At 47.6% G+C, this 124,202-nt stretch overlaps 1 long non-coding RNA gene across 1 annotated transcript; it reads right to left on the bottom strand.

The window, feature by feature from the left end:
* Nucleotides 1-11,087: 11,087 nt before the first annotated feature.
* Nucleotides 11,088-89,635, bottom strand: LOC123630824. The gene is made up of 3 exons (XR_006732767.1): nt 89,547-89,635; nt 82,979-83,067; nt 11,088-11,116 (listed from the first exon to the last, which is right to left on the bottom strand). It is a non-coding gene; the product is annotated as an uncharacterized LOC123630824 (long non-coding RNA).
* Nucleotides 89,636-124,202: the final 34,567 nt, after the last annotated feature.

Below are 124,202 nucleotides of genomic sequence, written 5' to 3'. Positions count from 1 at the left end.
CTCCACACCAGGGCCTGGTGATCGTGCTCACTCCTTTGCTGTCTCTGCTACCTGGGGCTGCGCCACTGCTTGGATTTCATGACGGTGGGATCTGAAGCAGTTTACAACATTTTGCAATTGTGGTGCTTCCGGAAAGTCTTAGATGTGGGGTAGCCAGGTTCAATGGCAGTGTCTGCGTAGTTCTGCTGGCTACTTCCCAATCCCTGTCCCGGGAGCTGCCCTGGCCCACACCCACCTGAGGGATGTTGGGGTGTCCCTCTCCCCACAGCTGCCCCCCAGGGTCTGTTCTTCAGCATTTTGCCAAAGTCATGGCTGAGCACTGTAGCTCAGCACATTTTTAATTTGCATTTCTCTTCCTATGAAAAGGAACTACTAGAGAAAAACTTTGAAAGTTGAAGGGTCCTGGAGAGAGAGCACGGATGCTGAGGAGTCAGGAGGGTGGATCTGGGGCTGGGAGAGGCTGCTGCCGAGTGCTGTGGACGTGCGCGCAGCACCGCTGTCTGCTCACAAGACTCGTCCCCCAGCTGCATCCCCAACGATGCTTTGTGTGGCATTTTGTTCCTCCAACACCAGGTCCAGTCCAGGGCCAGGAGTTGTGCTCAGCTATCATGTGTCTGTGGTCTCCCTCAGTCTGGAATGTTCCCACAGCCTTTCTGTCACTTCTAGGACACTGGCATTTTGAAGAATACAGTCTCTCTTAAAAAACAGAAGTGTCCCCCTTTGGGTTGTCTGGTGGCTCCTGATGAGGTTCCAGCTGTGCACTCTGGGCGCCTGCCGCACAGGGTGGCGCCCGGTCAGGGCTTCCCGCTGCTCTGGGCCTGGCGCTGTTTGCTCAGTGGGCCGGCTGCCTCCTCCTGGCTCTGGCTCCACTTTTGCCCTTGCAGCTAACAAGCTGTCCGTGGGGAGAGCCCCAAGATGGCGCCAGCACCCTGCTCCTCAAGAGATTTCCCCTGGGTTTCGTGCCCACCGATGATTTTTGCCTAGGCCCGTCCAGAATCCGTGCTCTCTCTCCAGGTCTCTTCAATTTTCAAAGTTTTTGTCTATTAACTCCTTTTCAGGTTTTAAACATATTCAAGTAGCTCCTATTAAAAAATCCAACAACAAAAAAGCCCCTCTCTTCTAGATCCAGTTTTCAGAGTCAAACATTGTAAACAGCCACCTCCACTCCCTCACCTCCCCGGCCCCCAGCTCAATTCCCGTGGCTCCATCTGGACCTTCTCTAAGTCACTAACGACCTCCCACCCCTCCCTGTGCCAAAGCCAGCGGACATCTCTTGGTCCTCCTCGTATACTGTCCTATTCTCTACTTCAAAACGGTGCACTAGCCCCGCGCCCTTGTGACCTGCTGGGACAGTGCAACATGGCTCATCTTTATGGAAGGTGACTTGGCCATGAGCACCTAGAACCTGAACTTCTTACAATTTAACAGGAATGAAGTGAGGGGGTTGAGAGAAAGTTCTGGAACAGGGGAGCTATGGGCTTGAATCTCTGCTCCAGTGTTGACTTGTCTTTGGTTTAGTTTCTTCATTGATAAAAGTGGATAATCAAAGACCCTGGAGAAGTGTGGGGACTGAGTGAGGCACTTTTGCCTGGAACACAGAAACCAGCCCTCCTGTGGCCACACGCCCATTTCTGGGAAGACACTGGGGGCCCTGCCCCCCTGCAGACACCTGGACAGCCTGCACCTCTCACCCTCACCCCTCCCCTGGGCCCAGGCAGGAGCAGGCAGGAGATCCAGCCTCTCTGGTGGAGAAGCAGCACCGGGGAGGGGATGACTTTGGCCGGTGGTGACCCGGGGGAGGAGCCGGGAACAGAATGCAGTCTCCAGACCGGGTTTCCCAGGCTAGTGCCTGACTCTACCAGCCCAGCCAGGCTCCTACCAGAAAGTTCTCTTCCCGTGACTTCCATTCATATGCTGCCAAGGCAACCCAAGGGGATGAGGAGGACAGCACACTGCTCTGCTCCCGTAACAGGCACCCTCCAGCCACAGGCCCAGGCTCTGCAGAGAAGGTTCTGGGCAGCAGTGCTCCCAGGGTCTCATCGCCGGCTCATTGTGAAACAGGAAGATGGGAGGCTAGGGGGTGGGATGAAACGCATTCGCTCAGTGACAGGCTGAACAGGCTGTAAGGTCACAGTCCCACGTACCCGCAGGCGTGAAACAAGCCAGAGCACTTGGGACAAAGCACCAACTCGCATCCACGCTGAAAGCCTCGGTCTGGCTCAGGTCTCTGGGGTGTGTCACATCCGAGGACAGGGCAGCCTCCATGGCACAATTTGCACACAAGCTACAGAGGCAAAGAGCTGAGCGCTAAACAGAATGAGGTAAACCGTTAAGAGTCACTGGGGCTTTGGAGGGAGAAACGGGAGGCCTGAGACGAGCAGAAGATGGGACTGCAGTGACGCTTGCCAGGTCAGAGACAGCTGGGGGCACAGCCCACCGCCTGCAGTCACACCCTGCCCGGGGTGCAGGCAGCAACAGCACGCCGGCTGCATCCGTGATGAATGGACGACGCACTTGTGAATAAAGCATGTGCGCACAGAGGAGACTGTTCTCCACCCTGCCGCCATCCGCGGCCAGCGCGGGCCAGCACCGATGACTGTCCAGATCCATCACCGTCTCCGCACGCAGGCCGCCAGACAGCCTGGCAACACAGCGGCAGAGGAGGGATGAGTCATCGTGAAAAATGATCATCCCCTCACGCCAGGCTGCAATCTGATCTACACCTCCGGGAGGACAGCTCTCTCCAAAATCTCTGGCACAGGAGAAAAAAGGCCCAGAAAGGGCACTGCCCGCCAAGACAGAGAAAACCAAGAGGAGGAAGGGGGTAAAGATCTGGCACCTGAGGCCTTCCTTGGGCCCCACGGGCAGTTGCTGGTCCTCCCTTGAGAAGTGTGCTGTGCCCGTTTTGAAACGAGATCCTGAGATCTGGGGAGGCTGCAGAGCTGGGCCGGCGCCAGGCAGATGGCAGCCTCAGTGGCCACCCGTGCTTTGCCACTGCTCTTTGAGAGCGTGTGAAGATGCCCTTCCCCCAGCAAGCTGAGCCCTCCACCCACATGGGCCCTCCTGCCTCTGGGGCCGCACTCCCATGGGAAGGAAGCCCACCCGTCCCTGCAGGCCCTCGCTCTTCGCTAGGAAGGGGCAGCGCCTACCTGTGTCACCACAGCAGCACCCACAGACACTGGCCGGATGCTGCAGAGATTCCAGGAGGCTCGGCTGACCCAGGACTTGATCCCGCGGCCCGAAGCTGCCTCCTAGATCAAATGCCTGCTGGGTTTCAATGTCCTGACACAACACCATGCTGGCAGCACATCTGTCTTTCAAACAATGCCAGTGCCAATGCTCCTGTGAGTTCCTCTCACTCTGACGTGTGGGAGACCCTAGGTTCCCCCTCAGTTCTCTCCTAATCACTCTTCAGTGCCTCCTAGGCCCTCACCCTTGCCTACGGCAGACAGACAGCTCTTCCCAGAACCCCTTCTCCCTCCTCCACGACCACAGGGCTCTGGCTAAGCAGGGGCTGCCCTGCCAAGGATGCATTGCCCAGCCTCCTCTGCACAGAGTCACCATGGCCCTCAGTTGTGGACAGCCAGTCCTGCAGCCCATGATACAAGCTGACAAAACTGGGGCTTCAAATTCTTAAACCGAAGCTGCCCTCTGTTGCACTCTCCTCCTCTTCCCAGAGGCTGGAGAACACACGAGAGATACCTGTGTTCCTTACAGCAATCAAGAGACAGAAGCCACATGCTGAGAGTGGCAGGCCACCCAAAGCTCAGCCCTCCCACCCCAGCACTGTGACACCAAGAGAAACAAACTTGACTTTATCAGAGCCGGTGGGTCAGGAGCTCTGTTTCAGCAGCTTAACCGGCCCCTGGGCTCGATTGTTGCTCTCTGCAAACCACCCTCAGTGCCAAGCTGAGATTCCAAAAGCCCCAGGGGTGCTTCTCCCTTGGGTCTAACACAGAAGTTCATCTGCTCCCCGAAAACTCCAGACTCTCTTCCTCACCTGTGATCGCTCCACCTCCCTGGGGTCATGCAGCACACAGACTCCCTCTGGCCACCTTCCCTCTGGTCAGCCCATATCCTGTGGTCCCATGATGGTCTGGGACTCACTCCTCTCCAGTGCCCAAGCCCCCACGGCCACCTGCCCGGCCACATTCTTGCCACAGTTCCCTCTAAGACAACCGCAATCCCAAAGGGCTCCGAGCCTCTCTCTGATCTGTGCAGGCCAAACCTGATGCTTTAAAGGTAGAAATGTAACAACAAAAGACAGCCCTCCCAGATGCGGAAAAAAAACACCTAGAAATGTTTAATCTTTTGAATTAAGGAATAAAGACCTGAATGACAAGAGGTCAGTACATATCAAAGCCAGGGGAAGCCAACTCTAACACTAACCCCAACCTTCACAGGAACTCGGACACTTACAGTAACTCCAACCCTAACGTGAACCTCAACTCCAGCCCTATCTGTATTGTTAACCCTTATTCTAATGCCAGTAAAGTATGGGGAGCATATTACAACTGCAAGAGCATTAAAAAGTATCAGTAAGACCTGACAGGATTTATTCTAAGAATCAACATTTGGAATTTCATCATAGAATTCACACATTAAGAGATGAAAGGAGAAAATCATGTGACCATCTTAATAGCAGCCATGAACACATTTAACAAAAGGCAACTTTCACTTTCAATTTTAAAAAACAAACAACTTAATTAACAGCAGCATAAGAAAGCTTCCGTAGATTAATGAAGAATATTTACCTGACAGCTACAGCAAGCATACTTCACAGTGAATGCTTTTGGGTCAAAGAAGGAACATGCCAAATTTCAACTGAAACCCCTCTTGGAAATAAAAGCATTTTAACATATGCCCCTCTCCAAATATTAGAAATTGACAGTTTTTCTATATTCTGTTAAGTATTTGATAAATGCAATAGAAAAAAATCCAATTACAATAATCAAATAACACTAATTAGTTAGAAAAGAGTTCAAAAGAGAAACCCTACAGCAAGAAAGCTATAAATGTAACTGAAGGCTAATAAGAGAATACATGGAAAGACATTATCTTTCTATATAAGAAACTAAATGCTGTTAAAATACTAGTTGTTTTCAACTTAAATTATGGATTTGATCCATTTGGAACAAAATCTCAATATGATTAACTTTTTAACTTAAAAATCGTTCTAAAGTTCATCTAGAAAGTGAGTAGCCAAGAATAGCCAGAATATTTTTTTAAATAATGGAGTTCTTTATCAGATATGTAAATATAGCATGAAACTAAAATAATTAAAACAGTTGTATCAGCACAAGAACAGATTAGAAAATTCAGAAGCAGACAGTAAAATATACAATGTTTTCACATCTGACACATATAAGCAAATGTCACAGCACAAATCACTGGGAAAATGAAGTTTGTAATAAATAGTTATTTTTAATACTTATAAGAAAAAATAACTTATATCTTTACCCCTAATGACATACATCTCATTAAATCCCAAGTGAATTATACAAGTAAATGCAAAAAAATGAAACACAAAGGACAATAAAAGTGACTACCCACATTTCAGGATGGGAAAGGCTTTCCTAAACACAGACACAATAGGAGATGACATCACAAAGGAAAATACTGACGTAACTGCCCCAAATGCTACAGATCAGATGAAAAGGCTGCGACTCCACTGGGGAAAATACCTGCCCCGGACATAAAAGCATGGTATCTTCAACAAAGCAAGAGTGTTTACAGGGAAGGAAGGGGTCACACTATCGTTGAGAAGCTACATCTGGGTGCACGTTAAGTTCTTTCCACGTTTCAGCCTGTGTTCAGGCTGCCACAGCACAGGCTCTCGGGCATGAACTACCAATCCTGAGACCCGTCTGGCGATGACGTCTTGTGCCTCTTTTACGTCCACCTCCTCTGACCCAGAGGTTCCGTGTGGTGAAAACCGCCCGGCGCAGGCGGCGGCTGCAGGGGCTTATGCACCAGGGTGCTCATCTCACTGCTACAGATACTAGTGCCAAATCCAGGGGCAAGTAAGCAAACAGGGCATACTCCAATAAACGATATTTACACCCATAAAATGGAAACTATGCAACCTTCTAAAAACAGTGTTTTCAAACTAGGCAAGGCAGAACATTTTGCAGAATACCATGCAAGGCAGGAAAGTATGTCCACTTCGGTCCCTGAGACAGACAGTCTGGGATGAAGTCCCCACAGCCCCTGGCACTGGGCAAGAAGGGGGCACCCAGGGGTCTAGCCCCTGAGGGAGGAAGACGATCCAAGCAGTTGGCAGTCAGCAGCCAGGCGCCCTGGTGCGGTGGAGAGCACAGAGCCCGCTGGGGAGGACCAGGCAGCAACTGTGATGGAGGGAGGGAGCCTGAGGGCCCGAGCTTCAGGATTTTTTAATAAAACAATATTTTCTATATAACCTGTCAATTTTTACTTTTAATGCAATTATAAATGTACAGTTTTAGAAATCAAATAATTCTACAAAGCCTATAATGAAAAACAGCAGCCCCCTGCCCCTTGTCCCCTCCCCTTGCCTCCATGCCAGACAAATCTCTCCCTCAGCACTTTTATCCACTTTTGCTATTTATCTCCAATTTCTAATTGCCAAGTTTGTATTGCTACTTTTGTTTTTACAATTTTGTGTATTACCTGTTAACTTCCTACTATAAAAGGTGAGAATTAGCTCTCCTAAGCCCCCCGCCCACTTAGGGTGGCCACATGACTGTCATTCCCACCTGATGCTGCAATGTTTGTATTTTCTGCAGGGACTAGGCCCCACTCTGTGCTCTATATACTTATGTTTAATTTCTCTCCAAACTCTCACCTGCTGACTCACTCACACCAGAAACACCCCGACCTCCTCTCGGAGCCGCTCCCCGGGGCCACCATCCTCCGGCTGCCTCACCACACCTGCCCATGGCCACTCCCAGGTTTCCAGTGTTCTGGGGGCCAAATGGGGAGGGGCTGGGCCAAGCCATCCTGTACCTGACTTTCAGTTCAGGACAGCCCCCTTCTGGGGGGTGGGCTGCCAGGTCACCCTCCAGGGGAGGCACTTGCAGTCTTCAGCCAAGGTGGGAAGGGGCTGGGAGGCTGACTGCTGCTCACACAGGCTTTGTACCCCTCTTCTGTCCCCGTCCTGTCCTCAGAGGTACATGGTAAGGCCAATCCCAAGACTTCAGGGGATACTCACTTCCCAGAGCCCTCAACACACACATACAACAGGGATACACACACCACACACTCAAATGTACATCTGCACATACACACCTGCACACACACACCACACACATGTATTACACACATATACAAGCACACACACATCATACACCAGCATACACATGCACACAATATGCATGCACACATGTGTATATGCAAACATATGTACACATACAGAACACATGTGCACACACATCCACCCTACACACACCCACATGCATGCACCACACACGTGCACCTCTCTGCTTTTCATTTTTCTGTTTGTCTGTCGGCTTTCTGACTTCTAAAGCTCTGTGGTGTACTCTTTCCATTTCTTGGTGGCATCTACCTTTTAACTAAATCTCATTTGTTGTTTTAGTGGTGTTTAAGAGAAAGTAGAGGTCACTATGAATTCAATTTGCCATTCTGGCTGGAAATCAAGCGTCAAGGGAAGAATTTTGTTTGTTTGTTTACCTTAAGATAGGAGCTCCGATGCTGACAGAAGGATATTCCAGTGAGGAGGGCACAGGGCAGAGGTGGCCCAGAGGGCTGCGGGAGCAAGTCCCTGGGGAAATGAGAGTGCGAGCTCGCCCTGAGATGAGCACAGGTAAGAGCAGGTGGCTCTGTGCACTCCGGGAGCAGGCACGGCCAGGGAGGAGCAACCTGGCCCCTTGGGACTGAAAAGGGATGGAGAAGCATCTCTTTTCTCCTCGAACTACGAGGTGCAGCTGTCAGCTGAGACTGACGTCTGATTAGACCAGAAGCCTGAGGAAGAAGCAGGAGCCTCACAGAATGGCCTCCAAGGAAAGTAAACCTACAAGGGGCCATTGGTGGGCCCAGAGTGTGGCAAGGGCAGACTCGAGCCCTTTGGTAGTGACACTAGGGGAGACTGGTCTGTGTGCTGCGTGGCCTCCAGCAACACTGCACTGTTGTTCCACCCTGTGGATTCGGGGACAGACAGAGGCAAAGCCACAAGTGTGGGGGAAGGTGTCCCCAGAGTGGCACTGTAAGCTGGGGGCTCAAGTGTATGCGAAGGTGTCCCCAGAATGGCACCATAAGCTGGGGGCTGGTGAGGGTGGGAGACCACTGAGCAGGAGCTGGGACCACCACTGGCGGCCCTTCCTCACTCCCCCCTCCTGTCTAAGTATAGGTGAGTTTTTAAATTCTTTTTCATATTTTCCAAATTTTTCAATTCTATAGTGAAAGTTATCTTAAGAAAATATGAAAAAAAAAACTGTAAAAAGCAAATAACCAATTCAGTAGTACAAAGAATAAAAGCCCTCAAAGTAAATAAAAATCTTCAACAAAGTGTTTGTCATTATTTCTTAATTTCCTGATCTTGGTGTAGTTGAAGAACGGCTCTGAGATGGGCTGGCAGTGGGCTCAGCCAGTAGCTAGCTGTGGGGGATGAGCCTTTGCCTGCAGACTTGGTGGGATTTCAGGAGTCTGCACGCAAACCAGGAAAGGCCGCTGTGCCTCTCCACAGAAGAGGCGTCCCTCTCACTCTGAGGAAGGGGGCAAAGTTCTCGGCGACATGGGAATGGAAAACCATGCGCTCACCACACCACGGCCTCCCCTGTTAGCAGGAGCTGCCGAGGGTTCTGGCTCGTTCTGGTGACACACCACCGGCATTCTGTCCCTGCCAGCCCAGTAAGCCTCACGGGCCCTCCCCACCCGCAGAGAAGGCCACGGGTGCCCTATGAAAGTCTCCCTGCCTTTGCTAAACCACGGCCTCGCGGATTCCAGAATCTGTGTGCTGCAGCCGTGCTGGCGTGGACCGCCTCTCATCCTGGCTGCCCGGGGCCTGTGCTAGCTTGGAGACAGGCGGGGTAACTCTGGCCAGCTCACCCCACCCCAGAACCATAGGCTGGGTCTGAACTCAAGTTTCCCGTCTGCCAGGGGGAGGAATATGGACAACACCAAAGTCGAAGGGAAAAGAGGCACAGTGCAGAAAGGGTGCTGTGTTTGTATGCCTGAGTCCAGAGGCTCTTCCCTCGAGATTTCTGTGAAAATTAGATCCGGATTTGTACAATTACAGGGTTGGCCCCAAGGCAACAGGGATTTGGATTCCTCTAAGAAGCAGGTATTATAACAGCTTTAGTTTTAAAAACAACAATAATCGAGCAGAGAGAGAGGAACACTAGCTGGCTCCCTGCTCCCACACTCAGCCGCTGCGGTCTATTCTCAGCCCCCATTCCACGTGGACCGAGAGCCAGCCTCAGAATTCGTGGCCCCTGCTGCACTCTGACCTCATGTCCTGCCCCTGCTGCCTGCGCACCCTGCTCCAGCTACTCCCACCATCCTCGATGCTCCATGGACATCCAGGTACACCCAACCTGAGCCTCTCCTCAATGTCCCCTTGGCCCTGAAGCCCGCGCCCCCAGCACCTTATGGCTCACCCCTGTACCGCCGGCACCATGGGCTCAATCCTGCACCCCCACCATGGGGCTCTCTCTTGCACCCCTGGCAAGGCTGGCTCACCGGGGCGGGGGGTGGCTGACGGCCTGTTCGCACGCAGCTGCACTCCCACACCCTTCCCTTCCCTGCTGTCTCCTCCACAGCCATTGTCACCCCGACAGGCGGGATGTATTCACTCATCACACTCATGTTTCGTGTCCCCCCACAAGGATGTCAGGATTCTGGAGGAGTGCCTGGCACATCACGAGCACACCATAAACATCTGCTGAATGAATGAAAGAACAAAGTCTTTGTTCAAGCAATTTGTTAATAAGAATGCTGCTCTTCAGATGTCAGCCAGGCTCCAGGCACCCACAGCCCAAGTGCCCAGGCGCACAGGCCTCCTGCTCCGCGCCACCATCTCTCCAAGGGGCTGCGATTAAGTGGCTGCCCTGCTGTGGGGGCAGCTATGGAAGGCTGGTGGGCCGTGCAGGAGCTCTCTCGTCAGGATCTGCTGAGCTCAGGACCCCACAGAGGCCACAGGGCTGCCGTCAAGCCCACCAGGAAGGCAAGACTCAACACCACATCGCCAAGGCAGCCCCCTCAGTCTGCTACTGTGAAATCAGAGGCTCGGCTCGAATCCCAGCCTCACCACTTGCACCCAGAGCGATGTGCGCAAGTTCCTTCACCTCGCCAAGCCTCAGGAAGTGGGCAGAGCAACAACAGCCACTCGGGGGGATGTGAGGACCACATGAGCAGCTCTACGCGACACGTGCAGATCACGACGGCAGGCACTACACCATCACAGGCACCAGCAACTATTACAATTGCTTTAGTTTTCCACACAAGACTGTAAAAACAAGTTTCCTGCTAAAAATTTTTGAAAGTAACAGCTATAAGCTTTAGAAAAAGACCGCTTAAGGACAATTTTAAAAGGAATCATCTCAAGGTAGTTTTACAAAACTAGAGTCAGGGCCACAGTGCAGTGTCGCAGACAGGAATGTGCCACTGTGTGCTGGACAGCCCAGGCCTTTCCACAGACGCCACCCCCCCACCGTGCAGCCGCAGGCACCACCGCGCCACCACGGCCACGCACACACGCGCCACTGCCAGGCTGGCAGCACGGCCGGAGCACAGGCCCAAAGGCACGTCAGCTCCAAGTGCGCTAACAGCGGGCCTTTGGGCCTGTGCTGGACTACTGGGTCAACTTAACTTTGGAGAAGAAAGGTTAGTAGGAAAGGAGGAAACTGCCTCTCTTTAAATGTTGGTTCTACAGAAGCCAAGAGGGAATGCACGTCACTTACAATACTGCTGCACGCTGAGCCGTGACAGGTCCCTCTCAGGACGTAAAACCACAGGGCACAAGGGGGTCAGCAAGACATGCGGCTTCAGTTGTGAGCAGGACTGTACAAATCAGCAGGCACAGAAGGAGTCACTCAATTGGAAGACATAACCTTTGTGACAGCATCCTAAGAAGTGCTACTTACATGGACCCACGTGAGGAGCTTCTCTCTCATAGACAGTCCTGTAAATAGTTTAAAGAAAAATAATTAAAATTGGAAACCATATGTAGAAAAGAATCCAAAGAGAGACAGAAGTCAAAATCATCTATCACCTTAGATACCAAATTTTTCAAACCAAAGTAATCTATTAAAAGAACATATCCATAAATCAGTTGTTGGCAAAGTCAAAGGCAGTTTCCCAGAGAAAGAATTCCTTAAAGAGTGATTACATTTTAAACTGGAAATGAAAAGATAATAATAAAGGCTTCAAGCCCCAGATCCCCCTAGATGCGTCGTAAGTGCAACTGGAGCTGGGGCAGAGCTGATCCTCAAACCCCTCTGAACCTGCGGAGAGTAGTAAGGAGAAGAACGCAGCGAGGTGTCGCTGGGCCGGTCCAGGATGCCCGCAGACCTCAGCTCCACTCGGAGGAGCCCTCCCTGAGCAGACCGAATGAGCAGGTAAACAACGCTACAGAGACTCCTGCAGACAGCTGGAAAGGCCTCTGTCCAGAGCTGACTGAAGACTGAAGGAATGGAAGAGACTCTGAAAGAGCATGCCCGTCCAGCAGTGACAGAGGAAGAGTGGCTGGATTGACTCTCCCACCTTAAACCACTAAAAATCAGAAAAAAAGACATCAAACAGGGTTTTCAGACATGGGACAGCACGCAGCACAGGACAATCCCGAGAGAAGGGAAACAAATGCAACGCGTCCCATGACTAGCCCAGCCTACAGCTTGGGCAGGGTTCCAGGCCGCAGCGCAGGAAGGGGATCCAGGCACAGCCAGAGGAGTCCTGAGCTGAAGAGAGAGCTGAGAACTCAGAGAGGCGAGGGCAGCTGGAATTAAAGGGCAGAGGGCCAGAAAGAAAGGAGCTGCCCAGAGAAATGCTCCAGAGATCAGTGGTGGATTCCCTGGAGTCTTGATGTGGACACTGACAGCACACTGAGCAAGTAACAGTCAGAGGCCGGGGAGGAGCCAGAGAAAGGAAAAAGACAAACAATGGCTCCTACAGACCTGGGAATGTTCACAGAAACCTCGTTAACACAGGGGACACTGGGCTGATGGCTCAGAAAGGCACTGCCTCAGCAGTAGAGCCATGCTAGCACCAGATTCAACTGGTTACTAAACTAGGCACTGCTTAACAAAGTTTAACAAGCCACCAAAGGATTTAAGCTTTCCAAGTAATTTAATTACACTCCAAAACAAAGTTCCAAGTATTTTTTAAAAATATAGAACCCAATAATAAAATTCACAATATCTTTCAACTATCCAAAAATTACCAGCATGTAAATATATTTCATAATGAGAATTGTTGGTCAATAAAAAGCAGACCCAAATATTGCAAAAAAAGATAATTAGTATGCAAAGACACTAAAATGACTATTAGAAATATATTGCATATGTTCAAAAAGATAGAGGAAAGCATAAAATGCTAAGGAGAGACAAGAAAAGCACTTTAAGAAAAACCCAAATCAAACATCTAAAGATGAAAAATACATCTGAGATCAAAAAATACACTGACTGGGATTAACACCACTTTAGACACTATGAAAGAAAAGATTAGTCAATGTGCAGACAGAACAATCTATGCAGACAAAAACTACCTAAAATGAAACAGAAAGAGAAAGATTCCCTCCTCCCAAAAGATAGAAATATATGTGCAACTGGAAACCCAGAAGAGGGGTACAGGATAATGATGACAAAAAAATTTCAAAAATGGATGGATGAAAATTATGTACCCATACATAGGTCCAAGAAGGTCAACAATCCCCAACCTGAATAAAACATGAAGGAAATTAAACCAAGGCACATCATAACCAAATCACCTGAAAAGAAAATCTTAAAAGGAGCCAGAAAAAAATAAATAAATATTATGGCAAGAGCAGCTAAAAATCTACTCATTAGCTGCTCTTGGCACAAAAACAAACAAAACAAAAATGGGCACCTATGTGAGATGATGGATATGTTATTCGCTGCAGGAACCTTTTTACTATTTGTATGGATTCAGTAACATCATTTTGTATTCCTTAAATACACACAATAAAATTCATTTTCTAAATAAAGAAACATTATGTACAAAGCGACAAACACAGACATGGTGGACAGAGAACCTCTCAGAAACAGTGCAAGCCCGAAGCCAATGGAAGGACATCCATAAAGTTAAGGAAGAAGAAGCTGTCAACATGGAATATTATAGTGAAAATAACTTTCAAGTACAAAAGTAAAATGAAGACTTTTACCAGCAAAAGCTAAAATAATGCATAACCCAACATATCTGAACTACAAATAATATTAAAGGAAGTCTAAAATACAAAAGGAAAATAATATCAGAAGGAAATCTGGATCTACAAAAAGAAATGAAAAACATGAAAACAGTAAATACATAAATAAATTTAAAAGCCTTTTTTCCTTAATTTTTAAGATTGTTTTCAAAGAAAATAGACTATTTAAAGCAAAAATAATAGCAATGTATTATGGGGCTTATAACAATATATTAGAAAATGACATGACAACATTGATACAAAAGCCAGGAGATGGGAGATGTACACTATTATAAGGTTCTTATGCTATATGTGGATTGGTATAATATTACTTGAAGATAGACTATGATACATTAAGGATATATACAATAAACCCCAAAGCAATCTCTAAAAACAAAGAGCTAAAGCTAATAAGCTAGTAAAGGTGATAAAATTGAAAATAAAAAGTACTCAATTCAAAATAAGGCAGAAAAAAGAGGACTCTAATACAAATGTGAAAAATAGAAAACCAAAAGCAAAATGACAGATTTAGCCCAAACATATCAATAATCACATTAAATATAAGTGGTCTAAACATCCCAATTAAAATGCAGAGACTTTAAGATTGGATACAAAAGCAGACCACACTATATTTTATTTACAGGAAACCTACTTTAACTATACACATATACATACGTTAAAAGAAAAAGGATGCGGAAAATGTACCATGCTAACTCTAAATCAAAAGAAAGCTGGAGTGACTATATTATCATCATAAAAAATAGGTTTCAGAGAAAATATTGCTAGAAGTAAAAAAGGGCATTATATAATAATAAAGGGGTCAATTCATCAAGAGAAAATAATCCTAACGGTTTATGCATCTAATAAGGAGCTTAAAAATACACAAAGCAAAGATGTAAAGAACTAAAAGAAACAGACAAATCCAAACAGCAGTAAAGGATATAGGAGATGCAAACAACATTATCATCCAACAGGATTTAGTTGACATTTGCAGAACACTCCACACAATTATAATAGAATACACATTTTTTCAAGTAATCATGGAATATTTTCAAAGATCATACTCTGAGTAATTTAAAAAAACTTTCAATAAATCTTTAAAGGAATTAAATAAGAAAAATGTTTCCTGACCACAATGGAATTAAATCAGAAATTAATGACAAAAAAAAGGATCTGGGAAACCCTCCAAAAACTTGGAAAATAAATAGCACATGTCTAAATAACATGGGACAAAGAAGAAAATCACAATGGACATTAGGAAGCATTTTGACCTGAATAAAAATGAAAACACAACATATCAAAATGTATAGGCAGCAAAAGCAGTACCAAGAGGAAAAATTATAGCACTAAAATAACTGTATTAGGGAAAAAAAGAAAGGTCTCAAATAAATTACTTAAGCTTACTACAACAAAAAGAGCAAAGTATGCAGAAGAAAGAAAATAAAGAGATGAATAGAAATCTATGAGTTAGAAAGCAATTTTAAAAATACAGAAAATTAAAGAAACCAAAAGTTGGTTCTTTGGTAAAATAAATATTATTTTGATATAGATCTAGCCACACAGACCAGGAAAAAAAAGAAGACTCAAATTACTAACATCAAGAATGGTTAACAGAACATAACTACAGATACAAAAGATATTAAAATGATAATTAAGTGAAAACCACAATGTGAATGTGATATCACTTCACAGCTACTAGGATGCCTATAATCAAAAAAGCATAAAGTAAGTATTGGTAAGGACCTGGAGGAACAGGCATCCCTGTAACTGCTGGTGAAAATGTAAAATGGTGCAGTTGCTGTGGAAAACAATTTGGCAGTTCTCCAAAAAGTTGAACCTAGAATCACCATGACTCAACAATTCCACTCCTGGGTATATACCCTAAAAAATTGAAAATAGGGACTTAGAAACTTGTTCATAACAGCACTATTCACAATAGTCAAAGTATGGAAACAACCTAAATGTCCATCAACAGATGGATGGATAAGCAAATTATGGTGCCATACAATGGAATATTCTGCAGCCATAAAAAGGAACGGAGTACTGATACACACTATAATTAATGGATGAACCTTGAAAATATCATGCTAAGTCAAAGAAGCAAGGCACAAAGGTCATATACTGTATGATTTCATTTACATGAAATATCCACAACAGGCAAATCCATGGTGACAAAAAGCAGATTAGTGGTTTCTAGCAGATAGGGAAAGGGGGAAATGAGGAATGATTACTTAAGAGGTCTGTGGTGTTCCTCTGGGGTGATGGAAGAGCTTTGAAAAAGTTTGAAACTGGGTGGTGGCTGCACAACATTGTGAATGCACCAAATATCACTGAATTATATACTTTAAAGTGATTCATTGCATGTTAAGTGAATTTCATCTCAATAAAATAATTAATAAAGAATAATAAGGGAATGTTATAAACTACTATGTCAGTAAATTTGCCAACTTAAATGAAAAAAATTTTTAGAAGAAGCAAACCATAAAAACTCACTCAAGAAGAATTAAATAACCTACATACATAGAAGAAATTTAGTTCAAGTTAAAATCTTCCCACAAGGAAAAGAGGAAGAAATAATAACAATTCCTTACTAACTCACCCAGAAAATTGAAGATGAGGGAATACTTTCAAGTTCACTCTATAAGACAAACATTAACCTAATACCAAAACCAGAAAAAGATACTATAAGAAAATACATCAATATTCCTCAAAAATATAGATAACAAAATTCTTAAATTTTAGCACATAAAAATCCACATCTCTAATTATCAGGGAAATGCAAATCAAAACCACAATGAGATACCACTTATCCCCAGTGAGAATGGCCTTTATCAAAAAGTCCCAAAACAACAAATGTTGGTGTGGTTGCAGAGAGAGAGGAACACTCATACACTGCTGGTGGGACTGCAAACTAGTACAACCTCTGTGGAAAGCAACATGGAGATACCTCAAAGAGATACAAGTAGAACTACCATCTGATCCAGCAATCCCATTACTGGGCATCTACCCAAAAGAACAAAAGACATTCTATAAAAAAGACATCTGCACTCGAATGTTCATAGAAGCACAATTCACAATTGCAAAGATGTGGAAACAACCCAAGTGCCCATCAATACATGAGTGGATTAATAAAATGTGGTATACGTATACCATGGAGTACTATTCAGCCACAAGAAACAACGGTGATATAGCACTTCTTGTATTATCCTGGATAGACCTGGAACCCATTCTACTAAGTGAAGTATCCCAAGAATGGAAAAATAAACACCATATGTACTCACCATCAAATTGGTTTTAACTGATTAACACCTAAGTGCACCTAAGTCCTCATCGAGGGTCGGGCAGACGGGAGGGTGGAGGAGGGAATGGGTATATACATACATAATGAGTGCAAGGCGCACCGTCTGGGGGATGGACACACTTGAAGCTGTGACTTGGGGTGGGGAGGCAAGGTCAATATATGCAACCTAAACATTTGTACCCCCAAAATATGCTGAAAGAAAAAAGAAAAAAAAATCCAACAATATAAAAAATACATTATGACAAAGTGGGTTTCAACCCAGAAGTGCAACTGGCTTAAGTTTTTTATAAAAAAAAATCAATCAATGTAATTTACCATATAAACAGATCAAAATAGAAAAAACATATGAACAAATGTTACTCATGATAAAAATTCTCAACAAACTGGGAATACAAAGGTACGTTCTGAACCTGATAAAGTACCTCTAGTTAAAACCCATCATACATAAAAGTGAAAGACTCAATGTTTACTCCTAAATTCAGGAACAAAGTAAGGATGTCCCTCTTAGCACTTCTATTTAACAAGATGCCAACCTCTACAAACTGATCTATCAACTACATGGAATCTCAATCAAAATCAGGGAAGGCTTTTTTTGTTGTGTCCTTTCCTGGCTTTGGTATCAAGGTGATATTGGCTTCACAGAATGAGATGGGGAGGATACCATTCTTCCCAGTGTTGTGGAGGAACAATATCCCTCATGCATATAGATGCAAAAATCCTCAACAAAATCTTAGCAAACTGAATCCAACAGCACATCAAAAAAATAATTCATCATGACCAGGTGGGCTTTATCCCAGAGATGCAAGGCTGGTTCAACATATGCAAATCTATAAATGCAATTTACCACATAAATAAAAGCAAGAACAAAGACCATACGATCCTCTCAATAGACGCAGAAAAAGCATTTTACAAAATCCAACACACTTTTATGATAAAAACTCCTAACAAAATAGACATAGATGGGACATTCCTTAAAATTCTTAAGGCCATATATGATAAATCCACAGCCAAAATCACACTGAATGGCGAAAAATTGAAAGCATTCCCACTTAGAACTGGAACCAGACAAGGTTGCCCACTATCTCCACTTCTGTTCAACATACTGCTGGAAGTCCTTGACAGAGCAATCAGACAAGAGAGAGGAATTTAGCATGTCCAAATGGGGGCAGAAGAGGTCAAACTCTCACTCTTTGCTGATGATACACTATTGTATCTAGAAAATCCCAAGGATTCAACTAAGAGACTCCTGGAATTGATAAATGAATTCAGTAGAGTCTCAGGATACAAAATCAATGCACACAAATCAGTGGCATTCATATATGCCAATAACAGTCAAGCCAAAAATCAAATCAAAGATGCAACACCTTTCATAAGAGCATCAAAGAAAATTAAACATTTAGGAATATATTTAATGAAGGAGGTGAGAGACACATATAGGGAGAACTACAAAACACTGAGCAAAGAAAGTGTAGAAGATGTAAACAGATGGAAATCCCTACCACGCTCGTACATTGGTAGAATCAATATTGTTAAAATGTCCATACTACCTAAAGTGATCTACAGAATTAATGCAATCCCTATCAAAATACCACCATCATTTTCTACAGATTTAGAAAAAATAATTCTATGCTTTGTCTGGAACCAGAGAAGACCTTGTATAGCCAAAGCAATCTTAAGCAAAAAGAACAAATTGGGAGGCATCAGTCTGCCAGACTTCAAACTTTACTACAAGGTTATAGTAACCAAAATAGCATGGTACTGGCACAAGAACAGAGATAGACCTTTGGAATAGGACAGAGATCCCAGATATAAAACCATCCTCATATTGTCGTTTAATCTTCAACAAAGTAGATAAAAATATGCACTGGGGGAAAGAATCTCTATTCAACAAGTGGTGCTGGGAAAACTGGATATCCACAGGCAGAAGATTGAAACTGGATCCCCACCTCTCACTTCTCACAAAAATCAATGCACTATGAATAACAGACTTAAACCTAGGCATGAAATCTTAAGAATTCTGTAAGAAAATGTTGGGAAGACTCTTTTAGACATCGGCCTAGGCAAATAATTTATGAAGAAGACCCCCAAAGCAATCACACCAGCAACAAAAATAAACAGGACCCGATCAAATTAAAAAGCTTCTGCACAGCCAAGACAATTATAATTACAGCGAGTAGACAACCTACAGAATGGGAGAAAATATTTGCTTTCTACATGTCCAATAAAGGGCTGATAACAAGAATCTATATAGAACTTAAGAAAATCAACAAGAAAAAATCAAACAACCCCATCAATAAATGGGCAAAGGACATGAACAGAAACTTTTCAAAAGAAGACAGAATAACGGCCAGCAAACATATAAGAAAGTGCTCAACATCTCTAATCATTAGGGAAATGGAAATCAAAACCAAAATGAGATATCACCTAACCCCAATGAGAATGGCTTTTATCAAAAACTTCCCAAACAACAAATGCTGGCGTGGATGTGAAGAGATTGGAACACTCTTACACTGCTGGTGGGACTGCAAATTAGTACAACCCCTGTAGAAAGTAATTTGGAGATACCTCAAAGAGCTAAAAATAGAACTACCATTTGATGCAGCAATCCCACTACTAGGCATCTATTCAAAGGGAAAAAAAGACATTCTATAATAAAGACATCTGCACGCGAATGTTTATAGCAGCAGAATTCGCAACTGCAAAGATATGGAAACACCTCAAGTGCCCATCAATACATGAGTGGATTAATCAAATGTGGTATATGTATACTATGGAGTTCTACTCAGCCACAAAAAACAATGATGATCTAGCACCTCTTGTATTATCCTGGATAGAGATTGAGCCCATCCTTTGAAGTGAGGTATCACAAGGATGGAAAAACATGCACCACATGTACTCACCATCAAACTGGTACTACTGACCAACACTAAGGTGTTCACATGGTAGTAATATTCACTGCATGCCAGTCAGGTGGGGCGGGAGGGTAAACCCACAGCTAATGGAAGCGGAGCACACTGTATCGGGGAAGGACACGCTTGTAGCCCTGGCTTGGGCGAGGCAAATGCATTACATGTAACCAAAATGTTTTTACCCCCATAATATTCTGAATTAAAAAAAAAATCAGAGAAGGTTAAGATGATTCTAAAATTTGTATGGAAATATACATGGGGGAAATAAACTAGCCAAAAGAACTTTGAAAGAGAGGTGCTGAGACAAATGCATCATATACAAAAAATAAAATAAAAGAACCTTACATTTTCTTCACATGTATAGAATTAATTAAAAATAGATCATAGACTTAAATGCAATAGTTGAAACTATAAAACTACTGTAAGAACAAACAAGAGAATATCTTACAGACCTTTAATTTCATAAAGAATTCCTAAGTATGCTACAAAAGGCATTAATTATAAAAGAAAAAATTGATAAGTTGGATATTATCAAAATTTAAAACTTTTGATCTTCAAAAGTCACTCTTATGAAAAGTCAAGCTACAGATTGGGAGAAAGTATTTGCCAAACATGTACCCCATAAAGGACAGTATCCGGTACATATATATAAAGAATTCTCAAAGTCCAATAAGAAAACCATGAATTAAAAGTAAAATCCTAAGCCTCCCACTGACTGAATGGACCCCTCTTGGCCAAGAGGACCCCAGAGAAACCTTAAAACTGAGTTTCCAGCCACGGCAGGATGGGAGGTGTAAAGCACAGCTGCACATGTGCATGTTTCCTCTTCTCACATTCATGGACATCCCGCTCAGCACGAACTCCTGTTCCCATTGTCCCTGCCTCAAAGCACATGTTCCTGGCTTCCTAAATTAACCTCCTTGCCCAGTCTCCCCCCTGAGCTCCTGTATCAACTGCCAACCTGAGCAAACCAGTTGGGTGTCTGTTACCTAAGGTCCAAGACCAAGTCCTTAGCGCCACCCACCGCAGCCCTGACCCTCTCCAGATCCTCCCTCGGAGCAGCTCAGGCCCCTCAGAGTCCTCCTCAGTTGTCCTCACCCCGCCCCCCTGACAAGCACTTCACCTGGGCCCCTGCAGACTGACACAGCAGGGGAGCCTCTGCATGTGGACGGTGGCTGTCCATGCACTGAGGGTGACCCTGCCCTCCTCAGCCCACCCAGGAGCCCTGTTCTCTTGACCCCCTACAGCTGGTCCTCTCGCCCTCCTCTCACCAGACTCATCCTACCTCGGGCCTCCACTCCGGCCACTCCTCCTGCCTGGGCACACGCCTGCTCCCTCCTGCAACTCAACCACCTTCTCCTCAGAGACGCCTCCCTGACCGCCTGTCAGGAAGCCTCTTGGCCACTCTTGGTCATTCCGCTTTTCTCATCCATCTAGCAGGTGCCTGCTATGTTTTTAAATCCTTTTCTTTGGTTTTGGTCCCTCACTCCCAAGGTGGCAAGGACCCCATCTGTGTGTCCCGTGCTACCTCCCGTACCACCCCCCGTGCCACCCCCGGGGCCTGGAAGGCACCTGTGGGACAGGCCCTCAGCATAGGCTTGACAGGCAGGCACACACTCGGACAGAGGGAAGACAGACAGGCAGCTGCCCGCGGGGCCACACGTGGTCAGGGTACTCTCCTGAGGAGCAGGACCCAAAGGGAAAGGACAGTGCTGAGGACAAGCTTGCTGGGAGGCCCAGGACATGCGTGCCTCCACATCTGTGGGCAAAATCACAGAATGAAATAAGACTTATTGGGCAGAGGGGAAAAAAGAAGACACTGTACCTAACACAGGACACTTGTAATTCCACTAATAAGAAAAAAACACCATCGGGCCTCTCTGATGGGACGTCATCTGCTCAGTGTTCAGGGTACTTCCCATGCTTGGGCACCTGGGTGGATGCTGACACTGACCACACCTGGCCACAAATCCACAAATCCAGGACTTGCTCTGTAAAATTTGGACTCAGTCAAAAGGCTGCAGTTAAGGACCAAGAAGGCCACATGTGGCCTTAAGGCCGCGGTTTCCCCACCCCTGGCCCAGCTCTTGTGCTGCCACCGGTTTGCACAAACACCCCAGAACTGCACGTAAAACCACACACCCACCCAGAATGTTTTTATTAGAAAGATATATTTTAGAACACAGACCTGTAATAAGGCAAAAGAAACAAGTGAAATGTTATACCTTCTGCAGATTTAGCCACAACATAAATAACAGCCATGCTATCTTATTTGAGCTATTATCTGCAATTTTTCTACTTTTAGTTACAGAGGAGTTTCATGGAATACTGCAAGATTCTAACAAGAACATCTCCCAAGAGGCAACGCTCTCCCTTCCAGAGGTGCTGCCACCCGCGCACTCAGACCAAAGCAGCCTGACAATAAATAGTAGACAGAGCGCCGTTCCAACCAAGGGAGGGAGGGTCTTCTACATCCCAGCACTGGGTGCCTGCCCTTGCCTTCCACCCAACGCCACCCACACGGCCACATCTGACACACAGCGACACTGCTAACATCTCACGTCAGAGCATTAACCTTCTGTCACAGAATAGCCTGGACTGTCACTGTGAAGGCAAGGAGGTCCCCAGCTGTCCCCACCTTGCTCAGCTGGGACTCCTTCCTACACGCAGGGCTGGCTGTGGAGCTTCGCCACTGAGAAGGGAGCAAGCAGCAAGCTAAAACCAGCAGAGAGTGGGGCAGCACTTTAGCCACCACTCCACAGAACACGTTATGATGACTTGGGGTAATGCTGGGGTTCACAGCTGGACACACTTGCAAATGCAGCTCCTAGGAATCTGTTCACTGGTCTCATTTGGGTTAAATGTATCCACAGGAGCTCAGACTTTGGTAGATCTCAACAAAGAAAGAAGGGCAAATGCTACAGGTTTCTAACCAACACCTAAATAGGCCATAGCAAGGATCTGACTTCAGGAGGAAGACAGCCCTGACTCTGAACTCCTCCAAATCAAGGTGACAGTGTCTCCTTAACTCACCCCTGCAGCAGAATGAATTGAGACTTCTGCAGCCAACAAGAAGTCAGGAGCTGGGGTAACTAGGGTTTAAAAGTGCTTGTATGGGAGGAGCACAGGCAAGGATGATTCAACTTAATTCCTATCACAGTATCCACAGTGCAATCATCATTTCTAAATAATTACCACTCTTGGTGATGGTCTCAGCAGAAAGGAGAAGGCAGCAGTGAAGGGTGAACTTCTTTATTCCTTCACCACAAAAATAGCATCTTAAGGCCAACACAAGGCCATGACGTGATTGAGGCGCCCAGAGAATGTAGATCCCGCAGGCCCCAGGCTGACCCCTTCCCAGCATGCACAGTGCATGGCGTGCCGGCCGCGCCATGGCCTGGCTGCAAGTTGCCTCCACTTAGAAGTTCGGTAGCCTGCCTGCAGTACCTCCTGCTTCCAGGAAGGGTGTCCTTTTTACTTCATTTTTCTATTTAAGATAGATCACACTGCAGCTGTATGTGAACATAAACATACCCATGTTTCAATCTTTTTAAATCGTATTATTGATGGACTTTAGTCACTATCAACGTGCAATAATTCATAAAAGGATTTTTGTTTCAATGTCAGTTAGTTCATGGACTTATTAAATTAAAACTGTAAACGTCACTATTTTTATTTCCTATTTTTCTGAGCGGGTCGTTCTCATTGCGAGAACTGTACACAGGAACTCCGTCTAGCCTTTCACTAGGATATTCCTAAAATATGTCAACTAGACTTTCTAGACAACTCTCCAAATGATCATCGCCAACGATGGGAAATCAGTTCTGCACAGCCCTGCCCAGAACCCCCACGGTGGCAGGCCACGTGCTCAGATCCTGATCCCCAGACACGACCATGTGTCCTATGGTTGGAGAACACGTCTGCTCTTTGTGTGAAGAGCTTGGAAGGTACAGAAAATTGCAAAAAATATATACTTAAAAAGACCTCCAATTCCCAGGTAGCACTGATAGCAGTGAAGTATATGTTCTTCTAGTACTTTCTTGTTATAACATCTACCTATATAGGTTTTAAAACAAAATGAGATCAGTTATATGTTCTCTAAGAATAATGTGGTGTATCTGTATCTGTAATATTTGTAGAAAATGTTTAAAAGGCTTGTTTTTATCTTTTTAATGTTTATTTATATTCAAAGAAATTTATCTATGAAATCAACATTATCTGAGATTATTTAGATTACTTTTATGCTAAGAAAAATGCTTGTGTATCTCAAAATCAGATTAACATTCACATAATTCTTCTCTACTAATAAAAACATATATTGTTTCTCCTGTAAGTATAAAAGTGATATACATTGTTCATTTTGGAAAATTTTGAAACTTCAGAAATGTGTGAAAACAGATATGAGCAATAATCCCAGCTCTCAGAGACAGACACTGGAAGCCTCTGGTTGTACTTCTTTGCGGCCTTTGAAATATACACATACGTGCATACCCCCCATTCTATGTCACACAGACTATTTTACATGTATTGCTGACTTACGTGCCAGTGTACTGGGCACATTTTTTCATGTCATGAATCATTCCTATAAACACTAATTGCTGCCTAATAGTCTATTGTGCTGTGAAGTACAATAACCGATCTACTAAATCCTCTATTATGGGTATTTGGGCTGCTTTCAATCATTAATTATTTAAATTAACGCTGTAATGAACATTCTCTAAACTTAGTGCTTATCTGATTATCTCCTGAAGATAAAGTCATAAGAGTAGAATTTTCAGCCAAAGTGCATTAAATATTTTTAAAGCTTCTCATACACATGGACAAAGAGCCTTCCAAAAACTTGTTTCCCTAAAGTCACCCTCTGAGACACATGAAATGACAACCTCAGTCTCTGTGATTCCTTGCCAAAACTCTGTATTATAAACCTTCTCAAAACACATGCCCGTAAGATGGTCAGAGAATGATGCACATGCATTGACCTCAGTGAGAGCGAGGTGCGGCATCTTCCCGCGCGTGTTGGTGTTTGTGCTCCTTTTCGGAAACACCCGCTCAACATTCGACAGCAAAGTCAAGGTTCAAGAGACTTAAGTAAGTACACTGTATGGCAGAAGAAATTCTCCTGTTTTTTTGTTTTTTGTTTTTGCTTGTTTGTTTTTGAGACAGGGTCTTGCTGTTACCCAGGCTGAAGTGCAGTGGTGTCATCATAGCTTGCTTCAGCTTCAAACTCCTGGGCTCAAGTGATCCTCCTGCCTCAGCCTCCTGAGTAGCTGGGACTACAGGTGCATGCCACCACATCCAGCTGTTCTCTACTTTTTTGTAGAGATGGGGGTCTCGCTCTTGCTCAGGCTGGCCTTGAACTTCTGACTTCAAGTGATCCTCGGGCCTCAGGCTCCCAAAGTGTTAGAATTACAGGCGTGAGCCACTGTACCTGGCCATGTTCTGGTGTTTTTAATATTAGCATAATTTTTTAAGTGAACTTAATTAATAATAGAATTAACCTGGGGGCGGGAACAGTGGAAATCACCATAAACACAGAGCCATACTAGGTTTGTCTCCAGTTCTTCTCTCACTAAAAGTAGTCTACAAATACTCATGGACAGCCCTGGAGCCAATTTAGACTCTAATACTACTTCCCACCAAATAAAATTTTTTACCAAGTTGCTGCTTCCATGACTGGAGGCAGGGAGAAATCAGAGGGCCTGCAACCCAGCGTTCTGACAAGAAAGCAAGGCGCCTTCACACATCTGGGGGTAGCACAGTGCAGCAGTTCAAAGTGCCCCGGCCAAGCTGTGGCAATTGGCATCTGAGAGAGTAATTATTCATTCAGTTTAAGTTTGGAACAGGAGCTGAGGCTGAACTCCAGGTCCAAATCATTGTAGATCATGCAACCAAGTTGCCCAGTCTACCAACTAACTAGTCTAAGACGCGAACCCCACACCCTGCTGGGCTGAGGTATGATTTAAGAGCTGCTGGAGGTTATCCGCACAAGAGAGGTATAACAAGCATTCGTAAAAAACACTGCAACCCTACACGGGTAAACCTACAGAGGTGACAGAGAATTAAAACTACAGTGCAGATGTTTCTCCAATGTCGAAATGATATAATAAGTTTCATAATCATTGTATTTCTGCACACTTTTACTGCTAATGCATTTAAAAGGATAATTTACTAACACTGCTCACATTGTTTTTAAAAATTGATGAGTCTACATATTTAACATATTGAGCCCTAAATAAAGTAAAAATAGCAGTAAGTGTTCTTCTCGAGGTACAAAAACCCAGAGGATGCTGAAGACCTTCACCATTTCCCAGCGGCTTATAAGTGTCAATCTGGAGATGCCATCCCTACTACCACTTGGCTACTACACATTCCTACCTCCTCTCACTGGCCTTTGAATTGGGAGATGGTGACCTGGCCCTCTAGTGGTTCTGAAATCTGGCAATCTTTTAGTTTCCAGATGTGGTGTCATGATTAGAGAAGTCACACTGAAAAACACCTGCCCATGTTTCCTGCTACCCGTGGACGGCTTGTTCTCACCCCTCAGCCAGTTCCTCCGTCTCTCTCCTCAGCTCTCCCATCAGGGCCCTCTGAGAACATCTGCTGCTCCTCCCCTTTGCTGCAGACACCCCAGAGCTGTCACCAAGTCATCCGGGTGCACCACGGAGCCTCCCTGCAACAGCCCCTTCCCAGGGCGCAGCCATGCAGCCCCACCTCTGAGGAGAAACCGGCCTTGCTGCAGGGTGAGGAGTGCAAACAGCTGGCCAGATGCCCAGAGCCAAGCACGCCATGCAGCGTGTTCCCCGAGTTCAGCCTGGCCGGTTTGACTCAAAGTGGAACTTCCTCACACACTGACCTTCCCCTTTGCAAGCAGGGCTCTAGATGCCCTGCTCGGCCCTGCTGAGCGAAGGCCCATGCTCTTCTCACCGCTCCATGTCACAGGGTGTCTCGATATCAGAGGGGACAGGCAGCCCGGCACTGCTGTTCTTTTCCAAACTTGGCGGACTACTGCTATACTTTTATTTCCTTCTGACATCTAGAAATGGTTAATCAATTTCCATAAAATATCCTGTGGCAATCACATGTATTTTGTGAAAAATGTTCACTATAAAACATAGTAGCCAGATGACATCAGTGGGAACAGCAGAGGAATGACCACTGACAGCTTACCTCTCCATAAAAGCAATGAGAACACAGGCAAAATTGTCCTAATTAACTTTTTAAGAAATCTGGAAATTAATGAAAGGCTTACAGCAATACAAGGATCATTTATTCAAGAAAAACAGTTGGCTTTTGGTAAGAACAGCGAGCTCTGACATAGCCCACTCCCTTCCCCTCCCCCTGCTCCACAGCTGCCCTGAGAGCCAGCAGCCTGGCAGGCACGGGCAGAACAGGGGAGTCCTTCAAAGCTATGAGCACCAATGTTTAAAAAAGAAGAAAGAGGTCACCTCAATAACCTAAGGACTTCCACCTGAAGATACTAATAAAACAAGAGAAAACTAAACACAAAGTAAGCAGAAGGAAGAAAACAAATATTAGGGCAAAAAAATTAAATACAGAAGAGAAAAACAAAACCAAAAGTTGGCTCCTTGAAAATATCAATAAAATTGACAAATCTTCACTTAGAATGACAAAGAAAAAAGAGAAGACTCAAATTAAAATAAGGAATGAAAGAGGGGACGTTACTACCAACCTTATGGAAATAAAACAGCAGTATAAGAAAATACTCTGAACAATTTTATATCAACAAAGTAAATAAACTAGATGAACAAATTCCTAGAAACACATATAGAAACTGACTCGAGAAAGAAAGAGAAATCTAAATAAATCTAAAACAAATAAAGAGATTGTGTCAGTAATATAAAAATTTCCACAAGGAAAAGTCTAGGACCAGATGGCTTCACTAGTGAATTCTGCCAAATGTTTGAAGAATTAACACCAATCCCTTACAAACTCTTCTAAAAAAACAGACAAGACAAGGCTATTTCCCAACGTATCCTATGAGGCCAGTATCACCCTGAACTCAAAACCAGACAGAGAATACTACGGATCAACATCTCTTTAAAAAATATAGATGCAAAACTTCACAACAAAATACTAGCAAACGAAATCCAGCAATATATTGATTACACACCATGGCTAAGTGGCAGTTATACCAAAAATGCAAGGTTGATTTAACAACCAAAAATCAATCAATGCAATACATCAATATTAATGGAATAAAGAACAAAAACACATGATCATCTCAGAGGACACAGAAAAAGCACTTAGCAAATTTCAATATGCCACCTGACAAAAACAGTCAAAAAACTAGGAATAAGAGGAAGCTTTCTCAACCCAATGAAGGGAATCTATGAAACCCCACAGCTAACACGATACTCAACAGTGAAAGACTGGAAGCTTTCCCCCACGATCAGAACAGGACAAGGACACTGCCCTCGCCAGCACAATGAACACTGTACTGCAGGCTTAGGCAAGAAAAAGAAACACGAGGTACCTAGATTAAAAACGAAAAACACAAATATCTCTATTTGGAGATGACATGATTTTATATACAGAAAATCATAAGGAAGCCACTAAAAAACTAGTATAATAACCAAGTTCAGCACGACAGCAAGAAATAAAATCAATATACAAAAATTAATTGCATTTGCAAGCTGAAATAAAATCCTAAGCCCCCCAGCCGACTGAATGGACCCCTCTGGGCCCAGGGGACCCCTTGCCAAAAAAACCTGAGTTGCCGCCTTGAGGAGAAAAGAGGTCAGACATGCCCAGTTATGCCCTGTCCTTTTTGAGTTATTCTTTGCAACAATAAGATACAAAACCATTAATAGGCCTAAAGCCATTTAAGACAAAGGTTAAATCACACCTACAGGTCATCAGTTTAGTTAACTGACCATTTGAGTCTCAGTGTATGTCAGGTGGCTTGTCTCTGATTACCAGACTTCCTTATCTCAACTTAAAACACACCAAGCATTTAGTCAGAGCTTCTTTTCTTTAACCAATTACTACTGAAAGAATCTCTAAACCCACCTATAACCACCCCCGTAATGCCCTGCTTCAAGATGTTCTTCCTTTTCAGGACAAACCAAGGTACACCTTCCATGTATTGCTTTAAGACTTAATGTGTAATTCCTCTGTCCCTAAAATGTATAGACCCAAACTGAAACCCAACCATGGCAAGAACACTTGCTCAAGGCTTCTTGGGCGCGACTCTCCAGGCCACGATCGCATATATTCAGCTCAGAAAAACCTCTTTAAATTATTTTACTGGGCAGACAGATCAGGAAAGAAAAAAAGAAAGAAAGAAAAAATTTTTACAGAGTTGACATATTTCTATACACTAGCAATGAACAATCCAAAAATGAAATTTAAAAAACAATTCTGATAACAAAAAAAACTTCAAAATTTAACAGAAGAAATGTAAGACTTATACATCCAAAAACTATAAAAAATAATTGAAAGAAATTAAACAAGACCTAAATAAATGGAAAAACATCCTGTGTTCATGGATTAAAAGACATAATAGTGTTAAGATAGCAATACTCCCCAAACTAAACTACAAATTTAACTCAATGTCAATCAAAATCCCAGCTGACTTTCTCAGAGAAATTGACAAGCGGATGCTAAAATTCATAAGGAAACTCAAGGGACCCAGAATAGTCAAAACAATTGTTAAAAAGAAAAACCAAGTCAGAGGACTTACGTTTCCCAACTTGAAAACTTATTACAAAGCCACAGCACTCAAAGCATTGTTATAGGGGCACGTTCTGGACCGAACTGCAGCTCCACAAGATTCGCAGGCAGAAGCCCTAACAACCAAGTCACTGTACTTAAAGGAAGGGCCTTTAAAGAGGTAATTAAGGTTAAATGAGGTCTTAAGGGTGAGGCCATAATCCAACAGGACTAGTGTCCTTATAAGAAGAGGAAGGACGGGGGCGGACTAGAAGCAGCCTGCACCTTCTGCTCTCAAGGAGAAGATGGACAGTTCTGGGTAGAGGCCTGCCCATGGATGGGCCTTCTTGGAGAGAGCACTGTGAATCATCAGAAAAGTGACATAGGACATTCAGAGTGAAGGAAAAGGTGACCACTCGGCAAGATCAGAAGGTACCTGGGAAGGCACCCACACGTGGGGAAGGACAGGAGGAGAGAACCCTGGGGCTCCATGCTCCCCCAGGACATTGCACCCCAAGCTGTGAGAGGGCCCCCCACCACCGCAGACCTCCAGACCGATCAGGGAGCTGCTTGGAGTCTGTGCAGGGACACTGCACTGAGAGCAGGCACAGCAGGGACTGGGGGCTTCCATTCCCAGGTTGCTGCAACCAATACCAATCTGAGCTCTCAGGTCCAGAGCACCACACCTTAAGAGGGATGGCCTTGCCGAAGCTGCCTCTGCATTGCCCACTGGGCAGAGCAGATGCTCTCGAGTGCCCTGTGACTGGGAGCTGCACACCCCTCCCCGTCATGGGGGATTTAAGCAGAAAGGGCACCACAGACATCACTCTGCAGTGACCATCTCTGTGAGACCTGGGCAGGGGGAGAGCCCCAGCCACCCAAGGCCCAGCCTAGCAACACTGTCCTCACGACTCCCACGTTGCTTCTGTGCTCTGCGGCCGCACCCATGCATCTCCTGCGCTGCTGCTCCACCTGCAGCCCCAGCTCTAAGGCTCCTGCGCTGCCCCTGGGCCCTAAGGCCCCGCCCCCACAACACTTGGCCCTGCAGCTCTGCCCTCCAACCCCATGCTGCCACACAGCCCCACCCATATGGCTCCTGCACTGCCCCATGGCCCCGCCCCCACAGCTGCTGCCTGGTGGCAAATGCCCCCTCAATCCAACAAGCCACCAGGGACCCACTGGCCTTCAGCTGCAAATGCACCTGGACCCAGTTGAAGCAAACACCTGCAGCTCTGACATCCATGAGCACTGCCTAGGTAGCCTTGCCCAGTTGTCACTGTCACTGCTGCAGGGAGACCAGGAAAGAGTAATCTCCTGCAATCTCCTCCATGGAGACGGTCTCACCCAGCCCCCAACCCAAGGTTCCAACAGCAGCCTGGGGAGCAACCCACCACTCTACATGAAGATCCTCCAGCACCAGCCTGGACTGTGACAATTGCAGGGGGCCAGGACAACCAGAACAGCTGCACTACAGACCCAGTGCATCTGCCTCTCCCCTGCTGGGTCAATCTTCCAGAGTAGGTCACAAAAGCACCATCTAGGGACCCCTCCTTCTTCTCACTAAGTAGGAGAGTTCCCAGCAAAGGAGAACAGGTGTGCTGCAAACCTATCTGCCCCCAGCTGAGAGAAGAGGTTTCAGATGAGAAGAAACCAGCAAAAGAACTCTGGCAACATGAAAAAACAAGCTAGGTCATAGCCCCAAGGGATCACAATGGCCCTACAGCAATGAACTCCAACCAAAAGGACATCGTCGAAATGTCAGAAATGGAATTCAGAATATGGATGGCAAATAAGATGAATGGGACTGAAAAGAAAGTTGAAAACACACAGAAGCCAAAAAATATTTAAGAACATCAATGAAAAAAGTGAAAAAGTTGCTAAAGAGTGAGACCAAATAAGAAAGGATATAAGAGAATTTAAATCAAAGAGTCACTGAGGCAATTTCAAAATACAGCAGAAAGTTTCAATAACAGGCTACACCAAGGAGAAGAGAGAAACTCAGAGCTTGAAGAAAAGGCTCTTGAACTAACCCAGTCAGTCAAAGATGTAGGAAAGAGAATAAAGAAGGATGAACAATCACTCAGAGGAATATGGGACTACATGAAACAAGCCAATATATGAATTAGAGACATCCCTGAGGGAGAGGAAGAAAAATCAAAAAGCATGGAAAACCTACACAAGAAAATTATTGAGAAGAACTTCCCTGGTATCCCCAGAGATTCATATATCCAGATACAAGATGGTCATCGAACACCAGGAAAATTCATAGCAAACAGGGCATCTCCAAGACACATAGTCATCAAACTGGCCAAAGTCAGAACGAAGGAGAAAATCTACAAACTGCAAGATGAAAGCAACAACTAACCAAAAAGAAAACCCATCAGGCTAAGAGCAGACTTCTCAGCAGAGACCTGACAAGCCAGAAGGGATTAGAGCCCCCTTCTTAGTCTTCTTAAACAAAACACCTGGCAGCCTAGAATTTTGTATACTGCAAAACCAAATTTCATAAATGAAGGAGAAATAAAGATTTTTTTCAGACAAGCAAACACTAAGGGAATTTGTCACTACCCAACCTGCCCTATAGGAAATACTCAGAACTGCATCATACATGGAACATCACAAAAGATACCCACCGGTGTAAAAACTTACGAAAGTTAAAGCTCACAGCTCTAACAAAACAATAGCACAAGAGGGGAAACAAAACAATAAGGTATCATCCAACATAATGAAGCACATCAATACTAACACTAAATGTGAACGGTCTTAATGCCTCACTTAAAAGACAGACTGGCTGAATGGATGAAAAACCACACCCCAAGTATATGTTGTCTCCAAGAAACACATCTAACTTGCAAGGACTTACACAGACTCAAAGTAAAGGGATGGGAAAAAAATATTTCACAAGAATGGAAACCAAAAGCGAGCTGGTGTAGCCATTCTTTTATCAGATAATGTAAACTTCAAATCAACAATGGTGGGGGGAAAAAAAAAGACAAAGATGGTCATTAAATAAGGGTAAAGGGAGCAATTCAACAAACATACATAACAACCCTAAATATATATGCATCTAACACAGGACCTCCCAGATTCACAAAGTAAATTCTACTAGATCTAAAGCAAAGAAATAAACAGTACCATCATAATTGATGGAAACTTCAACACCCCACCAACAGAGCTGGATAGATCATCAAAGCAGAAAATCAATAAAGAAACACTGAATTCTAGAACAAATAGACCTAACAGACATTTACAGAACATTCCACCTAAAAACTACTAAGTATACATTCTTTTCATCAGCACATGGGACATTTTCCAAGATATTTTAGGCCATATCTTAGGCCACAAAATGAGTCTCAGCAAATTGAAAGAAATCAAAATCATACCATGTATCTTCTCAGACCACAGTGGTAAAAAACTAGAAATCAATTTTAAGAGAAACACTCAAATCTACACAAAGTCATGGAAATTAACCTGCTGCTGAACGACCCTTGGGTCAATGATGAAATTAAGATGGAAATCAAAAGATTCCTCAAACTGAATGAAAAAGGAGACACAAGCTTTCAAAATCTATGGGATATAGGAAAAGTAGCCCTAACGGGAAAGTTCATAGCCTTAAATGTCAATATCGAAAAGGCAGAAAGATCACAAATTAACAACCTAATGTCACATCTCAAGGAACAAGAAAAAGAAGAACCAAACCCAAAGCCAACAGAAGAAAAGAAATAACAAAGCTCAGGGCAAAACTAAACAAAATGGAAACAAACCAACCAAAAGAAGGTTCAACTAAACAAAAAGTTGGTTCTTTGTAAAGATAAACATCGATAGAGCACTAGCCAGATTAAGCAGAAATAGAAGAGAAAGGACTCAGATAAGCTCAATCATAAATGAAAGATGAGACATTACAACTGATACCAAAGAAATATAAAATATTATCCATGAATACTACATAAACCTCTATGCACACAAACTAGAAAACAGAGAGGAAATGGATAAATTCCTGGAAACACACAACCTCCTTAGGATGAATCAGGTAGAAATAGAAATCCTGAACAAAACAATATTGAGCAGTGATTATGAAGCAGTAATAAAAAATCTCCCAAAAAAAAAAGCCTCAGACCATAAAAATTCACAATTGAATTCTACAATACCTACAAAAAAGAACTGCTGGCACCTATTCTACAGAAATTATTGCATAAGGTAGAGAAGGAGGGAATTCTCCCTAACTCGTTCTATGAAGCCAATGTCACCCTGATACCAAAGCCAGGAAAGGACACAACAAAAAAGCAGAACTACAGACCAATATCACTCATAAACATAGATGTAAAAATCCTCAACAAAATACTAGCAAACCAAATCCAATAGCATGTCAAAAAGATAATTTACCATGATCACATGCATTTCATCCCAGGGATGCAAGGATAGTTTAACAGATGCAAATCAATAAACATGATTCACCACATACACAGAAGCAAAAACAAAGAACATACGATCCTCAAGACATGCAGAAAAAGCATTCAATAAAATCCAGCACACTTTCATGATAAAAAACCCTCAAGAAACTAGGCATAGAAGGAACATATCTCAAAATAATAAAAGCCATGTACAACAAACCCACAACCAATATCATACTAAATAGGGAAAAGTTGAAAGGATTCCCCCTAAGAACTGGAACAAGACAGGGTGTCTACTCTCACCATGTCTATTCAACATAGTACTGGAAGTCCTGGCCAGAGCAATCAGGCAAGAGAAAGAAATAAAGAGTATCCAAATAGGGAAAGAGGAGATTAAACTATCCCCATTCCCTGATGACATGATCTTGTATCTAGAATACCCTAAAGACTACACCAAAAGACTCTTAGAATTGATAAATTCAGCAACATCTCAGGTTACAAAATTAATGTACCCAAATCAATACCAATTCTATATACTGATAACAGTCAAGCTGACAGTCTAATCAAGGACTCAATACCATTTTCAATAGCTGCAAAGAAAATAAAATATACTAGGTATATTCCTAGGAGGCAAAAGGAGGTAAAAGATCGCTATAAGAACCACAAAACTCTGATGAAAGAAATCATAGATGACACAAATGAAAAAACATCCCACGCTCATGGATTGGTAGAATCAACATCGTAAAATGTCCATACTGCCCAAAGTTATTTACATATTCAATGCAATCCCCATCAAAAACACTAATGTCATATTTCACAGATCTAGAAAAAATAATTCTACCCTTCATTTGGAACCAAAAAAGAGCTTGAGTAGCCAAAGCACTCTTAACCAAAAAGAGCAAATCTGGTGGCATCACATTACTGACTTCAAATTACCCAACAAGGTTATAGTAACCAAAACAGCATGGTATTGGTATAAAAGTAGAAACATTAACCAACAGAACAGAATAGAGAATCCAGAAATAAAACCATATAAGTATAACCAAGTAATTTTCAACAAAGCAGGCAATAACATACACTGGGGAAAGGAAGCCCTATTCAATAAATGGTGCTGGGAAAATTGGATAACCACATGCAGGAGAATGAAACAGGACCCCTATTCTCATGCCATATATAAATTCATTCAAGATGGATAAAAGACTTAAATGTAAGGCATGAAACCATAAAAATTCTAGAAGAAAACATAGGAAAAACTCGTTTAGACATCAGCCGAGGCCAGGAATTTATGACTGAAATTCATACACACACACACACACACACACACACACACACACACACTCCATGGAGTATTGCTTAGCTATACAAAGGAATGAAATACTGTCTTTTGCAGCAACTTGGACAGAACTAGAGACCATTATCCTAAATGAAGTATCTCCAGAATAGAAAAACAAACACCACACATACTCTCTAATAACTGGGAGCTAAATAATGGGCACACATGGGCACAAAGAAATGTAAAGCACATTGGATACCAAGAACGGGGTAGGGAGGGAGGGATAAAAACTTACCTATTGGGTGCAATGAACACTACTCTGGTGACAGGCACACTAAAAGCCCTGACTTAAGCATTATACAAGGTACCCATGTAACAAAAACATTTGCACTCCCTTAATATTTTGAAATAAAATTTTAAAAAATCTTTTATATAACTGAAAAATAAAAAAAAAGAAGAGGAGGAAGGACACCAGGGACATGTATGCACAGACAACAAGCCATGGGAGGACACAGCAAGAAAACAGCCATCTTCAAACCAAGGAGAGAGGCCCCAGAAGAAACCAAAGCTGCTGACAGCTGGATCTTGGACTTCTAGCTTCCAGAACTGTGAGAAAATAAATTACATTTGTTTAAGCCATTCAGTGTGTGATATTTTGTTATAGTAGCTCTAGAATACTAATACAGAATATATAGATAAAGACATATATTTTCTCTCTCTCCCTCATATATCTATCTATATATCTCCCTCTCTCTAGATAAATCATATATTGATATATGATATATCTATATATATATAAATTAACAAATAAAGTGCTACATTTACAATTAACTGTTTTTGACTAAGACTGGCAAGAATATTCAATGGAGAAAGAATATTCATTTTAACAAATAGTGCTGGGACAACTGGATACTCACAGTCAAAAGAAAGAATTTGGAACCCTACTGCATATCATATACAAAATTAATTCCAAATGAATCAAAGATTTAAATGTAAGGGCTCAACCTATAGAGCTCTCAGAATAAAAAGTGAAAAATGTGAAAATGTGACCTTGGATAAGGCAATGGTTTCTTAGATAGGACAACAAAAGTAAAAGTAACAAAAGAAAAAATAAATAAATAAGACTTAAACAATTTAAAACTTTTGTGCTTCCAAGGTCACTATCAAGAAAGTGAAGAGAAAACCCACAAAACAGAAGAAAATTTTTGCAAATGTGATAAGGAACTAGAATCCAGAATATATAAAGAATTCTCACAACTCAACAATAAAAAGAGAAACTCAATTAAAAACTGGGCAAATGATTTGAATACACATATACCCAGAGAATACATGCAAATCACCAATAAGCACATTGAAAGCTTCTCAACATTAGTTATCAGGGAAATGCATATCAAAACCACACTGACATACCACTCACATCCACTAGAATGGCAATAATCAAACAGAGAGATACTAACAGGTATTGGTGAGGATGTGCAAAGTTGGAACCCTTCTATATCGCCAGTGGGAATGCAAAATGGTGTAGCCATTTTGGAAAACACTGCCGGTTTCTCCCCACCTTCTAGGGGTAAGGCAAGAAAGGAAGTGACTGCTAATGTTCATGGGGTTTCTTTGGGGGGCATAAAAATGTTCTGAAATTAGTGATAATGGTTACACAACTCTGTGAATAGACTAAGAACCAATCAATTAATTGTATACTTTAATGGGGTGGATTTTATGGTGTGTAAATTCATATCTCAATTCAAAAAGTAAACATAATAGACATCTATTAATACATACCATGAAGACTAAAAAACGGTCAACATTTTGCTTTATTTGCTTCAGATATCTGTTAAAAATGCTGGCAGATGCCACAAAAGCCCTAATTCCACCGATACCTCTCCCTCCCTATCGGAAGGTAACCACGTAATCTAAAGACGCACATCAGCACTCACATTCAGGTGCACAGGTCTGCACCAGCTATGCCCACGGCCAAAAATGGCAGTGCCAAGCCCCACCTCTCCTTCTGCAACCTGCTTTGTCAACACTGTCACTGAGATTTATCCATCTTGATGCACACAGATCTAATTCATTCATTTTAATGCTGAATAATTTTTGACTATGTGAATAAAACAAATGTCAGGTTCCCCTTACTGAGGCCAGTTAGGTTGTTTCTATTGTTTTGCTCTTACAAACACTGTAGTACCATATCCTCAGGCACCTACAAGTTCTTCCAGAGCAAATGCCTGAAAATGGCATCAGAGGGTTATGTTATGTGCACATATTCAACTTTACTCATGTAACCAAGTTAGTCTCCAAAGTGGTTCTACTATCAATTTGTAGTCCCAAGAGCAAGGTGTACAATCCCCACACCTCACCAACACATATTAATTGATGTCCCGCTTGCCAATCTGATAAATGTGAAATGGTATCTCATTGTTTTAATTCATATTTCATGGACTAACAGCAAAAATGAACAGTTTTCACTTATTTATAAGCATTCTGGTTTCTTCATGTTGAACTGCCTTTTTATAGCCTCTATTCATTGTGTGCTTATTCTTTCTAGATCTTTAGTATTAATCCTTTTCATGTTATGTGACTTTCGAATCTATGCTCTTCTATGTAGTTTGCCTTTTAATTCTGTAAAAACCTTCTATCACACACTTTTTCTGTTTCATAGTGAAATAAACTGATCTATTTCCTTACAGTTTGTGCTTTTTGTGCCCAGTTAAAGAAACCTGTTTGTGCCCAGATGTTAATGACAGTCTCTTGTCTTTCTTCTGTGAGTTTTTGCTTTGCCTTTCACACCCAGAATTCAGTCTCATATATGAAGCATTTGGTAGGGATCTAATTTTATCTTTACTATATGAGTAGAAGATACAAGTAATATTTACTGAAAAGTCCACCTTTCCTATGGACTTGTTCATGGGTCCCTATCATGAATCTGGACATACACACACACACGTGTGTGTGTGTGTGTGTGTGTGTGTGTGTGTGTGTTCCCCAACTCTGTTTCACTGGCATATTTGTCAATCCTTGGGTTAATGCTAGGAATCCTTACACCTTTATGATAAGATTTGACATCTGAAAGGGCAAATCTCCTCTTATTTTTTTTTAAAACTACTTTTTACTTTGGTTCTTTACTTGCTATGTCATGCATTTTGGGATCAGCTTTTTCAAACCCATGAGAAACCCTACCAGGATTTGGTTTGCACTTAAATGACAAATGTCATCTTTAAATATTGAATCTCCATATCATTAATAAGATATGGCTAATATTGTTCATTTACACGTTCTCTTTTTATTTCTTGATCAATCTTACAAAAGGTTTGAAAATTGTTTTTCTTACAAACAACCAAACTTTTTGTTGATTCTAATTTTCTTTGCTTTCCATGTCACAAATTTCTGTCCTTACCTTTACCATTTCCTTTCTTCTACTTTCTTTTGTTCTCCTACCTTCTTAACTTGGACACTTAATCAATTTTCAGTCTTTATTCTTTTCAAATTCATAACTCTAAAGATATAAATTTGCCTCCAAGTAGTACACATTCTACAAGTTTTAATTTACATTGTTAGAATAATTCAATTCTAGATATATCCACTTGACTTCCTCTTTAATTTGAATGATTTTTAGTGTTTTTTAAATAGCAAATATGTAAGCTTTCCTTCTTTGTGTTTTTATTACTGATTTTTGACTTAACACTTTGGCCAGAAAACATGGTCTGAAAAAAATGTCAGATTTACTTTGTAACCAAATACAAGGTCAGATTTTGAAGATGTTTCACGTTTCAAGAGAATATGTATTCTCTAATTGGCTGCAGTATTTTTTTTTATGACCAAGAGACAGAGCTTGATATTTGTGTTATTAAAATCCTGGCCAGGCACGGTGGCTCATGCCTGTAATCCCAGCACTCTGGGAGGCTGAGGTGGAAGGATCCCTTGAGCTCAGGAGTCTGAGACCAGCCTGCACAAGAACAAGTCCCCATCTCTACTAAAAATAGAAAAAATTAGCTGGGCTTGGTGGCATGTGCCTATAGTCCCAGCTACTTGGAGGCTGAGGTAGGAGGATCGCTTGAGCCCAGGAATTTGAGGCTACAGTGAGCTATGATAATGCAACTGCACTGTAGACAGGGCAACACAGCGAGACTCTGTCTCAAAAAAAAAAAAAGAAAGAAAAGAAAAAAACTTAATGCTTTCATTTATGTGTACATATTTGATCTATCAGTTACTGATGAACGAACATTAAATAGTCCATATGATTGCAGATTTATGACTTTTTCCTTTTAAGTCAGCCAAGTTTTCTATGTATTCTGAGGTTTTGTCGTAAGTATCTTTACCACAGTTATTTTCTTTTATCATATAGAAACTGTATAAGAAAAAGCTTTTTGTCTCTATATGGATTTGATATTAATAGAGCTACATCAATTTTGCTGTAGGTGTTAATTGCCTAAAAATCCACTTTTTCTATACATATTATCAAACTTTTTCCCAGACAGTATCATTAAAAGCACCTGAGTGAATTTTGTAATGTATTCCAAATCCAGTCTTAAGAGCTGCATGTCTCCACGAGCTCGCCTAGGGCCCTGAAACACTTCACAGAGGACTAGACGAAGGGCTTCGGAGAAGTGGCATCCCACGTGGCTCCAAGGCTTTGGGCTTAAGCAACTGGAAAACAGAACTGTTATGGAAAGCTCAAGAGTTCATTCTGGACAATACTGAGAGGCTCATTAGACTTGCAAATGAAAATGTCGAATAGGCCACGGGACAAACAAGTCTAGAGCCAATGGGAGCACGCAGAGTGGGAGTAATCAGAGCACCGCCGGCGCCACACTGAGAGCGGATGAGACCCCCAAAGGAGTGAGGGCTGCCGTGGAGGTGCAGCCAGTCCTGCCGAAGGCAGCGAGACACAAAGGGCGAGGGCAGCACATCAGGACGGCGCGTGGAGACTGCCAGCCCTACAAGGACAAGATAAACTGAGAGAGCAGAGGTATGAAACGCCCACATTCTCCCATCCCCAAAACCGAGGCAAAGGAAGCACAGCCTGGAGTGCAACCAGGTAGGTGGCTCTGTGCATGCCCCACGCCTGCTGTCCTGGCACAGGCCCCTCCCTGAAGCCCACAGTGAAAACACCACATGCAAATGAAGGAAACGGACATCAGAAGCAGAGCCAAGACAACAGCGCCGGCTCCTTGGGGAGCCACTGAAGCAGATGAAGGAGAAGATGCTGAGGAAAGGCCTGCATGTGAGGAAAGGGTGGCGTAACCTGTGCACACAGGAGAGGCTCTGGCTGAAGCGGACTGCTCACAGCACATCCTCATTGTCATTCTCATCAGCACCCAGAGGCACTGGAATGGTGGGTGCTCAGAAGAGTCCTGCCTGTCCTGCACTCCCTGCAGCGCCACGCAGGCAGCAGAGCAGGGCGTCAGCAGGTACAGGCACGACTCTGGGGAGCCCACACTGTTTTGAGAGAGAGGAGATGGGTACATGGACAACCGTGGTGCAAGTAAGGTAGAAACCTCCTTCTGCCTTCCTAAGGTAATCATCAGTGAGCTACCACACTGGAAAGGAGACACTGCTTCCTCCTGGGCAGATAAGGAAAACTGCACGAATGGACAAGGAGGTGTTTGTGCAGGCCGTTGGGCGGGACTGCATATGCAATCTGCAGATGGGACATCCTGGCAGATGGGAAGCTGGGACATAAACCAACAAAAAGGGAGAAGTGGTAGGTCAACGTGCAGCTCAGGGGGTTGCTGGCTGCACTTTACCTGGAAAACAACAGGATGCCAAGGGCAACTTCTGAGCAATGGTGGCATATTGGAATTTATTACTACTGGAAGTCATTTCCTAAAGTCTAGATAATACATTTATCCCAAAACTCCCACGTGGTCCTAGGAGATGACCTGGTAGTTCACTGCAAAGGCAGTAAGAGTTTAAGGTAAATTATATAGAAGGAGCAATCCTCACTAAAAATGTATAATCATAATTAGTATACACCACAGTTTGGATATTTGACCCTCCAAAGCTCATGTTGAAATTTGGTTCCCAGTGTTGGAGGTGGGGCCTAGTGGGAGGTGTCTAGGTCATGGGGGCAGAACCCTCACAAATGGGGTGAGTTCTCATTCTTCTAGTTCCTGAGAGAGTTCTCTCAGAGCTGGTTGTTAAAAAGAGCCTGGGACCTCCCTCCCCTCCTTCTTGCCTCCTTTCTCACCATGTGATCTCGGCACACACAAAGTCCCCTCTGCCTTCTGCCACGAATGGCAGCAGCCCGAAGCCCTCACCAGAAGCAGATGCTGGCGCCATGCCTCTTGTACATGCCGCAGAGCCCTGAGCCAAATAAGCCTCCTTTCTTTATAGGTTACCCAGCCTCGAGTATTCCCTTACAGCAACACAAATGGACTGACTGTGTGTAACAGCTCAAGCTAATAAGATACTGCCCACAAACCAATGTTTATATTGTCAATGAAGACTCAGAGACAAATCATTTGGAAAAGAAAACATTTACCTGAAAGAGATAAAAGAGAGTCAATTTTCAAAACTGGCTCACCAAATAAAAAAACATAGCAAAATTAGGGAACTGAAAATTAACATAAGATACTACCTCACACCTATGACAATTGTAAAAATCCAAAAAACTGAAAATATAATTCCAAATGCTGGCAAGGAAGTGGAGTAAGAATTCTCACTCATTGCTAGTGGGAATGCAAAATAGTACAACGACTTTGGAAGACAGTTTGGCAGTTTCTTATAAAACTAAACATATTTTTACCATACAATCCAGCAATTGTGCTCTCTAGTACTTGCCCAAATGAATTAAAAACTTATATCCACACAAAAACCTGCACATAAATGTTTATAGCAACTTTATTCCTAACTGCCAAAAACTGGAAGCAACCAAGGAATCTTTCAATAGGTGACTGGATGAACAAACTGTGATACACTCATACAATGGAATGTTATTCAGTGACAAAAAGAAATGAGCTATCAAATTATGAAGATATAGGTGAATCTTAAATGTATATGCTAAGTGAAAGAAATAAGTCCAAAAAAAGCTCTATACTGTAGGAGTCCAACTATACAACATTCTGGAAAAGGTAAAACTACAGAGATGGTAGAGAGATCAGCAGCTACCAGGGGTTCAGGCGAGGGACGAATAGGTGGAACACAAGGGATTTTTAGGGCAGTGAAACTATTCTGCATGATACTCTAATGGTAACTACAAGACATTCAGTAGTTGTCAAAAACCATGGAACTTTACAGCACAAAAAATAAACCCTAATGTATGGAAGCTTTTAAAAAGTCATTTAGGAGGTCCAATCCCAAGACAAGATGTGAAATGTGACAAAACAATCTAACTAATAATACGAAACAATCTCACCAAAGGCAATGAGGAATGAAGCACTGACCCGAGCAGTTTTTTTTTTTTTTTTTTTTTTGAGACAGAGTCTCACTTTGTTGCCCGGGCTAGAGTGAGTGCCGTGGCATCAGCCTAGCTCACAGCAACCTCAAACTCCTGGGCTTAAGCGATCCTACTGCCTCAGCCTCCCGAGTAGCTGGGACTACAGGCATGAGCCACCATGCCCGGCTAATTTTTTTGTATATATATATTTTTAGTTGGCCAGATAATTTCTTTCTATTTTTGGTAGAGACGGGGTCTCACTCTTGCTCAGGCTGGTCTCGAACTCCTGACCTCGAGCGATCCACCCGCCTCGGCCTCCCAGAGCTAGGATTACAGGCGTGAGCCACCGCGCCCGGCCCCGAGCAGTTTTAGAACTGAGTGGTGTCTGTAAGACGAACGGCAAAAGGAATGTGCATAAGCACTGCGCTCTAGTTGACAAAGTCATTTCCCATGAAGGACAAGTTAATAATTCTGATGTTTCTATAAATGTACACTGAAAATGAACAATAAGTCAATGGATGGTGGGAGCCAGGCTTTTCACGTTATGGTGGGAGGTCCCAGACAAGCAAGGGGAGAGGGCTAGAATGATCCATGTGACAACGGATTAGAGTTAGAAATGTCCGTGTGAACTGATGTTTAGCTTAATATAGATACAGATTATTACATATAGAAGTATTTACAGATACGTGTATATACACAGGTGAGTATACACACATATATGTCCTTAGCTCTGTCAACTAAGATAGTCTGAAAGCAACAAAACCACAGTAGCAGCAAGCACATTCAACACCCAGATACGTGTTTCTCATACTTTTCTCCAATAAAACAAACCAGGACTCCTTGGAGTGATGGCTGATCCTAGGATAGGGCAGGAAATACACAAAATGAGGCTGTGGCATCATCACTTTCAGTAGTACCAGAAAGGAAAGAGGTTCTTAAAAAACAACACACACACACACACACACACACACACACACACAGTGATGGGGGTACGTCAAAGGGACATAGGAGCCAACTGAAAGAGCTGCCAATGGCCAAAGCTGGAACCATTTGAGCAACAACAAAAATGTAGCATAGGATGATAAACCAAAGTATAAAATAAATATCCATGACTTCATACTGATATAAATAAATAAAAAATGAATAGGAGAAAAGATAAATCTCCAAAGATAATTCCAAATGGTGCATATGAACACTCCATTCTCAATAAGGTAGAGCATAACCTTCTACCTTAAAGTCTGTATTGCACAAAGTGACTTTCTTCCAACAGTACAGTATGGAAAGAGAAGGGAAAAAGGAGTCACTTCACAGTGGAGAAATCTGACAACCACTACCTCAGCCAGGTGATCCAGGCCAACAGGAACAGCTGCAAGTCATGTTGATAGTGTGCTTCCTTGGTACGTGATAACAATGGCAGTTTACTTCAGTGGTCTTCATTCCAAAAACCCATAACCCCAGTCCAGTCACAAGAAAACATCAGACCCCAGCAGACTCCAGCTGAGGGACATTCTACAAAATACCTGGCCAGAGGCCGGGCGCGGTGGCACACGCCTGTAATCCTAGCACTCTGGGAGGCCGAGGCGGGTGCATTGCTCGAGGTCAGGAGTTCGAGACCAGCCTCAGCAAGAGCGAGACCCCATCTCTACTAAAAAATAGAAAGAAATTATCTGGCCAACTAAAATATATGTATAGAAAAAATTAGCCGGGCATGGTGGCACATGCCTGTAGTCCCAGCTACTGGGGAGGCTGAGGCAGTAGGATCGCTTAAGCCCAGGAGTTTGAAGTTGCTGTGAGCTAGGCTGATGCCACGGCACTCACTCTAGCCCGGGCAACACAGCGAGACTGTCTCAAAAAAAAAAAAAAAAAAAAAAAAAACCTGGCCAGTACTCTTCTAAACTGTGAAGGTTATCAAAAACAAGGCAAGTCTGAGAAACTGTCAAAGCCAAAAGAAGCTTCTGGAGACATGATGACTGAATGTCATGTGGGATCCTGAGACAGAAAAGAAGATTCGTGGAAAACTGAGGAAATCTGAATTATGGTCTGTGGTTAATCACACTGCCTTAAGGTGGGTCCAGTAGCTAGGACACACACACCTTACTAATGTAAGACGTCAAATGAGGATTCTCTCTGCACTGTGTTCACAATAATTCTGTAAATCTAAAACTGTTCTATAATAGAAAATTGATTTTAAGAAAACAACAATTAAAGAAAAAAAAACCTAGCTCACCATTAGTCTGTTCATGGTGGGAAAACAGCACCTTGTGTTGTTTTCAAATTCTAAAACTGTCACAAATTTTTAGGCATCGATACTGCAGGAGTTGGGATGAAGGTGTCTTTAGAAAAAGAACCTAGAAGGTCCAAGTTTATAGAGGATAGTCAAGATTTTATCATTTAGGGTATCCTAATACTCACAACACGTCTAAGATGCAGAGTGCTTTCCCTCTGACTAAGGAATGTGATGTGCTCGGTCATAACGGAAGCAGAACAAAGTATCAGCTTTGCCTCAAAAATATTTCTTAATTCTCACAGTGAATGTTCACCTCAGGACACCAAATGTTGCAGAAGACAGGGCATAAATCCCGGCCCCTGCCATAACGGCAGCCCCCTCTGTTGAGAACGTACAGCGCGCAGGGTGTTTTCTACACACTGCTGCTCTCCTCACTCCAGCTCAGCAAGACAGGGACTACTGTTTCCATTTTACAGATGTAGAAACTGAAGCCCAGAAAAACTACATGGTTTGTCCAAAAGTTCCTTTTGGACAAGTAAGTAAGGGAGCCAGTCCTTGAAATCCTGTCTCCCAGGCACTGAAGCGAGGGGCCAGCCTCTTTCCCCATGCTGGCTCCTGCCAGAGGCCCCTTTGCCTCTGCACACAGCCAGGGACGTGCACACACGTGGGCCCTGCCAGCAGGGGCCTCGCCCAGCCATGTGCAGGGCTTTCTGGATAAGTGGACGTTTTTGCGAACAGTGCAAATGCTCCCACAGGGAACAAAGGATTCTTCCTACGCGGAGAAAGATCAGGAGTCATCTTGAGTCTGTGCCCTTGAAACAGAGCCAAGGTCTAAAAGCTTTCACGGAACCCACATGAATCACAGTCATCAATATGCCATTAGATCCTGGACATTAATTCCCTAAAAGTATTCTGAACCTTTGAAGGGATTAACCCCTTACTGTATTAACCCCCCCTCCCAAGCTACAGTTGCTGGCTTTTCTTTTTCTATTTAAATGAGACATTGGTTTTTATTTTTATATCTCATTAAGTATACTTATATAAAGCTATGTTTTACAAGTGATCCCTTTCAGTTTGCTTCCTGAATATTATCAGGATCTCCCTTCAGCTTCCAAAAGTCTGTGGATTCTAAACCTCAAGCAGCAAACATGCTGGTGCTGGTGTCCCTGGCTTCTTGATGAACACAGTGTCCCCCACGGGTTCAGGAAGGCAGAGACCAGCGGGGTCTGGAGGGTCCCAAAAAATCTCCCAGAAGCAATTTAATCTTAGAATTGAATGGGATTTTTAGAAATCATCTAACCTAGCTGTCCTGGTTCACAGACTCCCTCCTGCGGTGCCCCCTCCTACAGTGTCCTCTGCCCCAGGGGACATGGGCTGCTGCACTGACACTGTGTGCCTAAGCATGCTCCTTTCACATGGAACCAATCTAAACCTTCTTCCAAATTTCAGCCCTCCAAATAATGTGTGTGTAACCCCCTAGTAAGAGGGCTCTCTCATTCGGAATAAACTTCCTCAGCCCCATCGCTTTATTCACCGATGAAGCAGGACATGAGCTTTGCCACTGGAGAAGCCTGGGCTGAATCCTGACACCAGTGGCATGACCTTGAGCAAGCTTCTCGATGCTTCCAAATCTCAGTGTCTTCACCTGCATGCGAGAGGGCCAGCTGCCCAGGGCTGCGTGGGCAGTCACAGGTTGACACGTAAGTGTTCAGCTCTGCAGCCGAGCAGATGGTCCAGTGCACAGCTCCTGACACTTCCCCCACCTGTCCACGCCAGCAACAGCCCATTCTCTCTCCCTCTCTCAGGGGCCTAAGAACAGGCAGGCAGCACACAGGCAAGCAGAACCACCTCCATCACTTAGATGCCATGCTCCTAATAATACCACCGGTATTTGGCCACTGTCCTCTGGAATCGGTCTAATTATGCCTCAGGGGAAGGTCATGTGCAATGGCCCAGAGCCTCACAAACGTGGAAGGAGAGCTCAATGCAAACACAGATTCCTATGCCTCACACCTACGGGATCAGAATCTGCATTTTAAAAACCCAGGTGACTCTTTTAAAAAAAAGAAAAAAACAACAGGTGACTCATGCACACTGATGTTTTGGAAGCACTGGCCTAGTGAGAAAAGTATTCCAATTGCAAGGTTTCTATCAGGGAATGTTCAGAAGCAGAAAGCCTTCCTCCTTCCCCACCCCTGCCACCCGCAGCACACGGGCACGTTCAGTTGGCAGGGCTGGCCTTGAGGGCCCAGAGACACAAAGCAGGTGCTGACAGCTCTCACAGCCAGGAGGCTTTGTGTCGTCTTCTTACCAACCCCTTCTAAGCACTTTCTTGAACTCTGATCAAAGGTGCAGAGATAATTACTGACTTCTTTAATAAACAGAAACCCAAATCCTAGATGTAAGTCCTACCGGGAAGTAGAACAGCATCAACATGAAGCAGGAAGGGAGCAGGGACTCACTGGTGTCTCCTGGCATCTGGAAGGCAGTGAGCTCATCCCCAAAGAGGAGCGCTGCCGTGGCTCTGCCTCAGCACTGCCTGCCGCCTGGCCAGGGCATCTTAATGTAAACTGCCATTTGGGATTTGTGCTAATTGAACCAGCACTTGCTGATCAAGCCAAAAACCTTTCCTCCTTCTAGAGCATTTTCAGTATATGGGGCGGGGGACAGAGAGAGAGAGAAATAGAGAGAGAGCGGTGGGGAGGAGGGGGCTGGAGGGGGATGGGGGAGAGGGGCAGGGGAGAGACAGCCTGCCCTGGCAGCACCAGCAAGCTCCTGCCACACGCCCACGTATCAGAGGCTCTGACCACCACAACCCAGCCAGACCAGGTGCCCAGGCAACGCCCACACAGTAAGTGAACCTGTTGCCAGATGTTGTGATCCTGGGGCAGGGGGTGATCCCTGGCTGCAGGGTGAAGACAGCCCCCCAGAGGTTCTGACTCTCCTGTTTAGGGGCCTGTGCACTGCTATTTTACAAAAGCTTCCAGGAGACTCCAAAGGACAGTCAGGTGGAGGAGCCTGCTCCAGGAGAGACAGGGTGGGTTCAAGTTCATTATATCTCAAGTTTCTAAAATATGACACTGCTAATGTAAAAGTGGAAGTGACTGTTTGGCAACTGCGTGTCCTGAACGGGGGACATCTATAAGACAGGTGGAGGGTCCTTTTCAAGACGGATTTTCGCAGTGACACAAAAGCGCAGGTACAAAAGAATGGCATCTCAACACCGGGCATGCCCTGCACCTCCCTCACCCTATGTGGACTGAGGTAGGGAACACACAGCCATGTCAGCATTTTGTTTCTGCCTCCTGGGCTCCCAGAGGGGGCAGTAAGTCATGGCTCACAAACCCTTTTTGTACAACCTCTGAACTAAAAATGTTTTTCACAATTTTAAAAGGTTTAGGGGGAAAAAAAGAATTTAAGAGACCATGTGTGACCCACATACCTAAAATATTTACTACCTGGGTCTTTATAGAAAACATCTGCAAAACCCTGGCTCATGGCAACCACAGGGGCCCAGACACAAGTCCACACTGGCAGTACCTCCCCTGCCTCTTCACAGACAGGAAAGCCCTGAAATGCCTCGAAAGGGTGAAGCCAGGTGGAAGCACACTCTCAGTCGTCAACAATCTCAAGAAAAAACATAGCCACCAACGACAAGGCCCCCAGCAAGCAGCAGGGCCTCCTGTTCTCATGTGTGCAGGGACCACATGGCCAGTGGACACAAGGAAGCAACAGGAGTCTCTGCAAGGCCCCTTAGCAGGTGAGGCCCTGCCTGTGTCCCAGCCCCGGCGGTCACTTACCCACTGTGCCCACATCTCCTGTCTGGGTCCTGCTGTGACCCAACACCGAGGCCTCTGCTCACAAGGGTACAGCCTTGAGCTGAAGGTGTGCGGAGGATGAATACAGACGGCAGCACCCCTTGCTTGGCCCTGCGGCGGGCGCAGCCAGTCTCCATGGTTCGCCACAGCCTGGCTGATCACGGGGAAATCAGACAGGTGAAGGAGCCATGCTCTGAGGAGGCAGCCGAGGACCACGGCCACGCCCCAGCACCAGGCCGCACAGACAGCAGCAACCAAGTGCTCCTGAGAAGGGGCCAGCAGGGGCCTTCCCGCCGGGCCTGAGAGAGCTCCTCACACCCAACGAAGGGATCCTCACGGTGGACTCTGGAATCAGCACACCAAAGCCAGAAAGAGGCACACTTCCCTAAGACGGGCTCTGTGCAAGTTAATTGGAGAACAGGCTCCCAGAAGCCAAGAGAAAGCCGGTATCTGGTTATCTTCAAGATCAATTGCCACGATGCATTCAGCAGACAGTGGCGCTCTGTGTCCTATACCTGCGCTATATCACATCACTCTGTAGGTCATTTGGCTCACAAAATTGATTTAGGAGAGATTATTCAATTCCATTTTACATTTTCATGTTTTGGAACTCTGCCAGCAGCAACTTCTGTTCTTCCAGAGGTCAGGAAGCTATGGACAAGGCAATCTCTTGCTGTTGTAAATGGAACTCCATATTCCCTTCATGAATTTCCTGTCAATCTTCAAATTACTTCAAATACAATTGCCCTTCACTTAGACAGTGTTTTATGTCTCCATGTCTACCTCCTGCCCACATCCGATCACCTCCCCCGGCTGTAGAAAGCACTCCCTGGGAGCCCCTCGGGGCGCCTCTGTCGGGGTGTGGGGCGAGGATGGGCCCTGCAACCTCCCGTTGCCGCCGGCTCGCCGACCACAGCACACACAAGCTGCGTGTCTTGCATTTAGAAATTCCTGCTTGAGGTCCCACTTCCCTGCCAACCCACCATGCTTCCTTACTCTTCTCCGCAGGAAAAGTACCTCAACTCCCTCACTCCTGGTGGGCTCTGCTCCACCCCAAACCAAACCTGTCCTCCCTGCCACCAGTGACTCCACACTGCCCAGGGCTGTTGCCAATGTCCCCTGGAGCCATCCTCTGTGTCTGATGTGGCCATCACCACCGCCTGGACAGTGCCCCTCGGCCTTCCTCCAGCTGACCAGCTGTTCCTCCCACCCCCCCCATGGAAGCGTGTCTTCCCTCTGACCTCCTGACATCGCAGGGCCCAGCCTCAGTCCTGGGTCCTCGTGTCTCTCTGTTCCCCCACTTAGTAATCCCACCCACCCCTCGCAACGCACACCATACCCAGACCTCATCTCCACGTCCCAGCAGTCCTTTCTCCCAAACCCGACTCATACACAGTATCCGGCTCCTATTTCCAACGCGAAGTGTCCAAGCTGCAACCTCGCGGGCTTCCAGGTATGACAACCGCGAAGCTGGCTTTCCAGGCCTTTAGGCCGAGTCACTCTTGACGCTTCTCCTTTTCATGGCACACATCCACGTTTGCGAGCAAGCCCTGGGAGCTCTGCCACCAAATCCTACCCAGAACCCCACCATCGCACACCTCCATGGCTACTACCCCGGTGAAAACCACCATCACCCTCCCTGGGTTAAGGAAGTGATCTCTTCATGGGAAACAGCAGGTAGAGTCACCCCTTTAGAGCCTGGGTGTGTTTAGATCACTGCTCTGCTCAAAACCCTATAATGGCTCCCTGTTTTCCACAGAGTAAAAGCCAAATCTGCCATCAGCCTATGAGGCCCTAAAGACCTGCTCACGCCCCTCCAGCTACAGTTAGCTCCCAGCCACCCTCTACCGCCCTGCACTCTGCTCCAGCAACACCAGCCTGTCCTCCCTGTCCTGGGCACCTGCTCCCAGCATTCCCTCCCCTGAAATGCCAGTGTCTAAGGCCTTCACATGGTCCATGTCTCTCCTCAGATGTCCCCTTCTCCCTGAGGGCAGCTCCGTCCCCCTTTTGAGAAGGTACACTGCCCTCCCTCACCCTGTGCTGCTTCTGTTACCATGTGCAAGTGATGTCTCCAACACATCTCCTGGTCACTGCATCTGTCCCCCAACAGCACATAAGGCTCCTTGGGGGCAGGGGTTTCTGATCTGCTCACTGGCATTGCCCAAGGACCCACGACGGGGGCGGGCACTTGGTAGGCACTCCATAAATTCAAATTAAAGAATTATTGGTCTCCAAACCTGATGTTTTTGAAACCAAAATAAAAAGAAATACACTGAGTTAGAGGGGACTGTGTGCTGGTGTCTGAGGGATGGCAAGGCTGCTGACAGGGTTAAACAAAGCACTCGGGCCCTATGGCAGGAAGGGAGGCTGGGAGGCAGGGAGAACCCAGGCCAGGGAAGCTCGGAAGCCTTTGCCTTACACCATGAGGGACACAGGGAAACTCGAGGGTTCTGGAAAGAGGGATGGCATCATATCACCCCTATTTTTAAATCAAATTTTTGATTTTAAGATAACTATAGATTCATGTGTAGTTGTAGAAATAACAGATACTCCACGTTCCTTTAACCAGTTTCCCCCAATGGTGACGTCACACAAACTTGTAGTACAATACCACAACCAGAATATCAACATCAACACGGTCAAGATAAAGAACATTTCTACCACGACAAGGATCCCTGTCCCTATCCGCCACAGCCAAGGCCCTCCCACCCCCACCTCCTTAACCCTGGCGACCACTGCTCTGCTCCCCATTTCTGCCACTGTCTCATGTCGATGGTGCCATTCACACGGACTCACAGTACGCAACCTTTTGGGGTGGCTTTTTCCATTCAGCATAATTCTCTGGAGCTTCACTCGGGTTGCTGTATGCATGGGTAGCTCAGTCCTTTTTATCTCTGGGTGGTATTCCACGCCACAACGTGCCATGGTTTGTTTAACCAGTCATCCATCAAGAACACCCAGCTTGTTTCCAGTATGGGGCTATCTCAAATAAACCTACTGTGAACATCTGTGAATAGGTTTTTTTGTGAACACAGTTTTCATTTCTCTGGAATAAACACCGAGGAGTTTATACCGCAGATGCAAGTTTAGTTCTACGAGAACCTGCTGAACTGCTCTGCAGGGTGCCTGCACTACTGTACGCTCCCACCAGCACTGCAGGAGGGACGCAGCTCCTCCGTCCGCACCTCCACCACCACGTGCTGTCGCCACGGCTCTGTGTCCCGGCCATTCGCTAGGTGCGCAGTGAGATCTCATCACGGCGTCAAGCTGCATTTCCCCTTGAGTAGCTACCAGTGCCAAACAGCTCTTCATGTCCTCATCTGCCATCGGTATATCCCCTTCAGGGAAATGTTTCTTCATATCTTTTCTGTAGATTCTATTTGAATTGTTTATTTTCTTAATGACAAGGTTTCAGAGTCCTTCACATACAGGCATACCCTGTTTTATTGCACTTTGCAGATAATAAGGGTGTTTTGGTCTGAAAATTGCACTGAGTCTGTTACTCCAAAGGAAGTAACTGCCTATATTTGTTGCAAGTGGCAAAATTGAGTTTTCAGGCAAAAATTAGAATTTTGGAAAACTGTATCTACTATGGTGAGCTTGATAGCTTCCCAATGCAGGCATACCTCATTTTATTGTGCTTAGAAATATTGAAATTAGGCCAATTAATAACCTTAAGTGGCAATATTAACAAATGTGATTTTTCTGACATTGCATATTGAAATGTGTTAATACTTGGAAGATCTGCATAACTCAGTGAACTCATGTTTTCCAAATCATTAATGGATGATGTTACAAAAATCAAGCATACATAAAATATTCGTTCAAAGGGCAAGACTGTTGGATAATGGGTTTTAATAGAGTCCTCAAAGTTTATTGATAGTGTTTCAGATTCCATCTTGCAACTAACCTTTAAGAAACTACCACTTCTCAAGTTTTGCTATCGTATCAAACAAGAATATCTGCAATGATGGGTTTGGGCTATTGAAATACTCCTCCCATCTGGCCACGTGTTTGTGTGATGCTGGGTTTCCTTCAAATAATTCAGTCAAAACAACATATCACAACAGATGATGCAGAAGCAGATATGAGAATCAAGTTGTCTTGTATTAATTTTGACATTAAAGTGTTCTAGAAATTCTTCTAGTTTATTCTTGTTATGTAAGAGATTTATTATTCATTGCAAATCAATTTCTGAATAAATAATTTTAAAACCTGGGTTAATTTTAAGTACTACAGGTAGAACCCACTTTTAAAGGTTGAGAGAAAAGGGGTTCTGAGTCCAAAAGTTTGAGAGCCCACTGGCCCAGTGTGATAGGGTACTGTGCTGCTTGGGAGGAATACAGGTGGTTTTGGTAAAGGCCACAGAGCCCCACCGAGACGATGAGCTGTCACCAAACGCTGCCCGTCTCCTTCCTCACACCGAGTCGGAGAGAGCACTGAGTTGTTTGTTTCTGTGTTTTCAGGGGAGTGCTAATAGGAAAGCAGGCTCAACTGAAAGCCTGACATTAGAAAGAAATTGTCTGAGGGATTCATTTCAACTTTAATATTGTAAATAATTTTAGAAATTGATGTCAGCACTTGATTTTCAAGACAAAAGCCCTCCAGGTGATTTTGCTGTGATGGGAAATCTAACCCAAATCATTCTGTTATGCAACGACATTTATTAGTACTTGTGGGGTACCGGTGTCTGTGCTAAGTGCAGAGAAGGGGATCAGGATATTTTTGTAGATGGTTTTTCTGATCTTACAGGTTTTTTTTTAGGAGGGAGAGATGGTTGGTAGGACAAGCTCTCAACTGAAAAACTGCCTAAGAAGGCGTAAGACAGAGGAGGAGACGGGGAAGCTGGTGCAGACCCCAGCAGCTGCTCTGCAGAAGGGTCTGTGCTAGGGAAGCTGTGGCTGAGGAGGAGGGAGTGCCCAGCCTTTGTCTAAGCCTGGGCTGCCTGGCAGGTTGGAGCCATGGACAGAAATTCGTTTTCACTGGCCGGTATTGAAGCGGAGCTCACTGGCTGGCTCCCTTGCGTACGCTGGGTGCCTGCCATGCGCTGTGCAGTGGAAAAACAAAGGTAAAGAAGCCCATCTCTCGGCACTGGGCGAGCCACTTGCAAAAGGAGCTGTCCCTGTGGAGAGTGCCAGGACGTGGCCCCGAGTCCAGGGTGCAGGGGTACTAGGTGTCGTCCTTACTCAGGCTCAGCCCTCTCCCGCTGTGGCTGCCTCCATTGTTCCTTGTGGAAATGCAGGAAAACTTCTTCTCAAGAGGATTGAGAGAGTAGGGAATTCTGGTTAATTGCATTTCCCTTTCAGTTTCCAAACTATCGTTAGAAAATTTCTTAAACCGTAAGATTAGGTTTCTGACTTATTCCCTAGAATATGCTAAACATGATTGACTCTTTCTAAAAACAGAGGATTTTGCAGGGCCTTAGGGCATCGCTGACCACAGAATATTAATGCAAGGGCCCTGAGAAATCATCTGGTTTAGACGTCCCACCTCAGAGCAGAGATGCCTGGGTGGCCTCCCCTGCTGTGGTTGTGCCTTGCAGCACTGCAGCGAGCCCTGTCACCGGCTGAACGAGTCCTGTCCCTCAGCTTCCTGACAGCAGAAATGAAGGCAGACAACCTCGGCAAGGACGGGAGTCCCAGATGTGGCTACGTGTGACTCTGGACTCTCTCACCGCCTGAATCTCTTCCTCTCACCTGGATGGCAGTGAGGTTGGTGTTAGAGACCAACAGGAAGTCGGGTGTTGGCTGAAATCTCTGCCAGGGTGCGGTGGAGGGAGGGCAGACTGAGCTTCGGTTTATCCTCTAACCTCCGTAACCTCTTGTTGTTGAAGAGGCATCACAGAAGCCTGCACCCTTCACAGAGGTCTCCAGAATGAAAGAAAAATGAAAGTGCAGAAAGTGATGTGGAATTGCTTGTCTTTTGGCCACTTGGGAGAGCCATGGGTCACTCGTCGCTGGGGTGTGGATTAGGTTGTCTGTGTTGTTTTATTCCTTTTATTTCCCTCTAACATCTTTCATTTCCTTGGGGTATGAAGATTTTCCTCTGTTTGTGGGCCATTTTGAGTTGCTACATAAACCTCCAGGTGGTGCCAGGTGACATTAATGAGCTAGCTGGTCTTTAAATAGCACAGCTCCTATAAACAGAATCACCCGTTTTATAGCCTGATATTGGAGAATAGTGATCACAGAGGATTCTGAATGGCGGGCGGAACGTTAGAAAGGCAGTAAAATGCCCCCCACCCCACAACTGCCGTGAGACAAGCCTGGCTGAGAACACACATCCCACAGCAGAGACACCTCCTTCGGGGTGGGCCAGAGTCATCTGTCAGGACGCGTTAAACTCAGGTTGCATCAAAATGAAGAATGGCCAAGCCAAAATCTCCTTGATTATCGGAAACTTAGTCATTTGTTCTCTGAGTCAGCTTAATGGTGTGTAGTGTTCACATCACACTCTTTGGGGCTGGGCCAAGGAGCCGGCGTGCTGGCCAGCACTGCAGCAATGAGCTAATCAGCCTTTTGGCGCCACATTCCCGGCCAGGAGCTCTGCTGGAATCAGTGCTGTCACTGCATCAGACCAGAGGCCTCAGGAAGATGGTGCTTCCTTTTCCTCCATGTCACTTGCTGGCCCTTGCTTCCATCAGATGATCAGGGACCCTTCTCCCCAGAAAGCCTTCCCAGGCTGAGGCTGAGACGTGATGCCAGGAATCCAGCCCAACAAATTGCTCATCAAAAAGCTCTATCCTGGTGGCTGCTCAGGTGGCCAATGGCCCCCACCCTCCAGGCATGTGTAATCAGTGGGGGATAATGCATGAACACACGTGTCTGCAATGCCGTGTGCTGTCAGGTACGTGTAGTCAGAGGAGGGCAACGGAGTGACGTGGAGCTTGGGAGAGGCCGGCACTTTGGAGGATGGAAGAAGGCCTGAGAGGACAGGCATTTCAGCTTGATGGTGGGGAGTCTGTGAATAGCAAGGTGCAATAAGGGAGAGCTAATGTTACTTTATTGCCCAGATTTCTTTTTTATGACACATAAAATAGAAAAAAAGTTGTCTTTCACAACTCCCAGGGATTAGATGGTGAGGCCCAGGTGAGACAACAGGATAAGATGCTTGGGGAGGAGGGAATGGGGAAGGCAGCCAGGCCAGATGGGTGCAGCTTCTGGTGCATGATGGCCAATGTGCTTGAGCCACATGATGTCACTTCTGGAACTCACAGAACAGAGGAGAAGGCTTCTAGACTTTGTGAAAATTAGTAGGACGTGTCTGAATCAAAAATGAGCCATGGCCACATGATCTGTCTGTGTCTCACTAATAAGATACTGTAAGTAGAGAAATAATCCCTTCGTGGTTTTCTTAAAGTAGTTAGTGTGATAACAGGAAACAGTAAAAAAAAAATTAAATCATTAGAAAGCATATTCTCCACAAGTTTGTGCCACAGCACAAGTTTAGAAAGATGCTGAGAGGAATTTTTTATGGTACCTGAGTATTCCAGTGCGCAGACATTCCACAATCTGCCTGTTGGTTCACCTGTTCCACTGCTCTCATGGGCATTTTGGACGTTTCCACTGTTTGGCTATTAAGAATAAAGCTTCTGGCCCGGCACGGTGGCTCACGCCTGTAATACTAGCGCTCTGGGAGGCCAAGGCAGGAGGATCGCTTGAGGTCAGTTTAAGAATAAAGCTTCTGTGAGCATTCTTGTAGATTTCTTTTGGCCAACACACATGCACATTTCTCTTGCATATATATCCAGAAGTAGAACTGGTGTGTCACAGTGTTGGTGTGTGTTTATTTGAGTAGATAGCTGCCAGTTTTTCAAAGTGGTTGAACCAGTTTGCAATCAACCAGCAACGTATAAAGATTCAGTTGCTTCACATCCTCCCTAGCACTTGCTGTTTTCCATCATTTTCATGCTTGCCTTTCTGGACGTTGTGAGGAGTTATCTCATTGTAGTCTTAATCTGTACTTTTCCGATCACTCACAGTATTGAGCACTTCTTTATAAGTTACTTTATAAGAGGACATCCAGTTGGATGTCCTCTCTTCTGAAGTGCATGCTCAAGTCTCTTGCTCATTTTTTGTTGGTCACCTTTTTTTTTTTTTAAATTGACTTGCAACGGTTTTTATACATTCTGGAGACAAATACTTTGTTTGATATATGTACTGCAAACATCTTTTCCAGTTGTGTGCCCTGTCTTTTCACTTTTTACTCTCTAATGGTCTTTTGATAAACAGAAATTCTTATTTTTAATAAAGTCCAGTTTCTCAATCTTTTCTTTCATAAGCAGTGCTTATTTCAACCTGGCTTAAAGAAAAATTTGTTTACCCCAAGGCCATGAAGATATTCTTCCATGTTTTTCTCTAGGATCTTTATGTATTCCTTTAACATTTAGGTCCAATCCAATTGTGTCTGGTGTGAGAAGGGAGTCCAAGTTCATATTTTCCACATGCATATCCAGTTAATCTAGTCCCATTTATCGAACAGACCATTCTTTCGTGCTGAATTGCAGGTGGTGCCTTTGCTAAAAATCAAGTGACCTTATGTGCCAGGGTCTAGTGAGGAGACAATAATTTCAATAGGGAAAATTTAATATAAAGACTTGTTAACTAGTAAAAGGGATTGACCGTGGAGAGAGGTAAGGGTGAAGGCCACTGTAAAGAATATGGGAATCACAGATGTCAAAGCAGCTAAAGTGGAGTGCCCAGAAGTGGAACAAACTGGGAAGAGGGTCTTCCCAGCAAGTCTGAGATTCAAGGATCGCTGGAGAGGACACAGGCTGAGGAGGTACCTGTGAGATTTGCTGGGAAGTCACCTACTAGCTACTGCTCACTGGCTGCCATGACACAGAAAAATTTAAAAAGCCCTGGAACCTGGAAGAGAAGACCTGTCCTCTTGCAGGGTCTCTCCAGTGCTTTCTTCTGACAAGCCCATCATGGCGCCAGCCGGTCAAGAAGTGTCCTCAGGGGCCAGCACCAGCAGCAACAAAAAGGGCCAAGAAGGGTGGGTTTGGGGATAAGAGGTAATAAACAGATGACTGGCACACCTTGTGGGGTGGGTCTGTGTCTTGATGCTGTTCTGTTTCTATTTGTCTGTCAATTTCTCCATCTCGTATCAAGGCTACTATGCTGGTCACTGCAGCTTTGCAGTAAATCCTAGCAATGGGTGGTGGAAGTCTTCCACCTGTGTTCTGCATCAAGATTGTCTGCATGATTCTGTCTTTTGCATATCTTTATACGTTTTAGAATAAGCATGCCAATTTATATACAATAAAACCTGCTGGAATTTTGATTGGGGTGTTTTGGTTTCATAAGTTAATTTGGGGGAGAATTGACATTTTTACAATATTGAGTCTTTCAAATCAAAGAACATGGTTTTATTCCTCCACTTAAGTCTTCTTTCATTTTTCTCAATGATGTTTGCTGTTTTTAGTATAGAGGTTTTGCACAGGTTTTGTTAGGTTTATTTCCAGAAAGGCTTTTGATGCTATTGTTGCTGCTATAGAGAAATATAATTGAGTGTTGTTTATCAACTTTCTATCCAGCAACCTTCCTAAATTTACTTACAAGTTTCAGTGTAATTGTATATTACAATCTTTAACTATGACTGTGGATTTATCTATTCCTTTTTTCAGTTCTGTTTTTGCTTTTAATATTTTAAGGAGATAATATTAGATGAATATCAATTCAGAGTTTTATGTCTTCCCATTGAACTGACTCTTTTGTAATTATAAAATGTCCTTCTTTTTCTCTGGTAATATATTTTGCCTTAAGGTCAGTTTTGTTTGAAGTAATGAAGCTACTCCAGTTTGTTTTGGTTAGTGTTCAAGTGGTACAGCTTTTTCTATTCTACTTTCAACCTAACTACATCTTTTCTTTTAAAATATGCTTCTTTTAAACAGAATATAGTAATTTTTATTCAGTCTGACAACCTTTACATTTTAATTGGAGTAATATATTTACAGTTAATCTGATTTCTAAAATGTTGGGTTTAATTCTACCATCTTGCTATTTGTTACTCTATTCCCTCTTTCCTGCCTTCATGTGGATTATTTTGTATTTCATTGGTTTAATCTCTTAGCTTATTCTTATAGTATCTTTTTAATAGTTATCTAAGAGATTTCACTTACATTGTAACCTATTACAGACTGTTTTAAGATTATCAGAATATTTTAACTCCATTTATCTCCTCCTGCACTCTGATACAGTCATACATTTTTACATCTATGTATGTTACAGATTCAACATGACATTATTTATGTTTTAAGAAGTCAATATTTTAAAATACTTGTTCATATATTATATTTACCCTTTCTTGTGTTCTTCATTCCTCCTGTAGTTCTGTGCCTCCATTTGAGAATATTTCCTTTAAGCCTAAAGAACTTCCTAAAAGTATTATGATGCAGGTCTGCTGATGACAGATTCTCTCCATCTTTGTCTGCGAACACATTTATGTTGAAAAATATTTTCATTGAGTATAGAATTCTAGGTTGACAGTAGTTTTCTTTCAGCATTTTAAATGTTTCAACATGGTCTCCATCTTCTGGCTTTTTTAGTGCCTGCTGAAGAGTCAGCCTTTGTTTTATTGTTGTTCCTGTAACAGTAACATGCTTTTTTTCTTTGCCCAATTATAAGACTTTCTGTCTTTGTGCCTGTGCATGTGTGTTGTAGTTATCCTACCTGGGCGCACTGAGCCTTTAATCAGGTTTGAGGAATTCTCAGCCACTACCCATTCAAATGTTGCTCTTGCTCCATTCTTCTCCTCCTTTTTCTGATTACACATTAAACTTCCTGACTGTGTCTCACGTATTCTATGCTCTGCACTGGTGTTTTCATTGTGTTTCACATTTTTTCTCTCTGAACTTAAGTTTGGATATTTTCACTTGGACTTGTTTGAGTTTCTCTAATTAGGTCTTCATTTCTAGCTACTTTACTGTTTGAGACATCTAATAAGTTCTTAATTAAAGATATTATATTTTTACAGTTATAGAATGTCCACTTGATTACTTTTCTATAGATTCCAAGACTATTGAAATTCATCTTTTTACCCATTTGTTCCTCTTTTCTAGTTTTTAAACATATTAATAATATTTTTCTTATCAAATTTACTGAGGAATGAGTTACATAAAGAAACTACTTTCCTTTAAGGGGTACAATGTGATGAGTTTTGACAGTTATGTACAGCCATACGACAGAGCATTTCCATCACCCCGAAAGATTCCTCCTGTTCCTTTATAGACCATTCTTTCCTCTGCTTCTGGAACTAAGGAAAACACAGACACACTTTCTGTCATTTTAGATTACTTTTCATTTCATATTAATGGAGTCATATACTATGTACTCTTTTTCTGTCTGGCTTCTTTCACTTAACATAATAACTGTGAGATTCATCATGTCATTAGTACAATGTTAAATGAAAGTGGAGAGAGTAGACATCCTTGCCTTGTTGCTAGCCTTACAAGACAAGTGTCTGATATTTTACTTTTCAGTATCAAGTTAACTGTACATTTTCTGTAGATGCTCTTTATCGGGTTGAGAAAATTCCTGTATGTAACTAATTTACTTAGAATTTTTATCATCAACAGGTGTTTTGAATTTTGTAAAATGTTCTTCTGCATGTATTCAGATAACTGTCTGGTTTTTCTCCTTAGTCTGTTAATATGGTAAATGACACTGAATGATGATGACTATAAAACCAACCTTGGTTGTTATCTTTTATCCTTTTAAAATAGTCTTAGAATTGATTTGATAATGTTGTAAGGACTTTAGTGTCTATTTACATGAGGAATATTGGTCTATAGGTCTGTTTTCTTGTGATATTTTCTTCTGGTTTTGGTATCAGTATAATAATATTGGCCTTATAAACTGAGTTCAGAGGTGTTTCCCTCTCTTCTGTTTTCTGGAACAGTTTGAGTAGAATCAATGATATTTTAAAATATCTGGTAGAATTAACCAGGGTAGCCTTCTAAACCTAGAGTTTTTAAGTAGGAATTCAGTTTACATAATAGATATGGGCCTATTCAGGTTATCTATTTCTTCTTGAATGAACTTCATTAGTAGTTGTCTTTCAAGGAATTTGACCAATTCCTCTGAGTTGCTGAATATGCTGGCTGAAGTTGTTCAAGGTATTCTCTTATCCTTTCACTGTAGGATCTGTAAAGACAACTCCTCATTCATGCTTGATATTTCTGTTTTGTGCCTTCTTTTTTAAAATCTTGATCATTTTAGCGATCAGTTCACAGATTTTGTTGATGTTTTCAAAGAACCGGCTTTTGGCTTAATTTTTCCTGTTTTAAATTTTGTTGATTTCTCTTCATTATTTTTTCCTTTAACTTACTTTGGATTTATTTTGCTGTTCTTTTCCTTGCTTTCTAAGACCAATGTTGAGAAACCTCTAGTTTGTCCTTGATCCTGAGAGTGGCCTTCCTAGAGCCCTGACTGAGACCTCTGCAGGTCCTTACCGCCTCAGTCCTGAAAGTTAAGTGATTTTTAAGAAGTTAGTTTTTCAAATCATTTTGATAATTGCAAAGGCAATTCAATGGAGGCAGGATAGCCTTTCCAACAAATGGTGCTAGAGCAATCAAATATCCATAGGCAAAAAGTATGAAACTCAACCTGAATCTTGTACCTTATGAAAAAATTAACTCAAAATGCATTGCAGACTCAAATCTAAAATGCAAAACCATAAAATGTAGGAAAAAAAGGAAAAAATTTTGTGCTCTTAGGATTATACTTGACACCAAGCCTTGTGTAAGTGAAACACTGATAAATTGGACTTCATCAAAATCAAAAACTTTTTATCTGCAAAAGACTCTTAAGAATATGAAAAGAGCAGCTACAAACTGGGAACATATTTGCAAGTTACACACTGAGAAAAGGCTGGTACTGGAATATAGGCATACCTGGGAGATACTGTGGGTTTGTTCCAGGCCACTGCAATAAAGCAAATCTCTCAGTAAAGTCAGCCACATGAACTTTTTGGTTTCCCAGGGCATATAAATGTTATGTTTACACAATTTTCCAGTCTGTTAAGTTTGCAACAGCATTATGTCTAAAAAAAAAATGTATATACATACCTTAACTAAAAATACTTTATTGCTAAAAATGCTAATGACCATCTGAGCTCTCAGGGAGTCATAATCTTTTCACTGGTGGAGGTCTTGCCTCGATGTTGATGATGGCTGAGTGACCGGGGTACCGGTTGCTGAACACTGTGGTGGCTGTGGCAATTTGTGAAAATGAGACAGAGATGAAGCCTGCCACATCTCCTAACTCTTCCTCTCACAAAGACGTCTCTGTGGCACACGCTGCTGTTTGGTAGCATTTTATCCACAGAACTTCTTCCAAAATTGGAGTCAGTCCTCTCAAACCCTGCTGCTGCTTTATCAACTAAGTTCATGTGATATTCTAGATCCTGTATTGTCAATTCAACAGTACTCACAGCATCTTCACCAGGAGTAGATTCCACCTCAAAAAAGCACTTTCTTTGCTCACCCATAAGCAGCAACTCCTCATCCACTCAAGTTCCATCATGAAATTGCAGGAATTCAGTCACATCTCAGGCTCTACTTCTAGGCTAGTGTCTTGCTACTTCCACCACATCTGCAGTTACTTCCTCCACTGAAGTTATGAACCCCTCAAAGTCAGTCATCCAGGAGGGTTAGAATCAAATTCTCCCAAGCTCCTGGTAATGCTGACATTCTCACCTCTGCCTACGAATCACAAATGATCTGAATGGCATCTAGGATGGTGAATCTCTTTCAGAAGGTTTTCAGTTTACTTTGCTCAGACTGACCAAAGGAATCACTCTCTATGGCATCTATAGCATCATGCAAAGTATTTCTTAGATAATTAGACTTGAAAGTTGAAATTACTCTGTGACCTGTCAACTGCAGGATGGATGTTATGTTAACAGACATGAAAACAACACTGATCTCCTCATACATCTCCATCCGAGCTCCTGGGTGACTGGGTGCATTGTCAGTGAGCAGTAACATTTTGAAAGTATCATCTGTGTTAATAGACATGAAAACAACACTGATCTCCTCATACATCTCCATCTGAGCTCCTGGGTGACTGGGTGCATTGTCAGTGAGCAGTAACATTTTGAAAGTATCGTCTGTGTTAATAGACATGAAAACAACACTGATCTCCTCATACATCTCCATCCGAGCTCCTGGGTGACTGGGTGCACTGTCAGTGAGCAGTAATCTTTTTGTCTAAGCAGTAGGTCTCAATGGTGAGCTACAAACATTCAGTACACCATCCTGTAAATAGATGTGCTGTCAGCCAGGCTTTGTTGTTCCAGTTGCAGAGCACAGGCTGAGTAGATTTCCTATACTTCTCTTATAGGGGCCCTAGGATTTTCAGAATGGTAAATGAGCATTGGCTTCAGCCTCGGGTCACCAGCTCCATTAGCCCCTAACAAGAGAGTCAGCCTGTCCTTTGAAGATTTGAAGCCAGGCACTGACACCTCCCCTCCAGCTATGAAAGTCCTAGAGGGCACCTTCTTCCAGCGGAAGGCTGTTTCACCTACACTGAAAACCTGTTGCTCAGTGTAGCCACCTTCACCAATTCTCGCAGCTAGATCTTCTGGATAACTTGCTGCAGCTTCTCCATCAGCACTTGCTGCTTCACCTTGTACTTTTATGTTATGGAGATGACTTTTTTCTTAAACCTCATGAAACAACATCTGCTGGCTTCAAACTTTTCTTCTGCAGCTTCCTCACCTCTCGTAGCCTCCATAGAATTGCAGAGAAATCCAAGGCCTTGCTCTGCATTAGGCTTTGGCTTAAGGGAATGTTGTGGCTGGTCTGATCTTCTGTCCAGACCACTAAAACTTTCTCCATGTTGGCAATAAGGCTGTTTTGCTTTCTTATCATTCATGTGTTCATTGGAGTAGCACTTTCAATTTCCTTCAAGAATCTTTCCTTTGCATTCACAACTTAGCTGTTTGGCACAAGAGGCCTAGCTTTTGGCCTGTCTCAGCTTTTGACATGCCTTCCTCACTAAGCTTAATAGTTTCTAGCTTTTGATTTAAAGTGAGAGACGCGCAACTGTTTCTTTCACTTGAACACTTTCAGACCACTTCAGGTTATTAATTGGCCTAATTTCAATATTGTTGTGTCTCAGGGAATAGGGAGCCCCAGGAGGAGGAGACAGATGGGGGGAACAGCCAGTCAGAACACACAATGTTTACCAGTTAACTTCACCATCTTATATAGGCACCCCAAATACTGGCAGCGGTAACATCCAAGATCACTGATCACAGATCACTGGAACAGATATCGTAACAATGAAAGTTTGAAATATTATGAGAATTACCAAGTGTGATGCAGAGACACGAAGGGAGCACATGCTGTTAGAGAAATGACGCTGACAGACTGCTCACTGCAGGGTTGCCACAAACCTTCAATTTACAAAAAAACGTAATATCTGCCAACCACGATAAAATGAGGTATGCCTGCCTTGGGAAGCTATCAAGCTCACCATAGCGGATACAGTTTTCCAAAATTCTAATTTTTGCCTGAAAACTCAATTTTGTCACTTGCAACAAATACAGGCAGTTACTTCCTTTGAAGTAACAGACTTAGTTCAATTTTCAGACAATGTGTGCCAAAACACAAGTCTGAATAACCATGGTTTTTCTGTCAGTTGTTATTTAGCGTATAAAACAGTGTTCCATGAAAAGAGGAGCTAGTTTAGGTCCCACCCCCCAAAAAGCACAAGTGCTTTTCCTCGAAATAATCATTGTACTTCCACCTGCAGAAGCACATCACGCAAACTTTCAATTCCATCTCACAGAATATTAAAAAGACATGCACTCATGGGTCAAAATTTGATAAACTTAATAATTCTTACTGCTTCCTCAAGGACACTGCTAAACGGTGATAGCTTTTGTATGCGAGTGGGTGGCAGTGAAGAACAGCATGACTGTCAGGAGAGTTTGGTGCCACAGTCGTGATTTGTGCCAAAGCACTTGCCACCGCTTTTGCACCACCAGTGCAGATGTCCACACAGTGACAAAGGGAAGAATGACGCGGCACCATCATAAACACTGTTTTTACCTCACGAGCCCCTGCAAGGTTTCCGGGGAGCCCTGAGGCTGCACAGATCACAAGAGATCTCACAGACGGACTGTGGTGTCACGGGGTGAGGAGAGGGTTTGAGCCCGGCTCTGCCTTCACTGGCACTGCAGCATGACTCACGCACCAGGCAAAAGCCACCCAACCACTTACAGATATTACTGTCCTCACTGGGTCGCATTTAATCCTCTGTTCAGTAGGAACTCATAAGCTCCCTTCCAGCTCAGTATTCCAACCTGGTTCTTTGCCTAACGAACACCACAAGTAACAGCGCTGGGGCTTCACCTGTGGGTTCCCTTGGTGGTACCCACCTGTCTGTAGGGACATGCTCACCTAAACAAGATCTATCCCTGCATTAAGGACATGGGCAGACAGGCCCAGCCCAGGACGTCAGCTCAGCTGCCCCAGAGGTAGAGGGCTCTGCCTCCCCACAGCGTGTGCTTGCTGAACTAGACCCCCACTGCCCCATGCACTTCCTTCTGGGCCTAAAGGAAGGCAGGCCAGAGAGTCAGACACTCTTCAGCAAGTCCTATAAAGCACGGGGCCTCACCTCAACCAAGCTCTGTTCTCCAGATGGGAGAGTTTCTTGGACACTTATTACTAAGCCTCAGACAGCAGAGGAACCTCACAGGCCCCAGGGCATCCCTATCTGCCCAAAGAAGTGGCACCTAGAGCAACAGGGCCCAGTGGACATTCAAATGAGCCAGGGGAAGGCTGACAGCATGTGGGGGCTGGAGCCCAGCTCAGGAGGTGAGGACAAGAGCCAGTCAAGCCTGGGTCACAGACCACTATGGAAATCAACAGTCCACGTTTCATTCCCCTGCCCTCATATAAAAGCAAGCTATTACACCCTCTCTCAGTATCAGCCTCCACACTGATCATATGGATAACACATGGGTTATCTTTAAAAAGACCATTAAACCAAAACTTTCAGCTCCCTAAGTAGACCTAGAGAAGTATGGCTACCTCAAGATTAACAGTTTATCAGTAAGAAGAATAATCTACTTCATTATTATCTGTTTAATTAATGAGATAATTAATCAAGTCAAGACAATCCAGTGACACTTTAATCAAAAGAGGTTACAGAAGACATCACTAAGAAACATTGTTCTATTACAAAATCTTACATGTTCAAGATTCCATGAAAACTAAACCACCAGTCTAGGACCCTAAGTATAATCAATGATTATTAACTGTGTCATACCACAGGTAACTATAAGCTGCATCTCTAGGAAGAGTCACCACTTTGGGCTGTGTCTTATTTGCTTAAGGAAAATGAGGAATAGACTCAGGACTCCACAGAAAAGCACCTGACTCATAAAGCTCACAGAGGGATGTGCTCACTGGACCTCTTCTCTCTGCAATGCTGTAAATTTCCAGAGTTGGTCTGGGTTCCTTATAGAAGAAACACTTGGCCTTGGAGGTGAACTTAGTTGCTAAATAAATTATTTAGTCCCCTGAAAAGTACTTCAGGATGAAATAATAATGCCTTCTCCACCCAGAGAGATTCACTATTGAATGAGTTTGCAGGTCAGTCATCTAACTTTGCTTCCACAACGGCCCCAGGAGACGCTCGGGCCAGGTACTCGCATCTGCCTTTCCTCAAAGCAGGAACAGACTCAAGGCAGAGGGCCCACACCAGGCTCCTGCAGGCAGGGAGGGTCCCTCTGGGAGTCATCCACAGCACCTCATCCTGAATGCAGAACTCTTTTCTTCATCAAATTTATCTTATTTACACAGTACCTTATTAAAAACAACTGAACTGTCACTTTTTCTTCTTGTAAGATATCAGAAAAGGCTTGATTGTGCCATGTGAATAAAGTTAAAAACAAAAAAGGCAGACTGCCCTGCCACATCTTTGTAATGTCTGCTTAGAAAACTGCCACAAATGTACAGCTTCATTTCCAAGCAATGAAGAGGCAGAAACAGGAAATGGGTCAAAAAATTCCCAAAGAAAGATTCTAATCAGAAATTTTCCTCTTTTAAATTCTCTATCATTAAATACATATTTCAACAGAGATGAATTAATACAGAACTGGATTCTCTGAGGAGGGTTATGCCACGATAAAAACCACTGTCAGGCAGCTGGTGACGGGAAAGACCTACTTTATGCACGGTGTGGTATCTGGTGAAACCTTCCCCCATCACTTGGAGACAGGCCATACGCACATCCAGCCTCCAGCGTAGAGGGAGGAGAAAAGGGAACGCCAGTCATCTAGGTGACTGTTACCCACTTTGCTTAGTTGAGCATCACAGAAAGAAACAAGCTTGGGCACGAACTGGCTGATTTGAGAAAGACAGGAAAGCGTCTAGAGGGGGTCCACAAGTACAGGCCTCGCCCCAAGAGTGAGATGTGGGGCCAAATGTGTCCTGAGCGGCAAAGGCCCAAGAAGACTCCTCGAGAAGACGGGGAGCTGTGCGCACAGATGAGATCGCAGTTCTCCCACCCACACCACGCCCACTGCACTACATCGTGCACCAAGATACCCTGAGCACGGGAGACACAGCATGAGAAGGCAAAGGTGAGAAGCAGGCTGGAGGGTCGTGGCTAGGAAAGAACTCTGGGTATAGTTACTGACTGGCACAGGGAACTGCCAGAGGCAAATAGTTCAGAAGCTACTAGAATTGGGGAGAAATTGCATTCCCCAAATAACAAGAGCCTAAAATAGAGTCAGTAACTGTCAAAACAACCTCAGGCCTCCAAACTTCCATAAGCAAGCTGTGGGATTCTGCAGCCCCAATGCCCCAAATCTCCCTATCTAGTCGATTTTCTGTTGCGTATAATAGAAAACCTAAAACTGGATAATTTATTACATTAATAACAGAATTTATTTCTAGTTATGAAAGCTGTGAAGTCCAAGGTCAAGGGGCTGTGTCTGGTGAGGACCTTCTTGCTGGTGGGACTCTCTGAAGAGTCCTCGGTGGCACAGGTGGCGCAAGACATCCACGGTGAGGGCGAAGCATGGCAACATGCCAGCTCAGGTCTCTCTCCCTCCTATTATAAAGCCACCAGTCCCACACCCACAATAACCCATTAATCCATTCACCCTTTAATCCACGAGTGGGTTAATCCATTCATGAGGGCAAAGTACTCATGGTCCAATCACCTCTTAAAGGCCCCACCTCTCAAAACTGCCACATTGGGGATTGTGTTTCTACGTGAGTTTTAGAGGAACCAATACTCAAACCGTAGCACTCCCCAGGGCCCCAGCCAGACGTGTCCACGGAGGACAAAGGACAAGGATGAGCCTTCCAGGAGTGGAACAAAGAGGCTCAAAGGACAACTGACCAGTTCTTCCTGCCCCCACTCCTAGGGTAGGGGATCATGATAGATCAGGACAAAAATGAGGCTGTGCCACAATCCCTCTCCCCACCAACGTGAAAGACGACTGCTTCTTTACCAGTCATAGCTTTAGTCTCACTCTAGTTCGTCTTCCCTACAGATAAGATCTAATGAGACATCCGATCATAAAACTGTCCCAACTTACTGACAGCACCCCACTTTCCTGGACCCTCCCCGCAATCACCTGACAAAAGCCCAAATCCTGTTAACAGGATCTTTCAAACACCCTCTTACCACAACACCCGTTACCCATGGTATGTGGTACCAACTGCTTCACCACAGGTGCTAGGCGAGTTCCTAGTGGCCTTTGCTTAGAAGACATTGATAGACGCCTTCATAATACCTGCCCACGGGGTGTCACTCGTGCTTTGGACCAAGGACTGATGTTTATCTTCCTTTCTTCTTCTTCCAAAATGGAGATTTTTTAAATTACAATTGTCCTAGCTCAGCCCCACTATTGTGTACTGTGAGCAGCAGATAACCTGTGTGTCAGTTCACTCAGCACACAAGAGTCACATCTGGATTTGATTAAGACTATACAACACTGGAAATCCTTCCTTTGAGCAAGATGCAGTAACTAGAAGCAACCCTGGATTGTGTCCCTGAGAGATGAGTGCATGATGGCTGTGGAAGACAGGTGTGCCAAGCGGATGGACCGAGGCAGAGACAACAGTCCACAAAGGGCCACACTCCCCTTTCCCAGGACAGTGTCACAGCTGGGGAGCAACTGCCAACCAGGAGCAACACCTTGCAGATTTCACACTTGCATCTAGGCAGGGCCCTGTGACTAGATCTCACCAGCAGAATGTATGTGGTCCTGGTCCATGCCACTTCCGTACCAACATGACTGAGAAGCATGTGTGCCTCCTCCGTGTACACGCCCCCATCTGCCAGTGGCACAGAAGGGAAGCTGGGCCTAGAGCACGCCACTCACCCAGTGGACAGCAGGACCACACTGCTAGGAGCTGGGCCAGCTCACCGCACAGAGGAAAGCTAATCACCGACCAGGAACATCCACGGCACATTGTGCCATGAATAAGGAGTAAATTTTACTGTATAAGGCCCTGAAATTTGAGGGTTTTGGATTATTACCCTAAATAATCCAAAAACTGGGGGCAATAGGTACAGAGTAAAAGCATGAATCAGATGCTGAAACCAGCCCTCGATTGGCACCAGGAACACAAAGGGCCAAACCCTACAGGCAGAGAAGTCTGAGAAGCAAGCTAGACCCCCTGCAATCCCGCCGTGCTGCAGCTTTGTTCTGCTCATCTGGCTGGCCTCAGGACTACACTGGGATTAAGGTGGCTCCTTTAAGAATAAAATACCTTAGAAGTACCTGATGAAAACCTCTCCAAAAATAATTATCATCCCAGGTCTCAAATTATTCCTCAAAATAATTCTGCAAATACAAATGTCTAGCATACACAAAGAAGTTAGTGACACACTGAGGAAGAAACAGTAGAAATCACAGAACACGAAAACAGATCCACAAAGACACAAGAAGTTGGAATTACCCAATATAGGCTATCAAAAATCCTGCAATTGTAACAAAAATCTAAACAACCCAATTAAAAATTGGACAAAAGACTTAAATAGACATTTCTCTTGAGAAGATATAGCAATGAGCAATAAGCACATGAAAAGATACTTAACATTACTAAACATCAGAGAAATGCAAATCAAAACCTCAGTGAGATACTACCTCACACCCATTAGGATAACTATTATCAAAAAAAAAAAAGAAAATAACAAGTGTTCACAAGGATGTAGAAAACCTGGAACCCTTTTATGCACTGCTGGTGAGAATGTAAAATGGTGGAGCTACTGGGGAAATGATATGGTGGTTCCTCAAAAAGTTAAAGAATTAGCATATAATCTAGCAATTCCACTTCTGGGTATATGCACAAATAAAGTGAAAGCAAAGACTTAGATATTGTACACCCATGTTCATAGTAGAATTATACACTATAGCCAAAAGGTAGAAGCAACCCAGTGTCCATCAAAGAATGAATGGATAAACATAACCCAGTATACATATGCAATGGAATATTATTCAGCCTTAAAAAGGAAAGAAATTCTGACACATGCTGCAATATGGATAAACCTTGAAGACACTATGCTAAGTGAGACAACTAGTCAAAAAAGAAAAAATATTGTATGATTCCACTTATATGAGGTACCTACAGTAGTCAAATTCATAGACACAGAAAGCAGAATGGTGGTTGCCAGGAATTTGGGGAAGTAACTTATTGTTCAATGAATACAGAATTTCAGTTTTATAAGACAAAAAAAGCCCTGGAGATGGATGGTTGCAGGAAAACATGAATGTACTTAATGTCACAGAACAGCCTTTAAAAATGTACATTTAAAATGGTAAATTTCATGTTATATATATTGGACTACAGTTTTTAAAAAACTATACTTGCTATGCTTAAAAACATAAATAAGAAATTAGAAGTTATAAAAAGTAACATAGTTTTAATTTCTTTAAATCTAAAACCAAAAAGCAAAAAAGTCAAGGATGGGTTTTAAAGCAAATTGAGAGCTGCTGAAGAAAGAATTGGTGAACTGGAAACTAGGTCAGAAATAAATATTCAAATTAAAGATGAGAGGCCAAAATCTTGGAATACAAAAGAGAAGGCATGAGAATATATGGTGAGAAATCTAATACACATTTAATTCAAGTCCCAAAAGGAAAGAAGAGAGAAGATGATACAGAAGCATGTCTGAGGATAATGGCAGTGAACTTTCCAAATCTGTGAAAGACATTATGCCATAGACAAAAGAAGGCAACACACCTCCGGCAGAGATGTGTAGAACTTAATGAAACTAAAGAAACCTAAGAATGATGAGAAAATCCTTTAAAAACAATAGTAGACCCACAGATTACCTCCAGAGGTAGCAGTTACATTGACTACTGACTTCTGACAGGAACAAGAAAGGCCAGATGCTATGGAAATATATCTCCAATGTGCTGCAAGAAAATAATACCAATATTAAATTCAATATACACCATAATTGCAGTCTGTTCATTTTCAAGACTACTGTAGAGTTGGGGTAGGGTGTATACCTACATGATGAGTGCATTGCGCACCGCCTGGGGAATGGTCATGCTTGAATGTTCTGACTCAGAGGGGTGGGGGGTGGGGGAGGGGATGGAGGTATAACTACATGATGAGTGCAATGCGCACTGTCTGGGGAATGGACACGCTTGAAGCTCTGACTCGGGGGGATGGGCAATACATGGGCAATATATATAACCTGAATTTTTATACCCCCATAATAAGCTGGGGAAAAAAAAAGCTTAAAAGGAAAAGCTGGGGAATCAGATGCCCATAGGGTATTCGAAAATTCTAATACATTCCTGGAAATCTAGAAGGCCACATACAGAGATAGAGCTGTGCACCTACTCAAGGCTGTACGAATGCCCAGGCAAGAAGTCAAAATGCCCTGAGACAGTCCTCAGCCCTCACACTGGGCTGACTTTGAGACTTTGTGCAATCAGGAAGTGAAGACTAAGGCAGAGCTGTAAACTGACAAGTTAATGGTTGACACATGTCCCAGCACATACACAGAGCCCTTTGGGAAAGACTTACTCATTCCAGGCATTTAAAGAAATCTCTGCCAGATTGTTAGCTAACTACTAAACTAGCCAAGCAGAAACTTCAGTGTAGATACATGACAAAGAATAGACCTTACAGAGTTAGATAGGGGAAGTCACTAAATAAACAGAAACCACTACAACAAGTACCACCACCACCACCACCAACAACAAAAAATCCAGGGAAAAGAGGAGAATCAGATTCCCAGAATTCCCACATTACATTATTTAAAATGTACAGTTTTCAAAAAAATCATTATAACACATATAAAGAAACAGAAGAGTATGGCCTATACACATGGGACAAAAAGCAATCAATAGAACTTGTCGCTGAGGAAGCCCCAATGTTGGACTTACTAGATGAAGACTTTAAGTGGCCTATTTTAAATATGTTTGAAAAATTAAGGAAACCATGTCTAAAGGATTAGAGAAAAGGATGATAACGGTGTCTCACCAAATAGACATCAATAAAGAAATAGAAATTATAAAAAGGAACCAAATAAAAAGTTGGGAGTTAAAACGCACAATAATTGAAATGGCAGATTCATTAGAGGGGCTCAAGAGTGTATTTGAGCAGGCAGAAGAATCAGTGAGCTTGAAGATGGATCAACAGAGATTATCCGGCCTAAGGAACAGAAAGTAAAAAGAAGTAATGAAAAGAAAAATGAACAGAGCCTCAGAGACTTGTGGGAAACCATCAAGAATACCAACATATGCATAATGAAATTCTCAGAAGGAGAGAAAAGAGAGAAAGAGGTACAAAGAATATTTGAAGACATAATGCATAACAGCCAAAACCTCCCAGATTTGATGAAAAACACTACATATCCAAGAACCTTGAAACTTCAAGATTAAAATCAAAGATATCCACACCTAAACATATAATCAAACTATCCAAAGACAAAGAAGGAATCTTGAAAGTGGCAAGAAAGCAACTCATAATGTAAAAGGGATTCTCAATAGGGGTAATAGCTAATTTCTCATCAGAAACTATGGAGACTATTTAATAGCAGGCTATAAGATGACATATTGAAAATCACAAAAGCTGTCAAACAAGAATTCTATATCCAGCAAAATTATACTTCAAAAACAAAGGAGAAACTAAGACATTCTTAGATAACAAAAACTGAGAGAATATGTCACTGGAAAACCTTCCCTACAAGAAATACTAAAAGGAGTCCTTCAGGCTGAAATAAAAGGATACTACACAGTACCTCAAATCCAGGTGAAGACATAAAGAGCAACAGCAAAGGTAACCATAAATGCAAATATAAAAGACGGTACAAATGTAATTTTTGTTTGCAACCTTTTTCTCTCATCTCATTTAAAAGGTAACTACAAAATTCAGTAATTATAAATCTGTGTTGAAGTATACAGATTGTATAAGGAAGTACAACAACAGCACAAAGGAGAAGGGAGGAAATGCAGATATATAGAAACAAAGCGTTTGTATACTACTGAAATTAACTGGTACTAACCCAAACTGACAACTGTTATAAGTTGTCAACAGTAAGGCCCAGGCAGCCCCTAAGAAAATAATTAACAAAAAACAGTAAAAGAAGTTACAAGGGGCCAGGCGCAGTGGCTCACGCCTGTAATCCTAGCACTCTGGGAGGCCAAGGCGGGTGGATCACTCGAGGTCAGGAGTTCGAGACCAGCCTCAGCAAGAGCGAGACCCCATCTCTACTAAAAATAGAAACAAATTATATGGCCAACTAAAATATATATAGAGAGAGAAAAACTTAGCCGGGCATGGTGGCACAGGCCTATAGTCCCAGGAAGGCTGAGGCAGTAGGATCGCTTAAGCTCAGGAGTCTGAGGTTGCTGTGACCTAGGCTGATGCCACCACACTCACTCTAGCCCGGGCAACAGAGCAAGACTCTGTCTCAAAAAAAAAAAAAAAGAAGAAGAAGAAGATACAAGGGAATTGAAACAACACATTAGAAAATATATATTTAACATAAAGTCAGTAATGGAGTGATAGAAAACAAAAAAGACATTGAATAGAGAAAACAAGTAGCAAAATAGCTGGCATAAATCCCACCTTATGAGAATTGCATACATGTATATGGATTAAACATTCCAATTTAAAGGCAGAAATTATCTAAATGGCCTTTTTAAAAAGTATCCAATTATATGCAGTATACAAGAGACACATTTTATGTATATTTTTCGGGGGGTGAAGAATGAGACATACCTCAATTCAAAGACATAAATAGGTTGAAAGCATAGAAAATATACATAATATGAACAATAACCAAAGAAGAGCTTGAATGGCTATGCTAACATCAGACAAAATGATCTTTAAGTCAAAAATTGTTATTAGAGACAAAGAATATTTCATAATGATAAAAAAGTCAATTCATCAAGAAGATATAACAATTATATACATGTGTCTAAAAATACCCATAGAATACAAGAAACAAAAAGTTAACAGAAATGAAGGGAGAATTACACATTTCAACAGTAATAGTTGGAGACTCAATACTCCATTTTCAATTCTGGATGCAACACAAGTAGGAAGATCAGCAAAGAAATAGAAGATTTAAACAACACTATTAACCAATTAGACCTAATAGACATTTACAGAATGATCCATTCGAAAAACAGAAACTATATTATCCTCAAGTACACCTGGAACATTCTCCAGGATGGACCAGATGTTAGGCCAGAAAACAAACTTCAAAATTTAAAAGATTGAAATCATACAAAATATGTTGTCCAACCACAAAGGAAAGACATTATAAATCAGTAACAGATAGAAATTTAAGAAATTCCAAGTTTGTGGAAATTAAACAACACACTTCTAAATAACCAAAGAGTCAAAGAAGAAATCATAAGAGAAATTATAAAATACTTTGAGATCATTGATAATGAAAACACAACATACCAAAACTTAGGGAAGGTACTGAAGGCAGTTTTTAGACAGTTTAGCTAAAAATAACTCAAATTAATAACATAACCTTCTACTTAAGAAATTGGAAATGAGCCAACTAAACCCAAAGCAAACAGAAGAAGGAAAGAACAAAGATCAGAAAAAAATAAATAAAATAGAAAACAGAAAAAAAATGAAACAAAAACTGGTTTTTGAAAAGACCAACAAAATTGACAAACCTGTATCTAGGGTGACTAAGAAAAAAACAGAAGACACACAATTCACTAAATTCAGAAATGAAACTACCAACCTTGCAGAAATAAAAGGATTATAAAAAATACTATAAGCAACTGTTTGCCAACAAATTCAATAGCCTAGGTAAAACAGACAAATTCCTAGAAAGACACAAAGTACTGAAACTAACTCAAGAAAAAATAGTAAATCTGAATAAACCTAAAACAAGTAAAAAACATTGAGTTAGTATTTGACAGTCTTCCCATAAGGAAAAGTCTAGGAACAGATGGCTTCAGTATTGAATTCTACCAAATGTTTAAAGAAGAATTAATGCCTATCCTTCACAAAGAGAAAAAGACACTTCCCAACTCATTCTATAAGGCCAGTACTGCCCTCCTACCAAAAGCAGACAAAGATATCATGAGAAAAGAAAACTACAGATTAACATGCTTTAAGAATGCAGACATAAAAATCCTCAAATCCCCCTTTTAAAAGCACTCAAGGGGCCTTTTGCTAATGGCCCATTGAGCCATCAAGAAAGTCACTCTTGGGTAAAGTGGCAGCATGCTGTTTTGCTTCAATAGATGTGGCAAGGTGAAGAAGGAAAAAAGATCCTCAACAAAATACTACCAAACTAAATCCATTCATACATAAAGAGGATTATATGCCATGACCAAGTGAGATTTACCCAAGGAATACAAGGTCAGTTCAACATACAAAAATCAATCAACGTGACATGTGACATTCATAGGATAAAACACAACCACCATATAGTATGGCAATAGATGCAGAAAAAGCTTCTGACAACATCCAACACCTTTTCCTGACAAAAACACACAACAAAATAGGAACAGAAGGGAATTTCTTCAACCTAACCAAAACCCACAGCTGACTACATGCTGAATGCTGCAAAGCTGAAGGCATCCCCCCCGCCCAGGATCAGGTACGATTCGACACTGTGCTGAAGTATAACCTAAAGTATAACCAGGGCAAGTACACAAGAAAAAGGAAAAGGCATCCTCATGAGAAAGGAAGAATTAAAAGTATCTATATCTGTAGATGATATAATCTTGTATATAGAAAATCCTTAGGAATTCACTAAAAAACTATTACAGCTAATAAGTCCCATGCTCATGGAAAACTTAATATTGTTAAGTTGGCAATACTCCCCAAACTCATTTGCATACTCCATGAATTCCTATCAAAATTCCAGCTGCCTTTTTTTTTACAGAAATTGACAAACTAATCCGTTAAATCATACGGAAATGCAACAGACCAGGAATAGCCAAAAGAAACTTAAATAAATAGAACAAAGCTGGAGGATTCACACTTCCCAATTTTAAAACTTACCATGAATACAAAGCTGCAGTAACTAAGACTGTGTGGTGCTGGCATAAACACAGACATAAGGTCAATGGAATAGAATTGAGAGTCCAGAATTAAACCCAGATTTTATGGTCAACTGATTTTTGACAAAGGTGCTAAGACCATTCAATGGAGAAATAGTCTTTTCAACAAATGGCACTAGGACAACCAACAGCCACATGCAGAAGAATGAAGTTAAACTCCCTCATATCATACATAAAAATAAACTCAAAATGCATCAAAGACCTAAATTTAAGAGCTAAAACTATAAAACTCTTAGAATATAAAAGAGCTTTAAATCTTTGTGACCTGGGATTAAGCAATGCTTTTAATATGACACAAAGCACAAGCAACAAAACAAAAAGTAGATAAACTGTACATTATCACAACTTTTGTGTATCAAACGATCCTATCAAGAAAGTAAAAAGACTTCTTACATTTGGAGGGGAAATATTTGCAAATAATACATTTGATAAGGAACTAGTATACAGAATATACAAAGAACTCTTAAAACTCAACAATAAAAAGATAAATAATCCAATTTTTAAATGGTAAAAGTATTTGAATAGCCATTTCTCCACAGAAGAAATACAAATGGCTAATAAGGACATAAAAAGATACTCAATATCAGCAATCATTAGAGAAATACTAATCAATACCACAGTGAGATACCACTTCCCACCTACTATGACTATAATCAAAAAACGGGAAACTAACAAGTGGTAGAGAGGATGTGTAGAAATTGGAGCCCTCGTCCAGTGCTGGTGGGAATGTGAAATGGTTCAGCATCTTTGGAAAACAGTTTGGCAGTTAGTTACTTGAAAAGTTAAACATAGAGTTACTGTTTAACCCAGCAATTCTACCTTAGGCATAAACCCAAGAGAACTGAAAACATATAGTCATACAAAAATGTGTACATGATCATTCATAGCACATTGTTTATGACAGCCAAAAAAGTGGAAACAACCCAAATGTCTACCCACCGATAAACAAAATGTCATATATCTACACAACAGAGTATTATTCAGCCATAAAAAAGGAATGAAGTACTGACAATGGATGAAGCTTGAAAATATTATGCTAACTGAAAGAAGCCAGATACAGAAAGCCACATATTATATGGGTTCAGTCATAAAAAATGTCCACAATGAGCAAATCCTTAGAAACAGAAACTAGATTAACAGTTGCCAAGAACTGGGGAGATGAAAGAACAGGAAGTTACTGTTAATGTGTATGAGGTTTCCTTTTAAGGTGAAGAAATGTTCTAGAATTACATAGAGATAATGGTTGCACAACCTTGAAAATACACAAAAAAACACTGAATAGTAAACTTTAAAGGGTGAATTTTATGGTATGTAAATTATATCCCCCAAAATTTTTTAATGAATTGAAATAATTTTTAAAAGGTGAAATAAAAATATTTGTAAAAAAAAAATATGGAGTATTTACTACCAGCTGACCTGCAATAAAGGAATTTCTAAAGAAGGCTCTTTGGGCAGAAGTGAAACAACCCCAGAATGAATGTCAGAAAGATCAAAGAGCAATGCAGAGCAAAGAAAGGATAAATATGTGAAAAATCTGAATGAACACTGACTATTAATATTACTGTTAATATAATTCTGTTAATATTGTTAATATAATAATACTGTTAATATTATTTCACTGAGTTTAAAAAGAACATATAGAATTAAAATACGCAATAACAAGCGCATATGTATCTGGAAGGGGTGATGGAGTTCAAGTTTCAAGAAACTATGATTTCTGCATTGTCTGGGAGGAAGACAAAAGTATAACTGTGTTAGCTGGATAAGTTAGTAACACATTACCTAATTCACATAACCACTAAAAAAGAAAAATAGGATATAACCTCCAATCTACGGAGAGGGTGGAAAAATGGAATTACTTTTTTAAATCATATTATCAGTTTAAAATAATATAAGAAAAGAGAAAAAAATAAGCACAAGCAAATGTGGGACAAGAGAAATACATAATAGGATTGTGGATTTAAATTCAAATAGATCAGTAATTACATTTAATGTAAATTAAATTTAATTGGAACTGAATGTTCCAATTAAAAGACAAGGATTGTCATATTGGATGAAAAAAATCTAAGCATACCCTTTATAAGAGACATACTTAAGTATAAGACTATAGTAAGGCTGAAAATAAAATGATAAAACACAAAGATATCATGCAAATATGAGTCTAAAAATTTTGGCATGGCTATATTAACCTCAGACACATCATACCATAAATGCAAACATTCATTACTAGAGATAAACAGGACCACTAATAATAATTAAAGACTCAATTCATCAGGAAGACATAGCAATTTTAAATTTGCATGCCCCTAATAACACACTCTCAAAATATGTAAATAGAAATTGACAGAACTATAAGGAAAATAAGACAAATCCATAATCATAATGAAACTATGTAATTATCTTAGTAATGGATAGAACAACCAGACTAAAATCTAGTGAGAAAACAGATATAACACACTATCCACTCAGCTAAATAGCATATATAGTACAGTATGTTGACCCCAATCCTTTTCAAGTACATAGGACTTTCTGAAAAAACTTTTATACCACATTATGGGCTATAAGGCTTATCAGCAAATTTCAAAGGATTAAAATCATAGAAAGCAAAATCTTTGGGCAATATAATTCTGATGGAGAACAATAAAGTGGTAAGAAAGTATGCATATGTTTAGAAATTTTAAAATATTCTTCTAAATTACCTATAAATCAAAGAAAAAAACATAGTGGAAATTAGAAAACATATTAATAATTAAAATACCTTAAATCACACTTTGTATGATACCATTGAAACATTATGTATAAGAAAATATATCACCTCATATGCACATATCAGAAAAATAGAAAAGCTGTAAATTATAATAATAAATTAAATATTCATCTCAGATTAGAAAGAAAATAGCTACAAGAAAGGAAAATTATGGGCCAATTTCACTTACAGACATGGATGTAAAAATCCTGAAAAAAATTAGTCGCCAGAATCCAGCTATCTATTATAATAAGCTAGTATGACCAAGTTATATTTATATAGTGGTCATCTGTGGGTGGTAGAATCATCAAGATTTTTATTCTGCTTTTGATGCTAATTTTTATTTTAGAAATTTTCTAAACAAACAACCATTACTTTAGGAATCAGGAAAAATATTTTTGAATTAATAATTGATATTCTGCTGATCTCTCATCTTTATGAGGTCAACTAGTTAATAAATGGCAAGAAGAAAAACAACGGCTGGCTCAGAACAGCCATTTTGTCTGAGTAAAATAAGGATAGGAGGCCTTATATGTCTCAGTGTCTCTATTTGGTTGACTGAGAACAAAGAAGGGTGGATAGCAGTAGAAAAAGATTTACAAAGATAGGGATGTGATAACAGTAATTTGTAGGCTTTTCCCCAAACATTAAGGGAGCAATCTTATACACAAATGTGTCTATAAATAGAATCCATATTGCACTTTAATGAATAATTTAAAAGCACTTTGCAAACAGGGTTAAGAAAACAGGAACCTAAATGCTCAAAAATCAATAGTTCTGTCCTATCCCAACCTGGCGAGTTACAGAAACAGATGTCTAAGTTTTATATTATTTTCTAGAAATGTTGGAGGCTAGAAGGTTAAGTATCAAAAGGCTTAAAAACATTTACAAGCTTTGACGTAATAGTTCCGCCTTTAGAAATTTATCCTTCAGAAGTAATCAACCATACACACAATGATTTTTGTATAGGATACTTATCAGAGCACTATTAATGATGATAATATTTTAAAGCGATATAAATGTCCAGCTATAGGGAAATGGTTCGATAAATTGAGATACCCTTTGGAATAGTATGCAGACATTAAAAATCATATTTTAGAAGAATACATGACAGAACACATCATGACACAAAAATATTTTTGAATTAAAAATTAATATTCTTAATTAAGGAAATGCTCATGAGCCATTAGAAGGAAAAATTTTATTCATACAACATATTATGGAATGAATCACTGCTTCAGGACATGTATATCATACATCTATGTAAATAGGAAAAAACACTGAATATCCTTATGTGGTAAGATATGGATAATATTTATCTTATACTTTATACATTTCTGTTTACTCCAATTTTTCTACACAAAACTTTGTACTACTTTGATAAATAGAAAAAAGTTTTAAAAAAGGAAATAAATAATAAGCTGAATACCTCAAAAAGATTCAAACACCCTTTATCAACCCCAATCCACTTTTAGTGAGGGTAACTGGAAAGTCAGTAGAGATCTACTACATCAGTTGTTATTGCTGCATAACAAACTATCACAAACTTAACATCTTACAACAATATACATTTATTATCTCAGTTTCTGTGAGTCAGGAGTCTGAGCAGGCTTAACTGAGTCCTCTGCTTAGGGTCTCACAAAACTGCAATCGAGGTGTTAACCAGGCTCAGTTCTCACCTGAGGGCTTGACTGGGGAAGAATCTGCTTCCAAGCTAATTCAGGTTATTGAAAGAATTTGTTTCCTTCTAGGACTGAGGGCCCCCTGCTTCCTATTTGCTTCCTCTTGCAGCCACCTCCACTCTTACAGGCCACCCACAGCTCCTTGCCATGTAGGCTTCCCCAGCATAGCCACTTCATCAAGCTAACAGAGAGCATCTCTAAATCAAGCCTTCTAGCAAGACAGAATTTTACATAATGTAACATAATTGTGGAAGCAACAACCTATCACATTTGCTACATTCTATTGTTTAGAAGCAAGACACAGGTTGCCGGGCACTCACTGGGAGGGGATTATACGTGGGCATGAACGCTAGGAGGTGGGGATCAAAACAGGGCTGCCTGCATAGAGTCTGTCCACTGTATTGAGCATCCCAGCACAGAGCCTGGGCCAAGGAGGAAAGCCTGTACTTGAAGCTGAAGACTGCTGATCCACTAACCACCTATAAATAAAACTGAACCCTGTTCTCTGTACTACTGAGGCAGGATGGTCCTGCAGGAAGCAGAGAAGGGACAATTCACCACGGGTCAGAGTTAACACAGAGAATTTCAGCATCAAGATGGGACTTGCACCAGCCCTGAAAGATGCTTAAGATTTAGATCAATGGGGAGGAATGAGAAAGGGAGACTTTTCCTCTGACATACGGAGAAGTAGTCAGGCAGGAATTCCCAACGCAGGTTCTGGAGAAAGTAGGTAGGACAGTTTGTTCACAATACAAACCACAGATGACATCTAGCTTCACATTCTGATTGGCCCCTTGATGACCAACACACTTGCAAACCCATAAACAAGATCTAGAGGGGAACACGGTACAGGTTTTGGCTAATTCTGCAGCACTGACATCAATCAGCCTCCACAGTGTGGAAAATACTACTAATATTTACCAGTATTCCATTTTCCTATACTTCCAGGAAACGGAAGATTCTACCTCCCTGCTCCATCTGAAATTAGGTGGCCAGAATGACTCCTAGTAACCAATGAAATGTTAACAGAATGACCCGTAACCCTTCCAAAGCAATTAACTGCTAGTGTAAGAGTCCCCATGTTCTAAACAGTCCAGATGCAGACCATCTAAGAATCAACTCTGCCAAATTTCTGGGGAACAAAAAACCCCTCCCTTTCAGAACTATTACAGAGATAATGAAGTATCACCTTGATGCCAAATCTGAATAAGGATAATACAAGAAAAGATTATCATTGGTCAATACCTCTTATGAACACGTATTTCAAAATCCTAAATGAAATATTAGAATATTGGATCCACTGATATTTTTAATGTAGTACATCATGACAACGTACAGTTTCTCCTGGGCAATCAATGACAGTTTAAATTAAAATATTTCATCTCAGTCACAAATTAAAAAGGAAAAAAACATAAAATTATCTAAACAAATATACTGTATAGAAAACCATTTGATAAAATTCAAACTCTGTTTATGATTTTTTTTAAAAAGCTGTTATCTGCCGGGCGCAATGGCTCATGCCTATAATCCCAACACTTTGGGAGGCTGAGATGGGAGGATCACTTGAGGCCAGGAGTTCGAGACCAGCCAGAGCACCACAGCGAGACCCTGTCTCTACAAAAATTAGCCAGACATGATGGCGCATGCCTACAGTCCCAACTATTCAGGAGGCTGAAAAGGAGGATGGCTTGAGCTCTGGAGTTCAAGGCTGCAGTGAGCCATGATCATGCCACTGCACTCCAGCCTGAGACCCTATCTCTAACTACTAGCAGATGAGATTATCCTTAACCTAATAAAAGCAATCTACCAAAAAACAATAGCAAAGTTCACAGTTAAGGTTTTAACAGCATTCCTTTTAAACTGAAAAATAATATAAGGATAATCTTATCACAATTTCCATGCAATTTTGTCTAGCATTCCAAGAAAGGGAAATAAGACAAAAAAATAAGTAAGGATTTAAGGACTAGAAAGAAAGAAATCATCATTATGCACATGGAAAAACCAGAAATTGATGCATACATTTTTTAAATTTGCTATGTTCCAAAGGTGGCCTTGCAGATAACTGGGAAAATGACAGTATTCAATAAACAGTGCTGGTACAACTGGTCATGCACTTGGAAAAACTCTAAAATTGGACCTCTACCTCACACCCCACACAAAAATAATTTCCAAGTAGAATATAAAAAGCAAATAATTTTTTTAAAGAGGAAGATATCTTATGACCTTGGAGTAGCATAAGATTTCTTAAATAAGACTCAATAACCACAAACCATAGGAAAAGACTGAAAAATTTGAGCATATTAAAATTAAACATCTGTTCATCAAAACAGTATTTTTAAAAGGATAAAGAATAGGACACAAATAGCATTCAGAATATATGAAGAACTTCTCAAAAGCTATAAAAAGGACAACCCAAACAATAAATGGAAAAACAATATAAGAATACATTTCATAGGAGAAGAAACCAAGAGGCCAAAAAATGTATGAAAAATCCTCAGTCTCACTAGTCAAGGAAATGCAAATTAAAACAGTGAAATATTTCATACCTACCTGACCGAACAATTAAAACAGCTGAAAATCCAAAGGATTAGTGAGGACGTAAAGAAACAAACCTTTGGGAATTTGACCACAGCTAAGAGGCTGGAATCAGGCCTAGAGGTGACCCCCAAATCCCAGATGTAGGTGTATACCTGGTCCACTCTTCCCCGAGTGCCCAGCACGGAACAAGGATAAGCCAGTGGGACAAGGCAGTCAGCAGGGGTAGAGGCTGAGCAGGCTGCTGGGAAGAAGAGCAGAGTGGGATTCAGGCCAGGTAAGACAGCCTCAGGTGCCAGTCCCACCCAGGATGTGAAACTGGGGTTCGAACCAACTTTACCTGGAGTCATTTTATCTTCTAAAGCCAATCTATGTTACTTCCTCCTTGACTTTGCCACCTAAGACTGACGAGAGCAGAGTTCCCCAACTTGTATCAGTTTCCTATTGCTGCTGTAACAAATATCCACAAAACTTAGTGGCTTAACACAACAAATGTTTATTATCACAGTTCTGGAGGTCAGAAGCCATTCATGGGTCTCACTGGGCTAGAATCGAGAACCGTGTTCTTTTCTGGAAGCTCTAGGGGGAGAATCCCTATTCTTGCCTTTCCCAGAAGCTACCTGCATTCCCTGGCTCGTGACCTTCTTCCATACTCAAAGCCAGCAATGCTGACTAGAGTCCTTCTCACCCCATGTCACTCTGACACCGAGTCTTCTGCCTCCCTCTTCCAGATTTAAGGACCTTGTGATTATTCTGAGCCTACCTAGATAATCCAGGATAATCTCCCTATTTTAAAATCAGCTGAATAGCAACCTTCATTCCATCTGCTACCTTAACTCTCCCTGCCACACAACATATTCACAGGTTCTGGGGATTAGGACTTGGACAGCTTTTTCTACCTACCAGACAACCCTCCTTCACTCTCTCCGCCATCTCCCGCAGACTCCCAGCCATTTCACAATGTCCCCACTCACATTTCCAGTGGGGCCCAGGCTCCTTCCCTATGCTTCCCCATGCCTCCAGCCTCTGCACCACCACACACTCTGTTCTCCAGTTATACACACCTCCTAGCCTTTTCCTAATCAATTTATGCCCGTATGTGTCCAAACAATCACAACTCATACCCTAGGGCTCAACCCAAAGGCTACCTCCTTTCTGAAGCTTTCTCTGATTCCCAACCCAATGAATTACCCCTCCTCAACACACTGACCCAGCTTTCTATATATTCCAACTGCAGCACTGAGCGTGGGCCCCTGTTTACATGTCCCTTCCTTAGTCCAAACTGGTAAGCCCTTCAGCTCAAGAACCCTCATCCCCCTGTGGGTTCCCAGATCATAGCATGGGAACTGGCACAGAGTAGGCACTCAGGGAGTATTTCTGAAACTTGGATGAGGCAAGAGGAAGCATCCCTGAGTCTCTCTCAACAAAAGAGTTGTCAAAGAGGAACCTGGGTTAAGCAAATGGGGCCAAAGAATGCGTGCAGATGATCATACCAATCAATAGCTTAGCCTGATGTACAATTTACTATCACCTGGAAGAACCTCTGTGCCACAAGTGATACCTATCATTATTTCTTATTGCTAACCTGCGGGGCAATTACAAAGTAACTGACAAAATTAACTTCAAGAAAAACAAAGGGTTAATCTAAAATGATTTACAAACATGTCCTCAAAATTGTAGAAAAGAGAGTAGTTGTTACTCCAACACAACAGGAATGCCTGAAAACCACCCAATAGCTCCACATACTCAGACCCCTCTCCAGGAAAGGCTGGGAAACACCATGTGGGAGGATATGAAGGGTGCTATAATCAACTCTGTTTAGGGACAAATTGCCCCTAAATAGATATATGACTATAGGTCATTAAATATGAAATGTCTGATTTTGAATAAACGTGTAATTTATTATACCTCAAATAAAAAACAGTACAATTAATCAAAGTATGTGCCTAAACTATTGACACAGTTTTGCCATCTTAAGGGTAGCTTGTTTATGCCAGCAGCAAAGAAGCCTGGAGAGCGAGTGGTGATGAAATTGCGAAAGGTGTTTTCCACAGCTTGTTGAGAAGGGAATATTTTTCCTTGCAAGAAGTGGTCCAAAGCCTGGAGGAAGTGGTAGTCAGTTTGCGCAAGGTCTGGTGAATATGGTGGATGACAGAGTTTCCAAGTGCAGCCTCTGTAGTTTGAGCAGCATTGTTTGTGTGACATGTGGTTGAACATTGTCTTGTAAGAGAATTGGGCTGTCTCTGTTGACCAGTCTCGGCTGCTTTAATCGCCAGCATCCTCATCATTTCATCCAATTGGTTGCAGTAGACATCCGCTGTAATCGACTGACCGGGTTCCATGAAGCTGTAGTGGATAATAACAGCACTGAACCACCAAACAGACACCATTAGCTTTTCTGATGAATATTTGGTTTTGGACTGTGTTTTGGCACTTCATCTTTATCCAACCATTGTGCCGAATGCTTGCAATTATCAAAAAGAATCCATTTTTCATCATATGTAACAATACTGTGTAGAAATGGTTCACCTTTATGTTGTGACAGCAAAGGCAGGCAAGCTCCTCGAGGTGATTTCTCTTCTGATGCTCATTTAATTCATGCAGTACACATCTATCCAGCTTCTTTACCTTGCCCATTTGTTCCAAATGGTCCAATAGTGTTGGAATAGTAACATCAAACCTTGCTGCTAATTTACGCGTAGGTTGAGATGGATTCGCTTCCACTATAGCTTTCAGTCCATCATAATCCACCTTGGTCTCAGGTCACCCATGTGGCTCATTTTCAAGATTAAAATCAACAGAATGAAACTTCTCAAACCATTGATGTACTGTGCATTCATTAGCCACATCCCTCCCAAACACTTCATTGATATTTCAAGCTGTCTGCACTGCACTGGTTCCATGACAGAACTCATATTCAAAAATAACACAAATTTTTGACTTATCCATGGTTTCACAAAAATTGTTCTAAAAAATTTTTTCAAAGATAATCACAAGCCAAAATACTCGATTTGAAAAAATGAGGATGTACCTTCACAGTAAAAAAAAAAGTGTCAAAGTGGAATGTCAGAGACATAAACTGTCAAACTTAGTACTTAAGGAAATTAGACATTCCATACTTAATAACCTAATATATTATAATAAAGGTGCTATGGTTTGAATGTCACCTCCAAAACTCATGTTGAAACTTAATCTCCAATGTGTCAGTATTGAGAGGTGAGGCCTTTAAGAGGTGATCAGATCATGGGTTAATGGATTAATGGATTATTATGGGATGGGAACTGGTGGCTTTTTTTGTTTGTTTGTTTGTAGAAATGAGGTCTCTCTATGTTGCCCAGGCTGTTCTCAAACTCCTGGCCTCAAGTGACCCTCCAGCCTTGGCCTCCCAAAGTGCTAGGACTACCAGCATGAGCCACTGTGCCCACCCCGGTGGCTTTATAAGAAGACCGATCTGAGCTAGGACATTCAGCCCCCTTGCCATGTGATGCCCTGAACTGCCTTGGGGCTCTGCAGAGTCCCACCAGCAGGAAGGCCCTCACCAGATGTCCTCCTGGACCTTGAACTTCTCAGCCTCTATAAATGTAAGAAGTAAATTCCTTTTCTTTATAAATTACCCAGATTCAGGTATTCTGTTATAAGCAACAGAAAATGGACTAAGAGAAAGGGGTACTTTTTTAAAAGGTTGTTTGTTAAGAAAACAGAGTCTAATTTAATTTCAGTGATTACTTGATGTCCACACTCCAGCAAGAAAACTCTCACCTGGAGAGAAGACAGACTATGCAAAGGGCTGGAATGAACAATATTTGCTAGCACAACAAAGTGACTATAATCAACAATAAGTTAGCGTATACTTTAAAATAAATAAAAAAGTGGAATTGGAATGTTAACACAAAGAAATGATAAATGCCTGAGGTGATGGATACCCTGATTTGATTAATTCACATTGTATGCCTGTATCAAAACATCACATGTACCATATAGAGATATATGACAATTATGTACCCTTAATTAAAAATAAAATTAAAAAAAATTTTTTTTAAAGACTATGCATAGGAAAGGCAGAGCTATCAGCACAATTACTCACTTTTTAAAAAGAGACAACAACATGGCTTAACTGTTTTAAAGGTATGCTCCCATTCGGGTTCAAGAGAACTCCCTGTTCAAATCTTCTTTAATAATGTGAATTCTAAAATTAATTTTACAACATACTCCAAAAAGTACTCTCACACTGGAAAGGAAGTTTGAGGCAAAAACAAAAAATGACAACAGGCTGGGCGCGGTGGCTCACGCCTGTAATCCTAGCTCTGGGAGGCCGAGGCGGGTGGATCGCTCAAGGTCAGGAGTTCGAGACCAGCCTGAGCAAGAGTGAGACCCCGTCTCTACTAAAAATAGAAAGAAATTATCTGGCCAACTAAAAAATATATATACAAAAAAAATTAGCCGGGCATGGTGGCTCATGCCTGTAGTCCCAGCTACTAGGGAGGCTGAGGCAGTAGGATCGCTTAAGCCCAGGAGTCTGAGGTTGCTGTGAGCTAGGCTGATGCCACGGCACTCACTCTAGCCCGGGCAACAAAGTGACACTCTGTCTCAAAAAAAAAAAAAAAAAAAAAATGACAACAGAGGCCACTGATTCAGCACCATGGACAGTGGGCCCTCCACTTGCCTGCAGGAGTCCTTGCTACCAGGGCTGAGAGCTGAGAAACACCAGAGCTGCCCAAAAATCTGCAGTATTCATTCTAATGTTTAAGTTGGGGCAATTCCAATATATGAGCAAGTATTTTTCTTGGTTATGGCCCAAAGCAGCAGCTTTCTTCACCAAGGGGACACACAATTTCCATCTACCAAAATCTGCTTCAGTGATCGCCTTTACAATACAGCCTGAAGATTTCTGCGAAAATGGGAATGACTGCCATTGACACGTGGCTAAAGATCCAGGACCTGAAGTCATTGAAACTGATACACAAAACCCAAATTTGAATGGCTAGATTGTTTTAAGGACCTCGTGGGACTTTTCAAATTTATAAATGCAGCCTGCTCTCAGCCTCTCTTGAACAAGAGAGAAAAAGATAGCTTCTCTAGAACAGCTAACAAAATGTACCTATGTGTTGAATTTTTTTTCTCACAAACAGCTAAAACTGTAACCATACTGCTGTGTGGATTTTCCCCGACTCTGAGTCTTAATAGAGGTATCTGGAAGACTGGTGTTGTGAGGTCCAATATCACCACCAATCAGCACCACCAGCCATAAAGCCTTGAATTCCGGTTGACAAGTTGTTCCAACTTTTCAGTTATAAAGACCCCATTTACCATCAAAACTTTTTAAAATCCTTTTAATATTTTGGGTATCAGCTAAGAAAATACACGAAGTCATATAATTCCTAAAACATCTGTAACGAACTTGCCCGGTATAAACATCATCATCTCAACACGAGTGGAAAACAACACTGCTCAAAAGGGAAAGTCACCGGTGGGTCAGTCACTGCCCTTGCGGGCGAGGACCCCTCACTTGCTGACGGATCCCCAAGCCTGACAACGCCGCCCAGAACTGCTCCGGCTCCCCTCGTGGGAGAGGCAGTCGAGCCTTCTCGGATCTTGCCAGCGACCCCCCAGAGCGCCCCTGCTCCGCAGATACTCCCTCCCGGAGCAAAACGGGCATCCCCGAGACGGTTTAAGATGAGGAACTGCTGAGTTTGAGGAGACTGGGAGTCAGCACCCCGTGCACGTCCTTGGGGATCCTCACCCGAGTAGTCCAAACAACAGAAAAGGGGCAGCGGTTTGCCCCGAAGGTGAGTTCGGTTTCGGAGGCAGGTGCGCGGGCCCGCGCCAGGAATGCGTCTGCAACGGCGGGTCTGCGCGTCGCCCAGTCGAGTCCCTGCCGTCTCTCCGCGCGGCCCTGCCGCCCCCACCCCCTCGGCGAGCCGCACGCCGCAAACGCGCCGCGCCGACCGCGCGCCCGGCTCCCACCGCGGGCCCGCGCCGTCCGGAAGGCGGGCGCGAGGAGGACAGCCGCCCGCGCCTCCGTCGAGGGCTTGGAGTTAACTTTGAAATTCGGAGTAGGAAAATACTGGAAACACCGCCCAGCAAAAAGGAAACAAACACTTTCACTGAACAGACTTGCGAGCAGAGCACTCGTGGGGACAACGAAACTCGTTCTGCTCCCCCGCACCAAGATAATACGGGGAGACACAGGGACCAAACGGAGCCGCGCCCGCCCCCCCAGCCAGCCTCGCTCGGACCAGGGTCACCGCGCGGCCTCCGCGCTCCCGGGTCCAGGAGGCCCCGAGCGCACGGTCCCGCGCTGCCCGCACCCAGGCCGTGGCCCGCACCCGCACCCGCCCCGCGCCCCCGGCTCCCCGCCGCCCCGCGCCCCCGGCTCCCCGCCGCCCCGCGTCCCGCGCCTCCTGCCACCGCGCCCGTTCCGGGTTTGTTCCCCCAGAAGCTCTTCTCAACCGTGAGAGGAAATTTGTGCCTTTCTCCCGAAAGCGAAGCGTCGCGAAGTCCGCTCCCAACCCGCAGCGCGGGGGGCTGCGGCGGCCGCGGACAGCTCCCCACCCGCGGTGGCGCGGACTCCCGACGGCGCCTGGGGCCCGGGGCCGGGGCGGACGGCGGGACCGCGCCCGCCGCTCGGGCGAAGTTCGCGGGGCCCGCGAGGCGCCCCGTCCCGCCTCCCCGGCTCCGTCCGCCCAGACACCGGGTGCGGCTCCGGCCCCGCCGCTCACTCACCTGTACCGCGCGGACGGCGGGCCCGCGCCGCGGAAGGAGCCGTGCGGGCGGGCGCGAGGCGGCGGCCACCGCTCCTGAGGCGGCTGAGGCGGCTGAGGCGGCCGCGGCGGCTCCGGGCGCTCCTGCTCAAGCGCTGCGCGCGGCGCGGGCCCGCCCCCTTCGCGTCGCCGACCAATCCCGCGCCGCGCGCCTCCCTGGCCCCGCCCCCGCCCGAGGGCAGGGCCCGAGAAAGCGGGCGCCGGGGGCCAATCGCACAGCGGTACGGCAACCGGCGTGGCCAATCCTAGTGCGGGAAGCTTCCGGGGTCGGGGGAACTGGGGGAAGCCAATTAGCCCCGAAGGGGCGGGGGCGGGACGGGGGAAATCGGGCCCCTGACGGGCGGGGGCGGGGCCACACATTAGGGCGAGGAGGAGGCGTGGCCGCGGAAGGGAGGCATCGACGGTGGGCGGGCCGTGGGCAAGCGCGGGACGGGAGGCGGGGTCAGACACGTGAAGAGGCGGGGTCCCAGGGCAGGAGTTGGGTGGCGGCCCTGATGGAGCGGGTTTCACGGCTGGGGGCGGGGCTCTGACCGGGGCGGGGCTCAGGTCCTGGTCGGGCGGGGCGGGAGCGGGGCTATGGAGGGGCGGGACTATAGCCGGGCGGGGGTGGGGCAGGGGCGGGACTCTGGCCGGGATGGGCGGGAGAGGGGCGGGGCTCCGGCGGGGCAGGGGACGGGACTCCGGCCGGGGTGGGGGCAGGGGCGGGGCTATGGCGGGGCGGGACTATAGCCGGTCGGGGTGGGGCAGGGGGCGGGACTCTGGCCGGGAAGGGCGGGGCAGGGGCGGGGCTATGGCGGGGCAGGGGGGCGGGACTCCGGCCGGGGGCGGGGCTATGGTAGGGAGGGGGAGGGGCAGGGGCGGGGCTCGGGTGGGCCCGGCGGGCCTGAACCGGGCCAGAAGCCAGGGCCCTCAGGCCAGCCAACTCCGCTCCGTCGCCGGCGCCCGTTCTGGCCAGTCCCGGGCGCTCAACTGGCCCGAAGTCCGCGGCCAGAGCGGACTGGGAAGCTCGGTTAAACGCGTGCTCCCCGCGCCCTGCGAGGCCTGGCCCCAAGACCCCCGGCCAGGCCCCGGCCCCACCCGTGTCGTCCCCGCCCAACCGACCCCCTGCGGTGAGCCTGCGCAAGTGTCTGTGTCCGCTCACCTGTCCGCACACCTGTCCCGCAACCTGTCCCACACACCTGCCCGCAGGTGACGCAGGCACGGCGACCGAGACGGGAACGCGGGGGGTTGTTTGTGCTCCGTTCTCTCCGTACGTCCCAGGCTGAGTTTTGCTTTGTTTTGTTTCTGTTCGGTCATTTTCGTGGAGCGGAGCTCCTCCGCGTCCCGCCCGAGGACCGTGGCCTGGGACGGCTGCACGCGCGCGGCACGCACAGAAGGAGCCGGGACGTGGCCCCCTCGCCGGCTCTCAGGCCGCGTGCACAGCAGCGCAGCCCGCTGCCGCCCGGGCGTCCCTGCCCAGGGCAGGCCGCCCTCCTCTGTGGGCGGTGCGCCGTGTCCAGAGGAGGCTGTAGGTGGGAGTCAACTCTCCCCACCCTGCCGGGACACCTCAAAAACCGCCCACCCACCAGTGGTTCACTGTGCCCCGTGACCCAGCCACAATAAAAATGTACCTTAGAGAGAGTGGGGTCCACACCCAGCTCCTTGCCTCCCTGAGGGCCAGGAGGGCAGCCTTAAGCCCCTCTCCCCCGCTCTGGCACACCCTGGGGTCGCAGTCATGACCTCTTTCTGTGGAGGTCTGGAGTCCTCCCTGGTTCCAGGGCCTCCCGGGTCCGCATTAGGGCAGGGCCCCCAGAGGCACGTGCAGCGGCACTGAACAGGCACCGTGGCTTCCACTCAGAATTCTGGGCTGTCCACACCAGAGGCAGGGCCACGGCCAGCTGGGCTGGTGGGTAGGGAAGACATGTGTCCTCTTTTGTCTTCACATGCCACTTGTGTAATTCAGACACCTTAAAAAAAGAGTAGACCCTGGCTGGGGTGGGAAGGGGATGTAAGGAGCCCTTCCACGGAGGCTGGGAATCCCAGCAACAGCTGGGCCGAGAGTCCTTCCAAAGGGAGGTCACGTGGCAGGGGCCACGGGCCGCCTCAGGAATGTGGGTGACGGGTGGCGCGTTGGAACAGCGATGCACAGCTGACCCTTGCTGTGTGTGGAAGGACCACTCTGGCAGGAGGCGTGGAGTGAAGCAGGAGAGGGAGGCGGGGCACAGCGCCTGGTTCACTGGTCATTCCGGTCGGAATGCTGGGACACAACACCATAGCAGGGACCTTACTGGGATCGCACAGGAAGGGATGTGGCAGGCCACCCCACAAGACTTGGACCAGGGAGGGAGGCCCAGAGACCCAGGTTGCGAGGTTCGCAGCACCTGGACTGCGTGGCCCTGCTGCCAGCCTCACCTTGACTTTGCAGGCAGACGGGACGAGAGACCTGGGGGCTCTGCTCTGGAGAGCAGAGCTGGGGCAGGGTCTGGGCAGAGCCCTCTCGGTGCCCCCCCGGGATGACAGGCTGCCAGCCGCCTACATCCTGGTCCTCTCCGGGAGCCTGCGGCCTCCGCCGCCTTCATCGCAGCCTGAAAGACACACTTAGTCATTAGGAAAGTAATGATAGTGTTTTCAGGGCAGCGCGTTGGACCCTAACAACTCTCAATTATCACCAGTTCCTGCCAGCTCTGGGAAGGAATAAAGCAGCTCCTCTCACCGCCCCGCCCCGGACACACAGAGGAGCCAGGCCTGCTAGGGACAGCCAGGCTGCTGCAGGGCAGCCCCGCCCAGGCCGCGGCAGCTGGGCCGGGCCCCTCCCTCTCCCTGCCGCGCACGGGCACCCAGTGCCCTGCCACTGCCCTCTCAGTGGCTGTCAGTGTGGTCCTTCCTGGCGAAGTGCACCCCGGGCTCGCAGTTATAAATAACTCCAGGGCGCCTTGTTGGGGGCATGCAGAGTGGAGAGGAAGGAGCCTGGTGATTATCCCCCTGGAATGATGTCAGATGGAGCCCTAGGAAGTCTCCCAGCGCCCGGCCTCCTGATTGTCACATACATCCCTGCCACCAGAGAGTTGGAGGCAGCTGCGTTATCGCAGGCCGGGACATCTGGAGGGGTGGGGGCGGGGAGCCTCCTCCAGCTCCGTGTTAGATGGCTGAGAGGGCTTGGAAAATAGTTACACGCAGAAAGCAGTCTCAGTGGTAATTAATGTCAAAGTCCTCTGAGACGTTCATGCCTCCGCAGGCGCCCTTGCGAAGCTCAGGCCTGCACACGGCACCAGCACCCCCGCTGCAGGGAGGGAGACCCAGTGTACCCGACGTGCGTCTGGGGTGCGGTGACCTTCTGCTGGACTGCACCCCCATGGCCAGCCTTTGTGCCACCCTTATCTCAGCCCACAACGGAACACGTTTTATTTGGGGGTGAACTGGCAGCTTGGGGAAAGGGCACATTGCCACTAGTGTCTTCTTCACAGGACACTGCAGAAGTCCCTGTTCCAAGGACCACGCCCTCCCTGCACAGGTGCAGTGGTCCTTGCCTGTGAAAAGCTGCCTGCGGGGCAGGGCTGGGTCTGCCGAGCTCAGAGAAGGTTCCCCGACAGCCAGAGCAGTGGCGTGGAAATCAGAAAGCAGCCAGCCCCTGTGCTAGCTGCCCTGGTGAGGGAAATACAGAAAGACAAAAAACCCTCAGACTTCAGTTTGCTCCTTTTTGACATCAGAGTTGTAATAAATGCACCTGACCTAACTTACCTGGTTGCAGTTGTGTTTGTACTTTTACTAGGCAGGGCAATGAAGGCGGCTCTCCCCGTGCCCTCTCCCCAGCCCCCTGCTGAAGTGGCAGCTCCTCACCAAGCAGCAGCCACAGACTGCGTCACCTGACTAGCCCCTGGCCCTGTGACCAGGGCACACCTGCCTGGAGACAGCAAAGCTGTGGCCAACCAGGCGTCTGAAGTGCCCCAGCACAGGTGATGGTGACAGCTGCAGCAGTCAGAGCACCCCCGGAAAAGTGCCCCAGGAGGGCGGTGAGCAAGGATGGCGTGTCCAAAGGAGACACGGCAAAGGCAGAGAGAGAGCAGTGCCCGTGCGGGAGGGGCAGCACCCGGAGGCACTCCGACGCTGCTCTCCGGGGCTGGCCAGGCGACCTGCACCCGGTGGCCACCCGGCATCCTCAGCCTCTCCCAGGGCCAGGGTTCTGCAGCCCCAGGAGCCCCGGGCAACCTCGTCTCCAGGCACCCGGCACTCCCCTGCCCCCACGGCTTGAGTGCAGAGTGAGCTCAGGCACGGGGAGCCCGCTGCGCAGTCTGCGGTGCTGCGCGGTTGGGAGGGCGGGCAGAGGTGTTTTGTCCTCACCACAGACGCCGGGAGTTATCCCAGTGACTGGGATTCACACCGCGCACGGGCGCTGGACCCCAGGGATGAGGCTCCCGGGGGGAGAGCAGGAGCCCCACGCAGGCAGCCGTCAGCTCCTCTGGTGGGCGCCGGGCCTCAGCAGATCGTGAGTGAGCACGGGTCTCCCACAGCTGGTGTGGAGGAAGGCCCAGAACCCCCCCAGGTGCCCTCATCATCCCCGTAGACTAGGAGTGGGCTGCCTTCGTCCTCGCAGCCCTTCACACGCAAGAGCCCGTGAGTCACTGGCCTGCCCTGAACTGGCATCCGCAACCCAGACACCTCGGGCGCCAGAGTGGATGAGTCACTGCCGGCAGAGAGAGAGGGACAGGGAGACAGAGACAAGGAGAGACAGAGACAGAGGGAGAGACAGAGAGAGAGACAGAGAGAACAGAGGGAGAGACAGAGACAGAAAAACAGAGGGAGAGACAAATGCAGAGACAGAGGGAAAGGGACAGAGACAGAGAGAGACAGGAAAAGAGAGACAGAGACAGAGGGAGAGAGAGAGACAGAGACAGAGGGAGAGGGAGAGACAGAGAAAGACAGAGGCAGAGGGAGACAGAGGCAGAGGGAGAGACAGACACAGAGGCAGAGGGAGAGACAGAGAGACAGGGAAAAGAGAAACAGAGAGGGATAGAGGCAGAGAGACAGAAATAGCGACAGACAGAAGGAGAGAGAGCAAGAGGCACAGAAAGAGAGACAGAGACAGGGAGACAGAGGCAGGGTGGGGGAGGAGACCGCTCCACCCCCTCCGGTTCTCCCTCTGCCTCTGGGCCCTTCCCCCACTGCGGGCAGAGCTTGCCTTTTATCTTTTTTATATGAAAGATTTCTAATGTGTTGCATGAACAAGAGAAAAGAAAAACACATCTGCTCAGACCTCACGTGTGCAGCAGAAACATCGTGGGTCATTTGAACTGTCCTGTTATTTCAGGAAGACTTTCGGCCGCAGCCAAAATCCACCCGTTCTCTGTGTGCCTCGCTGGGCACCATGCAGGCTCCACAGTTGGAAGGGCTGTTTTTGTGGTGAGGCTTGTTTTTCTCACCCTCCCTCTGCTGGGTTATCAGGTGGAGACCAGAGGGCCTGGAAGCTTCCAAACCCTGAGAGGAAAGCCCCAGCGCTGGTCTGCGGGATGGGATGGGGGTGCACTGCAGGGGCCCTCGCTCCCCTAGGGACACCTAAAATTTTAAAACCAACTCCAACTTTCAGCCAGGCGCACTGGTGCTCGCCTGGGACCCCAGCACTCCGAGGGGCGGAAGTGGGAGGATGGCTTGAGGCCAGGAGTCCCAGGCTGCAGAGAGCTGTGTTTGCGCCACTGCACTCCAGCCTGGGCGGCACAGCGAGACCCCATCTCTAAAAACAACAACAACAAAACTGGCTTTTATACTCAGTTGCTGCTTTTTAAAAATTAGGGTCACCTGAAACCTCTCTACTGACATAAATAATCACCCACAGTATCTGTAGAGAAGGATTTAAACATGCAGGACCGTTGAATAGAATATTCATAGGACAGAAAGAAGGTGGGACAGACCTGGCCCAGCCCTCCAAGCCGTTATTGACTTGGGACCTCAGTGTTCTTAGTGTTGCACCTGTGCCGTGGGTTGGCCAGTGCCGGCGCTCCTGCGTCACTGAAGTGTAAAGCAAATGCACGTGCACTTAGTCTCCTTGCAACCAAGACCTCTGGTAAGTGTTGTAGGGCGAAAATTCAACAAGGCTAATGGTGAGAACTATGCCATCAAAATGTAAATTCATGGGATGCTCCACTCTGAATCCAGTGGCTCCCTCTCTCCCCCACCCCCATCCGGGACCAGGCCAGTCTGGGTGTTTATGGCACCTGCTGAGCCAGCAGGGAGCTTGTGAGTCTGCAAACCCAGGAACAAGACAGACAACGAGGCCGACCGTCAGAAGGTCTCAGGTGCACCTGCCTAGATGCGCTAGGCCACTCCCAGGGCAGGTGGTGCCAGCAGGCGGGTTACAGAGGCAGCTTCCCTTCCTCCCCACCTGATCTCCAGATGACGACAGGACCCCCCATCACTCACAGGTGGAGGATGTGTCACTGCCGAGGAGAGTGGTGGGCAGCAACTGTGCTCACTGCAACCCTAGCCGGCACGGCCCTGTCCTTCCCCCATCTCTGTGCTGGTCCCAGCATGGGTGCTGCAGGGCGGGCAGAGCGAGGGGTCCAGCGCCAGCCACTGCTGCCGAGAGCCCTGGGTCCAGCAGGGGCAGCCGTGGCTGGTCCTCTGCGCTCGAGCTGCTCAGAGTCCCAGCAGGAGACTGCACGTCTCCCCGACTCTCCCGTCAGCCTGAGAGGGGAATGCTACCCGCACGTTTAACAAAAAGCGAAAGAGCTCACAGCATCCCTCCCTTCTAGGTAAAAGTGCAGCCCTTAGCAATCAGTGAGAAAATAACCAACTGCCCTTCCAGGAGGCGGGCGCCGTGGGAGGGTGCTCGGGACACACGCGGGGACCGGCCTCACGTCCCGTGACCTCGCCACCAAACCCCCTCGCACCTGTCACCTGCAGGCAGCAACCCTCACGTGTGCTCATCTTCAACATATAGAGTATTTTTAAACATCTTTAAAATATGAATGTTTATCTAATCTTCTTTAAAAAACTCTTCTAAATAGAAGGTTTCAGTGAGTTTTGAGCCCGTCTGTTAAGAATACGCTAAGGTGCCTCTCTGCGACGTTTGCAGAAACGGCCGCCGGCGTCGGGGAGAGGGAAACCCACCAGCCGAACTTCCCAAAAGCCTCCGCGTAATGGACAGATGGACTGAAAAAGGGCATAGTATGATTTCGTAAGTGCAGCAGACAATGCACCTTTGAAATTTGAATTTGCATATTTTTGAAGTGTTCTTTTTAGCTATGACAGCCAACTATTGAAATAAGCACCTTAGACTAGACTCTTGAAGTCTGTTTTACAACGTGCTAAACCAAGGTGTTGAAATAATGAAGCATATTTCTTCACAGTAATCTCTCTAAATAGTATTGTAATTATTAATTTTAAATTAGCAATAATGTTGAGTGCACAATGTTTTTTAATAACAAATGAAACATTTTGAAATATTGTTTATTTCATTTTATCTCATTTTCTTTTTGTGTATGTTTTATGCTGTATTTATTAATTAATTAATTTATTTTTAGAGATGGAGTATCACTCTGTTGCCCAGGCTGGAAAGCAGTGGCGTCATCACAGCTCACTGCAGCCTCCACCCCCAGGACTCCAGCGATCCTCCTGCCTCAGCCTCCCCAGTAGCTGGGACGACAGGCTTAAGCCACTGTGTCCGGCTTATTTAATATTTTTAATTAAATAGATTATATGTATTTGGGGAAATTTGCTCAGATGCTTTTTACTGATGGGCTGGGTGATCCAAACATCTAAAGACTGCTCATTAAGCTAAAGAATTTTCAAAAATTTTTTGAAGAGTTAAAAATACACAATGTACCAAGGGAAAATTGGAAGCAGCGCAGAAAAAAGTGCGGTTGGCCACGATTTTGACATAGGTGTGACGTGGCCCAGCCCCTTGGCTGTAAAACGAGGATGACAGCCCCTCCTGGGTGGTGGGGGGGGGCAGGTGGAGTCGGAGCCCAACACAGCGACGGCTCCGCAGAGGTGGCCGCTGGCGAGGGGTCGAGGTCGAGGGGCACGAACTTGCCCGCGCTCAGCTGTGCCGACGGCAGGTCACTGCCCATCTCTCTCCTGAAGGCAGGGAGGAGGGAAACGCAGTTGGGGATGTCGAAGTGACGCGGTGGCCTGTATTTTCTAAAAATGGCACTATATTTCCTGTCCATACGTTCTTCCAGAGCTTGTTATTTGCCCACAAAGTGGCAAGACTCTTGACCCCAGGTGACCTTCCGTGGACGCCTCAATTCAGACGAGGTGTGGGTGATGCCCCGTGAATGCCCAGGCCAGGCTGGAGGGCACGGCTCCGCTTCTGCCCAACTCGGTCTCTCTGGGCCCATCCCTCTGGAGCCCCGAGCAGTAATGCACCTGCCAGCCTGGAGCCCGTGTGCTGCAGAGGCCCGAGGGGAGGTGGAGGGAGCTCCCGGAACCCGCTGTTCCACCCCTGCCGCTGAGCCTGCCCAGCCCGGCCGGTGCCAGATGCCAGCGAGCCCGCAGGTGGCTCCCCAGCCCACGAGAGCCACCAGCCCAGAACACAGACGAGTGCCTTCAGGTGGTGGCTCCCCGGCCCTAGGAAACTGGAACTCGTGGCTGTGCTGAGTCTCGGTGCTTGGAGATGGTGCAGTCAGGACTTAAAGACGTGGCCTCCATGCCTGCCGCCCGCCCAGCAAGAGGAGTACGGCTGCTGGTGACTCAGTGGGCACAGCATGTCCCGGTCTCAGCCCCGGTTCTCGCGGGTGGGCGGGGAGGTGAGCCAGGGCGCTGCCTCACACGGACACAGCACATACCCTGCAGCACCTGCTACGCTGCCGGCCACCGTGGGCAACGGTCTTCTGAGCGCTGCAGGAGTCGGACCGTCACATCTGGGAGGTTGGTGACGCTGGTTTCTGCCGAGAGGAGGCTGCAGGCTCCCACCCACACCCTTGCCCCTTGCAGTGACCTCTGCTCACCTCCCTATCACCTGCCACCTCGCTGAGGGCACCGTCCCAGGCACGGCCACAAGGTGGGTAGCACCTCACTGCATTTTACTTAACACAAAAGCCAAAGAGAAGCAGCAGCAGTACCCGGCACCGTCACCACGGGGCCCTGCTTTCAGAGCACTTAAAAGCAGAATTCTGGTCAGTGCAAAGCTAGGACGGGCCCCCACGAGCCCTGGGATTAACAGCTCAATGTCACAGCTGCGCGGGCTCGAGCTCTGCGCCATCCGACACACCCTCCCAGGCCGAGAGGGTCTCAGTCGTCAGAGCCCGTGAACCCCCTGGCTCCCGCCACGCTGTGCGTCTCTGTGATAACAAACGACACTCATTTGGGATGAGACTCGGCTTAAATGTTCAAGGGAGAGAAATCTGAGGATGATGTTGACGGGATGAAGTGACTGATCCTCCTGGAGTTTATGTCTCAGCGCGGGGAGGGCTGCGGATTAAGCACCCTCCGTCTTGGAGACTGCGACGTGCTTCCTGCCGCTGTCGCTTGGAACCCAAGCATTTGGCTTAAGCTTATTTCCTCTCCCTAAGCTGCCTGCACACACTCTGCCCCGAGAGTGGCTTCGCAAAGCAGGGACAGTTCCTTCCAGAGCTGTGGAGACTCTGCTCCCTGCGGGTGACCTGCCTAGGGGAAGGCGGAGAACCGAGCGCCCGGCAGGGCTGAAGCAGCCGGAGCCCCCGGCGCGGCCCCAACTCCACCCGGGCTGATGCCGAGTCTCCGTGTGGCCCACGCCGTGGAGGCTGTCACCTTCCCCGGACAATGGCGCCGTTTCTGTTTAGGGTTATAGAACAACACCCTGAGCCAGGTGATATCGCCAGGTGGAGTGACTGCCACGTCGACGCCAGGCCCAGGCCCGCCCTCCCGCCCGCACTCTCTGGAGACAGCGTTCAGGTCCGCGGGGTGAACAGACCCCTGAGTCACCACCTCTGACTGCCTGACTCAGGCACTCAAGCCCTGAGCCTCAGTTTCCCTCCCTGCGTGGGAGACATCTATGTCCTGACTTGACCTCGGGGTCACTGTGGGAACCGAACGGCATCTCGAGGTGTCAGCGGCACTAAGCCGGGCAGGGTGCCACCCCCCAGAGCTGCCAGGGGCACCGTGGGGCACCGGCTCTGGGCACCTCCCTGGTCTTCGAGGCTCCTCCATGGAGTTCAGATGTGTCTTCCCGACTCGGTCTCGGCAACGCGGCCACACCGTGGTGCCTGGTGTCCTGCAGCAACTTGAGAAATAACTTCAGAGAAGAGGGGGGCAGAGAGGGGTGCAGGGGGAGGGAAGAGAGGACGGGGGAGACGGGACAGGTGGGAGCAGCCACCTCCAGGCCGAGGACGCGTCTGCAGAGTTTTGAAGCTGGGCCCGTGGGCCCACGAGCAAGCAGCTGGGTGGAGAGGGGCTGGCAGGAAACCAGGATCCCGTGGAGGAAAGTGACCAGGTGGCACTTTCAGCGGAGAGTCCACTCCTCGGGAGGGCATGGCGAGCAGGGCTGCCCTGCAAGCCTGTCGTGCCAGTGGAGCTGCCCACTGGGGCAAAGGGGTTGTGCCGGCCAGGGCAGAGCTGCAGCCTGTGCCCTGCCAGGGCAGAGCTGCAGCCTGTGCCCTGCCAGGCTCCAGCCTGGCCCGGGAGGGACCCAGCCGGGCAAGCTGCAGGTGCAGGAGGGGGCTCAGCGAGTGCAGGGTCAGCGGGCCGGCTGCTGGCGGTGGAGGACCCCAGGCAGAGCCCGTGCAGGGTGGCAGGGAGCGCTGGACACGCGTGCTCCACAATGGTTCCCAGCGTGTAGCCACCGAGTACCGCTGCGTTCGGCACCACACGCAGCTGTGGCTTCATCTTTTCTCCCGCTGCTCCCTCTCTGTCTATCCATTCTCGGGGGCCGTCACCCATTTTTGTCCCTGTCTTTGAGCAACACACGTGCACCTGCTGTGGGCACAGGGTCAGGACTGCCGTGCGTGTTCAACCTTAGCAATGCCGCGGCAGACGGTTCTCCAGGGACCTGTTTTGCTCCTGACTGTGCTTGGCGTGGCGGTCCTGGGCTGGGTGGCCGTGGGCCTCCCCGCACATCTGGTGGGCGCTGCGGGCCCAAGAGCAGCAGGACAGCAGGCCGGGGGCAGACGTCTTCACATGTGCTTGTGTCCCGCCAGCCACGTTCCTGCAGGCCACAGCAGGTCTCAGGCTGGGCCCTGCCTATCCAGCCGAGGGAGGCGCCCGAAGGCACCCGGCCGTGGTGTGGAGACAGAGAGGGACATCCGTGGCTGGTGCTGCAGCCCACAGTAGCTCGTCCTCTGGCCACGGATTTTCTCATTCCTCCACGTGTAGAACACGCTCAGGGCCCCGCCGGGACCCCCAGCTCCTTTAACTACGGCGTCAGGCTCGGAGTCCCGGTGTTCTGCGTCCAGCCTGGGGAGGGCTCCTCGTTCCAAGACGGACGAGCTAAAGGGACGGCATCTGCCCCGATTGGCACATCTCCCCCGGCAGCTCCCTCCTCTGTGGGGGTGTCGGACCCCGTGGGGTCCGCAGGGCACCGCCTCCAGCCTCTTGGGGCCTCAGGGCTTGACTGGACTCACACCGAGGCAGTCGTCACTGAGATCCGGGAGACGCGAGTTGCAAAACCCAGCAGGTCTCCAAGTTCTGCTCCCAGACCGAGCAGCTCTCCAGCTCATTGTCTCTTCCTGCGAGACACGCCAGGCAGTGACAGGAGGCCGAGACACTTCCGACACCCTCCCAGGGAGAACCTCACCGAGGCCGCAGGCTGCTCATTCAGGCCGACTGTCTTCCCTCCCACCTCTGCAGCACGGGCCTCGCCATCCTCCCAGCCCCTGCGCCAGAGGACTTGGGTTTTGTCACGGCGGCGCCCACTGCCAGCTGCTGCTTCCTATCGGTCGTATCAGTCAGCCGTGCTACGTAACAAACAAGCTCAAACCTGAACAGCCGCCGTTCAGCTCACAGCCTGGGGTTGGGCGGCGGCTCTCCTGGCCTTGGCGGGCGCGGCTGGCCTCTGCCGACTCTCGGGGTCTCAGAGCACGTCCCCTCACCGGGGCATCACCGTCCGTCAGTTCCACGTATGTGAATCCCACGGGAAGTTCTCAGTATTGCGCTGTCACCGTCATTTACGTTCACCCTTCAGTCTTCCCTTCACTGTCTCCTTCCCCCCTGACCCCGCGGGGATGCCCCTGACCCCGTGGGGACGCCCCTGCCCCTGTGTGCTGGGCACTGAAGCACAGGTGAGGATGTGCCGGGTGTCGCCTGCGGGAAGGGGGTGAAAATCCCTATTTTACTCTCATTTTTCCCTTTACCCTTGGTGTCCACACTCCCCCTCTGATACTCCCAGGCGAGGTTTCATGTCCTCTTATCCTGCCCGGTGTGAGGAGCTTCTGAACCTGGGGCTGCAGGTCTTTCGTGGGTTTTAGAAAATTACCAGCCATTATCTCTTTACGTATTTCCTCTGTTCCTTCCCTCCTGGACCCAAACCACACCCGTTACGCCTCCTGGTGCATCGCTGGTGCCGTCCCTGCTCTCCGCCGGGCAGCTTCTCCACGCTTCACTGTGCCGTCCCACAGTGCCTGCCGCTGTGTGGACAGCACGCGGTGACAGTTCCACCGCGCATCCACAAACGCCCCGGCCAGGCCCAGGCAGTCCGGGGGCCCCGAGCCACACGAGGTGCACAGGCTGAGCCGGAAGGGAAGCGCCAAGGGGGCCCTGCCCGTGGGGTCCGCTCACCTGGCCAGGTGCGCCGTGGCGGGTCCGTCTGGCCTGGGCCACTCTCGACTGTTGGTGAAGGTTGTTTCTTTCTCACGGTTGGAGACCGAACACGTCAATGTGGGAGCTCGGCTGTGCTCACGGGCTGTGGCTGCCGCAGCACCCGGGCCTGCCCCACGTCCGTGACAGTGGTCTCAGGCCAGCACCACGTTGGCGCCTGGGGACGTCCGTCAGGCGAATGAGACGCCTTCTCTCCGCTGCTCCTCAGACCACTCCTGGGAGGGCCACAGTCCCACAGTGCCACTCCCCAGACACCAACCCACGTCCCCAAATCCAGAGCTTCGTGGCGCTTTGAAGGCTTCTGACTCACCTGTGGCCTCTGCCCTGGGGGTTTCAGGGCCAGTCACTGCCAGGCCTATTTGGAGTGTGACGCTCCTCGCCTGAGGCGTCCCCAGCAGTGACCGTCCGAGAAGAGCTGAAATGTCTTCCTGGTCCGCGCCAACTCCAGGTTTCCGCCCGGTCACCTGAAATGGCAACCGCGGGGCATCGGCAGGCCACCCCCCTGCCTTACCCAGAAGCGCATTCGTTGCCCACTGCTGAGGTGGCTCCGGACACAGACACGCATCTGGGGCCACGGGCAGCTGTTGTCCCCAACACCGCGAGACATGCCTGTCACTCAGAGAAAGGTTTCTCGCTAACACCTGTTTCCTCTTTGCCCTGGGGTGACACAGGCGTCTTCCAGCCTCGAGAGAACACGGCTGCAGCCTCCAGTCATCTGGGGGGAAGAGGCAGCAGGGCCGACCAGGGACACGGACGAGGAAGAGCAGCAACCCCTCAAGGGGCCCAAATCCCGGCAGCAGGTTGACCAGATCACGCACCACGATTGATAGGCTTCTTCCGGGGGATGTGCCGTCTACGCTCCCGCCAGCACGGTGACAGTCCCGTTCTCTCTGCGTCCCTGCCCCACTTGATGTGGTCAGACTCTAATTGCAGCCGTGCCGGCGTGAGCGTCGCCGTACCTCACTGTGGTTTCAGTCCGCATTTCCGTTATGACGAGTGATGTTGAATGTCTGCACTGACCTTTGATCTCATTGCCAACCCCGGGGAAAATGGGGGAAATTGGGATGGCAACAGAATAGGGAGACAAGTTTCAGTTGAGGGAAGAGCTGAACCTGCGAGTTGAATTGCCGTCCCGTTCAGAGCCACCTCGGGGCCTCCGGACCCAAAAGCTGCCTCGTCCAACTGCAGTCCCGTGGGACACACGGCGGGCCCCTCCGCGCCCCTGGCTGACCAGCGGCTTCCGGGCTGCACCTGATGGGTTAAAAGAGGATGGAGGGGACATTTCTGGGGGGGACGTTGCTGGGCACGCAGGTGCACGTCACTCCCTGAGGAGGGGGGCGCTGAGGACCCTCCTGTGGGACCATTCATGCCCGTCCTCCGCCAGGTCCCGGGGGGGTGGCAAGGCTGCTCTGCGCCAGAGAAGACTAAAGGAGCAGAGTGCTGGGGGGAGGGGGCAGCTGCCGCCCTGTGCAACTTCGTAGCACGGCACTGAGGAAACTGGGCAAATCCGGACTCAGCCGAGCAGCTGAGTCTGTGCTTTGCTGACAGTGTCAAGGTCAGGCTGCCTTTGGGGGCCACGAGAGACCCCGGCTCCTGGGCATCCACCTCCAGGAGAGGCCAGTTCGTGCCAGCCTTCAAGTCCGACCCAGCTGGAGGCTCCCTGCCAGCCGCCCCGTTTCTCCCGCTAAACTCCGGTGGAGACGCTGCAGCTCCATCCGGGCTTTGCCGTGCGGGGAGCTCCCAGGTCCGTGAGAGGACACCCAGCCTGCCCTGCACGGCGCAGGCACTGCTGGAGGATTTTAGGCCCTTCCTTAAGATATCCACATATTTAGCTGTGCAAAAGCTCGCAGCAAAGCTTCTCCGTGGGGTATTCGTGGGGGACTCCGGTCTTTGCAATTCTGGGGTCTGAGGAGGGACCGAGCAGGCTCAGCCACTGCCTCTGACCTGGCGTCTGTGCCCAGCCACGCTCAAGGCATCTACAGGGGACAAGATGTCCTCGGGGCTGCCGCAGGCTCACGGGGGAATGGAGAATCCGAGCGGAGGGCTCAGGATCTGGGCGGAGCCACGGCCTCTCCAGCAACAGCCCTCCCTTCTCCCTTCCAGGAGACAGTCTGGGACTAGTCCCGAGTCTGAGGTGGACCAAGGAGCTGTTCCAGGGACACCGGGCGAGTGTGGCATTGGCCCATCGCAGCAAGTGTCACAAGCGCCTCATGGCAGCCTTGTGGTCAGGAGGAGGCCAGGCTGGAGAGGGTCTCCAGGTGCATGTCCCAGGGACGCGCACTCTGCCACCTGGCGACCTGCTGGTCCCTGCATCAGACGGGAGTGGTCTGCAGGTGGGCTGGGGCAGCCAGACGCTGAATCCTGCCCTCGTTGAGGAAGAGTCACGTGGTGCACCTGGACGGGCCATACGTGGCCACTCCATGGTAGTGTCATCTTCCTCCCCTGGCCCGCCCAGGCCTTGTTCCAGGCGTCATGAGCGGTGACAGGGACGGAACAACGCCTGGCACCAGCAAGGCACACTCTGCCCTCCAAGGTGGGCGTGGCTGCCGCAGAGCAAGCCCTCAAGCACCTCCTGATCCACCTTAGGGCCACACGGCTTGCGCCGGGCCCTGCCATCTCAGAGCTGCTGGAGTTGCCCTCCCCCAGCCGTGGTCTGCTCTGCCTGCCTCTCACCCTGCCACGGGCTCCCGAAGCCATTTCATAGCGACAGGATCATCCACACGTAGGTTGACCCTCCTGCCTGGGCCAACGGGATTCAGAACCCAAACCCAGCTGGAGCCGGCCGGGGAGAGCCCTGGGCGGGCCCGGCTGGGCGAGTGGCACACCTAACAACCCACTCAGGATGGGTCTGTCCCCAGGGTCCCTGGCCCTGGGAGCCTGGCCCTGCTGGTTCTAGAAGTTTCAGCCGAGGGAGTGAGGACTCCACCAGGAGATGCAAGTAAGCCCTCCTGGGGGCCGGGAAGGCCAAGAGCGTTCTCAGCTGCTCCTGCCCTGGGTGTCGGTCCCTGACGGGATTCGCTTCCTGGTGTGGCCACCATCACCGCCCTGCTGGGCACTGCCCCGCAGGCAAGGCACATCCTCTTGCTGACGTTCTGGGGGTCAACAGGGGACAGCCACAGTCAGTAGAAGAAGCACCCCGAGGCCCTCCGTGGGGACGTGCACATCACCCCTCTGCAGCGAATCCTAATCAGCGAAGGTGCCACCAGCTGGTGAGGGCCCAGGCATCAGCGACCCGCCCTGGGTGCTGTGTGCATGGCACCCGCAACCCGACGCCTGTCCTTTCCTGCCACCCCCACAGCTGCATCCGGGCGGTCTGTGGGGTGAAGTTTAGGGCGCTCACTCCCAGGACACCAGATATGGAGAAGGGACCTTACTGGAACCAGCAGAGCAAAGGAGTCACTGGAGCGCCGGGCTGGAGGCTGGGGAGGGAGGACCCTGCGGCCGTTGGAGGACAGCTGCCCCGGCCAGGCAGGGACGTTTGGGGAGGAAGACCTGGCAGTCGGGGGACTGTGGTGACGCTGGCTGTTTGGACTTTCTTCTACGCTAGCGGAGCCGCCTTGTTCTTAGGCTGGAGCCACGGTAGGCCTAGCGGCGGCAGCCAGCTCCAGGGCTGCCCTGACCTCCCCGCCGTGCTGGGGCGTCCTGCAGGGCCCTGTCGGCATGAGCATGCGGCTCCCTGACGTCCTTGCTCTGTCCTGAAATCTCACGCAGCTCCCCGGCATATGCCTGTTTGCTCGCATCAAAATACTGCCTGTGCTTACGTGCTGTGAGCAAGACCCACACTGCAGGGACACGTGCCGTGCTCATCCCGTGTGGCTGTGCGCTTGCTGGTGAAAGGCCAGCAATGGCCCCAGCGTGAGAAACAAAACGCCACACCATTTCGTCTTCCAAAATGTGTTCGTTTTCCCCAGTTGGGATTTGTTCCTCCATACAGAACCACGAATCACGGAGGCAGCTCTGACAGCAAACCAGTCTGCGGTGTCTGCTCAGAAGACTCAGAGAGACTCCGGGGCTTCGGGACAGGCCCCATGTCCTCGCCTGTAAGACGCGGGTTTTCATTCTGCCCTCCTGAGAGCTGGATGCAGTGCACAGGTGTGACAGCAGGTGGCGGTGTGGAGCAGCAGTGCAAGGATGCAGGGGACATTGTGGGGACACTGCAGTGCCCCAGAGCCCAGGCCACCATCCCCTGCTACCACATCCCTGCAGCAGCCAAAGCAGATCAGCCGAACAGACGTCCAGGAATGAACCAAGGACACTTCTCGTCTCTTCCAGCAGGTTCTCGCCACCTTGTGGGCCGCGCAGGATGGAGGGCTCCCCCTGGCCCGTGTCGAGCACCCGGATCTTCCATTCACTTGTGTTTTGAATATTTCATGGGTCCTCCTCCCCCAGGGCCGCAGAGAACACTCTGGATGGGAAGCACATGGCCATCCTTGCCAGCTGCCGGGGCTTCCACTCGAGCTGCAATGACCTGTCCTCTCAAGCAGAAGCTGTGGGTAGGCTTTGTGTTTTTAAAGCATTGCCTGAAAAAATAAAATTAAATAAATGCTGTGTAGTAGGAAGGAAGGTCCAGAGGGTCTTGCCCTGGCCCCCTCATGTGAGGGTTCTGCTACAACATCGAGGACGGAGCGGGGTGCTGTCTCAGGTCTACATAAAGACCCCTTGCTTGTCCCTCGGGCTTGGCTGGCAACAGCAGGGTCCCCCTAGACTAGGGGTCAACAGCCCTATTGCCGAGTCTGGCCCTGGGAGGGCCTGGGGGAGCCCGCTGGACCCCACGGCCTGGACAGCATCTGCCTAGGTGGCTGGAGTACCCCCAAGTCCTGTGGCTAAAGGGGAGACCTGCTGGGCCCTGGGAGATCCAGCACCTCAGGAGAGGACAGCTGGACAGTCCAGCCACTATGGCCTGCACGAGAGGCGGGACCAAGCCCACAATTGCACTCCCCGCCTCTGGTTGGAAGTCTCTGGAGCAGCATCCGGGTGCTGAGGGGACGACACACTGAGGGCTCAGCCAGAAGCAACTGGAGCACAAAGCAGCAGATACAAGCATGCATGCATGCACACATGGGCACACATGCACACACATGGGAACACACACACGTGTACACATGCACACCCACACCCACAATGCATGCACGTGCACACACATGCACACAGACACACACAGACACATGGACACACATGCATGCATGTATACCCATGGGCACAAACATGCACACACATGCACATGTGTATGCCCACACATGTAGACACAGATACATATGCATGTATGCACATGCTCATGCACACACTACACACATACACACATGCACACCCACACACAGACACATACGTACACATGCACACGTGCACACATGCACAAGATACACCCACACGTATACAGATACATATGCATGCATATACACACATGCATATATAAATGCTTACATGTGTACACACAGACACATGCACACAGAGATGACTGAAATTTACAATAAACCATAAATAAACTTAAGGTTCCACGGATGTAGCTCTGTTCCAGCAGACAGTGACCAACTCTCCCATTGAAAACAACCAGAAAAACTATTTTAAATCGTCTGTTTAAAGCAATGGAGAATTCCTAAAGCAGTGAGACTTTTTAGGGCCAAGGTCTGAAAAGAGGAGGGCCAGGGACAGTGCGCTGACAGCTTGTGCCCCAGGCAGACCACTAGCTCTGGAAGCCAAACCCCGAGGCTGAGCCACAAGGGCTCAACTCAGCTCTCAGCACTGCTGGGCCAAGGGACAGGAAGGACTCAGCTCTCAGCAATGCTGGGGTCAAGGGACAGGAAGGACTCAGCTCTCAGCACTCCCGGGGCTGAGGGACAGGAGGGACTCAGCTCTCAGCACTCCCGGGGCTGAGGGACAGGAAGGACTCAGCTCTCAGCACTCCCGGGGCTGAGGGACAGGAAGGACTCAGCTCTCAGCACTCCCGGGGCTGCGGGACAGGAAGGACTCAGCTCTCAGCTCTCCCGGGGCTGAGGGACAAGAAGGACTCAGCTCTCAGCACTCCCAAGGCTGAGGGACAGGAAGGACTCAGCTCTCAGCACCCCTGAGGCTGAGGGACAGGAAGGAAGGCCCATGAAGCCCGAGGCTCTTGGTAGGAGCCCTGCAAGGAATCAGCCCCACCGCCCCTCCCAGAGTCGGGAGCCGAGTCCCAAGGATCTGCCTCCCTAAGTGCCCACCAGGAGTGGATGCCACCCCGCTCTGTGGGGACGACTCTGTTGGTGCCTGTGACGGCCTCTGAGACCGTCATGAGGGTCGTCTGTCCATCAACCCCAAAAGCCAAGGGTGCAGGACCAAAGTCCACCACAAGGCAAGGCAGGGCAGTGCAGGGAGACCCGCCCTGGAGACGGTGGCCGTGGGTGTGAAGGAAGGACGCGGGGCTGGGAACGAGGCAGCAGGGGCACCTTCCCGGGTTGCAGCGTGCGCAGGATGAAACACGCGAGGACCAGAGACAGCGGGCAGGGTGGATGCAGAATTGCAGAGCTCCAGCCCTCGGTGGCCTGGGCAGGACGACACGGAGAGCTCGCACTGGACCCCAACGAGGAGAAAGCGTGTGACACTGCGGAGGGCACCTACTGAGCACCCAGTGACGGATTTGCAGCTGGCGAGCGGGAGGGCAGCCTGGGTAGGAAACAACCGACCTGAGGGAGCCGGGAGCCGAGAGGAGCAGCAGTGAACAAGGTGGGAAACGGAACTCCGCAACGTGGCAGACTCAGCCAGGTAACTGATGGAGTATAGGAGAACCGAGTGTTTCAGGGACAAGGTGGAGACTGTCAGACCCCATCACAGGAGACTCGGGGCTAAGTGCAGAGGAGACTTGGCGACCCCGCGCCCACGCTGCCCAGAGAAACCGCGGCGAGGGGCTCCGCGGGAGCAAGGGGTGTCCTGGCGACGCCGTGCCGTCCGCAGGGAGGTGCCAGTGTGAGCCGGTGCTCCGATGCCTTCGTCTCCAATACAGAACGCAAAAGCTGTAGAGTCTGAGGGAGAAACAGACAAATCCACATCACATAGAAAAATTTAAGGTACCTCTTCGTAACCGACAGAGTGTGCAAGTGAAACATGAGCAAGACAGACAGGCTTTGAGTCCCGCGATGACCTCACGCACATGTAATCTCTGCTACCGACAGCCGCACCCCCAGCGCAGCCGCCAGCCGGCACCCAAAGATGGGGCGCTGCCGCTGGCCATGGACCCGAGGGTCACACAGAGCTCCTGGCGTTGGCTGTCCCTAGACTCCTGGGACGATCCTATGTGAACACAGGGTGTTATTTTTAAAATCAGTGTCAGATTCATGTAGTGATTATTTTTAAGTTTAGATTTTTGCACCTTTGTTCAACAAGTAAAATTGGCTGATGATTTTCTTTTGCTATTGAATGTGTCATAAAAAGGAAAATTCAAAAGAAAGTTTTAACAGTGGGCCACAATGGCTGCCGTTGGGCATGTGGGCAGCAACCGGGCCTGTGACCTGCCACCGGCCTCTCACCTGTGTCCCTGGAGCTGTTAGATACACCGCTGGCAGGTGCTGCCCGTACACCTGCCTCAGGTGCAGACGACACAGGATGGCGGGGGTGGGGGGGTGGGGGCAGCCCCCCCAGGCCTGAGACACCTGCCCTCGCCTCCCTCTTGGCATGTGGACCTCGCCGGTGTGTGGCCTTGCTGAGCTCAGCCAGAGTCAAGGATGTGGCCGTCGCTTCCCTGCCCTCCACGCCTCTGTGCCGCCCGCGTCCTGCTGCCAGGCCTCGAGGGGCCCCTTCCGAGCACACGCGGGCTGTGAGTCTGTCCCGGTGCGAACTCTCAGACTTGGCACAGAACGAATCTCACCGCGATTCTCTAACTGGGAGTGCCTGCTCTCCGACTTGTCAGCTGACAGCTGTGCCCCATGTATGATAGAGTGTGCGGCTTCATCCAGGTCTGACGGATCCATCACCACAAACGTACCAAGGTTGACTGAAGCATGGACGGAAATGTAGATGCATCTTTTTGTTTCTATTTCAAGCACTGAGATAATGGACACCTTCGTGTGTGTGTGTGTGCGCGTGTGTGTGCGTGTGTGTGTGGGGGGGGAAATCGCGTCTGCTCTGGGGTCTCCCCGCCAGTGTGGTGGTCAGAGCCTGTGGGACCTGCCCTGCGGGCGCCCACCCTGCCACACCAGAGCCCACAAATGGAAGGGCAGGACGATGCAGTGGCAGAGATGAGAAAGCCTCACTGGCCACCTGCGTCTCCACGTGGCCTGGCCGCCCTCCTTCCTGCACGCTGGGCCCTCTCCTCCTGCCCCGGCCTCTCAGCATCACGCTGGGCCCTCTCCTCCCGCCCCGGCCTCTCGGCATCACGCTGGGCCCTCTCCTCCCACCCTGGCCTCTCAGCATCCAACCTCTCGTCTTTGAAGCCTGTCCACGCTCCACCCTCTCCCCACTGCGGGCCCTGCCCCGTCCCCTCCCCTGCCCTGCCCACTCAGATGGTGGCTGTCCTCTCACGAGCAGAAGAGCAGACGTGGAGCCCTCCTGCAGGGTCTGGGCCAACCCGCGCTTGCCCTCAGACTGCAGGAGCTTCAGCTTCCCGCATGTAAAACGGGCTGAGAGCACTTACGTAGGAGGGGCACCCGGGCCCAGCCTTCTGCTCTTGCTGCGTCCTTGTCCTTGAGGAACAAGGACACTTTCAAGCAAACAGTTTCTGCCCTGCCCATGGGGCAGGTTGGATCTGAAGACACAGCCTTCCCCTAGAGACAGCTGCAACATCTTGACAAACACACCTGTGTCGAGTCTATCTTCCCATGAGCAAGAGAAACAGCGGGATCCGGGATCCGGCAGCAACTAGGGAGATGGAGGTCGCTGGGGGGAGAGCGTTTGTGGCCAGAGCCCCAATTTCTCCAGGCCACGGTGAGGGCCCGGGGGGTGGGCCCAGGTTAGAGAGGCCCTCGCCCTCAAGGGAAGAGCCCCGAGCCTCAGAAGGATCCGGGCGGCACAGGAAACTGAAAAGGTAAAGGAAGAAAAGGAAGGAGAGGACAGAGGCCTGGCGTGGGGAAGGCTGGGAGGAAACTGGGCTCGTGCGGCCCAGGCGGGTAGTGTCGGGACCGACGAATGTGCTTAAAGAAAAAGGATGTTGAACACAGGTGGGGAGGACACTACCGGAACTGAGGGGGCAGATATGAAACAAATTAGGAATAAAAAAGGGTGAATGAATTTGAAAGCAATGGCTGGATTAAGCCACAAATTAGACGCAAACGCACATGGAATCGGCGGACTGGAAGATGCACTTGAGGAGGTCGCCCAGGACGCGAGGCGGAGACCCCAGGTGAGAAGGGGCCCTGGGGGAGGGAAGGCCCCGCACAGCCCCGTGGCCGGGAAGCAAGAGGTCGGAGCGGGAGGTGAGGGTGACCAGGCGCGAACGGAACGAGTCTAAAGCTCTCGGGGACCCAAGCGGGTGAGCGTGGAGAAGGCCACACCAGACGCCCCGGCTGTGACCGGAAACCTTCAAGGCAGAGACGAGGAAGCAGCCGGAGGGAAAAGCCGGTGAGTGGGGAGGAACGTCTTCCAACCAGGAGTTGTCCGTCCGTGGAACCGTCTCTCAAGGGTGAGGCGACACAAAAGCATTTGCCGTTGGACAGAAATGGGGACGCGCACTTCCCGCCGCCACGGGGTCCCGGCCCCGGGTTCACGCTCCCGCCTGGAAGAACCAGAAAGGGGGACAAACAGAAAGACGCGTTTAGAACTGGGCGCCAGGCGGGGCTGGCGTGAGCTGGGAGGAGGGACGCGGACGCGGTGGCCCTGCTGGTCCCCGCCTCCCGCCTGGGCAGGATCTCCAGGCCGAAGCGCAAGGAGGGCCCTGGACAGGACGGGGTCTCGCTGCGGTGGGGACACAGTCAGAAGTCCGGGGAGGCCGAGGCCGCCAGCACGCGCAGGGATAATCCGGGAGGAGGAGAGAGAGACACACAGAGACACGGACCGAGAGAGACGCAGAGACTGAGAGACACGGACAGGCGCAGCGCCACAGGCCGCAGCGACCCCCGCGAGTCTTTCACTGGGCTCCGATCTACGCGCCCGCCAAGGAGCCGCGGGAAGCAGCGGCGGGGCCGTCGCGGGAGGTCGCCGGGGGGGACGCGTGTGTCCCGGGAGCCAGGCGGAAAGACCAGCGCGTGAGGACCGGCGGACTCTCCGGAGGACGCTGCCTCCGTGCTGGGCCAAGTCGGCCCCGGGCCGGCCCGATGGAGAGGGCGGGACCCGGCTCGGAAGGTCCAGCAAAGCCGACGCTCGGTCACACCGGCCGCCCGTGTGCGTCCCGCAGGGCCGGGCACGGCGTCCAGAACCGCCACGCACGGAGCAGGAAAGGATGTCACGACCAGGCCCGAAGTTCAGTCGACAGGAAAGACACAGAAGACAGAACTGGCGCAAACGAACCGAAACAGCCGGAACCAGCTTGCGCAGGCGCGGGAAGGCGCACGGGCACCGAGCGGTTCTCCCCATCCGCGGAGCGGGGACGCGCTCCTGTCCTCCCTGGTGGCGCATCCTCAGATTGGTGCTGCCCGAAATTCTGGTGAGCTGTGGCAATAGCATCTGTCACATCCCTCCTGGGATTTATTTATTTCCTTTAGGATGTAGTCAGTACTTTATTTTTCATTTCGGGGATGAAGTTGGGAGCAAGAGGGGGTATAATCTCGTTCACTGACTCACTTATCCGCTGATCAAATGGGTGCTGAGAATTCTGAGTAAAACCCCACGCTGTGCAACCCGGAATTTGCCAAGATGAGAATAATGAGGTACATAAACCAGTAGCTCCGCACAAAGTCTGCAAGAACGGAAGGGTGAGAGGAAACAGGAAGGAGTTTAGGGGCAAGGAGCAGGCAAGGTTGGCTTCCTGGAGGAAGAGGACTCTGGGTGGTTTTGCACGGTGGGCACTGGACAGGTGAAAGCCGTGGAGAAGTTCACCAACGGGGACGGGGACCTCCTCTGTATGGCCTGGTGCCACAGGAGCCCTACTTGGCAAGGGGACGCCACCTTTGAGAGGACGTGCTGCTGAAACACAAGCCTAAACCTGCGAAGCCACCTTTGGGGTCGGGCAGGGCACTAAGGAGACTTGCTGGCAAAGCCTTGAAGGTTGGTGAGGCGGATACTGGGATGGAGGAAACAGTGGAGCCTGCCAAGTGGCAGTGGAAAAGTTAATTAAGACGTCCCCTGGGGGAATCCGGATGGCAGGAAACGCACTACGTGGCTGGGGGATTTGACCAAAGAGACTTCCAGGCAGAAGGTCACCATTGTCCACTGGCTTCTTTTAGCTGTGTGTAGTGTAGATAGAATAGGGAAGGAATTTTCAGATTTCAAGAAAAACTTAAAGAAAATAAAAAAGACTCGGGACTTGGCTGGGTTCAAAGCCGTTTCTCATCGGAGTCCTTCAGACAACAACAAAATGTTCTCAAGGTAAGAAAATGTCCAGTGGCAAAGGTCAAGTTCAGGATGTGTCAAGGAGCCACAGCCTTGGGGTAAAGTTCAGAGTGTGGATTTCGTGGCTTTTATTGAGACTTCAGAAGGATTTCAAGTGTGTCTCATGGGCTTTTTCAACGAGCCTAAGGGATTTGTAAGGACGTCTTTTGCCTAATGGAGTGAGCCCGGTGAGAGCCCAGGAAACACACACACGCTGTCAACAGAACTGCGGTGGTGGGAGCCTCGTCAGCTTGGGATGGAGGGGACAAAGCAAAATGAAGAGTCTCAGGGACGTCAGTCTTCTGTGTACAGGAAGCAGACTAAGAAAACCACCCAGGTGAAAATATGGACCATTTCTCATGGAAAAGGGAGGGTGACTCTGAGGACGGAGCCACGAGCCCAGAGGGAGAGGTGAGAAGAGAGGACTGTCCCTCAGTCCCCTGAGGTCCCCTTCCTGCCTCCAGAGCGGGGTGGCACCCAGGCAGCTGGGTTCGGCCGTGTGGACCATGACTGCTGTGCGCCTCTACTTCCCCACCTCTTTGTCAGAAAGGTCGATCCGGGTTATGCTCCGCCCATCGCACGCTTGGTGTGTGGGACGGAGAACTTGACCCCCAGTGTGGGGGGAGCCGCACACCAGGAAACGTCCTCGGGAATGCACCAGGGGCACTTTGTGGGCCGACTGGGATGACGACGGCCTGGACTTCGCCCCGATGCCGGGATGGCTGAGATGGGGCCTCGGTGGAGGGGATGGGTCTGTTTCGAGAGACGTGAGTACTTGTAGGCAGAGAGACTGTGGCATTATGGAGTTTTCCTGAGGTGGCCACAGCAACCTGTCCCAGCCCACGTTCTTCCTGTGACCTTGCTCCACGCTTATCAAGAGGTGGGTCTGTTTCTCCACCTCACAGTCAGATGGGGCAAAGTAGAAAATTTGCCCATGCTTAGCCTGAGACAGGCGTGCAGGGAAGAGACACGAGTGAGTTCGTGCAGCATAAAATCTACCCAGTGGGGGAATAAAAGATGCATTACCAGAACAAATAGAATTGTGCGGTGACGTAAGTGGCGATATCTTCTTAGGAAACTTCCCAATAAATTCAAACTCTTTAGTATTGTTGTAATTTAGCCATATTTCATTTTTCTGACATTAACCCACAAGTTCAACAAGTAACTTGGTATATTTTTGCAGTGCCCTCGGCTGGATCACGGCTTCCTGCACTTGGCTCCAGCACAGTGTGCTGTGGTCACCCGCACCGGGTCCATTGCAATCTCGGTCACCTGGAGGGGGGTGGGGAGCTGTGGCCCCCACCAGCCAGGAGCCTGGGCTGCTGAAGTCCCCGGCTGTGTAAATTCACCGTCCACGTGTTTGCACAACCACTTCCTGTCAGGCACAGCCTCCTAGGAGCACAGATATAGGGGAAGTTCTCCCTCCCAGCGCGGGGTCGGCAGTTCCAGCGGCCCCTGAGAGGGCCGGGCAGGGAATCTGGGAGCCGGGCCCCAGGACAAGCGCCCATCACGCCTGCCCCGAGACTGGCACCTGAGAACCCATCTCTGGAACTGCGTGTCCCAGCCCAGGCCTACATGGGTAACAGAATATAAAAGAAATGAAGAAAAATAAATCTGTGGATTGAGAGGGCAGAGTACCTCCTAGGTTACCCGTTGACCCGACCCGAGGAGCAGACATGGTGCCCCCCGCCGGGCACCCGCCCCGAGGTGCCCCAGTACTTACAAATCTCATCTCCAGCCCTGCGGAGGCCTGGCCTGGCCGTGTCCTGGTCCCCGGTGCTCCACAGGCTGGGGTCGGGATCCACCCACCCTCCACCCAGGGTTCGCCTGGGCCCCCCAACCCTGGGTGCTCACACCCGCCCGGCCGCGGCTGCCTTGGCGCCCAGGCTGGAGGTGCGGAGCCCAGGCTGTGGCCCTGAGGCTGCTCCCCAGCCCCCCGCCTGCCCTGCCAGTGCAGGCCCGCAAGGCTGTTATAATTACTTTTTAAATCCTAAGGAAAGAACAAGAACTGTTAGGTCAAAGGAAACATTTTCATATACAATATTAATGCATTGGTCTTTTTATCAACACTGTGGTAAAATAGAATTTCTAAATTTTGTGGAGGGGGGTCCATGAAGGCAGGAGTACCTCAGCCACGGAGGTGCCGTGGGGTCCTGGCAGCTGGGCCGCGGGGGCTCCCAGGCATCTGTTGTGTGTCTCCCCAGCTGGGCAGGACCCGTCCCCCACTCCCCTGGGGTTCACAGCCTTGGCAGGAGCCGGTGTCTCCAAATCCTGTTGAACTGAGTTCAGGAAAAACTTCCTGATTCTGTGAGATCCCCACAGGCTTGGGCACAGCTGCCTGTTCTTCCTGCAGAAAGGTGCAAATTACTCCCTGGTCTGGTGGGAGACGCAGGCGGGCTGGGTGGTCGTGGCCCAGGGCCAGAGCTCCAAGCAGAGCCCAGTGGGCCGGGAGCTGCCCCCAACCCTCAGGAGCGACTCAGGGCCAGGCCAGGCAGGCTCTAGGCAGCACCACGTGGCAGCACCACGTGGTCCACACTGTGGCTGGGAGGACAAGGGGGGTGGAAGCTGCGGTTCTGCAGGGTGAGGGCCCCATACAGCAGCCGCTGGTGACACAGCTGTGGTCACCATGCCGGAGCCTGCCCCATAGTCTCCAGATCCTGGAAGGGTCCTTCACCCCCCACTGAGGCCGTCTGCCCCTCATCCCTGGCCTGGACTGCAGAAGACAGAGCCTTTGCCGGGCCACTGCCTGCCTGTCCCCCCCCCCCCCCCCGGTGGACAGCACCAGGACCCTTAGGGGGGACGTTGTCCCATGTGTGTGTTTCTGCACTTACAGGCGGTGAGTGCAGTTAAAACGGTACCTAAAACGACCCACGGCCAGCGAGTGCCGACAGGGAGGCGTGGGGCACCTCCACGTGGAGGGCGGGTCGTGAGGGTACCTCGGGTCCTCCTGGGGGTCCTATAAGGGGCAAGGAGGTGAGCACAGTGTCACGCGTGGACGTTCCATGGGCGACGGGTGGCAAATGAGGCCGTCCCAGCTGGGCCACCTGGGAGAGGCGGGAGCTGACGGTCCTCTCTCCACCACGAGGCCCACCAGCCGCAAGTGCCCCGCCTGGTGCGGTCCCCAGAAGCCACCTCTTGTTCAAGGCCCTGGCCCAGCCCAGTGGGGGCCCAAGGGGTGTCTCACTCCCAAAGCCCATTGGCAGGTCAGTGACCCATGAAAACCAGGAGCCTGAACCCAGAAGTTTTCACCTCATTTTGGAGAGTCCAGCTCAGCTGCGTCACGTGCTGGACAAGCCCAAGGCCGGACAGTCCCCCAGAGGAGCCCGGTCACTGGCGGGGGCTGGGCCGGCTCCGCCCTTTCCCGGAGGGCCGCGTGGGGCAAAAGGAGAGCTGGGGTCTCCGACCAAGGAGAGACGATTTCTCCTTGTCAACAAGAGAAAGACAGAAACAACGGACAAGAAAGACGCTCTTGCGACAGCTTGGAGCATCCAGCCCACTTCCACTTCTAACACACGACGATGATAAGGCGCAATTAGCTAACGGAGCGCGGGCCGGGCGGCTGATCGCCCGCGTGTGTAACGCAGAGCAGCCCGGGCCTCCGCGTGGCTCCTGCAGGCCTGAGGGCGGCTGGGCCCAGGGTCAGGGTCAGGGTGGGCCCAGGGTCAGGGTGGGCAAGGGCGCCAGCGCCGCCTGAGGACCAGTGAGGAGACCCAGCCAGCCGGCGGGGGAGGGAGCTCAGGGTGCGGCGCACGCTCTCGCCAAGCCTGGCCCCCTTGCTCCTGGGGCGTCAGCCCAGAGCTGGGGGTGCCGGGAGCCCTGACGTGCCCGGGAAGCCCTGTCAGCTCGGGCCAGGGAGTCAGGCAGGTAACCCCCACCCAGATCAGAGTCCTCCTGGGCGGGGCGAGAGCCGGGGAAGCCACTAGAAAGGGGCTGCGGAGGGAACTGCCGGGGCCGCGCCTCGCCCTGGGTGACAGGTGCACCTGGTGCGGTTGTCAAAACCCAGCCGGACACCCGGACCTGCGCGTCTCCCTCCTTCACGCCGCTGCGCACATCCGCACGGGTGCTGCGAGCCGGGCGCCGTCTGCTGCCTCCGGAAGGAAGTCCACGGCCCCCTTGCCGCCAGGTGCGGCCCCGACGTCAGTCCCCACCGGCGGTCGCGGTGAGCTCCCGTGTCCCCGGTGGAGGTTGCTCCTCTGTGGCCCCTGCAGGCCGCAGTGAGTGCGCTTGCGCAGGGACAGCCGGACAGAGCGGCGGCACCTACTCACCCGGGCGGGTCGCTGCTGTCTGCAGGGGGTCTGGCCCTGACGCCCCCTCAGCCACCTTTCCCTACAGGACTCAAGGAGGCCGGAACTGGCCTGTTGGAGGTGTGGGTGCCACCAGCCCGCTCCCCCACGTGGGCAGCCGAGGGCGTGGGCGGTGCAGCGGGCGTGAGAGCTGGCGGTGGGGGGTGCAGGTTGCGCAGGGCAGGGGGGAGGGGCCCTGGGACAGCCCTGGGACAGGGACGGGCAGTCTGAAATGTGCTTCGCTTCGTCGTCCAGAAAGGACACTCTGTGTGGGACAATCTGTCCTCCCAGAGCCCCGGGGGGGAAGCCGCCAGCTCCCGTGTGGGGCAGCGGCCGCGGAGGGCAAGAGGCGACCCAGCCAGGGTAGGAGGCCCGGGCGAGGCAGAGACAGCCACCTGCAGGGGTGTGGCGGCTGCTGACCTTTGCACTTTGGGGATGAGCCAAAGGGGGAAATGTCCGGGCTGAGCGCAGACTCCTACAGAACCATCCAGAGGCCCCTCGGGGGACAGCGGTGAGACAGCCCCACCCACCAATGCTCCGCGGGGCGAAACAGAAACGTGAGAGAACCAGAAGCCTCGGCATCGACTGAAATGTCGCAGAAAATCACAAGAAAAAGAAGAAACCAAGATGGAAAGCAAGTAGGGACAGGTCGAGTTCGGAGAAATGAAAACGTAAAGGCTTGAGAGGCTCGTCCTCAGGGAGCGAATCGCAGACTAGACACTGTCACCAATCAGCTCTGAGAACGGGAGGACAAAGCGCAGAAGATCACCCAGACTCAAAGGAAAATAATCGCAATGAAAATTATTAGAGGGGCAGGATCCCACAAAAGTAAGGAGTACAGATATTTTTGAGGAATAAACAAAAACAATTTGAATGAAAAAAAATTGAAGACTTAATGTGGGAATTTCTTCCCCAGGCAGCGGAAGGATCTGTTTATGCAGATTGGAGTGTTTGCTGTTCTGCTTTAAAGAGACAAAACACAGACACATGCCGGGGATGTATTTAAATTACATGAATTTTAGAAACATCCTGTGTGTGTCCAATGAAGGGTAAAAAAAGCCACAGAGGGGAAAAACCAAGAGCTCACCTGGCCACAGCCCCTGCCTCAGCGCATCTGCTGTGTGGGACAAACAGGCGTGGACCCTGGGCGTGGGGCTGAGTGTGGAGCCGAGGGACCCCTCCCTCCTGGCTGGGGACCTGGGCAGGTGGCTCGTCTGCTCCCCTGCGAAGTGCAGATGGTTGCAGCTCCTGTCTCAGAGTGTTTGGGGGACCATGAAGCAAGTTACTCGCCATGGAGACCACGGCACGGTGCCTGGCACAGTGTGGCTGGTCCCCAGGTAGGGTGAGGCAGGATATTATTACTTGTATGTGTGAACCCACCCTGCGGTGACCTGAGAGCTTGATGTACGCTCCAGTACTAAAAATGTACTGTCTAGTGCTGGCGTCAGATAAGACCCTTTAAGTTTCAAGAATGCTCAACTCAAACTGGCTTAAACATGGATTCATTGATTAATATTGACTCTTGTAACTAGAAAGTCCAAAGGAAGGCAGGCTTCAAGTACAGTGTGATCAGGGTTCCAGTTACATTTCTCTACAAGTCTCCAGCATACAGTGCTCCACTCGTCTGTCTTGTCTGCAGAGTAGCTTCCCTCCTCGTATCAAAGTAGCTGCCATAGTTCCAGGCCTCACACCCATATCCCACATCCCATTAGAGAGACAGAGAGAGGGAGAGAGAGAGAGAGAGCGCACCTCTGTCCTAGACTTCCAAATAAATACCATGAAACCTCCTTGATGGTTGGGGTGGCATCACCACCCCCCCCCGTCCCAACCCTGAACCTTAGGCCAGTGGAGAGGCTGTGCTGACGGCTCCAGAACATCAGGGCAGCACCTGCAGCCAGAGGTGGCATGCCTGACTCAGGGCCCCTGGGGACACCCAGCAAAAACCCAGGAAGTTGCAGAGCGATTGGGAGTCGCTGGCTGGGCAAACCCAGATGCCACGCGGCCCTTCCCCAGGTGACAGCGCAGGCCTCCCCCTGTGCGAGTGCGGGGACTTGCTGGCGGGGCAGGGCCTGGGCTCCCCCCTGTCCTGGGGCCAGGAGCTGTCCTCAAACACAAGCCCTGACACGGAGTTGGAGTTACACCCCCACCTCCACTTACCACAGCCCTAGGCTGCCCCGTGCCTCGCGCCCTGGTGGCTGCGCAGTCCCTGCTGGGAGAAGTTTCACTGGTCTCCCTGGAAGCAAAGCCGCAGGGGCCCACGCAAGACTTGCAACCTTGGTGGAGTCTTTTGTCACCCCTTATTACTTTCACATCACAGAAAATAAACTGTCTTTTTTTTTTTTTTACTTTGTGAAAACACCAAATCAGGCTCCAGAGCCCCGAATGCAGACAAGTCTGAGCCTCAGCTGCGGGGGCAGGAGGCGGCCCGGAGGGAGTGAAGTGTGTTCTCAAGGTCACGGACAGCAGTTGGAACCGGATCTCGCCCAGAGCAAATTTCATTAACAGCCTCTGAGCCAAGAGCAATTCCGTGGACCGAGCTGCACCTGCACACTCCGTTTTTCTCAGATGGAGACAAGGAGGAAGGCGTGTGCTCGCAGAGAGGGCTACGTCCGGGAACCGTGCACACTCGTCCGACAGGAACAGGGCAGGCGGACAATCTGATTAGCGGCGCGATCCGATTAGCCCTCCCAGGCTCCTGGCGCTGGTTTCCCCTGGACAGAGGTGGCTGGAGACAGCAGAGCGGATGGAAGACGGGTCTGGTTCCATGCTAACGCCGAGATGCCTCTCTGGGGACGCTTGCCAGCGTTTGCTTGGCCTTGGCAGCTGCGTTAACCTGGCAACTGGAGCAAGAGAGAGGCCCATCTGAAAAATTAAAGACGTGACGAAGGGAAAAACATCTCTGGAAATTTCCATCTGAGTGCTGGGGACCGAATCTGGTCACCCCCCATCAGGACAGCAGGCAGGCTGCCATCCCCCCACCAGGCAGCTCAGCGGGGCGTGTTTCCACTCAGCCTGCACAGGGGAAGTCAGCTAGGAGCACTCTGTTGTTTTGTAAACATGGGACACATTCAAAGAGAGTTCAGAAGACACATTTATCTTAAAAATTACGACTTATTCAATCCAAGCTGTTTGCTGGGTAACAAGATTGGATGAAATTTAATCAGGCCCAGAGACAGAGCTTCTGTTGGCGTTCGCCAGCGCAGATTATCTGTGTTTGCAGACTTGGGAGTTTTCAAGTCACAGCTGTCATTTTAAAATGCACAAAGAACGTTCACACACTTCTGGGGCCAATGTGAAAGGGCAATGCGGTGGTCCCTGGAGCACCAACAATTCACAAGTTTTGCCCCAAAACCCACCTTTCCAATCTCTTGTGTCTCTATGTGTTCTCCGCCCACCCCCAGCTTCACTGGGAGCAGGAACAAGCTGCACACACTCAAAGTATGCAAATTTGTGTGGAGCCACTTGCGAGACTGTCACTAACGTCAGAGCCATGGACATATTCGCCCCAGAACTTACTCCCGCCGCCTGGACTCTTTCAGGCGGCTGCAGCTGAGATCTGCTTCCAGCTCTGCCGATGGACCTGCATTTTCCAGAGTTTCACCTATGTGGAATCATGCAACACGCACATGCTTTGGTCTGGCCCCGTCACTCAGGATGTCACTGTGGCATTTGCTCGTGTTGTCATGCGATCCACCATTAACTCCGGTTCCTCCCCGCAGTGTCCCTGTGCAGAGGCACAGTTATTGGCTGACCCATTGATCGGTCAGTTCTAGTTTGGGGACATTACAAAGAAAGCTGCTATGAACATGCACTTTTGCTTCTCTTGGGCAGACAGCTGGGAGTGGAGTGGCTGGTCATGGTGGGTGGGTCTGGAGCTTTTTAAGACACTGCCAAACTGTTCTCCAAAGTGGTTGTGCCGTGGCATGTTCCCACCGAAGCATGTGAGGTTCCAGCCGCTTCACCTCCTCGCTGACACTCCGCATGGTCAGTCTCTGATTTTAGCCGCTCTGGTGGTGCGCGGAGCCATCTCCCCGGGCTTTAACTTGCATTTCCCTAATGGATAATGACACTCTTTCTTGGGCTTCTTTGCTGTAGGTAAGATCTTTACCAGTTTTTTTCCCTAATGTAGTTTTTCCTTTTTAAAAAATAAACTATTTTTCATAACAGTTTTATATTACAGAAAAATTGTGAAGATCGTGCAGAGCACTCCCCGCACCCTGCACCCAGTCTCCCCGTTATGAACACCTCGCACCTCGATGGCGCATTTGTCACAGTTAATGAATCAACATCAATACATTGTCACTGAAGTCCATACGTTATGCAGACCTTAGTTTCTCTCTAAGCTGCCTTTTCTATGCCAGGATCCCATGTCACCTCAGTCATCACCTTGGCTGTGACAGTTTCTCAGACTGTCCTTGTTTGTGACCAGCTTGACAGTTTTGAGGAAGGCCAGGCAGGGACTTTGTAGAATGTCCCTCAGTGGGGATCTGCTGGGGTCTGATGTTTTCTCACGATTAAACAGGGGACCTGGGGTTTGGGCAGGACGGCCACTTAGGTAAACTGCCGTTGTCACCAAATCGTGTCCTGGACACGTGTGACAGCCATGACTTTTCCCCGTCGGTGGTGACCTCGCTCACCTGGCGAGGTTGTGCCCGTCATGACGCTTCCTCCACGGCGGAGCTCGCTCGCCCTCACCGCACGGTCCCCTTGGGAGGGTGTCAGGATGCCACGCACGGGGGACGGGGTTGCTCCCGCTCTGAGGCGCAGCTGCGCCTAAATGGTTCGAATTCTGCTCCGATCTGTCTCTTCTCCCACGTCTCCGTGTATTTATTTATATATTATTGAATCATTTATCTCTGTCAGTGGGGACTCACGGGCAGTTGTTTCATACTTGGGTTTTAAACCCAAACCACTGTATTTATTTTGTTGCTGAAGTTGTTCCAGCCGTGGCCACTGGGGGCTCCCGGAACCCTCCCGCGGGCCCTCCACGCGCTCGTGTCGGGCGCGTCCTTACTTCCCGGCGCCAGGGGGCGCTCCAGCCCCGCTTGGGCATCGCCGGCTCCGGCCGAGCATCCGGGCATTTCTCCAAGGAATGCCGCTCCTTTCCCTGAAGAAGGGTCTAGAAACCACGATCTGAACTCCAGATGCGCTCCTTGCTGTTGGGATGTTGTTGCTTCTAGACCCTCTCACTGACAGGGAAAGAAATACATGTGCACATATCAGCCCGCATGTGTACACGTATCTAGAATACTTCTGTATGTCTTGAATGATACTCTGTATCTCATGTAACCATCGGAATTAGGCTAAAGATCAGCTCAGACTGATGTCTCCAGCCCAAATCTGCCACCCTGTGGGTCACTCTGGCCTCCCCGGGCTTACGTGTAACCTCCTGCCCCAGCGGTGGAAGCCTGGCTTCCAGGTCCCCGCCTTCCACTTACTTAATTGTTCACTTTCAGTGTACACGTGCTGTGGGTTGAATGTGTCCCCTAGAACGTCCATGTGTTGGAAACAGCACCCAGCGCAGCAGGGTTGAGAGGTGGGACCTCTGGGAGGTGACATCATGAGAGCCCTGCCCTTAGGAACGGGTGATGTGCTATCCAGGGAGCAGGCTGGTTGTCATTAGAGTGGGGCTGCTATAAAAGCCAGTTTCGCTGTCTCTCTTGAGTCCCCCACTGTGTGATGCCTGTGCCACCCCAAGCCCTGCAGAGTCCCCACTCCCAAGCAGACCCTCACCAGATGCTGCCTCTCAACCTTGGACTTCAAGTCCTCCACAACTATAAGAAATAGATTTATTTTCTTTCTTTACAAATTACTGAGTCTCAGGTATTCCGTTATAGCAACAGAAAATGGACTAAGACATATGTACAGCAGTATTAGATTGGTAACTCACAGCTCCCGGGACACAACTCTGCCACCCAGAGTGCAGTGTGTAGGTACAGTTCCTTTTGCCTTCAGTCTTCTGGGCTCCACTCACCAACAGATTTAGCCATTCTTAATTTGTTCAGTGCCTTTTCCTTCCTTTAGTGAGGATGTTTCATATATTTGTAAACAGACAGTTTTGTTGCATTCTGGATTCCATCCTGAGTTCCTCACCCTCCTAAATGATTTTTTCAATTTGCATGCAATAAAGTCTACTCTTTGTACTATAAATTTCCATGGGTTTTTGACAAATTTGTAATGTCATGTATCCAGCATTTCAGTATCAT

Source organism: Lemur catta, chromosome 1 (assembly GCF_020740605.2).
Source record: "Lemur catta isolate mLemCat1 chromosome 1, mLemCat1.pri, whole genome shotgun sequence".
NCBI lineage: Eukaryota > Metazoa > Chordata > Mammalia > Primates > Lemuridae > Lemur > Lemur catta.
This window is presented reverse-complemented; position numbering and strand designations above follow the sequence as displayed.